Source organism: Mesocricetus auratus, unplaced genomic scaffold (assembly GCF_017639785.1).
Source record: "Mesocricetus auratus isolate SY011 unplaced genomic scaffold, BCM_Maur_2.0 Super-Scaffold_100013, whole genome shotgun sequence".
NCBI classification, from domain to species: domain Eukaryota; kingdom Metazoa; phylum Chordata; class Mammalia; order Rodentia; family Cricetidae; genus Mesocricetus; species Mesocricetus auratus.
Window position 1 is genome coordinate 21,323,707 of NW_024429196.1, and position 136,376 is coordinate 21,460,082.

At 41.9% G+C, this 136,376-nt stretch overlaps 4 protein-coding genes across 11 annotated transcripts; 2 read left to right on the forward strand and 2 right to left on the reverse strand.

The window, feature by feature from the left end:
• Positions 1 to 6,954: 6,954 nt before the first annotated feature.
• Positions 6,955 to 49,920, forward strand: Nmt2 (N-myristoyltransferase 2). 6 transcript variants are annotated; one of them, XM_040755481.1, is made up of 14 exons: positions 6,955 to 6,977; positions 25,466 to 25,601; positions 26,029 to 26,071; positions 27,596 to 27,645; positions 30,283 to 30,427; positions 34,343 to 34,461; positions 34,545 to 34,636; positions 34,740 to 34,856; positions 37,217 to 37,387; positions 38,488 to 38,596; positions 44,101 to 44,271; positions 45,985 to 46,152; positions 46,451 to 46,588; positions 47,078 to 49,920. In XM_040755481.1, the coding sequence occupies exons 3-14, from the start codon at positions 26,068 to 26,070 to the stop codon at positions 47,096 to 47,098; spliced, it is 1,305 nt and encodes a 434-aa protein (XP_040611415.1). In that variant the 5' UTR covers positions 6,955 to 6,977; positions 25,466 to 25,601; positions 26,029 to 26,067; the 3' UTR covers positions 47,099 to 49,920. The 6 variants fall into 6 exon arrangements, with proteins under 6 accessions (XP_040611415.1, XP_040611411.1, XP_040611412.1 ...); XM_040755477.1 differs by lacking the exon at positions 6,955 to 6,977 and adding an exon at positions 7,212 to 7,416; XM_040755479.1 differs by lacking the exon at positions 6,955 to 6,977 and adding an exon at positions 7,226 to 7,416 and having other exon boundaries at positions 27,596 to 27,613.
• Positions 49,921 to 50,036: 116 nt separating this feature from the next.
• On the reverse strand, positions 50,037 to 53,832 carry Rpp38 (ribonuclease P/MRP subunit p38). 2 transcript variants are annotated; one of them, XM_040755483.1, is made up of 3 exons: positions 53,654 to 53,832; positions 52,616 to 52,676; positions 50,037 to 50,966 (listed from the first exon to the last, which is right to left on the reverse strand). In XM_040755483.1, exon 3 carries the CDS (start codon positions 50,954 to 50,956, stop codon positions 50,117 to 50,119), a length of 840 nt encoding a protein of 279 aa, XP_040611417.1. In that variant the 5' UTR covers positions 50,957 to 50,966; positions 52,616 to 52,676; positions 53,654 to 53,832; the 3' UTR covers positions 50,037 to 50,116. The 2 variants fall into 2 exon arrangements, with proteins under 2 accessions (XP_040611417.1, XP_040611418.1); XM_040755484.1 differs by lacking the exon at positions 53,654 to 53,832 and adding an exon at positions 53,353 to 53,645.
• Positions 53,833 to 58,608: 4,776 nt separating this feature from the next.
• Positions 58,609 to 63,985, forward strand: Acbd7 (acyl-CoA binding domain containing 7). 2 transcript variants are annotated; one of them, XM_040755485.1, is made up of 4 exons: positions 58,609 to 58,928; positions 62,121 to 62,241; positions 62,345 to 62,407; positions 62,652 to 63,985. In XM_040755485.1, exons 1-4 carry the CDS (start codon positions 58,917 to 58,919, stop codon positions 62,723 to 62,725), a joined length of 270 nt encoding a protein of 89 aa, XP_040611419.1. In that variant the 5' UTR covers positions 58,609 to 58,916; the 3' UTR covers positions 62,726 to 63,985. The 2 variants fall into 2 exon arrangements, with proteins under 2 accessions (XP_040611419.1, XP_040611420.1); XM_040755486.1 differs by having other exon boundaries at positions 58,610 to 58,928; positions 62,121 to 62,238.
• Positions 63,986 to 64,295: 310 nt separating this feature from the next.
• Positions 64,296 to 83,172, reverse strand: Olah (oleoyl-ACP hydrolase). Its single transcript, XM_005081285.2, has 7 exons — positions 83,073 to 83,172; positions 79,477 to 79,607; positions 70,233 to 70,371; positions 68,035 to 68,134; positions 67,280 to 67,449; positions 65,116 to 65,198; positions 64,296 to 64,758 (listed from the first exon to the last, which is right to left on the reverse strand). The coding sequence occupies exons 1-7, from the start codon at positions 83,102 to 83,104 to the stop codon at positions 64,616 to 64,618; spliced, it is 798 nt and encodes a 265-aa protein (XP_005081342.1). The 5' UTR covers positions 83,105 to 83,172; the 3' UTR covers positions 64,296 to 64,615.
• Positions 83,173 to 136,376: the final 53,204 nt, after the last annotated feature.

The following is a 136,376-nucleotide window of genomic DNA, read 5'->3' on the forward strand; positions in this document are numbered from 1 at the left end:
TGGCAGGTACTGCTGTGTAATAAGATACTTGGAAATTCAGTGCCTTGATGCCATGCCTACTTACTATCCTCTACAAATCCGTGGAGATGGACCATGATGTTGATTTCTGCGTGTCTCCATCACATATCTGTGGTCAGCTGGTGTACTAATCAAGAACTGGAAGCCAGATGTGGCTAAGCCAAGCTTTTGCTCATGGTAGGGAAGTGCTTCAGGAGACAGAGGGGAAGCATGCAAGGGCTCAGACACCCCACCTCTTAATTCCCTCACAACTTTCATACTCTTGTTCCTGTCAACTGACTTCTGGACCCTTTCCTCACGTTCTAGGCTCCAGTTCCTTAAACCTCTCTTTTGGCATTTTAATAGTTCCATCTTTTGGAGAAACAAGTTAGTTTGGTAAACACGTAGGCTCAAGATGAATTTCTAATTTTACATTTAGTTTTAATCAGATATTTCCTTTGGAGTCTTATTGTCATATCTCTTAATTGATTCTCTATCATCTTAGACCTCTCCCTCAACCCATTTCTTGTTCTCATTATAGTTTCAGAGAAGAAAAAAAGGAGAAAACATTCAAATATATTTTTGAGGTCCAGTGCTAAGTAGCATTACAACTAACATGTATGTATGATTCTCCCACAGTTAGATTCACTTGTATACTTTTTCTCATTGTAATTAATGCCATTTTGTAGTTAGTTTTTTTTTTCCTCTTTGCTCTTTAGGGGCCCTCAACCCAGCTCTGAAATAAATACATAGAGACTTACTCTTACTTATGAATGCCTGGCCTTAGCTTAGCTTATTTCTAGCCAACTTTTCTTAACTTAAATTATCCTGTGTACTTTTTGCCTCTGGGCTTTTACCTTTCTCTATTAATGTACCTTTTTTTTTTACTTCTTACTCCATAGCTGGCTGTGTGTCTGTGTGACTATGTGGCTGTGTGGCTGTGTGGCTGTGTGGTTGGATGGCTGTGGGACTGTGTGACTGGATAGCTGTGTGTCTGTGTGTCTGTGTGACTGGATGGCTGTGTGACTGTGTGACTGGATGGCTATGTGGCTGTGTGGCTGTGTGGCTGTGTGACTGGATGCCTGTGTGGCTGTGTGGCTGGATGCCTGTGTGGCTGTGTGGTTGGATGCCTGTGTGGCTGTGTGGCTATGTGGTTGGATGGCTGTGTGGTTGTGTGGCTGGATGGCTGAGTGACTGGATGGCTGTGTGGCTGTGTGACTGTGTGACTGGATAGCTGTGTGTCTGTGTGACTGTGTGGCTGTGTGTCTGTGTGTCTGTGTGGTTGGATGGCTGAGTGACTGTGTGACTGTGTGACTGGATGGCTATATGGCTGTGTGGCTGTGTGGCTGTGTGGCTGGATGCCTGTGTGGCTGTGTGGCTATGTGGTTGGATGGCTGTGTGGTTGTGTGGCTGGATGGCTGTGTGACTGTGTGGCTATGTGTCTGTGTGTCTGTGTGACTGTGTGTCTGTGTGTCTGTGTGACTGTGTAGCTATGTGACTGTGTGTCTGTGTGACTGTGTGGCTGTGTGACTGTGTGACTGGATGACTGTGTGGCTGTGTGTCTGTGTGGCTGTGTGACTGTGTGGCTGTGTGACTGTGTGACTGTGTGACTGTGTGACTGTGTGACTGTGTGACTGTGTGGCTGTGTGACTGTGTGACTGTGTGACTGTGTGGCTGTGTGACTGACTGTGTGTCTGTGTGACTGTGTGACTGTGTGGCTGTGTGGCTGTGTGTCTGTGTGACTGTGTGACTGTGTGGCTGTGTGGCTGTGTGACTGTGTGACTGACTGTGTGACTGTGTGACTGTGTGGCTGTGTGACTGTGTGGCTGTGTGACTGTGTGTCTGTGTGTCTGTGTGTCTGTGTGACTGTGTGTCTGTGTGTCTGTGTGACTGTGTGTCTGTGTGTCTGTGTGACTGTGTGACTGTGTGACTGTGTGACTGTGTGACTGTGTGACTGTGTGGCTGTGTGACTGTGTGACTGTGTGACTGTGTGACTGTGTGGCTGTGTGACTGACTGTGTGGCTGTGTGACTGTGTGACTGTGTGGCTGTGTGTCTGTGTGTCTGTGTGACTGTGTGACTGTGTGGCTGTGTGGCTGTGTGACTGTGTGACTGACTGTGTGACTGTGTGACTGTGTGGCTGTGTGACTGTGTGGCTGTGTGACTGTGTGTCTGTGTGTCTGTGTGTCTGTGTGACTGTGTGTCTGTGTGTCTGTGTGACTGTGTGTCTGTGTGTCTGTGTGACTGTGTGACTGTGTGGCTGTGTGGCTGTGTGACTGTGTGGCTGTGTGGCTGTGTGACTGTGTGACTGTGTGACTGACTGTGTGTCTGTGTGGCTGTGTGACTGTGTGACTGTGTGGCTGTGTGACTGTGTGTCTGTGTGACTGTGTGTCTGTGTGACTGTGTGACTGTGTGGCTGTGTGTCTGTGTGTCTGTGTGACTGTGTGACTGGATGGCTATGTGGCTGTGTGGCTGTGTGGCTGTGTGACTGTGTGTCTGTGTGACTGTGTGACTGGATGGCTATGTGGCTGTGTGGCTGTGTGGCTATGTGACTGTGTGACTGACTGTGTGGCTGTGTGACTGTGTGACTGTGTGGCTGTGTGACTGTGTGGCTGTGTGACTGTGTGGCTGTGTGACTGTGTGACTGTGTGGCTGTGTGACTGTGTGACTGTGTGGCTGTGTGGCTATGTGGTTGGATGGCTGTGTGACTGTGTGGCTGTGTGGCTGTGTGGCTGTGTGACTGTGTGACTGGATGGCTGTGTGGCTGTGTGGCTATGTGGCTGTGTGGCTGTGTGGCTGTGTGACTGTGTGACTGGATGGCTGTGTGACTGTGTGGCTGTGTGGCTATGTGGCTGTGTGGCTGTGTTGCAGACCCCTGGCAGCTTCTTTCCTTCTTGTCTCCCTCCCCCCCCCATTCTCTTCCTGTTTATTCTCTCTGCATGCCAGTTCCACCTATTTCTCTCTCCTACCTAGCTATTGGTTGTTAAACTCCTTATTATACCAACCGGGTGTTTTAGACAGGTAAAGTAACATGCTTTTCAGAGTTAAACAAATGCAACATAAAAGATTACAACACATATTAGCATAATTACATGCATATTTCACAGCATAGAAAAGTAACACATCTTTAACTAATATTCCACAACAATTTGTACATTTCTTATTGGTAATTACCCCTACAGATAAGTAATTATCATGTTTAAGCATTATATGCGTTCTACACGGCATCAAAAACTTCACTTTTGGCAGGGGAGATACCCCAGTCAGTAAAATACCTGCCTTCCAAGCATGAGGACCTGATTATGATCCCCTAAAGCTACATAAAAAAATGTTAGTAATAGTAACACATTCTTGCAATCCCAGTGCTAGAGAAGCAGAGACCAGAGGATCCCTGGGGTTCACTGGCCAGCTAACCTCGCTTATATAGTTGAATTCCAAGCCAGTGAGAGACCTTGTCTGAAAAGAACTGGTGGATGGCATCTAAGAAATGAGACCAAAGGTTGTCCTCTGACCTCCAAATATCAAGGTATATCTCTATATGCATCTGCACAAACAAACATGGACACATATACATAATATTTATAGTTGTTTTGGCTCTTTTGGGGGGGTGGGATTCGAGACAGGGTGTCTCTGTGGCATTTGGAGCCTGTCCTGGAAGTAGCTCTTGTAGACCAGGCTTGTCTTGAACTCACAGAGATCTATCTGCCTGCCTCTGCCTCCCAAGTGCTGGGATTAAAGGCATGTGCCACTACCTTTCGACTCTGTGTTTTGGCTTTAAAATGCACTTTATATCCAAAAGTGTCATATGTCTGTGGTTACATTGAGTTATATCATCCATACCCAGCAGGACTGCTGTTGTTGGAGGAAAAAAAATGAGGGGTAGGGAAGGGACCACAAGCATTGGAGATGATACAGAGAAAACCCTTTGTATTCTTGCTAGGAATGTACATAGAGCAGCTGCTATAGACACCAATGACTGTTCCTAAAAGTTGATTCAGCAACTTTACTTCTGCCTGTATTATCCAACAGAACTGAAATCAAGGTCTTGCTTTTACAGTGGCAAAAACATGGGAGAAACCCAATGCCCACCAACAGATGAACTTATAAAACATACACACAACAGAATATTATTTAGCTTTCATAAGGAAGTAAAAGTCAATGCATGCTTTAACATACAAGATGTTGAGGCCTCTATTTTGTGTGAAATAAATCACTCTAAGAAAGGTGAAGAGTTTATGACTTTCCTACAGTAAATCAAATTTTATAAACAGAAAGTAGACTAATAGTTCTCACAGATGAAAAAAGAGAGCTGCTTAATGGTACAGAGGTGCAGTTCAGCAAGAGGAAAAGAGTTCTAGACAACAGTAATGTCAGGTGAAACCCAACTACATATTTCAAAAATGGTTGACAGCAAGTTCTATGTTGTATATTTTATGACACTTAAAAGCATACTTAAAAAACAAACAACAAGACCAACTACACAATCATTGTCTTATACTTCTAATAGAAGATGAGCCAAGCAGAAGGAGACAGTCCCAAGGGCCACTTTTAACACACTGGCAAACACTCTAAGGAAGTGTTTCCTGCTCAACTAAACCTTGGATTTCATCTTTCAGAAGCTGCCACTTGTCTGACTCCCTAGACTCCTGGATGAAGCCAGAGAGAAGTAAAGCACTTTCCAGACACTGTTTCTGTACACGACAATAGAATTTAGGACTCCTCCAGGGCTGTCCACAAACTTTTATCTCCTGCAAAAGATTAATATTCTGCCAAGAAACGTTTGAATTTTATAAGGCTTCAATCTAGTGCTGTGCAAATGTCTGGCACAGATCCTTTCCATTCTGCAGAACAGATGTTCCCTGCTTGTCATTATTTCCTGATGTTTACTGGTTTCTGATGCCCTCTTCTCCAGGACTGTTTTCTGTTTTCTTAGTCTCCCTCCCCCTAGGCAATATTTCTTGAAAGTTGAAATAAAAGTGTGCTGCATTTCCTTTGCCTTGGTGTTTGAAAAATGCTTGAGAGAGCCTGTTACAAGTGCGGATCTTAGGTCAGAGACTCTTGTGTCCCAGAATAAAAGATTGCACCAAGGACACACGGTTAGAAGTAGAGTTAGTTTATTAAGAAAGAAAAGGCACCTCCCAGAATTCAGTGGGCTAGCAGGCTGAGGGAAAAGCCCCAAAGCGCTAGGCCACGAGGTACATGACCCTTCACAGGACATTTACAGAGTGCCAGCTTCTCACAGATTTTAATGTAATGTGCTTTTCTATTCCATTCTGTGAGCTAATGGCTTTCTCTGCCTGCTGGTTTCCTTTTTATGTTAATCTTGATGCTGATTTCCCCAGTCTATTCTCCTGTCACAACCCACTCTGACAGGTTAAAATGGCTGATTTCATAGGCTACCTCCTGGTTAGAGCTCTGTTGCCAGGCTACTTACTCGGCTATTTATGTTTATAGGGTTGAGGGGCAGGAACCTCACTCATCTGTCTGCCTTTATCCAAAAGTTTGAGTCTAAAGGCCACTCAGGAATAGTTGCAATTGTTAAGGGTAAAAATGGCATTTTTCTCCATGTTTAGGTCTCATTTACACTTTTTCCAAAAACATCAAACAAATGTTGGACCTTGAAATTGCTCTGCAATTTGTGTCTAGGTCATTCTAGCTCATTGCATTTTAGCCATATTCTCCCTTGCATGTGTGTAGGGGTGGGGTGGGGGTGGGGTGGGGGTGAGGTGGGTATCCCCTCATTGCACTAAAAATTTAAGGTGTCTTTTAAGGACTTTTCCCTTTTTATAGAGTTTTGGCAATTGCCTATGTAAGACGGCCTCGCAGACTTCCGGTGGTCTGGCAGGGCCTTTGAATTCTTCCTATCTCTGGAAAGCAAAGGGCTGCAGTTGGACCATTTAACAGCAGTGTGAATTTCACCAGCTTCTTATCTGTCTCACACAAGAGAGTCTCTGTCCTGTATTCCCAGTCCTTTATTTTCCCTGAGACAAGTCTCTTGCAGCCCAAGATGTCCTTGAACTGTGTGTGTAATGGATGCTGGCCACAAGAACTCCCAATCTTGTTACCTCCCAGAGTGTTGGTATAACAGGCATGGGCCAGCAAGCTTGGCTTCCTTCCTCTCCTGTTTCCTGATAAGAGGATGATTTCAACACCATCTAAACACGTTTGCTTGGAGGTCTAGGTCATGACCTTCACTTAGGAGAAGGCAGGTGACCTGCCTGAAACCACCCAATTGCCCGATTTGGAGGGCTTTCGCATTTCTCACAAAATGTTCGTTCTGTTCTCGGCTGAACGAACCCATTTAGAGCAATTCAGAAGTTATGGTAATTTTCTGTTTAGGGCTCTGAGGTTGCTTGCAACAGGGAGGCGGGGAGATTGGAGCACTCTGACTTTGGCTTGATGAGCATTGGGTCCTGAAACATGAAATGGAAAATTTTCAAGTATATGTGGAAGAGGAGGCAGGGAGAGCTTCAGGAAATCGAAGGCCTGAGTGAAAAAAAAACCCGGCAGAAGTCCAGAGCGTTGAGGAACACACAGACGTACAGAATCGTGTAACCCGCTCTTGCAAACGCTGACGCACAGCCCTGAAACTGAACACGCGGTAACCTGGATCCCAGGTCCAGACGAGAAACTCCTAGCGCATCCTAATATAGGCCCCGCCCCGCCCCCTACAGCCTGGAGCTCCGGCTCTACAGTCGTTCCCGCCCCCCCAAACACCTCCCATCGCTAGGCTAGGGAAGAAGGGCAAGCCTCGCCCGGCCCTCCAGTCGGCTGACGTGGGCGGGGCCGTACGGGCTGAAAAGCGCCCTGGCGGCTAGCGAGTGGGCGGGACAATGCCAGCCGAAATGGGCCGAAGCGAGCAGGCGGGATGGGCGGGGCCTCGCCAGCTGAGGCGGAAGCGGGAACGCGAGATGAGCGGCGCCTCACCCGCTAAAATAGGCGGAAGTGGGAAGGCGAGATAGGCGGGGCCACGGCTGCTAAGGTAGGCGGGAGCGTACGGGAGAGGTGGGAGGGGGGCCGTGCCCGCTGAGGTGGGCGAACAGATGAAATGGGCGGGAGCGAGCGCGAAATGTGGGCGGGGCGCACGCTGGGCGAGGCGGGCGGGACGGCCGAGACAGGCGGGAGCCGCAAGCGAGTGGGCGGGGCCGCGCCGGCCGGGGTGGGCGGGGCCAGCGGGGTGGGCGGGGCCGCAGCCTCTAGACTCGGAGCCCGAGGGTGGGCGGCACTAGAGGGAGCTGCGGCCGCGCCCGTCCTGTCGCGCCTCGCTTGCTGCTCGGAGCGCCGCCTCCCCAGCCGCTCGGAGCCGCCGCGATGGCGGAGGACAGCGAGTCTGCGGCCAGTCAGCAGAGCCTAGAGCTGGACGACCAGGACACGTGCGGAATCGACGGGGACAATGAGGAGGAGACGGAACACGCCAAAGGGTAGGAGGTGGCGCGCGGGCGCGACAGGCAGGGCGGGGACCGCGCGCACCTCAGGGCTCCGGCGCCGGCTCGTGGCGTGCGGGAGCCCCTCGGCCGCTCCGCCCGGCGGTGGCCTCGTCCCGAGACCATTGTGAGGTGCGGGTCTCCCGGCTCTCGGGGAGCGCGCGGGGTGGGCGAGGCCCGAGGTGGGCGGGGAGACTGCGACTCGGGCCCGGGGACCCGCGTCTGGGCTGTCACCTGCCGCGCGCCCCCGCCGGCCGGCCTCACCCGGCCGCGGCGAGTGGCTCGGGGTGGGAACCCAGCAGGGGCGCAAGGCCCTTCTCTTTGTGGCGGCGGCGGCGGCGGCGTCTTGGGCCGCAGGGGCGAGCGGGATGCAAGTAGTGCGGCTTGCGCCTTGGCATCCTTCTAGTACTTTCTCGTCACCCTCCCCCCACTCCAGCCGCCGCTAGCCCCCCGTAGAGACGAAACCCGCAAGGCCAGTCGTGGGGTGTGGGACAGGGATGCGCCCTAGGCGGTCTCGGGACTGCTGGCGCCGAGCTGCACAAAGTTCTGCCCCCTAGGCCCGGTAAAGGGCGCCTCGGGCATCCAGGTCCCGGCCGCGACGCCTGAGGACATTCAGATTTGCGACCTCGGGTCGTGTCCGCAGAGCTTTCTGGAGCAGAGCTGACCGGTGGACTGAGTTCCGGCGGCCCCGACCTTACCCTGGCTGCAAACCTGGTGTCTGATCTCCAAAACCAGACGTACTTTTAACACTTGATCGGTTTCTCAATGCGTGCCTGCCCTCTTCTCCCCTGCAGACTGGATCTGTTCGCTGTTGGGGAAAAGACTGCTTCTGGTTAAGGCTGGTATTGAAGTTGTGTTTTAGAGGCGGGGATCGGGGGACGATTTTAAATAAAGACTCGTGTCCTTTTGTAGGTACTTTTTGCCTCAGTCTTTTGCCCTGTTGGATTCAAACTATGCGCTGGCATAGAGCCGCTACTGCTGCCCCTTAGAAGTGAGATTCTGCGAACCATGGTGACTGTGTAGAAGTGGGTCAACCCAAAAACACGATAGGGGAGCCTGAGTCACAGACGGCTTATTTATTCAGTTCATGGGGGAATCTTTCAAGAATTGGTATTTTGTTCAAGGTCTATTTTAGCCTTTATTTAAGAAAGGAGACATCATTGATCTTGAACATGGCATAAAATATTAAATGACAAATGAAGAAAAGGAAAAGCTGACTACATGTGTCTCCCCTTGGCAAGTTGCTTTTTAATTTTTTCAGCGAACAATTCAGTGGCAGCTGCAAGTACTGAATGCTATCATTCAAGTATAGTTTTTTCTTTTTTCTTAAGCCAGAAGAGGGAATTCTACAGAAATCTGAACGTGAGTTCTGTTTATGAGTAATAGAAATTTGCCTGTGATAGTCGAATAGGAATGCATTTTTGAAACACAAGCTCTTTTGCCAGAAATGGGTCCAGGTGAATGCCGATAGATACCTTAACTAACTTCAGCGCCTGTCTTGTCTTTCTGGGGAGACCCTGGACTTGTAGTTCTTCCAGTTTCTCAGTGTTCTGTGTCTCATTAAAGTTTCCTTGCCTACACAGTTGAGGATACCCTTGGTGCAAGGAATTACTCGTGTGGAAATGGGGCTATTTGATACCTTGATATAGGCTGTTTTAAGTTCCCAAAAGAGCATCCAAAGGTATTTTGGGCCCTCTTCAGAGATTTCCAGACTTCCACATCAGCACATTAATTGTATGTTACAATGCTTAATCAAAATTTAGAGCTGTCCAGTGAATTGGATTGTTTTAACCAGGAGTAGGCAATTCGATAACAACTTGTAGTTGGAAAAGATTCATATAATGTATTTATTGTTATCTATTAAAATGCAGGGAGATTAGTAAAACTCGCTTCCCTTCTCTTGTTGGAATGCTTTTTCTAAAACACACAATTTAGACAACACAATTTGAGGAAGTCATCCTGTTTTATTTGGCTCATGAATTAATAGTGCTCTGTAGAAACTCAAGTTTTCTTTTAGTAGCTCACGTTTGTCAGGGCTAAAATACGGAAAACTTTCCCGTCCCCACTTGGCCTCTTCATTCGCCACTAGTTTAAATAAACAACAAATAATGAGCCTTTGGAGAATGAACAGATAATGTTTTGCCTCTAATAGGTAAAGTACTGCTTCTGAGCCAGTAGACAATGGTCAGTGCAGGGAGCAGTAATTTGTTCAATAGCTCCCCTGTGGCCTCAAAGGATTAATATACACCCAGCATTCAGTATAATGCATTTATTTATAAGTTGTTTTAGCTTACTGTGTTGAAATTACAGGTTCAAATAAAGGAAAACTATCCAGTAAGATATTACTATGCCTTTGATTTTGTAGAAGTTTGTTTGTTGACTTGTTATTTCACTTTGTGGGTAACATTGAAATTCCATAAACAAAATGAGAGGTTTTATGTTTAAAACAATAGTATAAGTCTAAAATACTTGAATGTCACCATTTTCATGGAAAGTTAAAACTGTTTGGTCCACCCAAATACAGTAACAGCCTATCACTCTAAAAATTATATGCATTCTCAAAATATTGGCAAAGGGAGAGAGTGCCACTTTTAACTAGTGACAGAATAGCTCAAACAGTGTGGTTTTATTATTTTCAAATAATATGTGGAAAATTAGGGGTAGGGTAATTGAAGATCACCTAAAAAAGAGATCCTTAAGTAACTTGCTTTACCATGAAGTTTAAAAATGGAATAAAATAAATAGGTATCAGTAAAGAGCTTGAGGAAACTTGAAAACTTCCAGGCAAATTAAAAGTCCAGATGACTGAAGATTCCATTTCTGTCCTGGGTAGCCTTGGCAGGAAAGAGATTATCTGCAGCATGGCTAGGAACTTGCCAACCCAGGTGTGAGGCTACTGAGGCAACCCAAGATCTTTCATGCTAAATACTCCACTTGGTCTTCATTTGTTCTGCCTTCTCGGTATCTGAAGGGACTTGGCAAAACTGTTGGAAAGGGGGCCCAATGTTAAATCCACAAAACCTCATGGTCTTGCCCCACTGAGGTGTGTTTTCTCCACTTGTAAACTACATCCTAGAGGGTTCCTTCATCTTCGCTCTACACTGAGTACTGTGTTACTTAGATTTTTAGCCACGATGGTAAATACCCGAGAGAAACAGCTTAAGATTGAAAGATTGATTTTGACTCAAAATTTCAGGACCATAGTCTGTTAGTTGAGTTGTTTTAGGACAGAGGCCAGGATAGAATGATTTGAAGGAGTAAAGTTGCTCACCTTGTTGGCTATCAGGAATGGGGGTGGCAGGTGTAGGGATGTACCTACTATGCATTTTGCTCTGGGTTTGATTCCTGATACCATAAAAATTTTAGCCAAGTGTGGTGGCACATGTCTGTAATCATGACCTAAGGAAGCTGAAGAGTACCTTTAATTTGAGACTAGCCTGGATTCCATAGTCAGACACTGTTTTTGTTGTTGTTGTTGTTGTTTTTTAATAAGAAGCTTGAGACAAACTAATATGTGGTTTTATGTTGATTTACAGTTCTTTGGGCATATTCTCAGGAGTGGCATAGCTAATTCATAGAATATTTGTTTCTGTTTTAGTAGTGTTATTATTTAGGAAACTCTATACTGATTTCCATACTGGTTCGGCTAATTTACATTCCTATTCTTACCAGCAACATATACAGGTTGCCTTTCTCTCACCATCTTAATATGTGCTGGTGTTTGCTTTCTTAAATGATAGTCTCTTAGACTGGGGGGTGAAATAAAATTTCAGTATTTTAATTTCTATTTCCTGATGGCCAAGAATGCTATCTTTTTTTTTTTTTTTTACTGGCTGTTTGTGTATCATTTGACAGCTGCCTGTTCATTCTCTTAGCCCATTTATTGAATGGATTGTTTGGATTCTTGGTGGTCTTTTAAGATCTTTATGGAAAAGAGATACTTCTGTCAGCTCTGTAGCTAGCAAAGATTTTCTCTCACTACAAGTTGTCTCTTCATTTGCACAGAAGCCTTTTAATTTCATCAATCCCATTTGCCAGCTCTGCTGAGCTACTTCCAGAAAGTCCCTGTCTTTGCCAGTATCTTTAAGTACTTTCCTTACGTTTCCCTCTAGCAATTTCAAAGTTTCAATCTTACATTAAGATTTTCAATTGTTTTGTTGTTGTTTTGTTTTTTGGTACAAAGGTACAGATCTAGTACTGTTCTTTTACATGTGACTATCCAGTTTTGCCAGTATCATTTATTGAAGAGGCTGCCTTTTTTTCAGAATGGGCTTTTGGCATCTTTGTTTAAAAATCAGGTGGCTGTCATTGTGGGTTTTATTCTGTGTCCTCTATTTCCACTGATACACAAGTTTGTTTTTGTGCCAGAACCGTGCTGTTTTTGTTATGGCCTGTAGTGTATCTTGGAATGAGTAACACCGGTATTGTTCTTTTTGCTCAGTCTTGCTTTGGCTATTCAGTGTCTTTTGTGCTTCCATATGAATTTTTTGATTTTGTTGTTGTTGTTTCTATGAAAAAGTTGAACTTTTGACAGTAATTCAATTTGTAGATTGGTTTTGGTAAAGCACATTAAAAATTCTTTTCTTAGGAAAATGTAAGATCCAATATGCCACGAAGATCAGATCTTTTATTTGTTTTGTTTTTGAGACAGGGTCTCAGTGTCAATCCAGACCTGTCTTGTCTGGAATTTACTGTGTAGCCTAGACTGAACCCCCTCTCCCTCAGCCTTCCTTGTGCTAGGATTACAGGTATGGACTTTTACATACCTTGGAATTAAGAAACAAAAACAATAAAACAACCCTTCTTGTACCACCCTCCAATGGGGGTAGGGATCAAGATAACACAGTGTGTCTGGCTATCGTTGAAACTATGACCACTTCCTTTACTTAGTCAGCTTCATGGTATCAGTAAGAAAATGCAGAAACATACTGTGACTCTAAATCACTGGAAATTTAAGGGATAATTCAAAGCTGTACTTTCTTAAATGTGATCTACTGTCAGATGTATAAATCTACATGGAAAAATAGATTAACAGCTCTGGCCCAAGGGATCCTCCTTGTTCAAGAAATACTTAAAATACCTAAAACAGTGATCAGATATCAACTAAGACTTGCATCTTAGATGGTGACATCACTTTTGGCCCAGAGCAGACTTTACCCAGAAGCTGGCTGAAATATACAGTTTCTAAGGACAGAATACACACTTTGCCATCTTTGTTAATCATTATCAATGTATATCACTTTAGCAGGGTAAAGCTGTTCAAGTTTTAAGAAATCAGTTTATTTGTCATTATTCCATTTGAATATATTTGTCACTTTTACTGGTTACATGAGTAAAACATGCAGATTAAAATTAAAAAATAAACTATACAGAGAGCGAAATTCCTTGGTTAATCCTATTTGTTTGTACCCTAATTTAATTGACAATATAACTGATTCACCTTTTAATATTTGCCCAATCAACATAAATAAGATCATGGTTTATGTGGTTCATTGGCAAGCTTGTATTTTTTTTTTGAATGTTTGCTAGCATGTTCTGAGGCAGTAGAAATGCCCAGTGCAGAAGTCAGTGCTGTTAGGCACTTGAATGAAGCTAGAGTGACTGAAGAACTAAGATTTCAATTCATTTAAATTAATTTACAAAAAAAAGATAAGTGACTGTCATTATATACAACTCAAATAATGTGTACCTTTGAATTTCCTGTTTTTATATGCTTAAACATTTCCCTGTCTTTTATAGAATATAGCATTATCATTTTTTTCTTCCTTCTGGGATGGATTTATTTATTTGTTTATTTATTTATTTTGGTTTTTCAAGATATGATTTCTCTGTATTGCAGCCCTAGCTGTCCTGGAACTAGCTCTGTAGACTAGGTGGGCCTCGAACTCACAGAGATCCACCTGTCTCTGCCTCCCAAGTGCTGGGATCAAAGGCGTATGCCACCACCACCCAGCCGCAATTCTTTAAATTTTTAACAAGCATGTTTTCATGATATTTCTCTATCATTGTCACATTTTAAACTACTATAAGCTACAATCTTAGCACTTGGGAGATAGAGGCAGAAGAGTCAGGAATTAAAGGTCATCACACCATAGTAACTTGGATGTTAGCCTGAGCTCTATGAAACTTTTATCTTAGAAAAACAAAAAATTGTAACCATTATCCAAAACATTTTACCATTTTACTTTTTGGTGCTCCTTTTCTCCTTCTATTTCACATGTTTACCCTCAGCTTGCCGCTTTTCATTATAAATCTTTGTTAGAGTGACCACTAATAGCCACACAACATAGTCTATACTAGGCTATTTTGAAATTTCCTCTGCCAGTGAAATTAATCCAAAACTCTTCACTCTAGCCTCAGGTAGACTTTTCAGACAAGGGCAAAAGAGCATCCACTTTCTTTACCAAAATATCACAAGAATAATTTCTAGGCAACATACTAAAGTTCTTTTCCTCTGAAACCTCTTGACGACCCCCCCCCCCAGTTTCAAATCATTCTCAGCACCTCTGCCTTCCATGCCCACCAAAGTCAGGCCTATCAATAATAATACCCCAGTCCCCGGTGCCAACTTCTGTCTTAGGATTTCTATTGCTGTGAAGTGACACCATGGCCACAGCAACCCTTATAAAGGAAAACATTTAATTGAGGTGGCAGCTTACAGTCTCAGAGGTTCAATTCATTATCATTATGGTGGGACATGACGGCGTGCGGGCAAACATGGTGCTGAGAGGTAGCTGAGAGTTCTACATCTTGCAAGCAACAGGAAGTGGACTGTCTCACTGGGAGTAGCTTGAGCATAGGAGACCTCAAAGCCCACCACCACAGTGACACACTTCCTGCAACAAGGAAGGTTATACCTACCCCAACAAAGCCATACCTCCTAATAATGTCACTCCCTTTGGGGGCCATTTTCTTTCAAACTGCCACTCACTAGGGTTTGAATATCCTTTCACTTTCTGAATCACCATTCTTTTGTTTTTAAAGCTAAATAAAATGGCACACACTATTAATTAACAATTAATTATAATTTCTTGGGTACTTAAATTTCCATGGTTCTCAAGTCTGTCCAGGCTGCTTCCATCTTTCATTTTAATGGTATCCTAATGTTTTTGGTTCCTTATCAACATCTGACTTTATGTGAAACAGTTCTCTTGAATATTTCTATCAAGTACTCCCTAATATGTGCTACTGTGCATAGCATCTATTAAAGGTGTTGTGCATAATGGCATGGAGGACTATAGCATATGAAAGAAAAGAACTTCTAAATTCTTTGTCAGACATTGCCCAACAGAAGGAATTAGTCTGTTTCTGTGACTCCCTGTAAACCCTCATTGCTGCTTCTCCTCCATGTTCTCTCCTTTGGAGAATGAATGCCTGTGTTTTTCTACTTCTCCAGATTCAAAGTCTTGCAAATTTGTGTTATTTCATGAAGCTTTTCATGGTCATGATGACCTCAGGTGATGGTTCCTGTCAAGGCCCTGGAGCCCTTCCTTATAAAATGTGATCTTTCTGTGCAGTCTGTCCACCATTCTCTCTCTTGCTATCTTCTCCCCCATTGTCTGCTCAGGCAGGCCCTTGTTTTTACTGCAAAGGTAGCATGTTCCTAAAGATAAGTTACTTAAACAAGGTCACAAAGCTGAAAAGTGGGGGAGGGGGGAAAGCATAGTTAATGTGTGTCTAACTTGTGTAAACTGACTCAGCTAAAAAGTGATTTTATTTAAACATAGCAATATGTGACCTGAAAGTAGGGCTAGTCTTTATTAGAATTGAGGATCCAAGGTCTATTTATCTGCTTTCTCCTATTCTGCCTCCTTAGTTAAGTCCTCATTGTCCAAAGGGTATTTCTTAACTCAGATTCTCTAGAACACACCTCACTGGTTCCTAGACAATAGGAAAATTATTCAGACTCGATCAGTAAGATGTGGTGGATGAAGAACCAGCAGATAAGGGGAAGGGATTATTGTGGAACACAGCATAGCTATTCAGAAGCACCTCACGTGAGATTTGTGCTTATTATAATTGGAATCATGAACAAACCAAAGGCTCATGTGTTTAAAGGATTGGTGACATGTGGGGTGACCATCCTGGGAAGCTGTAGAAACTTAAGAAGTAGGCTTAGAGAGAGAACTTTAGGTTGTCAGGGAGTGCTCACAAGGGGTGGGGAACCAGGCTCCCCTCCTCACTCCCCTTTGCTCCTTGGCTTGTGGTCTAAACAGTCTTACACACAGGCTCAGAGAAACTGGGCTACTTGGTCATGCACTGAACTCCTAATATGATCCAGAATAATCCTTTCCTCTTTAACAGTTTTTCTTAGGTTTTGTTTATTGCAGTCATGAAAAACTAACACAGTGGTTTTTAGAGGGGATATGACAAGACTGACTTTGGACCAGTTTGTGCCTTCCAAAGTAATCTATAGAATCCCTAAATCACTAGTGCCATAGTGTTAGTAGGGAGGGTCTTTATAAGGGAATTAAATAATGAGGGGGAAGATGTGGCTTCAGTAGGATTAAATTGTGATTCAGTGAGGAAGAAACAAAGAACTCTGTCTACTGGAACTCAGTCATTCCAGCACACTGGTCCATCCTTATCATGGACTTCAATTCTGAAACTATGAGAAACAACATACTGCTTAAACAATATACTGATAAATCTTTATACTGTAATAGCAGCCAAGCTATACCTACAAAGCATGAACTTATTTATGTCTGCCTGTAGAGTTCTAGGTAGACTGTAAACATTGAGATAGAACTTTGCATCTTTGAGTCTTATACTGTCTGGTATCTCATATACATTAAAATTTTAATAGAAATTTGTTGGAGTAGTTTTTTAAACGTGTGGGGGGTATGATAGCGAAGGAGAGGAGGGTGTGTGGAGGTCAGTGAACATCTACACTTTCATTTAGATTGTGGGGACTGGAGTGAGGTTGCCAGGCTTCATTTGGAAGCATCATTACCCGCTCTCCTATCTCCATTGCCTTCTAGTATGTCTTTAAGCCCAAATGACAAATTCACTTTAGAGTTGGAAAAAGTTTGCTTAGGTGCAGATTTTAAAGTTAACTATTTCTGAGACAAAATCTTGATATTTATCTCCACTCCTTACTGGCCTTCAGGGTAGCTGTGGGCTACTAGCCTTCTGAAACGTATCAGTGGCTTGCTACTTTGACCAGAGATGGTGTGGCTTTAACAATATTCCCTATATCAGTCCCCAGAGGAGTTGAAGCTGCAGAATCCAGTGTCTGAAATCTCACTGTAGAGGAGGCCATCACCTAGCCTAGCAACAACAGCTGGGACGTTGGCTTCCTGCTGTAGATTGTCAGTTACCCAAGGAGAACAGGGTGAAGAAATTAATGCTAGAATTGCATATGTGAGCAAGCAAACCCACATTACTTCTTCAAGAAACTGAACTTCAGGTAAAATTCATTTTTTAATTTGGTGGCCGTGACATAACTTACATAAGATGTTCATGATTCAGGATGAATACATATTAGTAGCCAGGGCAGCTGATTATTTGTTTGAACCTTAGCTGACTTGACCAGCTGAGTTTCAGTTCTTTTCCATCACCGGGACAATGTGATATGGTTATGAGAACCTTGAATTCTCTGCCTTTTCTTCTAGTTAAAGGGATTTGTTCTCCTAACAAGGGCACCAGCACATATGTACACATATGAGTACTGAAGATGTATGCTAATCTACCTGATCAAAGACATAGTCACAAGAAGGTATTCAAAGGTCATGAATGAGATCCTGAAGATCCAAAAGGCATCAATAAATATCTTAAGAGATACCAATAGAAATGCAAAAATAAGGAGCAGTACAGTATAGTAATGATGTAAATTCTGACTTTAGACTGGCTAGATTTAAGTCCTGGCTTTCTAATTACTAAACATGTTACTTTCAGGGAGTTACTTAATGGCCTCATATTTCAGTTTACTTTTCTTTCAAATGGAAATAATGTGTTCTTATTTTGACAGTTTACAAGATGAGATCTAAGGCATTTTTTACAGCATCTCTCCTATGTGTTATGTTCTGTAAATTGCTAGCTGCTGTGATAGTGACAGGTGGTTGTTAATGGTGGTGGTGGTAACTGTAATAGCAGCGATAGTGGTAATGGTGATAGTGGTGATATTACAGAGATAGTGATGTGGGGTTGGTAGTGTTGGTGGTTGTGATAATGATGCTGATGATATAGGTGATGGAGGTGCTATGCTATGATGTTAATAAAGTTGATGGTGATAAAAGTTTTGGTTTTGGTAAAGCTGTGATATTGGTAATAGTGATGGTTATTATATTTAACAACTACAGTTGATGATGGTGATGGTAATGATGGTTATGACAAAGACGATGTGTGGTGTTGGTGAAAACAGTGTTGATGCTGCTGCTGGTGGTGGTGACGATGACAGTAGCCATGCCAGACTTTTCTTGTCAGTGGTTGCATCAGCTTACGTCTACCAGAGGCATCACGTACTTCTGATGTTACTGGACCAAAAAAATACTTGCCAGATTAGTGGACAAAGAAGAGCACATTTTTTTCAAGAGTATTGACTGCCTGGGTCTTTTCTTTGGTGAAGTGCTTATTCGGATCATCAGCCCATGATTCTGTCAGACTTTTGTCTTTTTCTTAATGATTTTTAAAATTGATTTCTCGTTCACCCAGAAAGTATTCATTGAGGATCTTTTGTATGCCAGATACTATTTTAGGTGCTGGAAATAAATTCAAAACCCTGTGTTTATGGGTATTGCATCAAGTTGGAGACAGTACAGTTTGAGCTAGCATTGTATTACATTAATAAAATAAAAGCAGGTGCTAGCATTGTGTTACATGAATAAAATAAAAGTTGGACCCTCATCAAGACTAGACTGGAGAAACCCACAGAAACAGCTAACCTGACCAAGGGGGAGCTCATGAAACCCAGACTGATAGCTGGGAGACCAGCACAGGTCTGTTCCAGACCCCCTGAACGTGGGTGTCAGTTTGGAGGTCTGGGGCCTCTAGTAGTGGATCAGTATTTATCCTTAGTACACGAATGGACTTTGGGAGCCCACTCCACATAGAGGGATACTCTCTCAGCCTAGACACACGAGGAATGGTCTAGGTCCTGCTCCAAATGATATGACAGCCTTTGAAGATCCCCCATGAAAGGCCTCACCCTCCTTGGGGAGCAGAAAGGGGATAGGATAGGCCATCGGTAGGCAGGGGAGGAGGGGGAGGGAGAGGGAACTGGGGTTGACATGTAAAACAAGCTTGTTTCTCATTTAAATTTTTAAAAATTAATTTAAAATAAAGTTTGCATCACTTTAAAAAAAATAAGTTGGACCCTCACAGTGATAGCTAATTAGATGCTGAGTGACTTCTGTCATGCTGCTAAGTTCTTCTATGCATTAACTCACTTGATCCTTAGGATTTTCCCAATATTGTTTATTGAAAATGTCATCCATTTGTAGATGTATAAACTGAGGCACAGAGAAGTTAAATGATACACTCAATGTAGTTGTAGTGTTAGGACTAGAATTCAGTGGTCATATCTGACTGTCAGGGGCTGGGAACTTGCTCTGGGCTCAGAAAGAAGCAGGATGGGTTTTTGTGGGTATTCTCTAGGAGCTCTAGTCTGTTGGCTCTTCTAGTAAATCCTGTCTATAGTTGTCATTTACATTTTGCTGGAGTAGCAAGTTCAGTATTTGACCTTTCCATGTGAGAGATGGAGTGAGTTGGTTCCAGTGGCAGGTTTAAACAAGGCCCAGAATCCCATCCCACCTCACATTTCCGGCTCAAGAAAACAAAATTCAGAACTTGTTTAGATCTTTGATGAGTAAATCTCGGAGAAGAGGAGCATCGAACTCTTATTAAAGCTGGAGAGATTTTCATGAAGGGGCCAACATGATTTCCACAGTTGCATTTCTGGACTTGGTGATCTACCTCAAGTGGAATCTGCATCGGACTTATTGAATTTCCATGTGGAACCTTTTTCTAAAAGGGTTTCTCTTCTACTGTCCTGGTGCCTGCTCAGTATCTTGCCTACTCAGGCTTATGGCATCTTTCTGCCATGTGTTCTTTCAGAACCTGTGGCCTTCTGTAGGAAGCAAATCTCAATTAAGCAGCTCTTATGGTTCTGGATCTGTTCAGGCCTCCTTCATCCTGCTACCCCAGCATTAGGAGTTTACTGGTTAATATTATTAAAAGATTTCATTCACACAAAATGTATATACCATGCAATTTGCCCATTGAAAGCATACAATTTAGTGGCTTCTATAATATCCACAAAGTTCTACAACCATTACCACAATCTGTTTAAGAAGTGATTTTCATCACTGCAGAATGAAAACCGCTTCCCTAAGCAGTCTATTGTAGTCAGATATTTCTTTGGACTTCCAGCTCACAATGACATGAGACTTATTAATTATGAAAGCTTGGCCTTAGGTTAGGTTTGTCCCACTAGCTCTTATAACTGAGGATATACCCCTGTCAATTCTTACTCCCTATCCTGGTTTCTTGAAGGCTTCTGAGAAATGGAAAAGTAGCTTGCCCTCATTTAAGGGTTGGGAAAGTTGGAATATGTGTGCGAATTTGAAAGAAGAGATAGCATTTGGTGCCAGCTTTTGTAGTTCCTTGCCAGTTTTTGATGTTCAGATAAGCAAGGGAAGGAAGAATTTATAAACTAGGCCTAATAAAAGTTGAGCATATTTTCTTCATTATATCAAAATTAAAAGGTACAATTTTAAGCTAGGCATGGCAGCACACTTTAAATCTCAGCACTCAAGATGAGTCTGGCCAAGGCAGATGTGTCTCTGTAAGTTTGAGGCCATTCTGGTCTATATTGTGAGTCCTAGACGAGCCAGGACTGTACAGTAGAGATGCTTTTTTTTAGTTATAGAGATTAGGGAGGGTGTTTGGGTAAGTAGTATTAATTAACTCTTCAAACTTAATACAAATTTCATCACATAATTGTCCTAGTTTATATTATAGGTGATATAAACTTGTTTAAGGAATTTTTGATGAAATAATCTGGTGTTTTTGCTTCTAATGTCTCTGTATCCTCTCCAGTGTCTTAAAATACATTTTCTAGAAAGCCACACAGGACACGTTTCTGGATTGTACACTGACAGTTTCAAGCATGCCCACCAATCATGGCTATTCATTCCCTGTTGTAAGAATGTGCTTTAGGAATGTGGGCTATTTCAGACTGGCTTTCTGATGGGTTCTGGAAAAGGGTTCTGGCAGGAGAGAGGTTCAGGAAGCAAGGGTATGTCCTCACTGACTTCAGCCTCCAGCACAGTGCTGAACACCAAGTGAAAATTTAGAGAACATTTGGTATTAGGTTCAGTAATCTCTACTACAAAGGTAGGGGAAATTGTTGCTTTTCAGAGTTGTTTTACTGTCTGGACATTCATGACTGGAGCTACCCTGAGAGCCAAAATAACACACAAGTCACTCATTCAGAAGGTATTTGTTATCACATCTTCTAGTGAGAGGCATTAGGGACCTTTGAGATGCCAGTATGAATTGATTTCTTTTATTCCATGCACACACACATGTATTCACATGTGACTCCCACATTAGCACAGTACTGTCACCACCACTTCAGAAGGTGCCAGCTTGGACACATTCAGGAGGAAAACATAAAGTATTCTTGCTCCAAATCAGAATATTGCAAACCAGGCATATCCACAGCATATTTCTAGCTCTGGCACCTGGCTCTGATAAACTCATTTCAGCCCAGGTTGCCAGTCTTATATTTATGGGCACCCTTAGTCACCAGATGATTTTAAATATAAACATGGTGACTGTATAGTTTGATTCTACCGATGAAAATAAACTACTCCTTTTTGGGGTGGGAATGCATTACTATTTTTAGACCACTGGGGTACCACTTGACAAGGTCTTAATAGACCTTCAGCAGTGAGCACTACTTTCTATTTTAGGGTTGGGAACAGGGAAACATGACTCTACAGCTGCTTATGTTTTTGTATTTTAGACTTATGAAAGAATGAATTATTCATTGAAATGTAATGTTTGTTACCTTAACATAGGAATAACTGATAAAATAAGGAATCCCTCTATAATCTTGATGTTGGGCATAAAGATTACAGTGTAGTGGGGTATGAAGTAGTAATGAACAACGTCACAGTTGTTGCTTAAGTCATAGGAGGTGCATTTCTCTCATATACTGCTCAAAGGCGGAGCCTGTCAGCCTCTGATTCACCCAGAGACCTTGGATCCAGGACACAAGACTGCTTGGCATGGAAGTCAGAATAGTCCAAAGAGAGTGGCTCTGTTTGTAAGGTAGGAGCTGGAAAGCCCACCTGGACATCTATTAAATTTGAGGTCAGCCTAACCTAAATAGTGAGATCCTATCTTTAAAACAAAAGGGAAGGAAAGAAATGGAAGTAGAAAAATAGAGCACACTTCTAGTGTGTCTGAAGGCTCAGACCTAATCAATGGTTGAACCTTTGCCTGGTTTCCTAAGATGGTTGAGAGGTATTGCTGAAAGGTAGGGCTTGGGACTTGGTTGGAACAAGTTGGTCATTTGGACTGGGGATATCCTTGTGGGTAATATCTTGTCCTGGTCCCTTCCCATATTCTTTCTGTGTATGCTGGTAGGCCATTGTAAAGTTCTGCAGACACTCCCATCACCATGGTGTTCTGCCCACCTGAATGGTTGCCAAATAGCCATGAATTAAACCATCTTAAACCATGAGCCGAACAAATCTTTTAACTCCCTTATGTTGTTGTCAGATGTTTTCCTTATAGCACCACAAAAGTCACTACTTCAAAGTCACAGAATCTGACTTTGGGGCCCCTTGAACTGGATTTATATGATTCACTTACATGACTTGTAATTATGCTGAACCTGAGCCAAGAGTTCAGTTTTGAACACAACCAGAGAGTCAAGATGGGCCTCACCATCATGGCAGATTCTTAAAGGAGCCAAACTTAAGAGAGTGTTAGAAGAGAAGAAGGGATGCATGACTTTCTGTGACCTGGAAGTCACGTAGTGCCACTTCCACTGTGGTCAGAGCAAGTCAAAGGCCATCTGGATTCAAGGGAAGAGAGAATGAGCTCCAGGTCTCCATGAAAAATGTCAAAGAATTTGTGATCTAAATCTGCTCACAGCTGTAGCATCATCTGGGGACACCATGGGGTTGTGGAAGGTGTGAATCAATGTCAGTAAGTAGAGGTGTAAGATTCTTTGTTATCACTAGTCTTTGGATACTGCAGTTTGGTTCCTGGACTAACATATTCTATTATATGAGGGCCTCTTGTATTTATAACTTTTCCCCCATTGCAGCAGTGGGTTTTAAACCCATGGCTATGTGCATGATAAACAGGTGCTATACATTGAGATACATAACCTACCCATTGTGTGACTTTTTTCTTTCTGAGATTGCCTCTTACTGACTTGCCTGTGTTGACATTGAATTTATGCTATAGCTCAGGCAGGTCTCAAATTTGCCGTCTTCTTGCTTCAGCTCCCTGTGTAGCTGAAATTACAGGTCTGTCTTTCTAATGTAGCTTTGGAATGTTAAAAACAAAATATTTCATGCATGTGCATTTGGTCCCAAATGAGTTAGAAAGCTAATATCTCAAGAGCCATAGAAAAGACAGGGGGGGTGACAACATAGAATACCTATGTAAGCAACATTTAAAAGCAAACCACAAGGAAAAAGCATTTATACCTTCAGATTATGTAATACGTTCAGAAAGATATTATAAATTCAAGTTTTAGACAATTACACCAAGTAAAGTATTAATGATGTAAACAACTAGCAGAAGCCAAATGATAACAGTGTAACTCTGGGTTTTTGTGAGGCATAAATGAGATTAAAACAGCTGGAGAGATGGCTCAGTGAATAAAACACTAGTCATATAAGTGTGAAGATCCTCCAGAATCTACATAAAAACCAGGCAGGTGTGGTCACCAGCTGTAATCCTAGCACTTAGGAGGAAAACAAGGGAAATCCCCTGAATAAGCAGACTAGCTGGACTATCTAAAATGAGTGAACTCTGGGTTCAGAGAGAAGCCCTTCTTCAATAAGCAAAGAGTAAAGCAATCAGGGAAGAAAGGCAATGTCAGCTTTGGGCTGACACATGTACATATATGTATGGTATGCATACACATGTACATAAAAAATGAGAACATGTATCCTGAGTACTGAATAAATAGATATGTGTAGATACATTCATGAAGGGTATCTGTAGATCATTTTTAGGAATGGCTGATAGAAAGGGGGCATAAAGGAACAATTCTTGAAATGACATAAATAGCCAATAGGAAAAATATCTAGCCCAATATCTAGATATGAAGGCTATGGTGAGTTTCCCCCAACCCCATCTATAAGAATATTTCAGATGAGAAAACATGATAGAAGAACAGTACTGCTGAAGGTGGAAGACATTGATATCCTTCTGCTTTCTGCTGGTGAGACTGGAAATCAGTACAGTATTTAGGAGAGACTCTTAATTACTTACCAACCCTCAAAACATGGTCTTTGACCTAGCATTTCTACCTGTGGACAAGCCAGCCTGAAAGTAGGAAGCTAGATGTGCTGAAACACTTCTGCACTAACAGCCTGTTGTATAGGGATGCTTCAACAAAATCTGACCAGTCTCAGTGCTGGGATGCTGAGCGATGAGGTAGCTTAGTGTAGAACCCCAGGAAACTCTGGAAATGGAAGGAGAGAACAAAGCAGGTTTCACGATTTTATGTTTCTGATTCTGTTGTTAGAAAATGTTATGAAAATATGATTAAAGGACATTTTTGTAAGCAAATATACCACAAAAACTTACTATGTTTGAGAGACTACTATGTTCGAGTATACATTAATGGCATTAAATCTTAGAGGATGACTGTATTATTCTAATTAGGTAGAAATCAGGAAAGAAAATAATCAGGGTTTGGAGCAAAACCAGTTGTTAACATTGCTTTCCCTACATAGGCAGTAATAGTCTCTGATGTTAAATTTTAATATACTTTCTATGAAATTCATGATAGAATAAGATAGTGAAAATTTTTAATCTGCGTCTCTCTTTTTTATTCTTTGTCTTTTTCAGAAAACAGCAGTAGAAAGGGTTCCAAACAAAAATATTTTATAAAATAATATTTTTGATGCTTAGGAATTTTTAAAATATATTTTTGTTTCTTTAATGTTGTTGGTAGTGGTGTGTGTATATGAACACATGTTATAGTGTGCCTGTGGAGGTCAGGACAACTGGAGGCCATCAGTTCTCTCTTCTACCTGTGAGTCCCAGGGATTCAACTCAGGCTGTCAGGTTTGGTAGCAGGTATCTTTACCTACTAAGTCATTTCACTGGCACAAACCTTAAAGGTTTTTATTGATTAAGGTAAAAATTTTTAATCACCTTCCTCATGTGTGGAAAAACAAGTTTCTGTTACTTCAAAGTAAGTAGTTTGATGGGCTAGGGATATAGTTCAGTAGTAGAGTGCTTGTCTAGTGTGGTCAGAGCCAAATAAACAAGAAAAAGGATGAATGTTGTCATCCCAAAGAGGTATCTGTAATGGATATTTTTATATTTGTAGGTCTTATTTTTAATGCCTGTAAGTGTTTTATATGTTTCTGTACCATGTGCATACCTGGTGCACTTACTGGCCTAAAGAAGACACCAGATCCTTTGGAACTGAGTTATAGGCAGTTGTGACTGCCATGTGGATGCTTGGAACCAAACCCAGTTTCTTTGCAAAAGCAGCCAGTGCTCTTAACCTTTGAGCCATCTCTGACCCTAGATGTATCTTTTCAGGGCTAAGCAAGAAGTGGGTTGGTGGAATAGGAGTAACTATGAATGTTCTCTGACTTTGGTTATAAATGGGGTTTGTATTACAGTTTTTATGTTTAGAAAGAATCTAAGCACCAGCCATGTGACAGAGCAAGAACCAGTGTTTGCTCATGGACATTTCAACCTCACTCTCATCCCACACATCCTAACATCTGTGCAGATCACGTATGTTTTTCTAAGTAATGGCTTTTATGCAACTCAGTTTTATATAATGATTTTCCCCCTTTGGTTTGTTTTGCCCTCTTTGAATTTCCTACAGAAGCCCTGGAGGGGATTTGGGAGCAAAAAAGAAAAAGAAGAAACAGAAGAGAAAAAAGGAGAAGCCGAATTCTGGGGGTACCAAGTCTGACTCTGCATCTGACTCCCAGGAGATTAAAATTCAGCAGTCTTCAAAAGTAAGAGCCTGTTTTCTTGCCCCAGCTGTTGTTTCCCAATGCAGAAGAGATGGGTTTGGGCAGAGTAGTGCCCTTTGGCTAGATGTGTGTAGCTAGTGATTCATTTGGCTGTGTGTTGAATGGCACTAGTAATTGGAGGGTATTAACTGCCTCCCTGAAGCTTACTTTGGCACTAACATAATCGACAAGTGCATACTGGATTCCTGGATTCCTCTGTATATGTGTAGCCACCTCATTTCTCCTCCTCTGTGTAGTAGTAAGTAGATCCATAGTCATAGAAGAATGTCTCCCTAAGAGCCTGGTGCTACCAACATTTTTGTTTTGTTTTTTGTTTTGTTTTGAAGTTACACTTAATCTGTGATTACTTTTAGTTCAGAAGATATTCACATTTTAATTTTTCTGGGTGTCTGTCTAATTACCTGCATAGCACAACGCCATCTGGCAGCAGATTTCAGCGGGAGCAGCCATGGGTAAGTCTTCTGTTGACTTTGAATCAGCCTGATCTGCAGTGGCCATCTCTCATGCCATTGCTAAGGGTGGGAAGCACCTCCTCATGTTCTTCCTTAGATACCCCTATTTTAGATCAAACTTGATGTTCATCTGGGTCACATGTTGGCAGATAGCCTGCTGAACAGGGCTAGTTGTGCTGTATATAGTTGTGGTGATGCAATTGGCAGTGACCCGTGTTTGTGGAGATCCTGCCTTCCTGTCATGCAAGAGAACACAGCTCTGGTGGTATAAGAAACCAGAGTCAAAGAAGATGAGAAAATAACAAAAAAGATGACTTTGATGGTTGTAGCTTTAAGTAAATATTTCTGGGCAAGTAGCACCAAGACCTGGCATGTGGCTTTGACCCCTTTACTCACAGTACTGTGTAACTTTGAGCTTGTTCCCTTATCCTGGAAAGCCCATTTCCTTCCTCCAGTTCTAGGACTGCCATGATGTTGAAGTGAGATCCTTCTTAGTGAAGGTTGCTTTGTTTTCTAAAGTACAGTGTACATGGCTGGAGGCAGCACCTGCAAATTTTGTGGACTTCAGTTTTTTAATATGAAGTTTATATTATAAATCAGTGTTATTGTTGGTACCTGCTTTATGTGGAAGGACCAAGAGTCTCTGCGAAGGGTAATGACTTGCCCTAGTTTTGCCCTAAGTGCCTCTGAGGGAGAGAACAAAGTTGAGTCTTTCTCTAGCTTTCCTCTTGGTCCCAGGTGATCAGTGTTCCACTAGACATAACTTTCAAGGTATATCAGGAAACCACCATCAGCTTGCAAATATTTTTCCCATTTCTTGGTGTTGCTTCAGCAGATAAACGCATCACTTACCTGCAGTTGTGGGCAGCTCTTCGCTTCTACCATGCCGTTGGCTTTACCCATCCCTTTCCCCTCAGGGACCCTAAGCACTTCACCTCCACTCTGGGCACTGATAGAAATTGCAACCAACTGAGTGGGAGGAGCTACTGCTAGTGTATATGGTAGAGAGTTTGTTTTTTAAGCATTAGAAGCTAATATTTAATAAAACGTGTTTTAATGTGTGCTTTTGTCTTGCATTTTTTTAAAGCTGGGGTTTCTCCCCCTACAATCCCCCTTTGTAATTATGGCAGCTGTAGATAATGTCATACTATTACAGTGGACTGCATTTAGAGAATTATCTGGTCTATATCAAGGATTAAAATTAAAATATTTGTCTGGATTCTCAACAGATTTCTATATGTGGTACTGGGGATTGAACCCAGGACCTTGTGCGTGCCAGGCAGGCACTTTACTGCCTGAGGCACAACTTCAGCCCTTTCTTACAGACATTCTAGTGGCAGAAGACTTGGACAGATTTTTCCTAAGGTATTCAATTTGAAAAATAATGGGCAAAGAACGTAGCTAATACTTAGTATTTTTTAGAAAGCAGATATGGAAAGAAAGAGGAATTCCTGCCTCTTAGGTAAGAACATAATAGTGGACAGTTAATTGGGGGCTAATGTACATTCTCGCCTTTCTCTCCAGGTGGTGATACTATGGAAGGTGAATGGATAGATTTAAGAATGTATCATAAGGTGAGCGTGGTGGCGCCCGCCTGTAATCCCAGCACCCAGGAGGCCTAGGCAGGAGGATTGTGAGTTCGAGGCCAGTATGAGCTACATAGGGAGCCTTTGTCTCAAAAAAAAAAATTAATCCTAAGACTGGGGGTGTGGCCCAATGGTTGAGATGGTTGAGCGTTTTCCACAATGTACAAGGCTTTGCATTTAATCCCCAGTATCTCAGAAATAATCAAAGTTAAAAAAAATTCAATGTGAATTTCCTTATTTTGACATAAGTTTGAAAATTGTACTTATTTGCACCTATTTTCAGAAATGCCCTGGTGAGCATTGAGATTTAAATATGTCACAAATGGCATTGTTTGTTGTACTTCAGTCAGCCTGGTGACACTGAGTAGGTAGCACATATCAACTACTTTAGGGTCTTGCTGGAGAATCTTTGGCTCCTTCAGAAACAAGATGCTGCTTCATGATTACTGCAAAATAATTTCCTTTTGATATGTCTTGGAAGATTTAACTCAACTATCAGAAAAGAAACTTGACTACCACAAAATCAGTACAGGTTCTGTAGACAGGTATATTTTTTAATCCTTGATTCTGTGCATTTTTAACTCAGGTTAAATGAATCTTCAAGCATTATTAGTTGAATTATGTTATGAGTTTGTTTCCTGTTGTAGATCTCTTAGTAAACTGGCTTGGAATTTCAAGTGCTTATTTTCTTACCTTAGAAATCAGTTACTTAGGGCTGGAGAGATGGTTTAGCCATTAAAGGCTAGGCTCACAACCAAAAATAAAAGAGATCAGTTACTTAAAGTATTGGAAAATAAAACTAAGGCAAGAAAAGTTTGAATTAAAACTAATTACTTCACATGAGGTTATGGAAAGGAAATCAACAGTCCAGAAGAACAACTGAAATTAAAACAAATTATATACATCAGCTAAGAATAGCTAGATTCACACTTCTTTGTTGTTATAAGAGAATTTCATCACATTTGAGTATTTGTGCTTAGTAAAGTGAACAACATGGCTGAAATGCAGGGCTACATGTTGTAGTTCATGCTTGTAACAGTTCCTATTTGAGAAGTTGATGTAAGAATATTACAGATTCAAGGTCAGTGTGGGCAACTTAGTGAAACCCTGTCTCAAATTAATTTTTTAAAAGGCTGAGACTATAGCTCAGTGGTAGGGCATTGTTTGTCTAACATGTATGTGGCTCTGGGTTCAGTTCGTAGTACCACTTCCAAAAGTGAGAGAAGGGAGGAAGAGGAGAGAGAGAAGGAATGCAATGATTAGAACAGGAAAGTAGTTTCTGTAATTTGCATGTGTCATTAAGATACGGCCCTATGTTTAAAAACAGCTACCAGACTCAGCATTAATAGAGTTGTGCTGATGGGAACTGAGTGGAGACAGTAAATTGTTGCCCTGCTCAAGTTAGACTTCATAGCTTTGTCTACTAGATAATTTCAGTATCAAAAACGTAAAGAAACCCAGTAAATAAGTCTGCCACAGGACAGCCTGTGTTTTGTACTTCAGTTAGAGAAGCTGTTCAGGTAATAAAGGGCTTGTTCAGAGCACAGATTTCAGATTCAAAATTGAGAAGTCCAAAGTTGCTGCTTCTAAATCGTGGAGAATCCATTGTCCCTTTGCATCATGTTCAGAGTACTGATACGCAGCACAACCTAATGGCTCTGGAATTTCTTCCAGCCACTTGTAAATCCTGGTAGAAAACATTTTTTGAGTCTATCAAAATCCTTAAACTCAGTTGTTTTACATATTGGGGGAAGACACTGATTTCTATGTCAAATCCCAGGTCCAGTGTCTTTTATTTTAAATGTAGTCTCAGTTTCTGTGCATTATTACATTTGAAGAATTGGATAGGACATCTGCAGAGAAAAGCAAGGGATTTGCTCTGAGAGGAGAATTTTGGAATTTAAAAATACTGCCCACTTTATAGATTAGAATATATTTTACCTAAAAATGAGGCTAGTTTTCCACACTTCTGTTGGAGAACAAGCACTGATTGCCAAGGATCATGATTTGCAGAAAAGCTTCTCTTCTGCCTTCTGTCTCAGGGTACCTCTAGTGTGAGAAGGGCTGGGTGTGGCCCAGGAGGGCACAGTAGCAGGGTTAGTGGTTTCTTCTTAACCATTTTCTTCCCAGCATAGCCCTAAGGTTCTCTTTCTTTTTCTTCCCCTTTCCCTTCTAATCATCTCTTGTCTGTCTAGATTCTGTTCTAGAAGTTGTTTCCTCTACCCCTCCATTGCTGCCGCAGAGCATTAACGCTAACAGCACAACCGAGGCTCCTGGCTGCCTGGCTGCTGTGTGACAGTAATGCATGCCCTGCATGTCACTCTTTGCCTTCTTTTCCCAAAGGAACAGTGGGACCGGCACAAATGGGTGGGATGCTGAAGCAAAGGGTGCTTCTGTATAGTGTTCCCAAACCACCAGAGTCCCATTGGAACTACAGCACAGTGGTAATCTGCAACAGTGTAGTTGTTTCATCCCCATATGTTCACAGACAGCCTGCAGCAGGCTTCCAGGAGGTGGGGCAGTGTTTAGGAGTTGCAGCCTCTGAGGCCAATACACACAGTTGCCCTGCGTTCGAAAGTGGTAGCAGCTTCCTCATATCATGTCTCTGTGTCTCTGCTCTTCTAGAATCCCACCATCCCTATTCAGAAGCTACAGGACATCCAGAGAGCAATGGAGCTACTGTCTGCATGCCAGGGTCCAGCCAGGAACATTGATGAGGCCACAAAGCGCAGATACCAGTTCTGGGACACACAGCCAGTGCCCAAATTGAGTAAGCTCATATTCATGTTTCCACAACCCAGAGTGAAGAGACCTCACTTATTCTTGTGTCATATGTTCAAAATTAACACAAAAACCAGTATTGTCTTCTTAAAGTAATTAGGTAGGGACATTTGTTTTCAGTAGCACTGATTGTAGTCCAATTGTTGTTCTGTTACATTATCCAATTTTCCCATATTAAAATATGTATTATATAATTTCCTATTAAGCTTCCCTATGTGTATGTAATATAATATATAACACATTGTATACTAAAAATATGCTATATATGATAACTGTATATATGCTATATTCTATAGTATAACTAATTATAATATATATATAATGAATAGCCTACATATATTGTACAGAAAAAAAGTGGGAATTTTTCTCTTTATTCCTGTTTTTGCTTCTGATCTTCATGAAGTTGGTTTTTTTCTATGTATTCTTGTATTTTAATATTTTTAAAATTTTTTTATTGGATGTATGTTACTGTTTTGCTTGCATGCATGTATGTGAGCCTTATGCAATTTTGGTCTCCATGGAGGCTAGAAGGCAGCAATGGATCCCCTGAAACTGTAGTTAAAGGTAGTTGTGAGGTACCATGTGGGTGCTGAGAACCAAACTTGGGTCCTCTGCAAAAGTAGCAAGTGCTCTTAACCTCTGAGCTATCACTTTAACTTTCTCCTCTGTCTCCCACTACATTATTTGTTATCATTTCTTATGCCTCAAGTATTCTAAAGAACTCAGAAAACTTCCCTAAAATAATATCACTGAATGGATAATTGTGTACTTCTTATCAGGATTCTGAACACACTCTAGTGGTGTATCAGTTGAGTATCATATTGGCGTTAGGTGCCTTGAAAGTAAAGATCATGTAGAAAATTATAACAGAATCTTGATCTTAGGACCAGACCTGCTCCATCAAATTCTACTTAAGATTTTTCCCAGTTAACTTCCTATAGATGTAATATTTCTCTTTCCCATTTTGTAAAGATAAGATTATAAATAATATTGAAGTGTTCAAATTACAGTATAAATGTCTTACTTTGATTTTGGTTCCAAACAGTATAGAAAAGGTCACTTGCCCCCCTAAAATTCTAAGCAGCCCAGTTATATACAGATCTGTTTTGTTGTTGTCACTCAAGGAGCAATGCTTTTCTGAGTATTGAAGTATCAGTCATATCGCCTGGTCCCACAGCTGTTTCACCCCAAATAAACACACAGAGGCTTGTATTAATTAGAAACTGTTTGGCCAATGGCTTAGGCTTCTTACTGTCTAGCTCACTCTTAATTGTTAACCCATTTCTATTATCTTAAGTATTTCCACGTGGTCTTGGCTAGAGAATGCCTGGACCTGTTACTCCTTCTGTGACTACATGGTGTCCCTCTGGAAGCTCACTCTCTGAGTCCTCTCCCCAGAATTCTCCTCATTTGGTAGCCCTGTCTATGCTTCCTCCTTGGCTACTGACCACCCAGTGTTTTATTCATCAACCAATAAGAAAAACATACATACAGAAGAACATCCCCCATCACATATGTTTTCCAATCTTTTCCCACACATATCCACTCAAGAGCTAGAAAAGAACAGTAAGTAAGTAGTGGAGAAAGGAGTAAGAGTGAAAGGTTGGGAGTATGCCTCACGCTAGAGTACTTGCCTCAAACATGAGGTCCTGGGTTCATCCCTTGCACTGGGGGGAAATCTGCCTTTTTTCTTTCAGATTCTAGAAATGTATCTGGTAATGGAGGAATATTCTTTAGATTGAATTTACAAAGTCTTTAATGGCACTTAATTAAATGTATATTAGCTGAAAGATCTAAATTTATTGATTTTTGGTAGATGTGGTTCACTGAGCTGCTTTCTGCCCTCCAGAGAAAACACCTAACCTCAGGGTTCCATTTGGGAAGGATTGCCTGGGACTCATCCAGCTTTCCCCCTTGCCCTAAACCTTTACAGGGTTCTCCGAATGTTAGAGCTCTTAGTGCACCTCAGTTTAGTCAGAGACTGTATCTGGTGAGGGAGCCATATTGGTGAGGAAAAGAAGCCCTGACAGAATACATAGAGATGGCCTTTCTAGTTCTGTCTGGGGTACAGGACAGTCAAGGATAAACACATCCATCTGTTACAAGTTGCCTGCATGAACTCATCTTGTAAAAGCCAAGCATTATACAGGCTTTATGGGGACACTGTATAGGAGTGACCAGGAATTGGGCCACATGGGTTCCTGAGAGAATGTCTGAGAAGCTCTGGTGAAAGTTGTTGAAGGGTTCTGTGACCAGATGTACCGGATCCTTACTCAGCAGATAGTAAATGCCAGGTACAACCTGGGGCACAGGTCAAGAAATGGTGATGGAAAGTGGTACAGAGGTAGAAAGGAGTTGTAAAGGTAGTCAAGCAGAGCTTATATATCTCTCATAGGAAAATGCTTTTTTTTTTTTTTGGTTTTTTTTCGAGACAGGGTTTCTCTGCGGCTTTGGAGGCTGTCCTGGAACTAGCTCTTATAGAGCAAGCTGGTCTCAGACTCACAGAGATCCACCTGCCTCTGCCTACCAAGTGCTGGGATTAAAGGCTTGCGCCACCACTGCCCAGCAGCAAATGCTTTAATTGCTGAAAGATGCTGTGAGAAAATGACTTGAACTGAGAAATTCCCAGGGACCATCATCTTAATGATGAGGACAAGGCCTCAGCAAAAAGGAATGCCCCGAACTAGGGCAGACTCTAAAATCAAAGGCTATAATCCTGGGAAAAAGGACTGTGGAGGGTCTGAGGAGTTGCCAGGTAGGAGAGAGCCACAGGGAAGCATCTGCATTTTATTCCAAATACAAGACATTTAATGCAGAGAAAGAATTAGAAAAGAGAAGTTAACGGCTGGGCTGGTAACAGTTGTAGACTGCCTTCCTACAACAAACAAAGCCTTGGGTTTGATTCTCAGCACCTCATCAACCAGAAGTGGTACATGCCTCTAATCTCAAGAAGTAGAAACAGGAAGATCAGAAGTTCAAGGTCATCATGGGCCACATAACAAGTTCAAGACCAACCTAGCATACACAAGACACTGTCCCCAAAAGAGTGGGAGAACTCAGAAGTTTCAGACTACATAGCTAGCAATAAAAGCAGTGTGGAAGTTTGAATGCAATTGGCCCCCATAATCTCTTAGGGAGTGGCATTATTAGGTGATGTGGGCTTGTTGGAGAAAGTGTGTCACTGCAGAGGTGGGCTTTGAGGTCTCATTTATACTCAAGATACTGCCCAGTGTCTCAGACTACTTCCTGTTGTCTATAAGATGTAGGGTTCAGGTCCTTCTCCAGCACCATGTCTGCCTGCATGCCACCATGTCCCAAACCATGATGATAATGGACTGTACCTCTGAACTGTAAGCAAGCCACCCAATTAAATGTTTCCCTTTGTAAAAGATGCCATGGTCATGTTGTCTCCTCACAGCAGTAGAAACCCTAAGCCAGGTAGGGAGAAGTAATCAGTTTAGAAATTTATGTTAGGTTTTGCTGCTGGAAGGGGTCAGAGGTCACTTCGGCCTCCATCCTCAATTTGTAGAAATGAAATAAAAAGGAGAGAGACCATTTATATCTCTTACAGTGGTGGTGATTGTGTGCTTCAACCTAGGGCTAAGGCTGAGACATCATTTTACTAGGTGATACCAGTTCCTCCTTTGCTTTAACTGGTAAAATAACAGTCCAAAGGAATCCACAATAATGTGTCTGTTATTACTACATATGATTACTAATAATGTTATATTAATAGTCTATAATAAAGCATGTACTAATATAGCTGCTACTGTTACTATTAATTGGATTATTTTGATTCCAAATGTCCTAAATCTGAAAGTATCCTTTAACTTCTGTTGTTGACTATTTGGGATTTCAGACTCCTATGAAATGTAATATCCTCTCTCTTTTATTTCTTTTCCAGATGAAGTCATAACATCTCATGGTGCAATTGAACCAGACAAGGACAATATCCGCCAGGAACCATATTCTTTGCCACAAGGTTTTATGTGGGACACTTTAGACTTGAGTAATGCAGAAGTGGTAAGACTTGAATTCAACACCTGCATTCACAAACATTGTGTCTAAGGTGCACCTTAGACAATACATTTGTTTGTGTCTTGTAGCTGAAGGAGTTGTATACATTGCTGAACGAGAATTATGTGGAAGACGATGACAATATGTTCCGCTTCGACTATTCTCCTGAGTTTCTCTTGTGGTATGCCTGGCTGGTCATGGCCATTGATGGGTTGTTAAATCAAGAAGTCTTTTGTTTCTCTGTTCTTGGATACTAACTGGTATGTTTGTTTTCTCTACCTCAGGGCTCTGCGTCCTCCAGGCTGGCTTCTGCAATGGCACTGTGGTGTCCGAGTGTCTTCAAATAAAAAGCTAGTAGGTTTTATAAGTGCCATCCCAGCAAACATCCGAATTTATGACAGGTATGTGTTAAAGCCTGAGCATGTGTGTGTGCGCCCTCCAAATAATAATTAAAACAGGCTTTTAAAAATTACACAGTACAGAGCTAGGATGACAGAGCTCAGTAAAAAGCACTTGCTATGTCAGCATGAGTGAAAATGGAGTTCTTAATTGGTCTAAACAATAAAAGCCCAAAGTCAGACATAGAGGAAAATACTGAGAGTTCAGAGAGAAGAAGGAGCAAGCCAAAGCCACCTTTATCTCATTAGCTTCCCAGCAGAAAAGAGAATGAGTTCCTGTTTCTTCCTGCTTATACTCTCTCAGCCCAGCCATCTCACTTCCTGTCTCTGCCCTATAGACCTTTATGGTTAGCTAGTGGCAAGCTCCATTCTCTGATCTTCAGACAGGCTTTATCTTGCACAAGCAAGATAATCACCACACATGAGAACCTGAGGTTGGATCCCCACCACCATATTAAAAGCCAGGTACTATGTATGAGACATGGCTGTAATCCTGGAATTGGGGTAGCAGAGACAGGAGGGAGTGGGGCGAGGGGTACCAGGAGTTTCTTGATTGACCAAGTTATTTAAATCCACAAACTGCTGGTTCAGTGCTCAGAAAACCATAGAACAAGAGATATAGCTCAATTGTAGAGTACATGTGTGTAGCTATGGGTCCTCAGTGCCAAAATAAGTCAGTGATTACTCAATGTGGCTGTTGATAGTAAGGTTGCTTAGGAGAACTGCTTAGGAGCTCTTTGTACACTAATGCTGTAAATTAAAAATTTCTAATAGGTTTATTTAGTTTTTTGTTTGTCTTGCTTTTTGTTTTTAAAGGCAAAGGGAAATTTGTACCAGAGATGAGAGGACAGTGCTGTCTTTCTATCTCTTCATCTGTCCTATACCTCACTCCACTTTCCCATCCATCTTCACTCCCTTTCTATTTTTCTTTTACTCTATCTGCCTCTTAATCTCATACATGCACATACCTGTATTTATATATATTTTATGTACATAGAATAAGGCCATCAAGTATTTCTGAAAAATTAGCAATTTAAAGGAGATTATAAACTCTCTCCAGAGGATAAGTGTGTTATATTTTTGCTCCGGATGGCCAGCCCCAAAAGTCAGATATCCAGCTATGAAAGCCAGAGGTCTAATAGCTAATGTGCTTGTTTACCATAGTGGGCTGCCTAGCTGACTGATAAAAAAGCCTGTGCTCTCAAGAACACTGATTTAAATAAAATACATGCATACCTTGAGTCAGAACTGAGCTTTGAAGCACTGGGAGGCTTATGGTAGCTTGGAGTGGTGTCAGCTCTGGTCTGATCAAGGCCCTTCCCCAGTGGTTTTGGGGAATCCATCATGTTTGGAACAATACCTTGCAGTTTTTACACTGGGCTATCCTGGGAGTGGGTAGGCTAGTTGGGGTTTTGTGGGAATTTTTTGTTACTGTTTTTGTAACATGAAAAAATAAATGACCCAGAGACTAATATTAGGGTCAAGCTGAGTATCAGAAAAGCAAAGCAGCTGGCCACTAGCTTCTTACCTCTAGTCAGGCTGAATGGGCTGATCCTGTCTCCACAAGCTTTCACCAAACCTCACACTGTAACCTGTCCTCAGCGGCTGGAGAATGAATGCCTTTCTGAGACCTTGCTTCTGTCTTACATCTTTTTTGTTTGGTTTGGTTGGGTTTTGGGTTTTGGTTTTTTGGAGACAGGGTTTCTCTGTGGCTTTGGAGGCTGTCCTGGAACTAGCTCTTATAGATCAGGCTGGTCTCAAACTCACAGAGACCCAAGTGCTGGGATTACTTCCCTAATGTTAGAATTAAAGGTGTGAGCTGTAATTCTCTTTTAGACTTACTCACTCTTGTGCATATCTGGGTGGCCTTGAACTCAACAGAGATCCATCTATCTTTTAATCCAGAGTCCTAGGATTAAAGGTGTGTGCCTGGCTCCTATAGCTTGTGACTGACTTTGCTTTTCTGAATCCTCAGGAAAGCTTTAATAAATCATAAAAAATACATCACCACAGGCTTTTTTGGGTTTTTGTTTTGTTGCCATAATTATATATGTTACAGGAAAAAACAAATATAGGAACACTTTTTGAGGTATATTTGATCCAACATCTAAAATTATAATAATAGGCCAAAGTTTTAAATTCTGATTGAAATCAAGAAGCCAAATCTCCCTGGCCTAAAGTTTAATCGTTCTGACAATGGTGTAGAAAAATGGTGTCTTGTCTGATTGTGTGAAACGCCTGCACGATATAGTATTTTTCTTGAATATTATATTTTTGGAACACTTTTCTTGGTCTTAGTTTTTGGGACTTTCTGAAAGTGTTGCCTTGCTTAGTGTGCTCTAATTGTTCCATCTGTTTGTCAGTGTGAAGAGGATGGTGGAAATCAACTTTCTTTGTGTCCATAAGAAACTGAGATCAAAACGGGTGGCCCCAGTGTTAATTCGAGAAATAACTAGAAGAGTGAACCTAGAAGGAATCTTTCAGGCTGTGTATACTGCTGGAGTGGTTCTTCCTAAACCGGTAGCCACATGCAGGTAATAACACCACACAGATATCAAAAGGTTCCCCCTTGCAGATGTGATGATCTTACTACCATCTTACTAGAATAATTGGTTTCCTCTGATATAATCCACAGGGATTGGGCTTGCTGGGGATAGTAGTTTGTTGGAGACAAAACTAGAACCATTGAGTCCAATATTCAGTATATCATGTAGCCCTCTTGGGTATTAAAAGTAAAATTTACCCACTATAATGATGCTGGATTGACATTTTTGTGTCTGCTCCACTTGATGTGTGTGCATGGGAAAACCTTTAGTGTTGCAGTTTTGACATGCCCATCCAGTGTCACATTGTTTCCTCTCAGCATCTAAACTCAGTTTTCTTGCAGCACTGCTGAATATGATGACATGGTGTATCAGTTCAGAAGTTTGGATGTTCTTGTTAGATAAGAAAGAAGGCTTAAACTGTTTTTATGACTTCATAACTAACCAGGCTCTCAGAGGTTACTCCAGAGGGAATGCCATCAGACTGTTAATTGGTCTAACCTGCTTTTAAGACATCAAAAAAATAATCTCCCACCACAATTTCTCTTGACTAAAGTAGGATGAAACAGGAAATGAATATAATATAAAACTATAAAATTATTATAACTTACTAAATTATTAGTAAATAAGCAGAAAAATGGGCATCATGGGCATATTTCAGTACAAATAATATATAACTGAAATCATAAATTCAAGGATCTTGTCAGAATTTTCTTTGATATGGGTATCTACTATATCAGATACTGTATATTTTGCAGGAATATTTTCATGCTCTTAAACTTCTTTATTTGGTTTGCTTCACACAAAATGGTGAGGCTCAGTTAAAATGTACATACTTCTTTTATTAAATAAAATGCAAAATGTTAAAAATTTAATATTCTTCCTTATGGGAAGAGATAAAAGTACACAAACTTCAAAGGAACTTAACCAGCAATGCAAGTAAATTTAATGAATCCATTTTTTTCTTTAAATCTTCAAATGAATTAATGCATAGGAGAGGGTCAACATCATCAGTGCCCCTGGTACAGCATAAGTATTAATAGATGCTTCTGGAACAGCTAAGACAAAATGAAACCTCCGTTGTCTTCCAGGTATTGGCACCGATCCCTAAATCCCAGGAAACTGGTAGAAGTGAAATTTTCTCACTTGAGTAGAAACATGACCTTACAGAGAACAATGAAGCTTTACAGACTTCCTGATGTAAGTAAGAGGCACGTGCAGCTTTCTGAGTCTGTAACCACCAATGCTTTTCATGCAGAAGAGCAGTTATTAATATCAGACTAAAGCTGCTGTGCTTTTTTTCTAGGAAAGGAGGACATAACAAGAATGGATGGTGTGGGACTCAGCTAGAAAAATGGGGAATTTACTCAGAAAAGCTTTGGTTTCCAGCCTTTTTTAACTTCATGGGTTTAGGGTTGTATATGGTTAAATACAAGTCAAGGGAGTTTGTCGGTTTTTAAGTGTTGCCCCTTAATGAGGGAGGAAAAAGTTCAAGCTCCACCCCTGACTACTTTTATATTTTAATTGTTACTGTTTTTGTTTGTTTGTTTTTCAGAGACAGGGATTCTCTGTGTCATGGTCCTCACTGTCCTGGAACACTCTATAGACCAGTAGCCTAAACAGAACTCAATAGAGATCTGCCTGCCTCTGCCTCCTTCTGGCTGATGGGTTGAGAGCCAGTTTTGCTTGTCAGCTGCCACAGCCTATTCTCAGTTCCTTGCCACAGGGTCTTCTCTACAGAGCAATCCATAGCCTGGCACCTCATTTATCTCAAAGCCAGTAAGAGCAGTTGATAGAAGGGGCGTGTGCCAGTTAGATGAAAACCAGAACTTTGTGCAGCCAAGCCCTGAAAGAGACCTCCAGTCACTACCGTTGGTTAGCAGCAAATCACAGGTCCCTCTGTGCCCTGTAGGAACAGTTCACACGGTCTCTAAGAGATGGACTGTCCAAACACTCTCAGCTACCAATAAGATCTTTGATTTGATGTTTTGTTACATGTGAACTTTTTTTTTTTCACCAAGAAGGAATCCTGCATCTCATTAGTCTCCCGGGTCTCTATTAGGCACAGCAGTCTAGCATATGTGTAAGGAAAATACCTACATGGAGGTTGCCTAAAATGGAATAAAGGAAAAGCAATTCTATTACCTATTCCAAGTTTATTTAGGCTAGTAAAAGTATAAGATGCTGAAAGTACTTTGGACTAACTTGGCCTTTATACTTTTTGTACAAGAATTAATCTCACAGGTAACAAAGTTTGGTAAATTGGTGCTGAATCACTAGCCAGACTTTTTTTCTGTTCCTTAGAGTTGACAGGGTTCCTTCTGGAGCAGCCATGTCTTCAAAGTGTTGCCTTTTTTGCCGAATAAGCTTAGGTTTACAATATGCTTTTACATATATAATTCAGTTTATTCTCACATCTTCAGAAGTTAGTACTCTTATTCTTTCATACACATGAGAAAATAAGCTTAGGAAAGTTGACATGTAGCCCAGGACATAAAACCAAACCTGTGATGTCCCATGCCAAAGATTTTTATTAACACCTCTTTGCTTACAAAGCTTTCTCTCAAACACCCATGTAGGGGTACCATGATTCAGTCCCACAGAGTGGCCTACTGTACAGTTATTGCCATACAAATGAGAACAGAAAAGAATAGTTACCTTTGACATGTTCTAAGTATCTTTCTTCTTTATCAGGTATAGGAAAGGGGGATGCAGAGTAGTCTAGTTTAATGCTGTTGCTGCGAAAAAAAGCTCTGACTAGAAATAGCTTTGAAAGGAAAGGGCTTATTTTGCTCAGACTTCTAGGTCACAGTCCATCCTTGAGGAAAATCAGGGCAGGAACTTGAAGCAGGAATGTTGAAGACAGACTTATAAAAGAATTCTGCTTACTGACTTACTCTGTATCATGCTCAATTAGCTTTCTTAGACAGCCCAGGCTAGGCTCCCCAGGGATGGTGTGACCCACAGTTTGTTGGTCCCTCCCACATCAATCATCAATCAAAGTAATCCCTCAGAGTTATAGATACAAGACAGCATGATCTGGACAACTCCTTGGTTGAGGTTCTCTTTTCCCGGGTAACTCTTGAGTTGTGTCAAGTTGACCATATAAACTAATTTGGTAGAAAAAGAGGGAAGAGAGCAAAAGAGATAAAAGTACGGATAATAGAAAATTGAAAGATACCCTGGTAGATGGTACAGCTGCTAACAGCCAAGCAGCTTATACCGATCAGCATAAGGGGGTCTTCTGGAATGAAACTTTTGCTTCGTGGCTCTGGTTGTTTGTATTGTTTTGTGTTTTTTTTTAAGCTTTTTATTTTTCACATTTTTTATTAATTTATTTTTTACATTCCAAGCCCAGTTCCCTCTCCCTCCTTATCTCCCATTCCCTCTAATCCTTCCTCCTCCCATCTGCTGCATGGAGAGGGTAAGACCTCCCCTAGGAAGTCTACTGAGTCTGTCCCATCATCTAGTTGAAGTAGGGCCAAGGCACCTCTATCCCCATACTTCTGTGTCTAGACTGAACAAGGTATCTCTCCATATAGAATGGGCTCCACTAAAGTTTGTGCATTAGTGTTAGATCTTGGACCAACTGCCAGTGGCCTCATATGTTGTCCCAGTCACACCATTGTCCCTATATTAAGGGACTCTAGTTTGGTCTTGTGCAGATTCCCCATTTGTCAGACCTGAGTCAGTGATCTCTCACTAGCTTGGGCCAACTGATTATGTGGGTTTTATGGGTTTCCCCATTATGGTCTTGACTCCTTTATTCATATTTTGCTCCTCCCTCACTATGATTGTACGCAAGGAGCTTGGGCCATTGGTTAGTTGTGGATTTCTGCATCTGCTTCCATCTGGTTCTGGAGGAGTGTTCTAGCTTGGATTGTAGGCTATCTTTTGCTGTTCTATTTTTACCATTATCATTTTTTTAAAGATTTATTTTAATGAATACAACATCCTGCCTCCATGTATGTCTGCACTCCCGAAGAGGGCACCAGATCTCATTATGGATGGTTGTGAGCCACCATGTGGTTGCTGGGAATTGAACTCAGGACCTCTGGAAGAGCAGTCGGTGCTCTTAACCTCTGAGTCATCTCTCCAGCCCACCATTATCATTTCTTACAGTTCTTTGTGTGTGTGTGTGTGTGTGTGTGTGTGTGTGTGTGTGTGTAGAGCAGTCGGTGCTCTTAACCTCTGAGTCATCTCTCCAGCCCACCATTATCATTTCTTACAGTTCTTTGTGTGTGTGTGTGTGTGTGTGTCCTAGGCATTGACTTCTGAACCTAGGTGCTAACATTTATCAGTCCAACATTGTGCTAGAGAATGAACATTTATAATCTCATGTGCTTGCCTGAGCAGTCACAGGATGGCAGTCATAGAAGTTGACATGACTACTAATCCCCAAAGGCTAGGCTTACCCAAAAAATAATCTTTTCATGTTTCCCTGCCTTTCATTGTGTTTTTTTAAAGTATTAACCAAGTTGTAGGAGGGGGCTTAAAAATAAAGGAGTTTGAAGTAGATAAAAAGAAGGATTAATCAGTCAGCATGTCTATGCTTTGTGCTGTTAAAAGGGATATGATTGCTAGGATGCATTAAAGCATGTAGCGTATTTTATGTTTAGTAGCACTAGATGATCTTAGTACTTAGAAACTCCCTTCTTAGTCATATAAGTAACCATAACCATTGTTCCCATCTCTGCTCTAAATTAGCTCATGCTGTGATGTTTGATGATAATACTTCTGTTTTACAGTGGAGCTCTCAGTTTTCCTTATACAATTTTACAAGTTCCAGATTACATGGAATTCAAAAAGTAATCGATACTAGTTGAGGCTGAGAAAGTATCTGACTCAGACACAGAATTTGCTTAGGAAATGTAACATGTTTCCATTAAGTAGGAAAGCTTCTTTCCTTTATGTTGAGCTCCCAGGAAACTTGAATGTTTTATTCACTTATACAAAAGCATCCTATTTTTACCTTAGTTTGGGTCTTCCCACTTATTCTTGAAGACAGCTATAACTGTCTCATCTGTGAAGCAGCATAGCTGAAAATAATATTTTCTTTTGTACCACTGAAGCAGGACTTGTCTGTGCTGTTCAACACTTCTACACTGAGCTATATAACCCAATCCAAGAGAAAATAATTTTAAAGTGACTTCGGTATACTGGCAAATTTTAGATGGTTTTGGTCTTCAATTTGCATTCAGAAATGTATATCTAATTTACTTATTTCCCACTTTACTTATTTCCAGGTGGGACTGGACATTTCTTTTTGCAGTACTAGGATTTAGTCTATGATCTTGTGCCTGATAGGCAAGCACTTGGATGTTTCTAATCTTCTGAGAGCCACAAAAAGATTATTAAAAATGTGAGCTGCTTATTCAGTGTTAGGGATTTAGTTCTCCAACTTCAGATAATTAAATGATATTTTAGTTGGGGTTTTGTATCTTTATAGACTACGTACCCCAACCTTAGCAGTTTGTTGTAAATGCTCAGCTGAGAGCCCTTTTCTGTCTGGGAGTGTAAAGCATGCATTACTAGCTTCTCTCACACTAACCAATAATCAGTCAAAAGTGTTGGTCACAGAGCCTTGGAAACATCCCTCCCCTGTAGTAGTTGATTGTTGCTGCCACCGAACATGAAACTGGTTTTCCTTCTTGGACATTTACATAGGGTCCTTCAGAAATTATAATGATCGAATTCCATGAGTTTTACTGTTTTCTTAATTTACTTATTTGTTCATGTGTGTACAAGTCCATGCATGTGCATGGTGTTGTGTAGAGGTTGAAGAATAACTTCTTAGAGTTGGTTACAGGTGTATGCTACTGCCTCTAGCTTTTATAAAAATGTGGGATCTGTGGATCAAATCCAGATTGTCAGGACTATATGGCAGGTGCTTTTACTTGCTGAAGGCTTCTGGGCTCTAGGAATTTTTAGTTTAGAAATATTTGCAAGTAATTGAAAGCAAAAAATTATACTAGCAGTATTTATACTACTAACTTCTTAAAATTATCCCTGGTGGTAGTGGTGTATGCCTTTAATTCCAGCACTTGGGAGGCAGAGGTAGGCAGATCTATGAGGTTGAGGCCAACCTGATCTACAGTGTGAGTTCCAGGACAATCAGGGTCACATAGAAAGACCCTGTCTTGAAAAACCAGAACAACAACAAAAAGTAAAGGGAAGAAGATAGGACACATTGCATCCTAGCCTATCAACTTCAGCTTTGTGGGAGTGGAGACTGTCACACATTTGCCAGATGAACAGGTGGAGTTCAACTTGTGAGAGTTGCTTCCCTCCTTCTACCATGTGGGTCCTGGGGACTGAACTCAGTGCTCAGGGTTGGCAGTGGGCTTCTTTACCTCCTTTAACCATCTACTAGCCCTCATCTTTTTATTTTGAAAGCCATGCTAAATAAGTTGCCCAGACTTGCTTTGAACTCACTGTATATCCCAGTCAGGCTCCAACATTGTAGTTAATTCTCATATCCTCTCAAGTAGCTGGGATTCTGTAGGCCCAGCTTTGGTTTTTAATGGAGTCATGGTACACTGCAGGTTCTGATCGACTAAAGCAGATCTGGAGCTAAGTCTTCAGTTCTAAAAAGTTCCCATAGGTACTGCAGGCATTGTGGGGCCATACCCTGAGCACAGAGTAATTTCATTTTACTCCTCTTCATTGTGCTTCTGGCTTTGCTTTGTTTTCTTTCTAACAAGGTTACAAAGACTTCAGGTTTGAGACCAATGGAACCAAAAGATATCAAAGCAGTCCGAGAACTAATCAACAGCTACTTGAAGCAGTTTCATCTAGCTCCAGTGATGGATGAAGAGGAAGTGGCCCACTGGTTCCTCCCCAGGGAGCACATCATTGACACATTTGTGGTGGAGGTAAAGATGAGCTGATGATAGTCCTAGAACAGGTTAAAGCTTCATTGAGGAGGATCGAGGTGTACCCATGTCTTTCCTCCATGACTCACTGCCTCTGCTAGCCCTGCACAGCTGCTTACAGTCCTGGACACGAGCGCTTTCTCTAGTTACTAAAGGGAAGTTTGGTGCTTTGCTTTTGTTTGCTGTGCATTGCTCTTCTTATTTTGAAAAAGCTAGTAATTAGTCTGTGCCTCATCCTAGATAGCTATGTTCCAGAGTATAATATTATTTGGATTTCTGTATAGCTCGCTGGATCTGAACTGCCATTAGTTGACACAGATTCAGCCCTTGAACTCTTGTTCAAGGGAGGGAAGGAAAAGGAGCTGTCTGGATACTTTCAGTTCATTGCGACATAGTGCCTTGATTTAATTACATGAAGATATTTCCCATGAAATACTGAAGATTAAAAACCAAAAAAAGAAAGAAAGAAAATCAGTGGCTAATTTAACCCTTTAGATAATTGTTGTTTTTTATGGGGGTCTCAGTATATAGCCAACTCAGGCCTGCTTTGTGGCTCTGGCTGATTTTTAGATTCTTTTTACTTTCATCTTATGTGTATGGGTGTTTTGCCTGTGTGTCACATCATGTCTGTGCCTTTGGAAGGGCATCAGATCCTCTGGAACTAGAGTTACAGACTGTTGTGAACTTCCATGTGCATGCTGGGAAGATAACCTGGGCCTCTGGAAGAGCAGCCAGAACCATCTCTCCAGCCTTGGCTTTAGACAGTTGACCCCTCCCCTCCACTAATGTGCACTACCACACACTTTTTTTTCTGCCAGATAATTATGAATGCTGTTAATTTTTCAGTGAATTTTCTGTTCTCTCGATCCAGTCCCCCACCTTTGTCCTCTTCCTTTTTTCTCTATGTGTCCCCTTTCCCTAGCAGTTTTATACACACTAAGTAGATTCTCTACCACTAACTTACGCCTGGTTCTTTGAATGAATCTTATTTACAAGTTTGCAACATCATGCATTGGCTACTTGGAAAATACTAATTCCATGGGTTACACAGATCTTTCAGATAATGGAATTTCATTAAATAATATTTAAACATTACATTCATGGATAAGATCTTTGTCACAGGAAAGATTATAAGGTACGATATGGTAGAGGAGATGGTGGTTTTTTCCTTCTTTAAAACTTCAACTTAGACCCTGAAAATTCACATGTTAACAAACAAGTCTTGTTAATTTTCCTAAAGTAACCAGCTCTCATTCACTTCTAAGAATAGGTGCCATATACCAAGGCTGAGTGGCCATGTGCTTTGAAGTGGTGTTCTGTTCACCACTGGGTAGCTAGCTCAGCATTCAGCTGTTTCCTCCTGGCAGCAGCCTGTATATGCTTCAGTGTGAGTAGGGAAGGCAGCCTCTGGCCCTCAGCTTGGAGGCTGCAAATCTACTTCTGTCCCTGTCCTATCAGCGTGGGCACTGATTCAGCAGTCAGCCTGGAGAAACTCCATTAGAGCCTGCTTTGGAAGCGCTTGCACATCTCCCACTGGCACTTTAGCTAAGCTTACGTCCACCTGTTGCTCTCTACCCACCATAAAGGCCTCAAACTGGGTTAGAGAGGAAAATCTCAGTTGTTGGACAGAAAGTTGGGTGTAAGTCATAGGTCAGCATCTGAATGCTTGTTCAAGGAAACACTCACTTGCTGTTGCTTACCTCTGTTCCTCAGAGCCCCAGTGGGAAGCTGACTGATTTCCTGAGCTTCTACACGCTCCCCTCCACGGTTATGCACCACCCCGCCCACAAGAGCCTCAAGGCTGCCTATTCCTTCTACAACATTCACACGGAGACACCCCTGCTGGACCTCATGAATGACGCACTCATTATAGCCAAGTTGGTGAGTGTTGTTGCTTTTTGTACTACTTGGTTCTCCTTAAACAAATCAGCTTACAGAAAGGTCCCCTGCTACAGCAGTGCGGCTCTTACCATGGAGCCACTTCTCTAGTCCCTTCCCCAGTTGTCTTTATAATACAGCCTTCTAAGATGATTCTTACTTAGTCTGTGGCTTTATAGTGTAGATACTTAGCCTTATAAGTACATATTTAAGTTACTATGAAAGAATTCTAATGTTGTAAAGGAATATATACACAAAGAGTACGTTAAGCCCTTGGTATTTTAAATTTTTATATTGGCAGAAAGGATTTGATGTATTCAATGCACTAGATTTGATGGAAAATAAGACTTTCTTGGAAAAACTCAAGTTTGGTATAGGAGACGGCAACTTACAGTATTATTTGTATAACTGGAGGTGTCCAGGGACAGACTCAGAAAAGGTGAGTGAGCTTGTTATCACTGCCCCATACCAGCTTCCTTTCTTCATGATAAAGGGGCTTTTATCTATTTCTGTTATTTTTAATCTCAATCTCTCTGTGTGTGTGTGTTAAGGGGAGAGGGGGGAGGAGAGAGAGATTGGGATTCTCCTGTACTACTATAGGATGAAAGGAACTTTTTATTTATTTGGGTTTTTGTTGTTGTTGCTGCTGCTGGTTTTCGTTTTGTTTTTTCTTTTATTGTATGGGGTACATGTGCGCTACAGCACACATGGAGATCAAAGGACAGCTTTGAGGAATCAGTCAGTACTCTACTTCTACCAGGCTTCCAGGGACTGAACTAGGGCCATCAGACTTGTGTGGCAAGTGCCTTTACCCTGTAAGCCAGCATTGCAGCCCAGGAGAACTTTTCTAAACACAGATATAGTGTGTTGTGTTATAACTCAATTTCTTCTTCCATTTGGTTTTATCTCATGTTTTTCCTTTCTTTAGGTTGGGCTTGTTCTACAGTAGATGGATATGTTACTTCTAGAAGACTTGACATTCTCATTTGTTAATATTCTATATAGTGAGTCCTGGAACTGCCATTCCAAAGAAGAATAAAAGCACAAGTTGAGTGAAATTGAAGTAGTGGATAACAATCAGAACAGATGGCCAATAGTACACATTTATAGTTAGGATGTTGAGAGCCAATCTCTGCTGTTGACTGATTTGTGGGAGGGATGAAAGTGTCCACAGAGCTCTCATGGTAAAGAGAGGATGTTGTCCTTCCACTCTAGAAGTGGAACTGTTTCTCTGTGAACCAAACAGAAGTGGTGGCATCATGTTAAGAAAATGTTTGCTGTTAGGAGAGTCACTGCTGCTTTTCTGTTTAAGTGGTGATATACTTGTATAACAGAACAAGGATCCATATGTGTATCACCTTATGTGATGCCACTGGGAGTGTTTATAGAATTGACATGTGATAATTACGTATGGAGCAATATGAAAATGTACCAGTGACTTAACACATTTATTCCATAGCATAGTAGCCAAATCAGCAAACACACAGGTCTATCACATAAGCATAGTAGCCAAATCAGTAAAAATGCAGGTTTGTCCTTTGCTCTTCAGCAGGTCAGTGGATTGTTTTGAAAGCAAAGTTTGGGGCAAATGTTGAGCATGCTCAATGGAGTACACGCCTGACTGACCAGACCTTGAGACTGCTTGCAGTCTTCATTTATCAGCAATGTTCAAGGATATGTGAGGGGAAGGAAGTAAAAGCTCTAAGGTCAGATTAAATGCCCAGAGGAGGAGTGTAGTAGTGCTGACAGCACACAGATGGTCTGAATGTTTTTATTATGCAAAATTGCACATGTTCCTTTATGCTGACTTTTAATTTATCATGAAAATTGTCATGCTAATGGAAAATGTCTTACTTGTAAATAAGTATTCATAATTTTGTTACTGATGTTGTTTTTACCTAGAATTTGAAAAACAAGTTTCACAGTGTACATATATGTGTATATGCTGCCACTAATCCAAGGGAAAACAAAATACTAAACAAGGCCATTGTATAGACTGGCCTTTGAGTCAGAGGCCACCAAGTACATATTTCTTCCTGCCTTTACTACAGTGCCTCCGCTCCAGTCCAGGACACCTTCTTCAGACAGCATGGCATTTTCTTCCCACTAGAAAGGACTCACCAGATGTTATCTTTAGGGCAAGTCTCACCTATTGACTGTTCTGGACAGCTCATGAGCTGAGAATGGCCATTATTATTTTGAATGGTTGGGGGAAATGACCCAAAGAATGGCATTTTGTAGCATGCAAATCTTATGAAATTCAAAAGTTTTATCAGAATACAGCCACATCTTCACTTATTACCTGCCTATGGCTGCATCATGCTACGAAGGGCAATCAAGTAGTTGTGACAGACTGGATTGTATTGCCTGCAGTTAAAAATATTTGCTGTCTGGCCTCTTAATGGTGTTTGTGGACTGAGGTCCTAAAGAAGTAGGCCACAAATTGTGCCATCCCGGATAGCACCACTAGAAGGGGGCACTGGGCCTCACAATGGTGCAGAAGTGGGACCAGTACTGTTCCTAAAGAGACACAGCAGATGTCTCATTTCATATGGTACATCCCCAACTGTGTCACATTTTAACAGAACACATTCAGGAAGTAAAACTACCTATTCATTGGAACACCAATTACAAAGACTGCATTAGGTAAGCAAGTTTAGTGAATCTGGACTTACAGCTCTTTGGGAATTGTCTCACTCATTTTTTATGTCTTACACAAATTCAGTTTTCAGGTCAGTCATGAATTGTTTTCATGGGCTTATTTACCTCATGAGGAAACTTAAACAATCCCTTTAGAGATTTGTTTACTGCACATTGCAATTGTTACAAAATTCATCACTTTAAATACACTAATAGTTAACATAGGTGTATTCATAATTTAAGCGCATGACCAATTGATATTTTAGAAAATCACTAACCAGTACAACTGCTCAGATACAAAATAGCTGTTAAAACCAAATATAAATGCAAGTCTCCAGAGTTTCTAAGTTACACAACCCTGTCTCTATATCCAAAATGTGCTATAAGGTTTCTTTCCTTTAAAAAATGGAAATTTGTCAGCAAATGGAACAAAGGTGGCACAGCCCATGAGTTCAAGCAGAACTTGGGGTGAAGAGGTTTTAATATCACATTTACTTCCTCCTAAATTACAGAATGATTGTCCAGACACATGGTAGATTTATATTCAAAGCACTGACTACTCCGTCTCCTAGTCTGCAAGACCCATTGGCTCTCTCCTCTTGCTACATTTCATCTAAGTTACTACTGTAGTTAAGTTTTGTTAGTTTTGTTCTGTTTGTTGTTTTGGTGCTGGGGATCAAGCCAAGTATTGTGTGTGCTCATAAGTACATGTTCTACCACAGAGCTATACCCCCAATGGACTTTTGATAGATGTTAAATATTGCAAGGAAGTTATGTGCAGGAAGGGAATTCTTAATAAAATAACCTTATTAGGCTTTTCGTTTTCTGCATTAAACAAGCCTTTTTCCAAGCCTGTGTCATTGCTTACCTACAAAGAAAGCCAAATTACCAAGTGAAAATGGTGTGCCACTTTTGAAGACAGTGTACTGCTTAGCATTTAGTGTCTGTCCCTTACAACTGAGGACCTTCTCCAGTTGTCCCACCCACCTTACTAGACATGTCTGTGGCCCATTTGGTAGAGAAATGTTAAGTGCTGTAGGAAACTGATGTTCTTGCAAGCATTGTACCAGCCTTTAAAGCAGTGAATTTATACACGCATGGACATTAGTCTCAATAAACCGGTTTTGTTAATCATTGTTTTTGAGTGTTTTCTGTACTTCATGGTTTTTAAGTTTCAGCATATGTGTCCCACCAATTAGAAAGACTTGCCATATCTGAAAGAACACCTCCATGCAGGATCCTAAGGATATATGTAAACATACTTTATTTGTTTGAAAATCAAGTATTTAGACCATATCCTTTCATGAAATGACAAGTTGATACAAAACTACTTTGAAATGGATTTTTTACTTTTGGGTGGTTTCCTTATCTTATGAGGGTTGGGAATGAGTTTCTTTATTTTAAGGGGTTGTAGTGCTGTAGCGGGAGCCTGCCCACCTTCGGCAGCCTTTCTCTTACTAGCTTTTGTAAGATCATCAAATGAAGTGTCCAAAATCTCTTTGTCCCGGCTTTCCAAAGACTCTGTCTCTAATCTGTCTTTGGGATCTTGGGTTCTGTCTTGAAGCCATGGCACATGTAGGCTGGGCACCCTGGGAATGATAGCTCTTACTTCCTCAGCAAAGTCCATGGTGTTCTTTCTAAAGCCCAAGGCTAACATACATTTTAAGCCAATGACAGGAGCAATTCTCTGGCTGAGCTGAGGAACCTGACAAGCAGGAACAGTTCTGCTTATACTCAGTTGAATCATGTGTGAGGTGATGACAGCAGGCTTGACTGACTTACACACTAGAACCAGGAGCAGTTCATTCCTCTCCAGGGCTCTGGTGACTTCATTAACGCCAATGACCAGCTGCTTTCTGACGTGTGTGGGTGTCCACCCTGAGACCTTCACATTCTCATCGTGCTCCTCTTTGAGACCCTCACTAGTCTCAACATCGGGGCTGCAACTTTGCTTTTTTCCAAAGGGTTTTTTTTTCTTTTTATCTTCAATTTTCTGAAGTCCAATTGATTTAAATTTGTCTTCCAGTGTCTGTAATATAAAGTGTACGTCCTCTCTCTCCAAGGTGCTCCAGGAAATGACATACGGGTTGTTCAGTGATGTTTTTACAACCAGAGGTCTAGTCTTCCTAACAGATCCCCTCTTTGGTGCTTGAGGGGCTGCAGCCATCTTGAAAACCCTTCAGAAAGAAGCATTATCTCATGTTAGTAATGCATGCTGAGAATATTTTGGTTATAGTCCAGTGTTTTTGTTTTTTGTTTTTTTTTTTTTACTCCAGATTGATAGGCTATAGCAAGTCTAATTGTATAGGCCCAACTTGGTAGCCATGTACATAACTTCTCTGGTAAAATGAATAGTTTTAATTTCCCCTATTTTTGCCATGATACACAGGCCATGTGAGAATGACTGGTGTTAAAGCTTAAGGGATTTATCATCTTCTAAACTCTTTAACTAGACTTCACTAGTTTATTTTTAAAAATTAAGTTACTAGGATTGGGGATCCTATCATTGGGCACCAGAGAGGTCAGAGGGGACAGACAGCTCTATCAAAGTGGGTTCTCTCCTTCCACCATGTTGAATCACAGTATAACTCAGGTCACAAGCCTAGTGGTAAATGCTTTTATTCGCTGAACAATCTCAAGGGCCCCTCATTTATTCATTTATAAGTCCATATTCACTGAGCTCCTTCAGTGGGCAGATGGTGTTCTTGTGTCTGTCCATACAGAGCTTATCTGTAGTCTCTGAAATTCATAACTAACCAGATCAGGCTTTAAGAACCAAAATAATATGTGTCCATGGCTAAAACGTCTATTCTGTACCCCTTTGTAGTCTTCTTTGGTGATCCTCAAGTTCCTTCCTAAAACATTTGAAACATACACATATTTTTCCCTTCACATGATTACAAGAGGACTGCTTTGGCAGGCAATTTCATGAAAATTTTGTGATGAAATTCAGAGGTCAATCTATTAGGGAGAAATAAAAGGGTTGGGCTCCTTCCAAAAGCATTTTAGAAGCCATTGGCCTATTCGCAATCTTCCTAGAGATTGTATGAGCACAGTATTAACCTGACAGACTCATTAGTATGTTCTTGGTTGCTCTCTAGTTGGGCATTCATTCATCTAGATCAGGCTTGTCCTTTCCAAAGTCAACTGGATGCTTCCTTCTCAGTTATTTTCTCTTTCTTAGAGTTAAACTGAGAACTATAAAGACCCAGTTAACTTGAAGCAAGTCGCCTCTGATTAAGGTTCTTCCATTTCAGGGCATTTTCTCCAAACACACACCCAATTCCCTAAGACGCCTATAGGGTTCCTCAGTGTATGGGTTAGGAAGCAGACTCATGGCTCCATCTTAGAAATAACCTGTAGCTTTTAAGAACAAACAGATGATGGTTCCCACCCTAGAGCTATTGAGCTGTGGGAATGCAGTCCAGCCATGGGGGCTGGTAAGATGTCCAGGTGAATCAGAAAAAGAACCAGCATTAGGAAGTGGTGTGGGACAGGTTCCTGATCCTTCTATCACCTTCCACATAAAGCTAGAATCCCTCCCAGTGAGAGCTGCAACCCTGGTCCTATTGATGCTGCCCACTACTACAGACAAGGACAGTTAATGCTTCCCCACACTGCACTGGACTCTCCCAATTGATCCCTTAGTTCTATGCTCCCCACAGGCTCAGATTAAAGAACAGAAGGCCATCCAAGCCTAGTGAGGTGATTGTCAGAAACTTAATCTGGCTGTATGTGGCCAGACAACAGCCGCACGACAGTTCTTGCCAAACGGCAAATCAGTTACTGTATCGGCCTAGCCCAGTGGTTTAAGAAGGACACTCACACTTAGATGCTCTGCAACCAAGGGACAGCAAGATTGGGATCACTTTTCTGATACGCAGAACCTGGAAAGGAAAGATGAAAAAAGTAAAGTCTGCATAAGGTGACCGACATGCAATATGGGGAAAAATGCTGATTAGTAAGAAAGTCTGCATAAGGTGACCGACATGCAATATGGGGGAAAAAATGCTGATTAGTAAGAACAGCTTCACAGACGGGAAACCAGGATGAATATGTACTTTGCTTTCTGTGTCTGCAAGCGGCTACTATGGGGTCAACTGAAAACTCAAAGGTTTAGCTTTTATCCTACCATTTCTCACAAGCCTTTCTCCTTTCACCCCCATGCATATTATAGACTCGGGTTATTTAATGAAGCCTCTGGTTTCTCATGTCCTTATTCGTCGTATACCTTGCCTAGCATACGACTCACACACCACATGGTCTCTTCATTAAATTCTGATGGATTATCCTTGATGCCCTAGGCCATTAGGCGTTGTGCAAAGCGAAAGCCTCTGTGGCTAATACAAACGTCTCACTTTAAAGCCAGAATAGTGAGGTATCTTAGGGAGCAGACACGAGTGGCCTTAGCCGAGAGTCGGGAACAGAAGGCTCCCTAGGGAACATGAACGCTATCTAAAGAATTCCTTGTAAACGAAGTAGAAATGGGGCAGCGGAGTAACACGGAAGAATATTAAAGCAAGTTCAATGTCGCTGGGACAGAGATGCTGGCGTTGGAGTTACCGGGTAGGGACAAGATGGTGGCTCTGGAGTCTTGCAGTGGCGTGGCGCGATTAGAAAGACCTTGATTCTGGGAAGGGACCTTGGAAAGGCTGTCAGCAGCAGAGAAGCTCCCGTGGTCTCGGGAGACGCAGAGGTACCCGCGTTTCGCCGCACGAAAGAAGCCGCCCGCCACCGGAGAACGGCTGTAGGGGCTTCCGGGAGACCTGGCGCTGGGTGACCCTAGCTGTAAGCAGCCCCTTTCCCACCACCCCGCGGTGACGCGTGCCCACGGGCTGAGACCCGACCTCAGGCGCGCGCCCACCTCTGCAGAAGCGCGCCCTGCGGAGACTACAGCACGGACGGACTCAACACCGCGACTCCGCCGTCACTGAGGGCCCGGGCGCCGGCTCCACGTGCGCCTGCGCTGCGCCTGCGCAGCCCGACCGCTTGCCTTCTGCATTACGTCACACCTGGTCAGGGACTGGAGCGGCCGCTTGTGACAGCAGGAGGTCCCTCCGTAAAATCCCTGAGCGCGGGACAGGACTCTGGAGCAGCACTGCGCAGGCGTATGAGCTGTCTCGCGAGAGTCTGTGGTTGCTGTAGTAACCAGCTGCTATCGATCCGGACTGATTGTGTTAAGATGGTGTAACAACCAGTTCCTGGCTTCGTGGAAAGCTTTGGCTCTTTCTGGTTTTACAGCACGGTGGCTTCTGCCTTGGAATTCTGGCCCGCTATCTCTTTTCATTCTAGAATCGCAAAGCTCCAGCCCCTAAAGCCATTCATTCTCTGCACATGTCTCTGCACCACGAAAATCCAATAAATAGGGGTTGTAGGATTGGATGTAATTACAATTTAGGTGGAGAATTTTGAGCCAACTCAAAGAGAAATAAGGGCGGCTTTAAATTCCACATCAGTATTCCAGAAATATCTTGTTGTGCCTGCTGCACCAATGGAGACAAAAAGTGGTTATGAAGCCGGGCGTTGGTGGCGCACACCTTTAATCCCAGCACTTGGGAGGCAGAGGCAGGAGGATCTCTGCTAGTTCTAGGCCAGTCTGGTCTGCAGAGTGAGTCCCAGAACAGCTAGGGCTACACAAAGAAACCCCTTGTCGAAAAACCAAAAGAAAAAAATTGGTTATGAACAGGATCACCGGGGAATTATGGACAACTAACGAAACAGTGGGATAGTGTGCCAAAAATTAAAACCCAAATCTGTTGGTTACATTTGACAAAATGTTTTTATCCTTTCTGTCCTTTCCTAACGAATTTGGGAGGACTCAGGTCCTTCTCTATGTCTTCCTTCTATTCTGTGTCTTCACTCCTCATTTTAGACTCTAAAACTTAAGAGTCTAGAATTTTCATTATGCACCACCTATTCACATAAATTAAAACAAAAAGTGTTGTTTTTGGTCAAAGTGAAAGACCCTGGCCCAGTCTAAACAGGCAGCTGAGGCTTATGGAAAATTCCGTTTCCCCCACAGCTGAATAGTCATTGCTATCAGAAGGGAGCTCTGCCCAAGGATACAGGCTGCTGGGTATCTGCTGCGACCAGATGGCCAGCCCAGCAAGATTGGGCAAGCACAGAGACCTATTGTTCCTCAGATAGGGCCAAGGCCGAGACTTGAGTTCCAAGCAAAACCTCAATTGCCCTCGTTCTGAGCCCCAGCCTCATTTAAATTGCCCAATCAGGGTCCTGTTACTAGGCTTCTCGCTTCTGTACTGCGCTTTTTGCTATAAAAGAACCCCTGAGTCCCCAGCTCGGGGCTCTCAGTTCCCGAGACTGAGATGCCCCGGGTACCCGTGTATTATCAATAAAGCCTCTTGCTGTTGCATCCAAGCTCGTGGTCTCGTTGTTCCTTGGGTTCGGGTCTCCCTTCCGTGAAAGTATCCCTCTTGGGGTCTTTCAAAAGAATGTTGCAGTTTTTGCAGGGAGTGTGCTGTGGGTTTTATCACAAGCAGATTAACAGGAATAAAGCCAGCACGAGTTTTGAGTGTAACAACAGACTTTTGTTTCATAAAACGTTCTTCACGATAAGTTGCAGTCGTGGCGCTGAAGACAAATTGCGACCATAGAATTGAACATTAAAGGTTCACATAAAACCCTGGCACTTAAGCCGGGCATTGGTGGCGCACGCCTTTAATCCCAGCACTCGGGAGGCAGAGGCAGGCGGATCTCTGTGAGTTCGAGGCCAGGCTTGACCGACAGCCTCCAAAACAGAGAAACCCTGTCTCGAAAAACAAACAAACAAACAACAAAAAAAAACAAACAAACAAAAAACCAAACCCTGGCACTTGGGAGACTGAGTCGGGAAGATATAGCGTTCAATGTCAGCCTGGGAAAAAACAGGAAAAATGAGAGGCAAGAGGGGAGAGAAATAGAAGTAAAAAGGTAAGCAGAAAAGGCAATGGCTGTGTGTGTTGTCCTACTAAAGTTCCAGACATAAAAGTTTACCCGTGGCCTGACCTGATCATTTTCCCCAGCTCCTGCATTACAAGTCTTTGGAACCCGGCTGCTAACTAGTGTTCCTATGCCCCAGGCAAGTCATGAAGTGATAAAAATAGCACCTATTCTGAGGATTAGAAGAGAGTTCTGTGTAAGATGCTTACCACAGTGCCTGCCATATAGTAAGTGCCAGACAAACTGAACTGTGATGGCCCAGTGACGTCTTTGGCAGAATTGGGTTGATAAACATTAATATATCCCCTACTATTTTAGTCCTTGTTTTCTGTTTGAAGGCTGGCATTATTTCCACAAGAATTTTACCAAAAGAGCATTCTATATCTGAAAGGTTATTTATTCTATTTGTGTGACACAAACTTTATAAGAAAACAAGTTATTTTTAGAGGTTTTCTTAAAAATGATAATGACTGTAATGATACAGTCATCCCACATTTTTGTTTAGAGCCATCTACTAACTTATTTCCTATAGATGTGTGCTAAAAACCAGTAGTATCAATTCCGTTTATGTTCAGATTCTTTTTCTACAAACATTTTCCAGTAAGCTTCCTGTAGTTTCCTGAATTACTATATATTTGGCATTCCATACCTAATGTTCAATTTTACTTTTCAATGATAGCTGTTACTTTAAAATAATAGTTAAGTTTATGAACATCTGTTAAAAGCTTTTAATAACTTGGAAGGCTTATAGAAGCTTTCTTTTTGTATTAATTCTTGAACTGTTAGATAAAGATTACAGCAAGATAACACTATTTTAAGATTCTAGGTAAGAAATTCTAGCATGGGCTGGAGAGATAGCTCAGTGGTTAAGAACACTTACTGCTCTTCCAGAGGACTCGGGTTCAATTCCCAGCATCCACATTGACAGCTCCTTGCTGTCTAGAACTCCAGTTCTAGGAGATTCAACAGTCTCATACAGACATGCATGCAGGTAAAACACCAATGAACATAAAATAAATTTAAAAAGAAATTGTAGCATTAGAGTTGACAAAAAGTTTGTCAATAAATATTGTGTAATAATTGAACACCAGATTTTTCTTTTCTTTCATGAAATTCTGATCTTCGTTCTGTATTTATGTGCTATTGTGGTTTTGTGAATGCTGTAAAGATACCTGTTAATAACAATTATTTATTTCTAGTTTTTTATTAGTGTGTAGTAATTGTCTAAACTACTGGTTTCAGTCAGGCAGTGGTGGCACACGCCTTTAATCCCAGCAGAGAGAGGTGGGTCTCTATGAGTTCAAGGCCAGCCTGGTCTACAGAGTGAGTTCCAGGTCAGCTAGGGCTGTTACAAAGAGAAACCCTGTCTTGAAAAACCAAAAGTAAAATAAAATACTGGATTACTTGTGACTTTTCCTGCATGTCTGCAATCAGTCCAGCATTTAAAACCCGAATGGACTTTAATGATGAGCTACCAAACCAAAGAACAGACTTCAAGTCTGTGCTATTGGAAGGTCCACTGGACACCCCAGTGAGCTCTGTGTCCATGTGTCTTGAGCATGTGGGCTATTCCCAGGCAACAGTGCCACCCTTCCATAGATAAGGCCAGTAAAGAGAAAGGCACCTGATTAGGCTCAGATCATTTGCTTTTACTCATGTAACGCCCAGAACAACATGATGTCAGTTCCCTGTACCTCAAATTCCCTGGGACAATATCCTTACGCCCTGGGGTCAGATAATGGGCATTATGTGTATTCTGTCTGTGTTTAAAGAGGCAACTTTGAACTTTTGCACAGGAACTCACTACACCTAAAGGTAGAATGGGAAGGCCAGGGAGAAGGACGGAAACAGCCACAGACTCAACTGAAATTATAGAAATGGATGGATGCCAGCCTTGGAGGTCTTGCAAGGCTCTGGCATCCGAATGCAGGACCCCAGCTCAGAAAAGGGATCTTGAACATTCTGTGGATGCCTATTATCCCAGCACTTGGGAAACTGAGGCAGGAGGATCACAAAGTGGAGGCCAGCCTGAGGTTGAGTGAATTCAAGGACAACTTGAGATAAGCGAGACTCTGTCTTAAAAACAGTAAACTTTCCAGTGTAAAAGAGAGCAATGTAGCTTCCCTTTGCTAATTTCTTGGAATGCAGATGGGCACTTTCAGCAGCCACTACTACTATCAGAAAACCTCACTGTTGGGAAACTAACCTTTGCCCTGGTAACCCACCATGCCCTTCCCATGTCCAAGACCACACGCCGCCCTGATGCTGCTCCAAAATTGCCTTTTGTCCTGTAGTTAGGAATTGATTAATCTCACCACAAAAAAAAAAGATCAAAAAGGGAGAAAAAGCAGGATTCACATAAAACAAATGTTTTCTAACATACATTTTACACAAAACCAAGTTAGAAAGTTTGGGGGGCTCTTTTTTTCTTCATCGCAGGTTACATTGCTCTAGTTCCAAACTCAGTCTCTCTAAATACAGGGTTTCTTTTCTTCTGTCCCAATCTGCACAACTCTGTTTTAATCAGTTAGAAACAAATTCTTCTCCGGAACTGGCATCTTTGTCCAGTTCTCCGGAAGTGTAGCAAAGTGCGGTTATTTTGAGACCCTGCAGGCCGCAGGTGATGGTGAATTTGCAGCCGGAGAGTTCTGGGTCCCACTAAACAGACCGTAAGTAAATGCCGGCGGGGATGAGGGCAGCTCGAGCTTAGAATTTATGCCTTTGTTTTCTTAAGACAAGGTTCACAAGCTCCTGGTCCGTTTTCACTCCTGATGAGTTCGCGTGGAGGCAGTTGAGAGGTCCCAGGAATCGCCACTCAACACCCAGATTTCTAGAATCACAGAGAAAGGACTCACAGGTGAGGTCCAAGTCCCGGGGATACCTCTCTTAGGTTCCTGGAAACAACCTCTTGAGACAAAAATAAATAAATAAAAATGTAAAAAATTGAAGTTTGATTCAGGAGCAGAGAGCAAACCTCTCCAGGGAAAGGCAGACCAGACAGGGTCTCTGAGAGACTGGGAGGGTACAGCCCTCTCCCGGCTCCGCCCTCCAGCTCCCGTGACCAATTAGAGTCGACATAGCCAGAGAACGACCTATAGGAGAGTCCGGAGGAGGAGCGCTTCTCTTTAAGAAAGTGGCCAAGCCCTAGGGACTGGGACCGGAGTCACAGGATACCTTACTGTATCACTATGTCCCTGCAGGTAAGCCGGATCTGGGGAGGCTTTGCAGGAGCGATGCTCCGAGAAGGAAGCGCTCGGAAAGGGCTAGAGGAGGCCTGATAGCTCCAGGACAGGGCAGAGGCAGGTGGAGCGCTCAGGAGCGTCTGGCTGCGACCCTGCAGTCACTCCCTACACCTGCCTAAACGCCTTGCTATTGCGTCCTTGTAGACAAGGACCAAGGATCCCCATAGCAACCCTTCTAGGCCCTAGGGATGTGAAAAATTGACAAGCTCCCTGGGGGGCCCTCCTTCATTTCTCCTAACTCAGGGAGGCTGGTGACATCCTCTGGGGTCTCCATTTCCCCTTACTCTTGGGGCCTCGGGAGGTTTTCATAACCAAGTGTTTTGTTGAATAGCAATGCTAGTTACTCTATGGAGCTCTGGCCTTACCATTTTATTGATTGAAGTGGAAAGAGAATTCATATGAATAAATTAAAGGCCAGGAGAACCTTTTCCTGGTAGATAACCACATGGTGGGTTGCTTCCTTATGTCTTTTTCCCCCCATATGTGTATGGTCGATAATACATCCGTGATTTGTTTCTGTATGTAAGTTAATATTAGGAGCATTTTCTCATTAAAGTACCTTCGACGACACACATCTCTAACGCTTAACATTTTATCTTATGAGTATATCTAACATTTTTAACTATTTCTTCAGTCAAGATGTTATTATGGGTGGATGACATACCCCAGAAACACGGAGGCTTGCATCTCCCTCATAGTCTACGACACGTTAATCTGTGTGTGTGTGTGTGCGCGCGCGCGCGTGCGCGAGTGCGTGTGTGCCTGCCAGGCTGCCTGCCTGTCTACCTCATCATCTTATCTCATGGTAGAGGAGAGGGGTATAGTGCCTGCTGGCAAGCCTGGTGATCTGAGTTTAACCCTCGCAACCCATGAGGTAGAGCGAAAGAACTAACTCTTGTAATTGTTCCCTGGCCTCTGCATGCATGCCACGTTACCTGTGCACCCATACACGCGCGCAATGGCAAATGTTGAGTAAATAAAAGTGGAGGAGAGAGGCCGTTAGATGAGCCACGTGGGCAGTGTTTAAAGCAGCAGTGGGTAAGGGTACCTTTAGTTACCTTTAAAATATTTCCATTGAAGATCTAAAGGCTAAAGAACATCACGAGGGGGCAATAAGCAGAGGCGTGAATAACAACCACGCCAATAGGGCAACATTGAAAAAGTAATTAAAACTGACACAGGGCGTGGGTTTCTATTGCTATGAATGTTAAAATGCATTAAGTCTATTTTTTGCTGTAACAAAACTGTCTTTCACTTTGCTAAGATTCTAGTTTTAGCAGGTGGCAGTGGCCCATACCTTTAATCCAAGCACTTGTGAGTCAGAGGTAGGTGGGTCTCTGTGAATTTGAGGCCAGCCTGGTCTACAGATCTAGTTTCAGGACAGCCGGTACTGTTACACAGAGAAACCCTGTCTCGAAAAACAAAACCAAAAAAGAAAGAAAGAAAAAGGATTCTAGTTTTAAAACTAGATATCAGCATTACTATGATCAAAGAATGCTTCAATTATAGTCAATGCAATGATTACACTTAAAGGATAAAGTATTACAGATGAGATTTTGGTGCATTTGATTAGAGTTAAAGAATAAAGTGTTACAGATAAGATTTTGTTAAAACATATGCTTATTATTTCAATTTGAAATCATTACTAATGTAATAATATAAGAAAAATACAATATATTCTAGAGGGGGATAGTCTAAGCCAGGTGTGGCAGTACACACCTGTGATCCCAGCACTCTGGACTTGGAGCAGGACCAGGAGTGCACAACCATCCTTAGCTACATAGAAGATTCAAGGCAGCACTGGGCTACATGAGACCCTGTCTCAGAAAAACAAAAACAACAACAACCCACAACAGAACAAAAAGTAGTTCAAGCAGAAAAGGCAGGTTGGAAGTCTATTTGAGAAATGAAGGGGATTGCTCATGTGTGGGTCAGCTGGTAGGTCACTTCTTAGTGTGCAGGAGTCCCTGGATTCACTTGCCGCCACCATTAGAAAAACTGAAGCAGGGAATCATTTAAGCATGAATGTTCTGGGGTCACCTAGACAACATAGCTAAACCTTAACACACACACACACACACACACACACACACACACACAACACACACACACACACACACACTTACTTGTGTGATTCAGACAACTCCAGTACCTTGACTGAAGGATTTACTTTCCCCATTCAACAAGGAAGAATTGCTCCCAGGACTTTATCAAGCTCACACGAAAGCTGACTTGTTTCTGCAGAAAGTGAACTGAGCTAAATTGTGAGTCACCTTCAGAGGCTGTCTTCAGAGTATCCAGAGAAACAAGTGCTTCTCTGAGATGATGCTCTGTGTTCTCTGTGACTGTGTTCGCTGCCACAGGACAGGTGGGAGCAGGAGGGCCTTGGAGCACACTCATGGACAGGGGAGGGCATTGTTCACAAGGGAGAGGAATATCACAAGGATGAACATCCAGCAAGGATGCTGAAAACTCACCTCGCTGAAGCAGAAACGTCTGCCACAGGAGCCCAGCAACCTGGGAACAGGAACATAGGAAAGGTGGCCTTCCTTTTGCCCAGAATGCTTTGAAATTAAATACACCTGTAAAGTTGTGTCAGCTCTGATAGCATTCTGATCCACCCACCAAGGACAGACCTAATGGTCTTTGATCAGGCTCTTGCCATGGGCCAGCAGACAAGGGTGAATAGTTCCTGCCTTTTTTTTTTGGTGGATGTATGGGGGGAACAAACAACTCTAGTGAATTCTGTCTGGATTGTAGAAGAAGCTTTTCCAGCTCGTGTCTTCATACCTGTACACCCTTCCCCAGGATTCAGCTTCTTGAGGCAGGCTCCTTCTGATGCGTTTCCCTCTAGCTACCACTCCTTTGTGTTAGGCCATTGGCTGCTCACCAACTTTCCTCTTTGTAAAATGATCTCTCTTCAGCGTTATAGAGGGAGGGAGGGAGGAGAGGAGAGGAGATTATAAATGTTTTTCCTTTAGGATAAGACACATTTGCTATTCAACCCGAAGTAAGCCAGACAACTCTCTTTACTGGAAATCAGTTGACATGAGACTTACAATGAAAAATTTAGACTCTGTGTGTGTGTGTGTGTGTGTTGTATACATACCACATATGTGCCTTTTGTGTGTCCTTGCTGTCTTGACCTAGGCTGATTTTGACCAGGCCACACAAGACGTGAGGAAGCTGAAAAGCAGACCCCAAGATGAAGAACTCAAAGAACTCTATGGGCTCTACAAACAGTCCATCATCGGAGACATCAACATTGGTGGTACCCAATCATGGTTTCAGACAAATAGATGTACTTGTTTGCACAGTGTCTGTAGATGTGCACAGTGAAAAGTCAAGTTGTAACTCTCTCCTTCTTTTGGCAGCATGTCCAGCAATGTTAGATTTGAAGGGCAAGGCCAAGTGGGAAGCATGGAGCCTCCAAAAAGGTCTTTAACTCTTTTTTACTTTTATTTTGGTTTTTTGAGACAGGTTTTCTCCCATGTAGCTTTGTAGACCAGGATGGCCTCAGACTCACAGAGATCCGCCTGCCTCTGCCTCCCAAATGCTGGGACTAACTAAAGGCGTGTGCCACCACCTCCTAGATGGTTATTAACTCTTGAATAAGGTTAAAACAAACCTTCTTCACTTCCCACCAAACCAGTCAGTGAGTTTGTGTTTGTATCTTTCTAGGATTGTCGAAGGAAGATGCCATGAGTGCCTATATTTCTAAAGCAAGAGAGCTGATTGAGAAATATGGAATCTAGATTTGACAGAGGAGACAGATCTCCTGTGGAAGCCTTCATAACAGCATCATAATGTTTAGGGGGAAATGCATTGGTAGCTCTATAAATCATGTATATTTTTCCTATGAGTTATAATACTTAGGACTATGTTAACATAGTTACCTAATTTTACTTGCTTGTGCAAGGTGGCTATTAAAGGTTCCTTCTCAAAAAATAACTTTGTAGTATGCATATAAACTTTAACACGTTTCTTTTTGCATTTATGTGTGTGCATGAGTGTTTATACATGTGTGTTACACATGTGTATCATGCATGTAGAAGCTAGAGGTTAACTTTGGGTGTTTTTCTAAGGTATGCTATTTACTTCCTGTGAGGCGGGTATCTCCTTGGCTTGGAGCTCAACAAGTACGATAAACTGACTAGCCTCAGATATCCTCTTATCTCTGCCTCCCCAGCACTGGGATTACAGATGTATCCCACCATGCTTGGCAGTCTGGGGCTTGAACTCAGGTGTTATGCTTATGAGGCAAGCTCTTTCCTGACTGAGTCATCTCCCCAGCCCCAGTATTGGTTTGCTTGACTTAATCTGTTCTTCTGTAATGAGTTAGTGCTACCGGGCAATAAGAAAAGTTTGTTCAGAATTAATAGCAGCCAGACTATTCCCACTGCTTCAAGAAGTGGAGCCAGGAGGGTCATGAGTTCAAGGGCAGCCTGGGCTACCTAGTGAGACCCTGTCTCAAAAAAAGAAAAGCCTAAAACTGAAAGAAAGTGTGAGAAGGTGGCGCAAACAGAACAGTTCCTTTACTGTACCATGTAGCTTTGGGCCCCTAAGAATGTGGGCACTGTGGAGGGATGGGTAGATTTGCCTCCTGACTTCCTATGCCACACGAACAAGTTACCTAACCAGGCTGTGGTTTGACCACCCATGGAAGGGCTCCAAGTTCCAACCAGTCACTGTCAGGGTAACAGGACTCCAAGATATCTGGGGTTGTAGGCACCCTGAGGTCTTCCTATCACAATGGACCGTCATTGTTTAGTGTTGTATTTTTTATAAAACTGCAATTACTCTTTCTTATGAAATAGGTCTAATGTGTATTTTGGATTAAACTTTGAGCCACGGTGTGGTGTTGGAGAAACGATGGTTTCCCTCTGTCAGTCACTCTTGGCCATTAAAATAGTGTAAGAGGCTGCAGGCATAACCTCACCTGGAGGCACATTGCTAATGAAACTTTGTATGAATGTCAATCAAATTGGAGTCTAATAAAAAGATAGAGGACTTTAGCAGTTTTCTTCCTTTAACAATATTTTTATTTATCCATTGAACTTTTCCTAAATGTATACAGCATGTTTTGATCATATTCATATCCACCCCCTCTTGCCTTTCCAACCACCCCCGACAGATGTCCTCCAGCATGTACCCCTCCCAACTTCATACCCCCTTCTCATCTTCTTTCCAACCACCCCCGACGGATGTCCTCCAGCATGTACCCCTCCCAACTTCATACCCCCTCTTGCCTTTCCAACCACCCCCGACGGATGTCCTCCAGCATGTACCCCTCCCAACTTCATACCCCCTTCTCATCTTCTTTTTTAAGTCGCCCACTGGGTCCGACTAGCCCTGCCTGCACGTGCCACAAGGGTGTCCGGCATTCACTGGAGCGTGAGTAAACCGCTAGTTGTGAAATCCCCCCAAGAAAAGCAGCCTCTTGCAGCTGCAGCTATCAACTACAATAGACCCTTTGCCCCCCTGACCTTCAGGGTTTGTCTCTTCCCCAGACAGAAGAATGTTCCATGAAGAAATTCATTAATACGCATCTTTCTAATCTCCGAAAACTAAAGAGCTACATTTCCGTGACTTAGAGGGACAGCTTGTGATCTGTTTGCATATTTGAAAGCCCCAAGAAAGCCCATTTAATAGCAATCAAGTGATGACAGTTCCAAACACTTAGTTATATAGTTCTTGATGAAGTTCTCGTTGTCAGGATTCAACAGATAAAAGTGATCGCCTGGCAGCATGTGGATGTCAAGCTTCCCACTGGTTACGTCTTTCCATCCTAAGAAACATAACACTTTTATTTACTAGTAAATGGCATCAGCCAATGACAACAGAAGACTTACTTCCAGGTACGATTTCACTAAAAGCTGACACTCAATGATAGAGTTACATCCAAGGTCTCAGGTTTCTGGGTATCCTGTGATGTGACCTATATTTTAAATTTTACAAGAGACCAAATCTCTTTGTTTACATGATGTGACCTGTATTTTAAATTTTACAAGAGACCAAATCTCTTTGTTTACACCCAATAAAACTTGGGCTGATTTTTTGTTTCAGTGACTACTAGTTGACATTTGCTGAGAACCATCCCACACATTTCAACAAAATACCCCAAATTATAAAAAGCAAACTTCACCTTCTGTGTCCTTTATTATGTCGTCAGATCCAATAAAGCATGTTATGTCCTGGGAAAGGGGCGCTTCTGAGGGTGGGTCAAAGCTGTAACATCAAAGAGTTCGTTTGTAATTTTCATCCTTAACACCCCAGAGTCTTTTCCTCTTCCCGATCTCCCTGAAATGAAACGGGATTCCCTGCTTCTCACCCTTCTCCCACTAGTCCCAACAAGGAAGATGTTCACAGGGATCACCTCTCTCCATCGGAACTGAGGTCCATGTGGCCAGGACTATTTTTCAATCATGAACCAAGTGCTAGAGTTGAATGTAATTTTTAGAAATAGATAGAGAAAAGGATAATTCATTTGGCAGCCTTGTCAGTAGTAGACTTGACACAGCAGGAGAAAGAATTGGTGAACTTGAAAATGGTCATTAGACGTGATCCAAGGTGGGAGATCTTACAAAGAGAAGACAGGATGCCTAAGAGATGTGGGACACATCTAGAAGCAATCAAATAGCAAACAGGTTGATATGTGTGGGATCAGGCGGTAGAAGGGGAGCTAAAACAACCCCGGGGTCCAGGAAGGAGACTGAGAGTTGGGAGGGGTCATAGGTTTTGGTCTCTGTTTGGGTTAATGGTCTGAACCTTGGTGATAGGTAATGGGAGAGGTCTGAGAGATGCTCTGTGAGCCTAGTTTTATAAATTTTAAGAAACTGAGAGTTTAGGAGTGTTAAGGGCAGGGCATATTTGGGAAGAGGAAAGAAGGGAGTAGGTTAGAGCTAGCCTTTCCAATCTGGAGGAAGCTAACTGTGGTGAGTAGCCCACAGTTTGATTCGCTGAGGAAGAGCTGTGAATGTCAAGGGGGCGTCGGTATTTCACGCTGAGTGGAACGTTCCTGTGTGACTTTATGTTTGTGATACTGCGGCTACGGGGAGTGAAGAAATCCATGTGGGCGAGGTTTGTTATGTTCTCCTTCTCAAAGTGGCTTGTGTGGCTGTGGAGATAGCTCAGCAGTTAAGAGCATTCTCGGGGAGGACCCAGGGTTTGCTTCGAGCACCGCATGGTATCTGGGAACTTGTCTGTAAATTCACTTTCAGTGCATCCAATGCCTTCTTCTGGTTTCCTTGGGCACTACATGCCACATACATGCACACAGGCAAAACACTCGTACACATAGATCTTCAAAGTGGCTTTGGCTAAGAACTGAGCTACACCTAAGCATGATTTAATTTCACCCTCACAACCCCATGAATTAGAGACTGTCCTAGATTAAAGATGGGTCAGTGGCCAGAGACGCTTACACCAAGCTTTGTTACCAGAGTTCAATTTCTGGGACCCACATAGTGGAAGGAAGAACCAGTTTCCAAAAGTTGTCACCCGAGCTCCACATGTAAACTTTAGCAAGCACATACACTCACCTCCTACACCCTAAATAAATTAATAAAATGTCCTTTTCCCCTTAGTATATCCTTGCCATTTTGCTATTTAGCATAAATATGTGAATTTATTTGTGAGCTCTCTAATTCTATACACTCATTGGTATGTCTCTTATTATGCCAACACTATGCTGTTTCAATTCTCAAAGCTTAGTTTTTAATTAACAAATTTTTAAAAGAATTCTCAGATTATAAGGAAAAGTGGATGCTACAGAGTTGTCTCACATGTCCCTGCTCCTGGCAGCCCCTTGTCATCCCAATGAATTCATTATTGCTTGAACTGACAAAAATTGCTAAATAAAGACAGCTGTACACAAACTGATCTTTTTGTGACAAGAACACTTTAAAATACTGCCTCTTAGTGACCCTTATTACCAACTGTAGCCACCATATCCGAGCTTGTCTGTCTTGCTTCCTGCATAGTTCCAGTGTTTTGGGCCTCAGAGGAAACAAATACATTATAACCTTTAGAATATTGGATTCTCATATACACAGCCTCTGTGACTGCCCGCCCATCTTTAGTTTTCTTTTTCCTTTTCTTTTGGTATGGGGTTTCAAGACAGGGCTTTACTGTGTAGCCCTGTTGGTCCTGGAACTCACTATGTAGGCCAGGCTGGCCTCAAACTCACAGAGATCACCTGTCCCCAAATGCTGAGTACTGGCATCAAAGATGTGCAACATCACCACCTGGCTTATGTGTTTCTATAAATATCAACACACACACACACACACACACACACAGTTACTTACACAAAGCTCTTCACAATGCCAACATCTGCCTTCAGAATGGGAGTGCAATGATTCAGAAATTCCTGGTCATCAATGAGATGCTTGGGGGTGCCTCCAAAATGCAGAAGGTAGTGTCTGATTTGGTCTTCTGACAATTTGTTAAGTTCAGGGATTTGAAGCTGGAATTTTGACTTAAAACATGAACAACATAAGGCTGATCATTCATGAAACACACTAGCCCCAGACTCAAGCCCATCTGCTTAAATCAAGGGGGAGAAGAAAGTGCCATAGGAACATCATCATCAGAGTGCCACCAAAATGGCCGTCCCAATTTAGAATGCTAGGCCAGCCCCAGTCTGTACAGAGAAAGCAAAGACGGTCAAACTGGCAAGAAGCCAAGAGTCACCAGACTAGCTGAAAAAGCCATAGCTGGTCCAAAAGTTTGGCATCATTTTAAGATTCTTTCCCAGCACTGATCGGTTCCTCTCCTGAATGTTGGTAAGTTCCGAAGTGAGGTAGCATGCCGAGGGCAGAAAGCGTGGAGGGACAGCAGTAGCTCAGAGGGGCAGAAACAATGAGACTTTATTCAGGAAGAAGCTGAAGTTCGTTTTGTAGGGTTGGAGAGAAATACGTTGAAAGATCACAGGGGTGTTCAATAGTTCCCACACGGTATCCCTGCTAGCCCAGGTTGGACCAAAGGAGAACTACGACCCGATCGTTAGCACACCATTTCCCTCATCTTCATTCTCCCATCCAAAGAAAACCAGAACACTTACATGCGGGGCGCTTGCACTAGACACAAAGAAATGCAGTGGCTCCATTTTGTGTTTCTCCTTTAGGCTCAGTGCAGTCAGAAAAGCAATGTAGGATCCTAAACTAAACCAGGGAAGAGACAAACATGGCAGACAGTGCTGGGCGAAACATATGTTAACCAGGTGACATGAACAAGCAGTGACTGAGGGATGGGCAAAAGCTAAGTGGCTGATGACTGGTGTGTAAAAAGTGTATTACTGCTGATGAATGGCAGCATAAGGGTGTCAGGACTGAGGCATGGCTCTGTCAGTAAAGCACTGGCCTCGCATATGTGACGGCCCAAGTTCTGATCCCCAGAACCAACGGAAAAAGCTCAGTTCAGCTGCTCAGCCTGAAATCTCAGGCCACTGAGAGACCCTATCTCAAACAAAAGATAGACAATAGACAGTAAGGACCAACACTCGAGGTCATCCCCCTACTTCCAACACTTGAGGTCACCCCCCGACTTTCCCATGTAGTCCAGGCACATACACCCATACACTCGCACACATGAATGTACGCACACAGGGAGGTGGGAAGCCTGTCCTCTCTAAGCTGATTGTCAGGTATTTGGTACACAGTGGACAGCTGAGTAACACAAGGAACACTGAAAATTCATTTCTTTTTCTCCACTAAAGCTGCATGTTACTTTGTTCTTCGTAAGTATCAACAGTTCTCAAAGTATGCTCCGGGTGCAACTAGGGATTTCCAAGACCCCATGTGTGCTGGCTAGTTTTATGCCAACCTGATACAAGCTGATGTCATCTGAGAGGAGGGGCCCTCAATTGAGAACAGACCTTATGAAGACATGTTCTTAATTAGTGGTGAATAGGGGAGGGCCTAGCTCACTGTGGGCGGTGCCTTCTCTGGACTGGTGGTCCTGGGTTCTGTAAGAAATCAGGCTGAGCAAGCCCTGGGATGAATCCAGTAAGCAGCATCCTCCATGGCTTCTGCATCAGCTCCAGTCTCCAGGTTCCTGCCCTGTTTGAGTTCCTGTCCTGGCTTCCTTCAGTGATGGACTACAGTGTGGAAGTGTAAACCCAATAAGCCCTCTCCTCTCCAAGTTGCTTTGGTTATGGTGTTTCACCACAGCAATAGCAACCTGCAGACACTGTTCAATGCCCTACGATGTCATAACTATTTTTAGGAATAATGTTAACATGTTCTCTGTGGGGCCAGTGAGATGGCTCAGCAGATAGCGGCACTTGTGTGGCCGAGTTTGACCTCTGGATCCCATAGTGGAAGGAAAGAAATGACGTCTGAAGGCTGGCCCCTGACCTCCACAGCCACACCACGGCACAGGCGCCTCGCTTGCACGTCCACACACCCAGTTCTTTTTGTTGTTGTTGTTTGACTTTTCGAGACAGGGTTTCTCTGTGGCTTTGGAGACTGTCCTGGAACTCTCTCTGTAGACCAGGCTGGTCTCGAACTCACAGAGATCCACCTGCCTCTGCCTCCCGAGTGCTGGGACTAAAGGCATGCGCCACCACAGCCCAGCTCACATCCAGTTCTCTATGATCGCTATTCATTTACAAATGTTTTTCAGTGTGTGTGTGTGTGTGTGTGTGTGTGTGTGTACGCGCGCGCGTGCGTTCATCTGTGTGGGGGTATGCTCACATAAGTGCAGGCGCCTATGGAGACCAGAGGCATCTGATCCCTAGGAGCAGGAGTTACAGGCAGTTGTGAGTTGCCATATGGGAGTGGTGGGGACCAAACTCAGGTCCCAAAAGCAGTATGCACTGTTAACCACTGAGCCATCTCTCCAGCCTCGTGATCTCGAGTCATTGAATCCCCATAGATAGGAACTACTTCCAGCTTCACGGAAACTAATTTAGAAGCTAAGAAATTTGCCCAAGATCATGGACACATAACTTCGAAGAGGTCTATGCCCTTGGGAAATAAATACAATTTCTGTATTTTTTAATTTGAAAAATAGAAGTTTATGATAGTCTTCATTTTGGGTATAATTCCTACACAAACTAGAGAACTGCAAAAGTTGTGATTGGAGATAATTACCCAACATTCTGTTGAACCAGGAGAGGAATTTGCATCTCGAAAAACACAAAGCACACACATACACTTGTGGTTGAAGGACCTCTCTAGGGCCGTGAGTAGGTGAGTGCTCTATTGGGAACACCCATCCCAAGTCCCACATGTGCTGAGTATATCAAAGTTTAAATACCTGTGGCCAAAAAATGCAAACTGTTTGTCTTGGATAATGGGAAGCAGAGCAGTTACAATTTCATCAACTATTTCATAGATGTCGGTTGCAAACTGTTCTTGAAGTCGAGTTTCCCTGCCAGCCAGCCTTACAGCATGCACTGGAAGTTAAGAGGCAAGTCACTTAGACACACAGACAAAGAAGATCCTGCAATGCTGTGAACAAGTTAACACAGATGAGCTAGACACTGCAGCATTGTAAAAGGCCTTATATCTACATGATACAGCCAATTTCAAAGAAGCAAATAATAAAAGTCAAAATAATGGTAAACTGGGTATGGTGGCTGTGAGGTCAACTTGATTGTCACTTGATTGGATCTGGGGTCCACTAAGAGACACTTCTGATGGACTTATTCCTGGTTGAGTTCCTGCCCTGATTTTGCTCAACAATGGACTGTGACTGGGGAATACAAACCGTTTCTGATCCAAGTCATGGTCTATATCACAGAAACAGAAAGCAAACCAAACAGGCTCCATATCAGATAGACAAGAGTATTTACAATGATGTCATTAAAAATCCATTCCTGCATGAATCATGGAGCTTTCATCTTTCAGTGAAGGAACAGTTTGAGAGCTGAGGTAAGTACGGATGTAGTCAGAAGAAAAGGATTCAGAGGTGTGTGTGTGTGTGTGTGTGTGTGTGTGTGTGTGTGTGTGTGTGTTTTGGAGACAGGGTTTCTCTGTGTAGTCCTGGCTATCCAGGAACTCACTCTGTAGACCAGGCTGACCTCGAACTTACAGAGATCCACCTGCCTCTGCCTCCCGAGTTCTGGGATCAAAGGTGTGTGTGCCACCACTGCTCAGAAGGATTTGAAATTCTTGAGGGAACAGAGGAAAGTTGGGAAGACAGTTCTAAGAAGACACCTTATAAAGGGAAAATGTTTGAAGAAAGGAGGAGATGGAACTAAAATTCTACAGAAACATGAAAATATCAAATTACAGAACCAGACAAACAGGGTGTCAATGTTTCCTATGAGCTGCACTTCACAGTATCAACACAAGAGAGCACTAGTGGACTAAAAAACGGAGCTGGCAACGAACCGCCCCATCCCCACCGCTGTTGCTTAGGAGGAAAAACCTAACACAGTATACAGAAAGGGTAAATCAGACCAGTAAAAATATTTGTTAAGGAACTCATGGAGGAGAAAAAAACCATGTCCCAAAGTGAATTAATGCCAACAAGTAATGGGAAAATAATTACTGTAATTTGGAAATTTAAAATTCTGACTAGAAACAAATAATTGTCCAAAGAAAGAAATTGAATAAAAAGACAAAAGTTATTTCAAAACTGAAAAAAATATTTTCCTTGTGATAAGACAGGGCAACGCATTTGTGGATATAGAGAACAAGAATTAAAGAAGAGAAAAGAAGAAGCCCGTTGCAAAGGGGCTGGAGAGACAGCTCCGCGGTTAAGAGCATTGCTGCTCTTCCAGAGGAGTCTAGCACCCACACAGTGACTCATAACGGTTTGTAACTCCAGCCCTAGGGGACCCAACAGCCTCTTCAGGTCTCCATGGGTACCTCACATACATGACACACAGACACCCACAAATAAAAAGAAATCTTAAAGAAGATTGAAAAAAAAAGCAATCGTGAAAGTCAGAAAAATTCATATCATAAGAAACCATGTGAAACGTCCCTGAAATAAGATGGGGAACTTCAGAGTGAAAGAACACTGGGATCCTCCAGATGGCTCAGAGTGTAAAGGCAACTCCTGCCTAATGCTTGAGCTGGACCCCAGGACCCATATGACAGGAGAGAACGGAGTCTTGAGAGTTGTCCTCTGACCTCCACACTAGCTCTGCAGCGGGTGCACTCCCCCCCCAAGAAAATATTAAAATTCTGAAAACAAAAGAGTCTTAGTCACTGATTGCCTCTCATCTAAAATTCATGTTTCTAGTGATGGAGAAAGCTGACTCATGACAGATAAGTTAAAATGTTAGCTCTAAGGGTTAGGAATATAGCTCAGTTAGTAAACTGCTTGATGTGCTGTGCCAGGGAGGCAGGAAGTGAGGATCCATGGGACTTGCTGTCTACTTGTCCAGCATAATCTGTGAGCCCCGGGTCCCAGAGAGACGCTCTCAAAAACATGGGGACAGCTTCTAAAGAATAACCCAAAGGTGGACTTCTGGCCTCCATACACACACACACACACACACACACACACACACACACACACACACACACACACACACACAGCACCTGTTAGCATTTAAAGACAGAAACCTTTAAAGCCTCACACAAATTAGTACATCGTTTATAAGAGACAGCCAATCAGGGCAGGGTTTGACTTTTACTGACAAATTTGGAGCTGGAGAAGGGTTAAAGCAAGCCTTTCAAGGATCTCAAGGAATGTACAGACAGCAGTAACCTATGCCCAGTGTGAGAACGGTTCTACAGGCACAGGGACTTGACTGGTCTAAGCAGCATATGCAACAGGGGATCCTGCTCTGTTCTCAGTTTTCATTTGTTTGCAGGGTTATAGTTTTGAGAAAAGACTTTTAGATGGTGGCACACGACAAAACCAAGTTCTGTGTTGTAACAGAAGAGTCTCACTTGACACAAAGTGATTCAGAAAGGGCTGAGAAAGATCAACCAAAACATAAATGGAGGTGTAGTAGCTAATTTAGGTCCTCAACTTTACCCATTTGGAAAGAGGGATCCTTAACTGAGGAATTGCTTTCCTCCTACTGGCTCATAGGTGTGCGTGGGGGGCATTTTCTTGATTGCTAGTTAATGTAGAATGGCCCAGCCCGATCTGGACAGTACCATTTCTAGGCAGGAGAACCTAGGCCGTATAGGAAAGGTGGCTAAATTGTCCTGGGAACAGCCAGTGAGCAGCTTTGCTCCCTAGGTCTCAGCCTCAAGCGCCTGCCTTGGCTTCTCTTGGTGACAGACTATACAGTCCTGTGAGCTAAAACAAACCCTTTGCTCCCCATGTTGTTTTTGGTTATTGTGTTTATCACCACAACAGGAAGCAAAATAGAACACAAAGTTTATATAAAGATACAGATGGAAACAAGAAAAAATCCTGGGTTGCATTGTAATATATGACAAGGTACCACTTGGAAACAGACACATCAAACAATACTGAAATGGACTCTTAGCGGTTCTAAATGATACTTGTTATATAGAAATTGCCTCTAAATTGAAATGTTCATCCTGGAGAGGGTATCCTTAAGTCTAAGGATATCAATAGGACTTTCGTGGTTAAAGAGGTCAGCAATTCACAAGTCTCAAAAGACTCGAAAGACTCAGAAGGCCCTTCACAGAGCTTATGTGAACAGTCACTATTGTTGGAGAGAAGAGATTTTTAAACCAACAGAGTTACCTGGGAGCCACACACAGAGCTTCAGAGTAGCAGCTTTCATCATTCATGCTGGGATAAATGTTTTGGTAACGTGTTAGGTATGTTCTGGAAAGTAACCTCTCACTCCCTCCTGTAAGTAACCCTCCCAAAACTCATTAGCTCATTAAGTTATGCTTGGGTGGAATTTGTTATTTAGTCTGACATTAGTGCCCTATCTGGAACAAACAGACATTTGTTTACATCTCTCCAGGAAAAGTCACAAGCCACTAAGATTTTTTTGTTTGTTTGTTTGGTTTTGGTTTTGGTTTTGGTTTTTGACACAGGGTTTCTCTGTGTAACAGTCCTGACTATTCTGGAACTCCCACTGTAGACCAGGTTGGCCTCAGCTTCTTTATTAATCATAAAACATATTTACAGCATACAGAGAGAAATCCCACATCATGCATCTATTTTCCCACAAACAATATGACTTCATGCTTTATGGAAAATGTTCCTACTGTACGTATAGACCACATTTCATTATTCATTCCTCTGCTGGTGAACACCTAGGATGGTTCTACAATTTTTCTGTTGCAAATGGTGTTGATTTGGCCAATAGCCAGGCAGAATAGAGCCAGGTGGGAAACCCAAGGAGAGATACAGGGAGAAAAAGAGTGGAGTTAGAGAGATGCCAGCAGCATTGGGGAAGCCTCGTGGTAAAATATAGAATAATAGAAATGGGTTAATTTACGTTGTAAGAGCTAGTTAATAACAAGCCTGAGCTAATAGGTCAAACACTTTGTAGTTGATATTAAGCACCAGAGAGGTTATTTGGGAACTGGCAGGCAGGAGAGAAATACCAGTTACAGATACAACTGGGAATAATCGTGTTAAGTGAATTTAGCTGGTCTCAGAAAGACAAATATTGTATGTTTTCTCCCATTTGTGCTTCTTTGGTTTATGTAGCTATAAAAATAATACATGTATCTAGATCATACATATATCTACGGCATGGAAACAGCAGTAAAATTAACTACTGGGACAAAGGTGTTAACAGGGGAGAAAAACAAGGGTAGAGGATATGAAGGGGATATGCATGACATACAAAATAGACTTGCATGAAAACTTAAAATATAAATCACTTGAAAAGAAGTACTTTGTAGTATATCAACACTTATTTAAAGAACAGAAGCAAAGGTATGAATTGTGAAGCCGTTTGCAGGCATCAGACAACTGATGAAGAAACAAGGGCTTTCCCACAAAGGAGAGAATTCTGTAATGAAGGAGCTGAGTTTTTCCAGTTCCCTCCTGTATTAGCACTGTGTCAGTGATTGTATGGTGAAGAATTCTGAGTCTTGGCTGAAGTCTATGTTTTAAACGTGTGTGTGTGCGTGTGTGTGTGCGTGTGTGCGTGCGTGCGTGTGCGCGCGCGTGTGTGTGCGTGTGTGCGTGTGTGTGTGCGTGCGTGCATGCGTGCGTGTGTGTGTGTGTGTGTGTGTGTGTGTGTGCTATATTCTGGGAGTAAAACTCAGATCCTTGTGCTTGCAAGGCAAGCACTCTAACTCAGCAATTTGTCCAGTTCCTGACACCTACGTTTAAGAAACCAAAAAGCCAGAAGTATTGGCGCTCTTACAGAGTACAAAATTGCAACACAGCATCATAAACGGTGTAAATTAAAACGTCAAGATTGCAACAAGAGCATACAACCCACTTGCCTTCCTTTTAAATCATTGACTACACTAAATATGTCAAAATATTGAGATGATAGCGATAACAACCAGGTTTGGTGAATTCAGATGAATTCCAGTAAGTTTGAAGCCAACCTGGTCTACATAGGCCAGCCAAGGCTACATAGTGAGACAGCAACAAAAGATAAAGGAATTTACAAAGAGGGAAGATGGCAGATTCTCAGAAAACACCCAAATCTCTGCAAGTCTGAAAGAAAACAGAAAGTGCATAGCTATAGGGAGGGATGGGTCTCATGGAACCACAGAGGAGTACAATAGTCAACAATACAGACAGACTAGGTGAGCCCTAGAAACTTTAGAGCTGTGCAATCAACAGAGGACTCTAACCTCACACAGTATGGTAGGGAAGGAGAGACACCTCCCCAGTTGGGTACTAACAAATAAGAAGAGGAATGCTGCATGGGTCCACAGTCTGGACCTCCGTAAACCTGCTGCCTGTGCAACAGGAGCTGCGAAGGTTCCCTGTGCCTCCAGCATGCTCATTGACCCAACCAACAATGAAGAACATCATAGAAGTCTACCCAGCAAATACTTCAGCAGGAGGCCTGGGGTATTTATACCTCCCCAGTTCCAAAAGCCACACTTCTCCACTAGCTAAGTGGGTGACCACCCCACAATCGGGAGACCGGTTGTGGCTTACACGCTGACTTGTAGACACTGTCTACTTTGGGAAGTGTGGGTCCAGCAAAGAGGAGAGTGGAAGGTGCTTAGAGGTGGGAAGAGGGACAAGTCTAATTGTGCATACATGCGTGGATCAAGGGTTGGAACTGAGAATAGCATGGCCACGATGTAAATGCCTAGACACTGATTCAGCTTGATGGCTTCCAATCTTCAGAGCCCCAGAGGCTACTGGTAGAAACACCCTGCTTGAGCATTTTCCATTCCCACGCCCATAAAAAAGGCCGAGTGCTGATGTTGTCAGGCAAAACTCCAATAATTGGTCCTCCATGTTGGCAAGTGATACTCCCCTGGGAGCTCTGTTGGACTAAACATGGAGAACTCAGACAGTAGGGTGGAGTACAACCTGCGACAGTCCTTTGGGTCTAACGTATGTGTCTCCTATATCAACTTAACTTCAAAGAAATGTTGGTGGGGGAGAGCATATAGCATCCACACTCTTTTCAGCAAAAGAGTACTATTGTTTTTTCTTGCTCTGCATTGGTTTTCTTCTGTTTTCCCTTCACTGCTATTTCTTCAAATTCAGAAATGTCTTTTTTTACTTTTAAAAATTTTTATTTATTTATATTTTATGTATAAGCACTCTGAAGGTATACTTGCATGCCAGAAGAGGGCATCAGATCCTGTTTAAATGGTTGTAAGGCACCATGTGGCTGCTGGGAAATGAACTCAGGATCTCTCCAGAACCCTCATTGTTATTTCTTTTTTTTTTTTTTTTTTTTGGTTTTTATGAGACAGGGTTTCTCTGTATTGTTTTGGAGGCTATCGGTCCAGCCCAGCCTCGAACTCACAGAGATCCGCCTGCCTCTGCCTCCCGAGTGCTGGGATTAAAGGCGTGCGCCACCACCGCCCGGCTTCACTGTTATTTCTTATACCTTCAATTTATAATCTTTCCTGTCTTGATTCTTTTTGTTTCTTTTCCCTATCTCCATTTCTCTTTTAATTTAATTATTAATGCTTACCTTTACTAATTCTAAACTTCCAGTTCATCTGAAAATCATTCTTACTCCATTTCCCTAGTTGCTTATTGAGCATGTAGTTGATGTCTTCAGTTTTTTCCTACACATTTAGATATGTAGTTTGCTTCTCAATTGGCGTTATTAAGATCTGCATCTTTCCCTATGAATGGCAGTGAGAACCGAGACCTAACATTGAAAGTAATACACATACCAAAAGATGCCCAGTTGCAATGTAGAAATGGAATAACTATGAAAGGCAAGGCAATCCGAGTCTTTAAAGAGCTCATAACCCATCTGTAATTAAATCAAAATATATTAAATAGTTGGAATGTGTGGTAGCTTGAATAGGAATGACCCCCATAGACCCGTGTGTTTGAATGCTTGACCCATAAGAAGTGGCACTATTAGGCAGTGTGACCTTGTTGGAGGAGGTGTGTCATGTGGAAACAGGCTTTGAGGTCTTCTATATGCTCAAGCAAGCCTTTTAACATCTGTACTGGCCCGTCCTTGGGGTTCTGACAGGATAAGTCCTCAGCTGTAGCCACTAAGAGCACCACCTGTGCATATTCACTGTGTTCCCTTTTAAAAGGGTCCTGCCCATCTCCCATCCTTCCCTCTTTCTCTCCCTCTCTGTCTGTTCCCCCTACCCCTCTTTCCTCTCTCTCCCCTTCTTTTCTTTCTCCTCTCTCCTGCTGCTCCTGTCTCAGGAGCCTGGTCTCCCTCCTTCCCTTTCCCCATTTTAAAATCCTTTTCAATAATAATAATAATAATAGTAATAATAGTAATAATAATAAAACCTGTGCTTGAACCCTGCCATGTGACGTCTTTCTCTGGAGTACAACTTTTTTAAGTTACAACGATGCCCAGTACACAGTCCACTTCCTGTGCCTGCAGGTTAAGATGTAGAACTCTCAGCTCCTTCTCTAGCACCATGTCTGTCTGGGTGACACCATGTTCCACGCCATGATGATAGCAGACTAAACCTCTGAACGGTAAGCCAGCCCCAATTAAATGTTTGCCTTTATAAGAGTTGCTGTGGTCATGGTGTCTCTTCACAGCCATAGAAACCCTGACTAAGACAGCATGATAGACAGATACTTCAAAGTCTACTGCAGAAAAATGATCTCAAAGATGTCCATAAACAGATGAATGGCGCAAGGAAGACAGTTCAAAGGAACACTGACCCGGAAGAGAAAGTCAGGAACTTGTACAGACAATTTGGCAACAATGTTGGAACTCTATGTATGTGGAGTTTTGGAACTGAAAAGAAAAAACAAATAAATAAATAAAACAAATAAACAAAAAACCCTCATTAGAAAGCGTCATCGATGAACAAAATCAAGTAGCGAAGGAATATTGGTGACTGGAGAGTGGGGGGTTATCTCATTCAGAAAATTCAAAAAGTAAACAGCCATGATCAGAACTTCTAAGAACTTCAGCACACAAACAGACCTCTCCTGAGAAACTATAGAGACATTTCAAGACGTAGGCTCAGGCAGTGCAACTTTGCTTTTTTAAAATATACCTTTTTTTCTTTCTTTCTCTCTTTCCTTCTTTCTTCCTTCCTTCCTTCCTTCCTTTCTTTCTTTCTTTCTTTCTTTCCCTTTTATATATTTTTTTAATTGTAGCCTCTCTATTATGTAGCTCTGACTGTCCTGGAACTCACAGAGGTTTGACTCTGCCTCCCAAGTTCTGGGATTAAAGGTGTGCACCACCACACACAGCTTCTAAACATAATGTTCTTGATGCAACTCTAAAACCTCAGTGAATAACAGGGAATGTGACGAATGGAATTACATTAAAATGAATTGCTTCTGCACTTCAAAGAAAGTAAGTCTCTCCAGCTCCGTCTATTCTATAAATGACAAACCTGGGCTGAGATGAAGCTCTGATGTGCAGAAGCGCTTCATTTTAACGTGTTAAGCAAAAACCATATCCTAAGCTTCTTCTGCTAACTGGGATGTAAGAGGGAAACCACCCACAAGAGCAAATGGGAGCTATAAGGGATGTGGAAGGGAAAAGGGAGAGGAGGACGGAGAACGAGAAGGGGTGGGAAATGATCTAAGAGCATCGTCCCATGAAGGAAACACTGCAGTGGAGCCCCTTTGTGTGATTCAATATAGACTAATTTTAAAGAAGCAAAGTGACATTAGCGTTTTAGAGAGAAATCACGGGAGGAAAAATATAACTGGAAGTCACTGAGATGTGTTTCACGATGCTGCAAGATAAAGTCCACCGACAAGAACCCTAAGCAGTTGGATCAACGATGTCGACGAAAGCACATGGAGAGGTAGCCGAAGACACTGACGAGCATTAGTGACCTGTGGCGCAATATTCCATAATATAAACAAAGAAAAAATGGGAAGAAGACAGGCAAAAACTCTATTTTAAAGAAATAATGATTGAAAAAATTTTCCAGTTTAATAAAGGTTAGAAATCCACAAATCCAGGAAGCTTAATGAACTCAAGTTTCTTTACCTGGCTGTTTCTGGGCTTCTTAAATTACTTAGGTTAGGATGAAAGTCAACGTACCTTCCAGTAAGTCATTAACTGTTTCACCCCACTTGGCAAAATAAATGGAGCCGCCTCCTGCCCAGGGAAAGCAAATCAGCTTAAAAACTGCATTGGGCTTTTGAAACAAGCAGTTCAGAATCTTTTCATTCCTAGAAAGAAAATTCAAATATATTTAGCATTACAGAATGATATCGGATGAGAGTTCAAAATTGAATTAGGTGTGTTTTAACGATGATTCTCATTTACCTACACAGTGTATGTGTTCAAATATGAAACAATTGCCTTTCTTTTTCCATGAAGCAAGGACCCAAAAGTTTAAATGGTCTATGGTTTATGATTTTAATTCATAGGGACATAGATGGAATGATAAGTGTCTATGTGTTTTGTATGTCCAATTAAAGTGCTGTAACAATTCAGACATGCCCTTCTTTCACAGTTGAGGAGGAAGTTTTATTAAAACAGTTCACAGGTTTCTCTGTGTCTCCATTACCACCAAGACACACTTCTTAAATCATCTACAAATTTTCCACAACACAAAATTTTACTCTTTATTTAAGTGCTTGATAAACAATACTTTTGAATCTGTGCATAATGTCACTAGAAATTGTATATCAAGATGCAGCATTAAAGCGACTAATCTTGGAGAAAGTTCTATTTTAAAAAGCCATTCTGTGTGGATATATTAGTACTTTCCACAATTTAAACCTCTCTTGAAAAGATTCCAAATTGATCCTTAAATTTCTTACAAAGATACGTAAGCTTCCCAAATGAGAAAAAACAAGCCACGTGATACTGATTTTTATGTCTGTTTTGTCTTTCTAAAAAGTATCAATACTACAGTTTGGACTGTGAGTGTCCCCCAAAAGTCATGTATTTAAGGACCAATCCCTAACTGATGGTGTTGTTGGGAGGTGGAGGAGCCCTGGAGAAGTGGGGTCTGGTGGAAGGAAGTGAGGTGACTAGGGGTGCTTCACTGGAGATCTTGGAGTTTTGGCTTGCCCTCATTCTCAGCGGTTTACCTCTCCCCTTCCTCCCTCCTGAGGGTCTTTAGCTAAGCACCTTCGCTCTGCTGCATTCCCTGGTGTGTCCACTTTTCTACAGGACCAACACAGCAGGGCTCAAGGGCCATGGATTGAAAAGAATCGAGATTTTGATATAAATGAGTGTTTTTCCTACATGTATGTGTGCCACATGCATGCTGTCCCTACAGCAGCCAGAAGAGGGCATCAGAACTACTGGAACTGGAGTTAAAGGCTCTGGGCATCATCTGGGTCCTGACAGCTACACTGGCTTCCAGAAGAGAGTAATAAGTGCCCTTAGCTGCTGAGCCGTCTCTTCAGGCCCCCAGTCAAACATTTTCTCTTCTAAGTTTATGTTTTGACATTTAATCTTAATAAAAAGTAAAAAATGAACACAAACAAAAAACAGATTGAGATATTTTTGGATACTCTGTTCTCATAGGAGACTTTTTACTTTATAATAAAATAACTGAGAACATGCATAAAGTGAGACATTTAATATATGGTCATGGGTGAAAAGATACTTTGGGATAAAGATACTTTTTAAAGAAAAAAATTATATTGGGAATTGTCAGATATTGAACCTAGGACCTTAAATATGTGGGACAAATTCTCTACTACTGAGCTACATTCCCATACAGGAAACACTTCTTAACTTGTATATGAGCATTTAAATCATTGTTAGATCAAGGTTTTTCCCTTTGAGAAAGGACATTTGTTCTCGAAGCTGTATTCACACTCACCAACCCTATCTACACCAAGCTCACAGAGACTAGATGGGCCCTGAGCAGAAGAACTTTCATGGGCACACAGCACCCTGAAAAGTCCTAAAGCTCTTTCATCCAGCAATGAGAACCCTCTTTGGGTCCTTCTATGGGTTAAAGAGCTAGAGAACAAAGGGATAAGTTTTTATGCTAATTTTGGGGGGCTGTAGAAAATTCTAAAAGAATTAACTGGGTCTAGCATATCTTTAAATTTTATTTATTTATTTGGCTTTTTGAGACAGGGTCTATGTAGCCCTGGCTGTCCTAGAACTCTCTATGTAGTCCAGGCTAGTGCTGGGATTAAAGATGTACACCACCGTGACCAGCATATATATATATATATTCTAAAAGACAAAAGAAAATGTGTTAGGACAAGATGAGCTTTGAGGTTGGAGTGCCTAAAGCTTGAGAGCATTAGCAGGTCTTTGAAAAAGAGTACAATTTTACTAACAAAATTAAAACCCAAACTTTCTTTTTGTTTTTGTTTTCATTTTTTGTGAAACACGGTTTCTCTGTGTAACAGTTCTTGCTGTCTTGATACTTGCTTTGTAGACCAGGCTGGCCTCGAACTCACTGAGATCTGCCTGCCTCTGTCTCCCAAGTGGTGGAACTATAGGTGTGTGTCACCATAGCCTGACAAGAACCAAACTTTTGATTACCCAGTTTTTCAAACAAAAGCCGTGATTTCTGGGTCAGCAGTGAGGGCAGGACCTGCCATTAATTGGTTTAAATCAGTGTCAGTCTCCAGAGTCCACTATGATGAGGCACTAATACCAATAGTGAACCTGTGGCCAAGCTCTCATGAGAAGGTAGAACCCACTGATGCTGGTCTCCAGGTGGCTGTGGCCAGACTGGGGAAGCACTCCCACCCTAGGTTCTGCCTGTGACCCTCACATCCAGCCTTGTCTTTCCACTTCAAAGACAGAACTACAGACCACCAAGAGCTTAATATATTTTCTATGTTTTATTTAAATCATATACAACTTTAGAGTTGAGAGTGACCAGAGAAAGTATTTAATCCATTTTTACAGTGTAGTGATCAAGGTTGCAGAGAAAAATGACTCATATTTAAATCCTAGCTACACCTCTTGCCATGGGACACGAGGCAAACTGCTCAAGTGCTTTGTATTCTCAATGGCCTTGATGTAAACAGAGGACAACATCTGCGTCTTCCTTCCTAGTTAACTGTGCAAGCAAAAGTACTAAAAGTCCGACTCACAGTTTTGGAGACCCGTTATCTGTTATTTCTTTAACAGCTGATAAAAATGAGACTCAAAGGCATTAAGTCGCCAAACAAGTTAGCGATAAGATCCTGCTCTTTCTCTTTGTCTATTAACAGTTTTCCATAATCACAGCATCAATGTCACTGAGTAACAGGAAGTAGCAGATGTGAAGCTTTGGGTCAGAGTTGGGGCAAGAATGGATTTTCTAGGTTAGTGTGTTCTTCCAAACTCTGCAAGTATTGCAGACAAGCCAAAGATACAGTTTAACCTTAAAAACGCCAAGGGACCAGCAAGATGTTCTAGTGAGTAAAGGCCCCGATGCATCAAGTTTCCTCCTCAGGACTCACATGATAGAAGGAGAAAAGCAACTCTTGCAGGGTGTCCTCTGACTTCCACCACATTCATTGTGGCACACACAATAACCAGCCAAGTAAATGTAATTTTATAAAAACCCCAAATTAGAAGCATTATAGACAAGAAATTGGTACTGTCTTGCCCCAAAGACATTGGGCATCAAACTGAATTTCAGTGATGAGCCTCTCTAAATCCAACAAGGCAATCTGACAAAGTCGGGGTGCTGAAGCACTAAAAATGAGGTTCAAACCTACCTGGTTCTCTTGGCATGATCTGTCTTCTCCATGCTGTGACTTGATTAGGATTTGCTGCTCTCAGCAATCTGCTTTGTTCTTGTTGAATTCCACTTGCCCCTGGGCATACAGATCTCAATAAGCTTTATATGCATAGAGTCATAGAGTAATCAGATCTCTTTTAAACCTTTCGACTATGGTTGTCATCCCAAAACCTGCTTTTCGAAGGCAATGAAGATGAGAAGGACAGCAGGAAGAAGAGGAGAAAAAAAGAAGTAGAGGAAGAAACGTATGAAGAGGTAGAGGAAGGAAGAGAAAAAGAAAGTGTTAGAGGCAACACAGCATATGGCAGCCTGGCATTGGAGGTCTCTGTTTATAGACAGCCATCAGTGTGCTCATTAACAGACTTTCAGCTAATGTCCATGAAGGCATAAGCATTTAACTGTATTAATCATCCAGAGCATCCATTTACAATCTGCAGCTAACAAAGCCACTTTATTTCCCTTCAAGACTGAAGGCAGCAAGAGTCATTGTTTGAAAGCAGCAGTCACTGTGGGTCTCAAAACCAGCAAAGGCTCACAGGACAGAATGCCAGCCGAGCGAGGACTAAATGCCAGTGAGTGCTACTGTGAAGCAGATGGGACCGTCTCAAGGGAGGCAGCTTGCGCTGCTCAGCCGATTGCAGTGATTGCAACTGCGTGGAGCTGTCTGGAAGAACCAGAATGGAGACAATGATCAAGTGGACCACTCAGAACAGAGCTCCTCATTAGCACATCTCTCCCTGGCCCGGATCTTTCTTTGCTTAAACACCTCACTCCATCTGCACCCTGAAGGTGGGCATGGGGTCACAGGACCCCTTTAGTGCACATGAGTGGAATCTCCTTCCTCTGCCTTTCACTGTCTCTGAGTTTTCACTGTGTCACTTTAGTTGGCACAGTGGGATCGATAATCAGTCTAACCTATCTGGGCTGCTGACACACCGGGTTTTACCCTTAAGATTCAAGTAATGCTAGCATTAGACTCCAGTGATGCCTTCGTATCAAACTTCTAATCTTAGAAGCTTCCTACAGTCACTAAAGAAAATAAAAATTAGTATAGTTTATAAATGTATACATGACATATACTTTATAAGGATTTTTAATCAACTTACCACCTAGAAGTCCTCTGAAGCCGTGGCAGACATGGTAAGACGACAGCTTAATTCACAGCTTCAGTGGTGAGTCTCAGGAGTGTTGCAAGAGCTGAGGCTTAGCCTTAGGAGAGAAGACTGCCCTGAGAGAGTCTGCTCACAGAGGGCGGAGAGCTAGCCTTTTATCTGTAAGAACTCAGAGGTGAACTGAACATTCGGGTGACTTACCCTGATAATTTGCTGGCTGTTCCTGACTCTGTGAGGAGGTTTTGCTTCTTAGATAACAATACAACATGCAACTTGGCATGGTGGTGCCTGCTTTCAATCCCAGGACACAGTAGACTGGAAACACAGAGATTGGGGGTTTGGGGTCAGCCAGAGATAGGGAGAAAGACTATCTCAAAATAAAAGCAAAAAACCAAACAAAGGAGCCCATAATCGATTATATTTGAGGAGATCAAGTATCACTCTGGGTTCAAATTTATTATTCAACAAATATCTTCTTAAAGTGAAGATCATCTGCATCATTTCTCAACAGTGCCAGGATCCAAAGGTAAAGCAATAAGGGTTCTCTTTAAGGAAAACCACAGGAAACATTGGTTTGCTGCTACAGCAGACAAACGAAGGCAAGCTGATTATATTCAAAAAGCAGGGGCTCAGATTTTACCAGGACTAATACATGACACCAGGCTAAAAGAGAAGCATGCCCAACAGATTCTAAGAAAGATAGACAATAAGGAAATCTGCTTCTATCTGTGCCGCAGGGAAACAGAATACAAGACATTAAAAAATAGCCCACAGATAATGACCAAGGTAAAGTGAACAGAGCAGGTGAGGATGTGGGAGACAGATGTTGTTATTGAGAAGCAGAATGTATGTAGAAAAGCCTCATAAATGAAAAATAGCAGAATTTCTCTTCAAGCAAAAGAAAGAGGTGTGTGTGTGTGTGTTGTGTTTGTGTGTGTGTGTGTTAAACCCAGGGCCTTGTAAAAATTAAGTAAGTGTTTTAACGCTCAGCTACAAAAGCATCTTGGACAGCTTGGAATTCTCAGACCCAGCAAAAATGCCTTTTAAAATGCTGAGCAACTGCGAGGATTCCCTTGCTCCTATGCCTGGCCCCACAGCCATGCACACATGGGAACACTAACAGGACTTAGTGAGTTACAATAAAAAGACATGCAGTTAGGAGAAGGGCATGTTGGGATATGAGAACTGGAGAAGACAAATAAATGGTGAGGGCAGTTGTGGTCATATTTCATTGTGTATCTATATGAAATTTTCAGTAATAAAGAAGCAAAAGAAGCTAATATCAGAATGAGGCACTTCTCCGGGTCATTTAAATTGTTTGTGGTTACATTTATTTCTTTGAGTGTGGGTGTTTGGGACAGGGGGAGTGTATGTTCAAGTGCCACAGCATTTTTGGGTCTCACCTTGTCTTGCTCTCCACCTTTAATATGGCCTACTCCAACTGCCACCTGTTTGTCGGTCAGGATATGGTCCTGCACATCACCTTTGCATCTGTGGACCCCAAAGTTCTACACCTTGCCTTTCCAAGTCAACTCAACCTTGACACTCAGTTCAAACTTGCAGCCTGCAGGCTTGGCTCTCTAACAGTGTCCCAGAAACTTTCCAGCTGGGTTTGTCAACAGCTTATCTAGTCCCTGTATCTGTTTTCAGCTCTATCCACCTATACATTGTGGATTGCATTGTCGAAGAGTTAGATTTTTTACTTATGATGAAAATATAACTCTCTCTCCCTCCTCCCAGAAGCTATCAACTATCCAAAGTGCCTCAGTTAGGACTGGAGGCTGTTGAGCAACTTCCTATTCCATGAGCCAGGGTTGGTGGGTTTAATATTGTTCAGGGTCTTATGTAGGCAACCACAGCTGCTGTGAACTCATGAATGAAACAGCCTTGTCTTGTCCAGAAGAGCCAAGACATCAGCCTGTACCCTTTTGAGGTTCTCTGGGATACTTCACCAGCTTGAGGGAAGTACCCCATACCTGGCACTGACCTTTTATTTGACTTCTGGAATGAGCATAATCACTTCCTTGTGTAGGGTAGCCTAAGAGTTAATGTTAGCCATTAAGATGGTGACAAATTGTGACTACCTACAGCCATTTAGCAGAGAAATGCAGGGGAAAACAACCTGTTACTTCAAGTAATCATGTTGATAACTCAAGGTGCTATGGATATGTCAAGCTGGATCCTTGTAATAACTTGGTAGGCACATAGTGTTAATATTGACTGAGATGCTGGTATGGTGTGAGCTTCTGGAAAGCTTTCAAGTTCTTGAATTCTAGAATTGAGAAATAGTTTGTTAGGAAAAATTGTTCCTACCAGTGTAGATATAAGTTTCTGCCCCACCTGGTTCTGCAGTCATTTAGTCCCAAATAAAGACATAGAGGCTTATATTATAAATGGTTTGGCCCGTACCTCAGGCTTCTTATTGGCTAGTTGTCTCTTAATCATGAACCCATTTCTATTAATATTTGTATCTCCACATGATCTCGGCTTACTGGTGGTGCCTGGGTCTCTTGCTTCCTTGACAGCTACATGGTGTCTCCCTGACCCTGCCTACTTCCTTTCTCTATTCCTGTTTGGATTTCCTGCCTGGCTAAATCCTGCCTGTCCATTGGCTGAAACATTCATCAACCAATAAGAGAAGCATATATTCATAGCATACAGACATCCCCCATCATCCACATTGGGTGCCAAAATGCAAAAAGGAGTTTTTTTTTTTTTTTTGGTTTTACGAGACAGGGTTTCTCTGTTTTGGAGTCTGTCAGTCCAGCCTGGCCTCGAACTCACAGAGATCCGCCTGCCTCTGCCTCCCGAGTGCTGGGATTAAAGGCATGAGCCACCAACGCCCGGCTCAAAAAGGAGTTCTTAATCGGTCTAAATGATAAAACCCCAGAGTCAGATATAGAGGAAAATGCTGACAGATCAGAGAGGAGAAGGAGCAAGCCAAAGCCACCTCCACCTCCTTAGCAGACAGGAAGTAAGTTCCTGTTTCTTCCTGCTTATATCCTCTTTCTGCCCAGCCATCTCACTTCCTGTTTCTGCCCAGGCATCTTACTTTCTGTCTGTCTGTACAGAACTCCAGCCCTCTATGATTAGCTAGTGGCAAGCTCCATCCTCTGATCTTCAAACAGGCTTTATTTGTATAAGCAAGATATCACGACACCAGTATTTGAAACAAGTCCTGAACTTGCCCGTTACACACAGATTAGACAACAAATGATGTAGCTTTACAATTAACCCAAATTTTGTTTTGTTTCCTCCTTTGACAGAAGGAAGTAACCTTAGGAGGGCAATGTCCACATTCCCAAGAGGTAGGGGTAGGTGGTTTTTGGTCACTCATTGGGTTATGAATATTTGTCATTATTTAGGGGGATTGATTACAAGATGTTGTTGCTTTGAGTCAGGAAGAAAATTGAACAAAGGGAATTAGACTCAAGATTTTTGTTTTGGGAAAAAAAGAGGAATACAGATATTATAGGATAAAAAGGTAGATTACTGAATCTACTCTGATAATAAAAAAGAGAGAATAAAGATATGGTAAGATAAAAGGCAGATTATTGAATCCTCTCTTAAAAAGAAACTAACAGTTTTAAATATTTTACATTGGACTGGATTTTTATATATTGTATATAAATGTTGTATATTGATACAAATTTGAGATTAATTTTGCTAAAACATACTGTACATATGTTTCTAATATTGTTCAAGGTATTGTCCATTTACAGTTCATTTTACAATGTAATGCAAATTTCTGGTCCTTGAAAGTTATTATTATCAACTATTTAGGATAATAAGGAAATGTAGTTTAGTAATTAGTCAACTATTACAATTGAGCTTGTAGTCACATTAGGTATGTTTACAAGGTCAAACATATTTTAGAAAGACATGCCATCTTCAGACACTTCAGAGATCTACAGAATATGGCACTCAACATGTTTAATAACATAGGGTTTTTTTTTATGACAAAGAGACATGTCTTCTCCTGGCAGTACCAACCTATGTCAGAGAAGAAACTGGGTATTGAAGAAACTCCACATGGAGTTTACTTTCTTTGTGGAAAAGGTAAGCCACTGGGCAAGAAAGTGCCCTTGCCTCAACTGCTGATAGTATGCTGTCCAATTTAGACAACCAGGACACCAAAAAGAGTGACTGCAAACCTTGCCAAGACAAGGAGGTCCAGTCCTTGAGAATATCCTGCTTTACAGAAATGTCTGTCAGATGTGCTAGGCCTATAGGTCAAAGATGAACGGCCCAAAGTTGAAGAACAAACTTAGGTGACTGTCCAGGCAGCCAGCTGTTTCTGTGAGTTTTCAAATTTGTTTTTGAAGTCGCTTGCTTGCACTTCCTGCTTACTCAGTTAATATTATTTCCTTCACGGGTCTCTGAGGGAGCTGAAGACTAGATAATATAGTTATAGTTATAGCTCTCCTTGTTTACCAGACTCAGTAAAGAGACCCACTAAAGATGTGTTAAGTGTAATAGGTTTGAAAGACATTAAAAGATAATTTGATAATGCAAATTAGAATAGAAAGTAAATCAGTTACAAGACTTTGAACTCATCCAGAAAGAATAGATAAAGGAGTATTTTCTTTGAATTTGTCAAACGCAAATGGACTAGACATTGTTGATGTACTTATTGCTACTATATGTACTGGATATAGTTTTTCTTATATTAGTTATAACCTTTTTTATTTTAGACAAAAAAGGGAGATATGTGGTGCTATCTTGCTTGTACAAATAAAGCCTGTCTGAAGATCAGAGGATGGAGCTTGCCACTAGATAACCATAGAGAGCTGGAGGCCTGTACAGACAAACAGGGAGTGAGATAACTGGGCAGAGAGAGGATGTAAGCAGGAAGAAAACTGGAACTCGCTCTCTGGTTTGCTGAAGAGCTAAGGAGGTGAAGGTGGCTGTGGCTTGCTCCTTCTCTCTGATCTCTCATCATTTTCTTCGATATCTGACACTGGGTTTTTATTATTTAGACCAATTAAGAACTCTGTTTTATACCCCAGTGAGGAAATAGGCCATAGCAAAGAGGGTAGGGTTAGTAGCTCAAGATGTCCCTTGTATTCAAAGAATTAGTGCTAACACCTACCTCAGTATAAGCTTTTGGCTCATTTGTACAGCATGCAGTTTTTGCTTCCTTTGCATAATGTGTTTTTTTTCCTGTGCAAGCTCTGATACAAGTAGGACCTCTACATACAGTTTAATGCATCATATGGCCCGTTAGCATCTTAAATCTACATCATGGTTTGCACAGTTGACCTTGGGTGGGTAGGTGACCATATTTCCTCTTCTTCTTCTTTGATAATTTGATTTTTTTCATACAGTAGCTCTGTACATCTTTACATAAAGCTGTCTGGACCTTACTCTTTGTCCCATTCTGCTCCCTTGACATTAAGGGGCTTATACTTGATCTTAAGAATGAGAATTCAAGATGGTTTGGCTAGTATCACAGCAACTGCTGCTCTCCTGTAAGATGGGTGAGTGTGGGCAGGCACTGAGGTTTTGATAAGCAGAAGATGAACATGAGTTTACCACGAGGTCAGTCACATGACCATGACCAGCATCCAAAAGGAACAAACAATTTCCAGTTCAAATTTATTCTAAGTGAACATGGGGAGAGGGAAATATATTTCAAGCCCAGCCATCTGGAGGCAGAAAGAGAAGGATGTAAACAAGAGCAGGCATAACAGATAAAAGAACTGAACCCAGGACCCTGGGGGTCCGTCCATCCTGCCTTGGACAGACAGCCTGTGTCTAGGTGAATGTATCTATCTACCCAGAGTCTAATATATTTTATTTACTCCTTCTTTTTTCTATTTCCTTACCTTCTTTGTTTTGCATCCTGTTGAATTCATCTCGCTGAATATGCAGGCATCAAGGTGTCCCATGGCACTCTGGTGCCATGACTCCAATCACTTTTAAGCAATTCTGTCTTTCATGAGTAGAGGCATGTCTACATATCTGCTTGAAGCAAGGCTTGCTTTCTCTTTTCTCTCCTCCCCTCTTTCTTTTTTTAGTTCAGGAATCTTTTTTGTAACCTCTTCACTCTTTTTGCCTCCCCTAATTGAAACCTCTTTAGTGTCTAGTGAGGGCCACAGGGGAGACATCTTTGGATACAAAGCTCAGTAGGGATGATTTTTCTGCCCCTTCTGTTCCTTCATCATTGGGTGATGTTTTCTGCCTTTTCTCTCCCTGTTATGGATGAGAATGGCAGCCCCAGACTGCTTCTTACAACCGTTCTCCCGCTATTTTCTCCTCCATCCTCCACCTTGCCTACATTCCTCCAGCCTTGGGCTCTTTTTGTTCACTCAATACCCACCAAGGCCACCTCTTGCTTTGTGGGTGCTTCCTCTTCTTCTAAAAGCTACCTCTACGACAAGCATGTGAGAGAAAAATTTTGAAGTCAAGATGGAACTGTTTTGCTTTCTGAAACATTTTTGGGAGCCATACATTACTCACAGGAACAGGCCTTCCTCTGCTTGTCCTGTTGGTATGGGGTGTCTCACGACCCTGTAAGATTTGGTCATATCAATTTTAGAAACCTTAGGGACATCTGCTTTTACTTTGTTTCAATCTCTTGAATGGGACCAAAATACCAACCAAGTTAATACTAAATTAAGGGGAACGACACCATTTGTCTATATTAGCAGAAAGAGTGAGAAAGTGCTTACCATGGAAGATTAATCTTAGGTTCACCTATCCTTCCCTCTCTGTGATTTTACTTATTACTCTCTTTGATCAGCTTATTTATTCATTTGTTTATCAGCGTGAATGTAGATTTATTAAGGAAAAGTAAGAAAAAACTCCTGATAGTGGTAGGGGACCCAAGAGGGGAACCCTGGCAGCTCATTTTAAACCCGCAGATCTGAATTTCATTTCTTAGTCAGTCACCTCTCTTGGTCTGAATATATGATTAACAGAATTTAATTGAGGATGGACATCATGAAAACTGTTTTTTTGAACTGCCCAATCTCTGATGCTGAATTACAGAACATAAAGTGTATTCTATGCCACACAAACCTTCTAAAGGCCACTAAGGAGGTACAGGAAGGAATTAAGGACCAATCAGGCTGATTGCTCCTGATCTTTGGGGTCCCACAGGCATCTCAGTTATCACAATTTGTTCTGGAGAAGCCCAAACCACAGTAGGAACTGTAGGCGACCTGAAGGGCAGGTATGACACTCAACAGGTGACTGTGATCTTTATCCCCTATGCTCTTCCAGATGGGAAATCAGCTTTCTGTACCAGTAGACACCTCTTTAGGAAGAACCCCAAGAAATTGAGACCTATTTGATCCTCAACCCTTGTACCCCAAAACATTTGCCTTTTCTGTTGTAACATCTGAGTCTCTATACCCTCTAGATTACAGTGAAGAATGTCCCCCTAAAGGCAGCCTGAACTGTTCTCCAATGAGATCTTTTCTATAGCTGAGAGGGAAAATGATCTGAAGTCACACACATGCGTGCCTGCACACACACACACACACACACACACACACACACACACACACACACACACGGAATAATTCTTTTTTTTTAAGGGCAACAAGGATGGCTGTGGGAAACACATTCAATTTTAGCTTTGCTGGGGACTCTCCCAGGGACTCCCCTTAAAGCTTGGGAGAGGCTTACTTCTCTTAAGATATCCCAAGGGGGGTAAATAAAGTGCCTGCTCCAGCTAGATCCATAGTCACCTGCCCAAGCTACCACCTTATCCTGAGTCCTGTTAGATCCAGGAAGTGGAAGTCACTTGTAGGGATGCTTCCTCACAGAGTTACCCAAGGAGATGAACACTGACAGAGAAAATTTTCCTTGTAAGATGTAAAGGAAATAAGAAAAGACTAGGAGAAGTTGTTCTGATCACTAATAGGTTCTTACCCTTGATGGTTTCTTGAAACCTGTCTCAGGGATTGGCAGAAGGCCTAGACATCATGGTGAAGGCCCCCACTGACATACAAGGACAAAGGAACTCATAAACAGCTGCTGTCTTTCAAAACAGACTCACTTAGACATGTTAAATGCTGTCGAGGAAGAACTTGCTTGAAACTCCGACAGGAATTTTGCTTCTGAGCTAATAGACCAGGGCAAGTCCCCTCCCCCCTCTCTCCTCCTCCTCCTCTCACCCCTCCCGTGTGTGTGTGTGTGTGTGTGTGTGTGTATGTGTGTGTGTGTGTGTGTGTGTGTGTAAAATAGAATAGGCTTCTTATCACATTTAAAACAAGCAACTCAAGCTTCCTTGGGATGAGAGTTTTGGTTGCCATAGTTATTCCCATTTCAAGAGATTCCATTCTTGATCCTCTTACTATTCATAGGATCCACACACTCCAACTCTTTTGTCAAATGATGTCTTTTAGCCTCTAGGCTACAAAATTGCAGATGATGATGACTTTGGGGTATCAGTCACTGTCTGCTGCTACCAGCCTTCTTTTAAAAACAGGACCCATGGATCATCTAGACTCCACTGACAATCGACAAGAGCTAGAAACCTCACACCCCAGGCTATTTACTCAGGTGCTCTGGTACCTTTCCCCTTCTCTGAGGGATCATGTATGTCTCTCTTAGGGTCGTCCTTGTTTCCTAACTTCTCTAGAGGTGTGAATTGTAGGCTGGTAGTCCTTTGTTATATGTCTAATATCCTTATATGAGTGAGTATATACCATGCTTGTCTTTCTGTGACTGGGTTACCTCACTCAGGATGGTTTCTTCCAGTTCCACCCATTTGCCTTCGAATTTCAAGATTTTGTTGCTTTTGTTTTCCCTACTGAGTGATATTCCATTGTGTAAATATACCACATTTTCTCCATCCATTCTTTGGTTGAGTGGCATCTAGGTTGCTTCCAGGGTCTGACTATTACAAACAACACTGCTATGAACATGCTTGAACAGATGTCCTTGTTGTATGAATGTGCATCTTTTGGATACTTGCCCAAGAGTGGAATTGCTGTATCTTGAGGTAGACTGATTCCCATTTTCCTGAGAAACCACCATACTGATTTCCAAAGTGGCCACACAAGTTTGCACTCTCACCATCAATGGAGGAGTGTTCCTCTTTCTCCACATCCTCTCCAGCATAAACTGTCATTAGAGGGAGGTAAGAAAAAGAGAAGGGGAGAAGAGGAGGGGGATGGAGAACATGAGGGATCAGGAAGATTGAGTCAGGGGAAGAGGAGAGGAGAGCAAGAAAAAGAGATAACTCAATCAAGGGAGCCATTATAGGTTTAAAGAGAAATCTGGCACAAGGGAAATGACCAAAGATCCACAAGGATGACCCCCAACTGAGAATCTAAGCAATAGTGGAGAGGCTACCTTAAATTCCATTTCCTATAATGAGATTGATACTACCTTAAATGCCATCCTAGAGTCTTCATTCAGTAGCTGATGGAAGCAGAAGCAGACACCCACTGCTAAGCACTGAGCCATACTCCTGGAATCCAGTTGTAGAGAGGGAGGAGTGATGAGCAAAGGAGTCAAGACTGAGCTGGAGAAACCTACAGAAACAGCTGACCTGAGCAAGTGAGAGCACACGGACCCCAGTAGTAAAGCTGGGGAACCAACATTGGACCGAACCAAGCCCTCTGAATGTGGGTGCCAGCTAGGAGGCCAGGGCAGTCTTTGGGACCTCTAACAGTGGAGCCAGTGTTTATCCCTAAAGCACAAATGAACTTTGGGAGGCCATTCCTCAAAGAGGGATACTCTCTCAGCCCAGATACATGGAGGAGGAGAGCTTAGGCTCTCCCCAAAATGATGTGACAGACTTTGATGATCCTCCATGGAAGGCCTCACCCTCCCAGGGGAGTGGATGGGGGGTGAGATGGGAGGGTCAGTGGGGGGCATGGGAGGATGGGAGGGAAAGGGAACTGGGATTGATTTGTGAAATAGGATTGTTTCTAAATTAAATGAATGAATGAATGAATGAAAATGGCTATTTAAAGAAGTGTTTCCCAGGGTAAATCTCAAAAGCACATAGAATCCTGCAGCTGTGGTGCAGGGGACCAGGATATATACATACTGGTTTTTCAGGAATAGGAACAGGAAAATGAAAGAGTGAGTGAGTATTAGAGGTATGCATGAAGATTCCAGAATGCAGTTGAGGCTAGTCAATGTGTCAGAGTTGAATCCCGTTTAAGGAGGTCCAGAGGGGTCACTGAATGAAGCAGTGAAGGTGGAAATACGCTACAATGGAGGCTTCACAATTTTGGAGATGCTGGGACTATACGCTGTCCACCCATGACAGCTGCAGGTATGAAGTGAACAACAGAGAGTCAAATGTCATATAGCTGAGAAAGCCCAGATGACCCCAACACAAGTCCTTAATGCCAGATATAGAGCTTCATGGATTCTTGTTTGCCCTGCTGGGTTTCTGTATTTCCTTTTTTTTTTGAAAACTCAATACAAAAGTAAAGGCAGTTGTTTTTCTTTTTTTATTAATTTTTTTAAGTTTAAATTTAGATTAGAAAGATGGTTGATTCGCAAGTCAGTTCCAGGTCCCTCTCCCTTTCCCTTCCCTCCTCCCGTGCCCTCCCCCCAACTCCTCCATTATCCCCTCATTTCCCCAGGGAGGGTGAGGCCCTCCATGGGGGTGTCCATAGTCTATCATTTCATCCAGGGCAGGGCCTAGACCCTCCCTACAAGAGTTCAGGGTGAGAGTGTACCTCACATTGTTGGATGGGAGTCCAAAGTCCGTGTGCATACTCGGGATGGGTACTGATCTGCTGCCCAAGGCTCAATAGATTACCTAGGCCTCCTCACTGACACCCCCATTCAGGGGGTCTTGATCAGTCCCATGCTGGATTCCCAGGCATCAGCCTGGGATTCAAGAGTTAACCCTTGTCAGGTCAGCTGTTTCTGGGGTTAAACCAGCCCAGTCTTAATTCCTTTGGTCATCAGTCCTCCCTCTCTGTTACTGGCTTTCTTGAGTTCAGCTCAGTACTTAACCAAGGGAGTCTGCCTCTTCTTCGATCAGCCACTAAATGAATTTTCTGTTTCCCAGACTCTCTGGCCATGGGAAGGTAGGCTGGCACTACCCAGATCTATGTCTAAAATCCATATATGAGAGAGTACATGCCATGTTTCTCTTTTTGTGACTGTGTTACCTAACTCAGGATGGTTTCTTCTAGGATCTCTAGCAAATCTCAGGATTCCATTGTTTTTTTTTTTCTGCTGAATAGTACTCCATTGTGTAAATGTACCACATTTTCTCTATCCACTCTTCGGTTGAGGGACATCTAGGTTGTTTCCAAGTTCTGGCTATTACAAATAATGCTGCTATGAACATAGTGGAACAGACATCCTTGTTGTATGAATGTGCATCTTTTGGGTATATGCCTAAGAGTGGAGTTGCTGGGTCTTGTGGTAGGTTTATTCCCATCTTTCTGAGGAATCTCCATACTGATTTTCAGTATTTCTTTGGTTTGATCTTTCTGTAATATTTTCTATTCCTTCCTTTTGGAATAGAAACACTTATTCTGTGCTCTTGCAGAGTGGAAGCAAATCACGGTTAGACGTTTGCTGCAACTCTCAGAAGAGAATTTTGGGGACTTTTGAACAGTTTGGGTACTATTGAAAGACTAGGGGGACTTTTGAAGTTGGGCTGAGTATTTCCTTTGCATTAGGAAATGACTGTGAACCTATGGACATCAAGTTGGCAGGGGGTGGATTTGTGATGGTTAATCTTGATTGTCAGTTTGATGGGATTTAGAACTACCTAAGAGATACAATTCTGGAAATGTCTGTAAGGGCATTTCCAGGAAGGTTTAACTGAAGTAGTAAGATAAACTCTAAATATAGGGGGTGCTATTCCATGAGGTGGGGTACTAGACTGGACAAAAAGGAGAAATCACACTCAATACTAGAGTTCACCTCTCTCTATTTCCTGACTCAGACACAATGTATCAGTCACCTCACACCCCTGCTGTCATGCCTTTTCTGCCACGATAGATAGACTATATACCCTCAAACTGTGAGCCAGAACAAACCTTTCCTTCTTTACTTCAGTTGGTTTTTCCTTGTACTTTGTCATGGACATGATAAAGTAACTAATATGAGCTCCAAATCATGAAGAAAAGTTTAATATCTTCGGCCAGTATGGAAATGTAAATCAAAGTTATGCTTACTTAGGTTCATGCCATCCCACTCAGAACGGTTGTCATCAAGAAATAAAAATCAAAAGACAATAACAAATGCTGTCGAGGATAGTGAGGAAAAGGAACTGTAGAAGGGAGACTTTTCTCCATCTAGTCTGGATTCTACTGAACTGGTTTCTATCCACTTGCCGTGTTGTCTATCTTGGTCCCGCTGGACCAGTTTTGCTCCGCTTACCCGGTTCCCACAGCTGCTATGAAACAATCACTCTGAGGCTTAATATCTATTTATAATAGCCTGGCCAATGGCTAGCTATATCTTAATTATAGCCAATTTCTATTAATCTGTGTATCACCATGTGACCTTGACTTACCAGTGATGTCCCAGTTTCTTGACTCATGTTGAGTCTCTCTGACTCTGCCTATTACCTCTTTCTATCCCAGTTTGGATTTCCCACCTGTCTTTACTCTTTTAAGCCATTGGTGGAAACAGCTTTATTTATCAACCAATAAAAGAGTACAGACACTATGGAGGTTCCTAAGAAAATTAAAAATGAAATTTTTTTAGTTTTTTTTTAAGACAGGGTTTCTCTGTAGCTTTGGAGCCTGTTCTAGAACTAACGCTTGTAGACCAGGCTGGTCTTGAACTGACAGAGATCTTCTTGCCTCTGCCTCCTGGGTGTTGGGATTAAAGGCATGCAGCACTATTGCTCAGCTTTTAAAATGGAATCTATGTATGTTCGTCCATATCACTTTTGGGTACACAACCAGAATAAAAAAAGTCAGAGATACCTACATATCCATGTTTATCATGATAGTCAAATTATAGAATTATCCTAGATGTTCATTAATGAAAAGTGGTACTTGTGCATGTGTACACACACACACACACACACACACACATGCACACACACACACATGCACACACACACACACACAATGGGGCTTTACTCCACCATAAAGAAAAAATAAATCAAGTTAGTTATAGGAACAATGATTGGAACTGGAGTTCACCATGCGTAGTGAAATAACCAGGAACAAAAGACCTATATCGCCTGTCTTTTCTTCTCTGTAGGATCTAGAGAATGCAGCACATGACAGAAAAGGTAGTTATACTAAGGGTATGGAAGGGAAAGAGGTGAAGGTGTGAGGAAGGAAGACAAGAAAGGGCAGTTGAGGGGCTCGAGATTGAACACATATGTCATGTGTGTGTGGAACTATCACAAAGAAGCACCTTAGTTTGTAAAAATTAATAGGCACTTAAAAATAAACTATATACACACCCAAAAAAGGAGTGAGGAGAATCCAGGACATGGGGTAGAATTTTCACCAAAATACAAGCAGCAGTACAAGTCCCTGGATTGCATCCCAGCAGTCGAGTGGGAGAATGAGAAACCATTGAGAAGTCAGTAGTAAATAGCTACAAGGTGGAAACAGGTCGGATTTTGTGAGCTTTCTTTGTAAAACTGGGACAGGAAAATGGAAAAGCATAAAAATAATGGACTAACCGGTATCACCATTTATGGTGATTTCTTTCAAAAACATTAAAGCAAAGGAACTTCATGATTGCCTATTTGAAGTTGATTTGTGAGGCCATCCAGGTGTATACCTGTAATCTAAACACTAAAGAGAGTCTCAGCTTCAAGGCCAGCCTGCGCTACAAAAAGACCCTGATTGGGGGGTGGGGGGAGTCAGAGTGAGACAGAGAGAGAGAGAGACAGAGAGAGAGAGAGAGAGAGAGAGAGAGAGAGAGAGAGAGAGAGAGAGAGAGAGAGAGAGAGCAGAAGGAAGCGAAGGTGGAAGGAGTTGAGGGGGAAAAAGAAGGGAGAAGTCAGGCTATTGACTCGGTCTTCTGATATCATGGAAGCTCAAATAACAAATTGATTTTCATTTGATAATGTGGAGCCTTTGCACAAATCATTCTAACTTTATCTTTAACTCAAACAGTTGGGGATCAGCATGGGAGCCTAATTTAAAACAATGGCCTCCTGTAATGTTCATTTAACAAGTCTAAGAAATCAAATACAGCGTGAGGCGTGCATCGAAAGTGTTCCATTGTGATGGAAGGAAGTGGGTTTTCTGTCTTTTGCTTAGGGGCAAAGCTCCAGTAACCTGAAGGTCTGACTTCAGAACACATCCTCATTTCACATACACACATGGAAAGGGAGGAGTTTGGGTAGAGCACTAATACTGCTTACTATGTCTAAAAGGAAGAATTTGGGAGGCTAAAAAGAAAAGGCCAGCCACTAGGTGATCAAGTGAAAAAAGCCTACAGTAAGAAGAAGGTACTTAAGAAGGAGGCCAGATTAAAGAAAATCATGGTTTGAGACTAAGAGGAATTAATCCATGAATGAAAGTCCCTGAGTAAAGGGAAGATTTTGCAGTCTATTACTATTCTCCCCTGGCAGATGGTACACTTAGACAGTAGAGGCCTGTGTGAACGTCACTGTGGTATTCTTCACTGCATTCTACCATGAAGATGTGCTGTCAATTGAATGAACAACGAAAGATAGGTTAGGAATAGTCTTCTGGTCACCGTGAGAAAAGCACACAGAAGTCTACTTCTCTAAGACAAGAAAGAAGGGAAAATGGAAAGCATGAAATGTGGACACATTTTGAGGTTGGAGAAAAGAAAGGTAGGGATTAGATTTGTGGTCCTAAGTGAAGATGAAGAAAGAACAGTAGAGAGGCTGACCATTAGGATGAGTTACGGATGCTAATAACAGCTTCAATGGCAGGGTATTGCTGCCTGTACCAGGAGAATTCCCACCTTAGAGACTGATCAGATAAAGGCAGGCCCTGGACTACAACACAGAAAAGAACTCCAGGTTGTATTCGACTAAAGCAAAGTTAGTGAGTTTATAGCAAAGAGTTAGAAGGTAGAATGCACTTAAAGTGTGTGTGTGTGTGTGTGTGTGTGTGTGTGTGATGTCATTTATATGCTGTGAATATATGTTTCTCTTATTGGTTGACTAATAAAGTTGTTTCAGCCAATGGATAGGCAGGATGTAGCCAGACTGGAAGTATAGGCAGAGTTACCACACTAGGAGGATTCTGGGAAGAGGAACACGGGGAGTGAGTTGTGAGGGAGATGCCATGTAGATGTTAAGGAAGCAAGAGACCTGGGCATCACCTTACTGGAAAGGAAAAACTATTAATTTCCTTGTTTTAAACATGGAGAACCCAGCCTGGTGTCTCATGCCTGGAATCCTAGCACTTGGCAGGAACAAGCGGTGTTAAGACAGGTTTATGAGATCAAGGCCTGCCTGGGCTTTATTGTGAGACCCTGTTAAGACTGGAATGGGAAGGTTGGAAGAAACACGACAGTCAGACAGTAACTGAGATGAAAACAACAGAGACAAATAGAGGGAGAAAAGGAAAGGAGGACTAACTGATAATGTGCAGTTTTATATGAATTCCCAGATCCAGAAAGCAACAGACTGGGTTCAAATTCTTGCAACTTGGTATTAAGGGCCAAATTTTTTATGGAGGTGGCTTTTAACTGTTCAAAAAAACACCCACACAACAAATGGAACGAATAAGGAAACATTAATTAAAAGATATTCTTCGAACTGGAAATAAAGGCCAGAGTTGATGGGGGATGTCCTTCTGTATGCTGTGAATATATGTTCCTCTTATTGGTTGATGAATAAAACTGTTTCGATCAATGGACAGGTAGGATGTAGCCAGGCAGGAAGTATAGGCAGGGCTACCAGACTAGGAGAAGGTGGGAAGAGGAATTCAGACTGTGAGTCACCAGAGAGATGCCATGTAGGTCCTGGGAAGATAGGATGCCAGGGCATTCTCTGGTAAGCCAAGACCATGTGGAGATGCATAGATTAATAGAACTGTGTTAATAATAAGAGAGAGCTAGCCAATAAAAAGCCTGAGCCATCAGCCAAACAGTTTCTAATTCATATAAGCCTCTGTGTGTTTATTCAGGACTGAACGACTGCAGGACAGGGAGAGACAGAAATGTCCATCTACATGTGTGTCTCTGAGTGTGTGTCTGTGTGAGGCGAGAGAGAGAACACATTAAGAAAAGGAACACAGTATATACCCACAGCATGGGTATGGGCTCACCAAGAAAAAAAGGGTCACATCTTAAATGACTTTGCAAGAGCTTTATACACAACTCTGTGGCTTTGAAGTTATGTTACTTAAAGGATATAATTTGCAGTCAGGTACAAAAGATTAAGAAAAAATAAAGGTCCAAGAATAACTTAAAAAATAAGTGTAGAATATATAATTTACTTACCTCTCTCTTTGGTTTTTCAAGACAGTTTCTCAGTGTAGCCCTGGCTGTCCTGAAGCTCACGTTATAGATGAGGCTGGCCTTGAACTCAGAGACTCGCCTGCCTGTGCCTCCCGAGTGCTGGGATTAAAGGTGTGTGCCACCTCTACCCGGCTTACTTATTTCTCTTATCCTAAATAATTTCCTTTTCTAAATGAAACTGTCAGGTAGTTTTAGGAGGTACACTGTTCAGGTTTAGGGATGTGAGAGGAATCGAGGTAAAGTTAAGATCAAAGGTCATACATATTCTGTCCCTAAGTAAGCATGATTTACATGATTTATTTGTTTCTAGTTTAATTTCGTTTTTTAAGTCATTGACACTCTCATACATGTGTACAGTATGTTTTTCTCATTTTATGCCCCCAGTACTTCTCACCCCCACTGAACCCCTCCTCAACAAGCCCCTCCCTGCTTTCATGTCCTTAGTTTGTTTTGATTGTGTGTGTGTGTGTGTGTGTGTGTGTGTGTGTACATAACATGGGGAGGCACTGAAGAATACCTCTGTGAAATCGGTCCTCTCATCTTTACATGGGTCCCAGGGGTGAAACTCATATCATCAGGCTTGCACAACAAGCACATTTACCAACTGAACTATCTTGCCAGCCCCATTTACCATCTTTGTCATCCTTAATCATCTTTAGAAAAATGAGCATTGTCCTAGGTAGGTGATATTTAATGATCTTATCAGTTGTGTTGAAATTTTTTAAACGGTACTGCACATTGATCTAAGGCCTTGTGCACACTGAGCCACACTCATAACAGGGGTTGAACTCCTTGGTGCTCAGTTGGCTTGGGATGTGGCCAGATTCTAGAGTAAGGGTCTTCATTTCCTTTTCATGTACCCTTATTTTTTTCCCTTTTTCATAACATTCTTCCTTGAGGAGGGCTAAAAGGGCTGAGTTTAGAGTTGCCAATATCGTGCATCTACAAGGCTGCATCTTTTACCACTGGCAAGGGTTCTAGAGCTTCTGGAGTAAGAAACAGAACATATATGTAGGTCTGGACCTGAAAACAGACAAGTTGGAAGGTAAGGGAACCAAAGAAGAGCACAAACTAAGGATGCCCTGTGAGGACAGAAGCTAACATGGAGAACACAACCACAGAACACAAAATGGCAAGTGGGATATGACCTCTAGGCAACGTCTCAGGGCTGGAACTAGAAAATAAACAGCAAGTTTCGGTGGGAAGGAAAGAAGGAAGGGGAAGAAATTGTCATGAGTCACCTGTAATAAAAAGAGAAAATCTCAGGTTTTGAGACTTGGAGGTGAGGTTCCTCTAAATATTGACCAAAGCAAGGCACCTTATGAAGCTTAGCAGATTAAGGGTTGGTCAAAGTGAGTTGAGATAACAGACAATAGTTCCTCAAGAGCTAAGGAGTAATTCTGCTAGACATATCATACTACATTTTTGCAACTCAAAGCAAACTGAGCTAAGGCCACGTTTGCTCACCACTGCAGAGACTTGGGGCCTCTCACTTTAGGCATTGTCTCCCACAACAACTTACTATCTAACATTGCTCTTAGCCAGCTCTGGAATAAGTCCCCTTATTCCTAGACAAAGCCCATGCAGTCCCTGTTTCAATCCGGTTTTCTGTTTGCTAAAGCAAAATATCTTGGGCTGAGTAGTTCATAAAGAAGAGAGGCTTATTTAGTTCATAAGTCTGGAACAAGTACTCTCTCACCATCATAACATGGCAGAATGTAGCAGGATAGAACAGCCGTAGGTCACCCCAGGGTTCTCCTGGAGACTTCAACCTGAACAATCTACTAATGCCAGTGATGTCACTGAGTCCTTACCTTGAAAGTGATTGATTTGTTAGTTTAGAGATTGAATTTTGTTCACACCAGCGATAAGGTTCTTGGCTTTGTGCTCTGCAACAAAAGACAATGGTAGGAGAGCTGTTTCATTGTTTCAAAAATGACCTACAAAATCATTCCCATTAATCAAGATGCTGAAGCTAATCCCATGCATTTAGGGCAATTGTTTTTTCACTCCCTGAATTACTAATGGTCATAGACCCTCCCTTCATTCACTTTCCCACATAACTCCCCAGTGAGTTTTACACGCCCCAACTTTTCTCCTGATATCTCCTACATCTCTCCAGTTGCCCAAGACATTGACAAGCTTTTCCTGATCCATCTCACGTAGTTCCTAGCCTTTGACTTTCTGTCTTGCCAACACAGAGGACATAATCTGCTATGTTTGTTTCTAGGTCAAAGCTCTTCCCAAAGATATAAAGAGCAATATGTCCAGTGATGAGAGCACCTGGTGTGCTCTCTGTGTACCAAAGTAGAGGATTTGGGTCAAGGTGCTACTGTCAGTACAGTATTTCTCATATCTCCCCCTGTCTTTCTCAGACACTGTCACCTGTAGGGAGCATATCAGCTCAGCCCATTTATGGGCCTAGTAGTTGCATTTTCAATGAGTAACTAATGCTACTTACTACCAAAGAGTCATTGAGAGGGCTAGAGAGATGAATCACTGGTTAAGAGCACATACTGTTTTTGAAGGGGACCCAAGTTTGGATCCAAGCACTAATGCTGAGCAGCTCACAACCACTTGTAATTCTAATTCTGGCTGGATTCAACTTTCTCTCCTGAACTCTGAAGATGCCTGAACACATATGTACAACTCCGCCCAGTAGAATAAACATAATTAAAAATAAAAACAAATCTTTTAAAAAGTCACAGAGGACTCAACTTTTCAGGAAACAGTTGTGATCATAATGTAATGTAAAGGCAATGACATGACTTCCATGTGCACTTGGACTTTGGGCTAAGGCCTCCCTAGGGCTCATGTGTAGTTTTTTTCTTAGATGATTTCTCACTGCACACAGACAGCACTGTGCAGGACAGAAGGAGGCTGGGTTGGTTTCTAATATCACCCCATCATTTAAAAGGCCAAATCAAACAACCCTTAGAGCTTGGATTCCCACCACTTCCTTCCAGGATTGGTGTGAGCCCAGAGGGTGTCAGGTTACAAGAAGCCTGAGATTTACCCTGTGGTCTAGTGAGCTTCTAAGTTGGAAAATGGCATGTTACCCACCCTCTTCTATGCCTTTGTTAGATTTTTTTGTTGCTGTGAAGAGGCAACTTTTATAAAGGACAGTATTCCATTGGGGCTGGCTTACAGTTCAGAGATTTAGTCCATTATTATCATGGTGGGGAGCATGGTGGCATGCAGGCAGACATGGTGCTGGAGAAGGAGCTGAGAGCTCTACATTTGGATTGGCAGGCAACAGGAAAAGAGAGACACTGGACCTGCCTTCAGCTTCTGAAACATCAAAGCCCAGTGACATGCTTCCTCCAACAAGACCACACCCACTCCAACAAGACCACACCCACTCCAACAAAGCCACACCTCCCAGTAGTGCCACTCACTGAGTCTATGGGAGCCATTTTCATTCAAACCCCCACATTCCACTCCCTGGCCCTCATAGGCTTGTAGCCAAATAATAATGCAAAAAGCATTCAGTCCAAATCCAAAAGTCCCCATAGTCTATTAGTTTCAACCCTGTTTAAAAGTCCAAAATTCAAAATCTCTTTTAAGACTCATGTCAGTCTCTTAACTGTCATCCAAAAAGCTGCAAGGCTAGGGGTTTTCCAAGGGTCTTTGGTCATATATGAACTTGACAGGACATTTAAAAATTATTTGGCAGAACAGGGTATAGGCCCTATATCTATACTATAGGGCATGGAATATGTCAAATTTAGAAATCAGGTAACCAAGAAAGACTTCAAGTGGAGAGGGTGGGAAACCAAAGGATAGACCTTTCACCTACAGTCTATCCTGCCTATGGGATGTGCTGGGATTGGTGCCCGGTCCAACTGTCATCAGAGAGGCTTCATCCAACAATGGATGGAAACAGATGCAGACCCACAAGCAAACATTAGGTGGAGCTTAGGGAATCCTAAGTAGGGGGAAAGATTGTAAGAGCCAGTGGAGTCAAGGACACCACAGGAAAACTCACAGAATCAATTAAACTGGGCTCATGGGGCTCACAGAGACTGAACAGACAACCAGGGAGCCTGCATGGGACTGACCTAGGCCCTCTGCACATATATTACAGATGTGCAGCTTGATCTTCTTGTGGGATTCCTAACAGAGGCAACAGGGGCTGTCTCTGACTCTTACTGGCTTTTGGGACCCTATTTCTCATACTGGACTACCTTGCCCAGACTTATTACACATGGAGTTGCTTTATCTTCCTGCAACTTGATATGCCATATTTCGTTGATACTCATGGGAGACCTGCCCTTTCCTAAACAGAAACTGGGGAGAAATGGATTGGGGGTATAGGACAGAGGGGGAGTTTGGAAGAGGGACTGGGAGGAGAGGAGAGGAGAGGACAGGAGAGGAGAGGACAGGAGAGGAGGGGGAAATTGACTAGGATGTGAAAAAAAAGACATGGTCAAACCCAAGTTTTACATAAAACAGGAATGGACATACTCTTACCTTGTAACAAGATGGCTTTTAATCATAAGATGGAGTCAGGTTGATCCATTAGTCTCCCCTTGTCTTGTGTGTCTTTAAAATCCTTAATAAAGAACAGTTATTTTTACCTGTTTTATGACCTGATAATTCAGGCAGGAGACAAGTATTTTTAGCACTTTTTATTTGGTGAGGGACAAAATTTGTATAATGGTACCAACTTCTGTCTTAGTTAGGATTTCTATTGCTGTGAAGAGACACCATGACCACGGCAACTCTAATAAAGGCAAGCATTTCATTGGGAGTGGCTTACAGTTCAGACCTTTTGTTCACTATCAACATGGCAGGACGTGGCAGCACACAGAAAGACATGTGCTGGAGAGGTAGCTGAGAGTTCTACATTTGAACACTGGCAGGCAGTGGAAAGAGAGCGATACTGGGCTTGGCTCACACTTCCTTCAACAAGGTCACACCTCCCAATAGAGCCACTCCCTATGGGTTTATGGTGACATTTTCACTCATGCCACCACATTCCTTAAAGGAGAAATCCTTTCTCTTCATGGCATCCCAGCGCAGCAAAACTGAGAAGATGGAAATCTCTCAGTCATAAATTATAGCTAAAGCAAAGGGTGTGATGCTCTTTGTAGCATTCCAAGGATTGTGAACGCCACAGCTCAGTCTGTCCACTTTCTCTGTCTAATGCTTTCCTTTTCTCTGGCTTTATTTTCCCATGTTCCTATGGTACACCTGTCCCACCTCCACGGCTTTCTCTCTTAGGAGGCACAACTAACAACTCTTGGCCCCACCATCTTTAAGGATATTGTATTACATTTTAATTTGGGGGCTTGTCAGAAGAAAGCTTGCAAGAGTTGGTTCTCCCATCATCTAGGAATCCTGGACATCAAACTAAGGGTGTCAGGCTCAGCTGCGGGGACCTTTACCCACTAGGCAGTCCCACCATCCTTCACTCTCGTCATCTTTTGAACTCTCAGTGGCTCTTACTGGAAGACCAATTCTACACTTTGGTGCTTCTTTACAGGCTATTCGGGATATGCTCTGATTTTGGCGAAAGTCATAGTGGTACTTAGTTTGGGTTCCCAAGGTTGTTATTCTTTAGTTTATTCTGGGATATACATTCACCTTCATCATAACCCGCGTATGGCTAGGCTTCTCTCACCATCAGGAGTATCCTACTATTAAAACGAAGACTAGCAGGGACTTGGTCTTTTTTCTCTCTTACTGCTTTTTCTTTTGGAGTTCCTTGGTTCCTTTACTTGCCCATCAGAAAAACTCCAAAGATGGTAAACTTCGTAAACAACAGAGTCCTCTCCTAGGACGTTATTTTGCTTCTATAAAAATGTCCTTGTTGTGTGGCGTACAAATAGACTCTGAGTGCCCATGCCACAATATGGAAGGCTCTCTCAGCAGGGACTCTTGGGGGAGGGCCTAGACTGTGCCCTGGATGAAATGACAGTCACTGGAGATCCTGGTGGGGAGGGAGGGGGAGGAGAGGAGGGAGGGAAAGAGGGAAATGGAGCTGGGATTGACATGTGAAACAAGCTTCTTTCTAACTTAAATAAATTTTTTTAGATGTCCTTGTTGATGAGTAACTGTGAAGTACCTACATGAGCCATTATTCCCCTTTCTCACGTGGCTCAGAGAAAATTGAGGAAGAGGAGGCAAAAAGATTGTAAGAGCCAGAAGTTAAGGAAGATTGACAAAAACACTGTCCAGGCCATTGTGCTAGTGAAATCACAGTGGTCGTGGTTGCCTGTACAAGACCTACACAATATCAAGTCAGTCAGCACGCCAGCACAGACAGGAGAGGGAACCATAGAGTTAGTTCCATACCTTGCTGAGTTCTGCAAACTGAGGACTTCTGGGAAAGGAGAGTCTGCTTTCTTAAAGGAACTGGCTCCTGTTTGGATGTCCAAACAGTATGAATTTTTAAAAATTTTGAAAGTCCTTCACCATGGGAGGACAGAGCTCCCCTCCCTATGTAGTAGCTCTATGAAAGTCACATGTTTCCCGCTAGCCCCTCTCTTGCAACACACACACACACACACACACACACACACACACACACACACACACACACACACAAACATTTATTTAAAAGTTTCCAGCAGCAATTGTGTCTGTTTTCCTCTCGGAGCAAGGAGCATTGCTATGGTGATTTAAGCGCAATTTCTGAATTCTAGAATAAGAATTCAGGATTCAGATGTTGATCTTGCAGGTTAGAAGCTGACTCTGCGTACCATCATGAATGAGAAGCACCAAGATAACGAATGGATATATTTCTAAAGATAGAAAAATTACAAGAATACCAGAAATCTCAGCAGAAGTTATGGACAGCTGAAGCATGAGGAAAAGCAGAGTCACATTGGAGAGAAGTAAGTTACCAAGGCCTGACAGCACTGGCCTGTGATTCCTGCTTCATAGAAGGCTGAAGCAGGAGAATTTTGAGTTCAAGGCCTGCCTGGGCTACTGAATGAGTTCAAGGCCAGCCTAGGTAACTTTTGGAGCTTTAACTCAGTTGTAGAGCTATTGTCTTGCATGTGTGAGGCCCTACACGTACAAACACACACACACACACACACACACACACACACACAGCTGCAGCAGTGACTCCCTAGTTTGAGGCAGGAGAGAAATAGAAGCCCCATGCAGAAGTGGTTTGTCCACTCCTGGGTAATACTGGGCACTGAGTCCTAAAAGACCTAACTGTTTAGGAAGAAGATTCCTGAAGAGAATCACCAGAGCTGTCTAACTGAAAGAGTCACAAAGCACCACACAGGAACACATGAAATATGAAAAATAGGGTAATATTAAGGTAGAGGAATAGATTGATGATCAAAATTCCAGAGGCATCATAATTAACATCTGAAAGAAACTGATGACAGAGAAACATGGTCCTCAACCAATCCACCCCTAAACACTACTAATACTACTATTAAGTATATTCTATTATTTTGATTTTATTGTTATTTATTTTCTAATATTTATTTATTATTAATATTATTATTATATTTACACATTTATTATTATTGATGATTATTATATAATAAGTATATGACATTAATATAATTATTATTTTTGTTAATATTGTTATTTAATATTAATAATGATTATTTATTATATTACTTTTATTAATATATTATTGCTTATTTATTGTTTATTTTTTTTATTGTTTATTACTTCATTTATTATTACATTATTATACTTCCATTATGATTTTACTGACATGATTATTACTTATTTATAATGACATTACGCATTTATTTACGATGTTAAAGATTACATTATTATTTATTATTACATTTATTGATGACGCTGTCGATTATTACGTATTGCACATTATTACATTGATAATGCATTTATTACTATCATTTAATGATTATCGCATTATTATTATTATTATTATTGTATTAATATTTATTACTACTTTTAATATTGTTTATTAAATATTGTATTGCATTATCATTATTATTTTACGACATTAATGATCATCACCATCACCACCACCATCATCATCATCATCATCACCACCATCACCATCATCATCACCACCATCACTATCTTCATCACCATCACCACCTTCACCATCATCACCACCACCACCATCACCACCATCACCACCACCACCTTCACCATCATCACCACCAACACATCGCCATCATCATCACCACCATCACCACCTTCATCACCATCACCACCTTCACCATCATCACCATCATCATCACCACCATCACACCACCATCACCACAACCTCCACCACCACCATCACCTCCACCATTATCACCATCATCATCACCACCATCACCACCACCCCTGCAGCATTCTCTCATTTACTCAGCAGAGAAGAGTCTCCAGCATGGTCTTACATGCAGGCCAGCAACTTGAGGAACGACGCTTGCTGGCTCACTTTCTGGCTTTCTTTGACACACTAGAAATTATATGTAGGACCACTTGCCTCAGGGAAGGGTGCCAACCACAGTGGGATGGGGCCTCCTGTATCAATCAACAGCCCTATACACACACACACACACACACACACACACACACACACACTCACACACACACTCACACACACACACACACCCTCCCTCCCTCTGTGGCGCTCCACAGGGTAGGAAAGGATATTTTATGAGTCCTGTTGCTTGTTTTTGCTGTTGTTCATAAGTCAGGACTACACACAGGTCATCCAGTACATCAGAGCTGTTCCCTTTCATATTTCCTTTGCACTGTATCCTAACCTCGTAGACAGCCATGAAGGCCTCAGCACAAAGCACTTCAGACCATCTCCTTTGACTCTTACAATGTAAGTCCAGCTGCATAATGTACCTTCCAGCTTTTGACCAATCGTCACCATCCAGACTGTGTTATAGCAGAACATTAGCATCTTTCTTTAGGTTCCTGGATTGAACTTGTTCCAACTCTTGAGGGTACACCATAGTAATCTCCAAGGGAAGTGAAGGTCAGTTTTCCAGCTGGAATTGCTACTCTCCCAGAACTAGGTCCCACAATATTGGGATGCAGGTCTCCACTCTGAGCATCTCTGAGGTTATTTCTTCTATTTCTGTAAACTACGAATTCTTAAAAGAAAAAAATGTTCAAAATTTCAGGTGGTAAGTTCAGAGATGAAGTCTGCTTGTATGAATTGTTCTAGCTTTTGTTTAGATTGTCATTCAGATTAAAGTGTATGTATATGGGTGAATGGTTTTGTAATTTGTGTGTTTGCTTGTTTTCTGGAACTCATGCTCAAGAGAATGTCTCGTTACCTAGGGAACTAAATCCATACTCTAAGGAATGGGACTGAGTACAATAAACAAATAGGAAGAATTTGCAAAAATTTGAATACGATGGTCTAAGTAAACAGAACAGCAGTAGAGCAAAGTTAACTAGACCAGATGAGAGACGCTGTTGTTACAGCCTGCTTATATCTTGTTTCTCATCTGGGAGTTTAAGCTGTGGGCGGTGTTCTGTTTGGTTTTGGATTCTCATCCTGCCAGGTTGAATTGCAACTGGCAACTTCACTCTTGAACTTCTGGGCCCAGTGATACAGGGCCCCAGGTTTAAACACCGGTCTCTCCAGTTGTTAGTCCTGTATGACAGATGGGAGGCTCGAGGTAACTGGTGGAATCAGTATGTGAAACTGCTGGGTGTTGGGACGCTGAAGGTTGCAGTGGAGTATCCTTTGATCCTACTCATCTCTCACCTTGAACTTCAGGGCAGGCAAGGGTGGTTCCCCTGATATTTATTTCTGGTTTGAGGAGGGAGAGCTGCATCACCACCACTGAAGTCCTCCTACGTAAGTCCTGAGCTCAGGATGGTGGCAGGTCTCCAGGCAGGTGAAAAGAAGGAAGAAAAGACGTGGGAGACTGGTGGTGGGCAAGCAGATGTTTTCTGCTGTGTAGGAAAGTGCAAGGTTGCAGTGGCGCTTGGGGGAACTTTCCAGGTGGGTGCACTGTGGACAAGAGCACCAATATGGGCATCCATTTTTTTTTTTACCATCATCGTGGTCAGCCCCATATAGACATGGTCATCTTGGTTATCCCCATAACTACAAGTTTTGTTGCTCTTACAGTTACTGCCATATTTGGTTACTATCTTTCACTCTCTGTGTAGCTGCCACCATCTTTGGAGGTCTATCTTGTCGGTAGGCAGCTACACACTGGCGTGTTAGTGTTTGTCAACTTAATGGACACTAGAGGAAACCTCAGTTGGGAAGTTGCTACTGTCAGATTGGCCCATGGGCATATATGTGGTGTACTTTTCTTGATTCATGACTGATGTAGGAGGGCTCAGCCTAACATAGGTAGGGTAGTGCCATTCCTGAGCAGGTGGTCCTGGGTTGTATAAGAAAGCAATTTGAGCAGTGCGGTGTACGGTGGTGGTGCACGCCTTTAATCCCAGCACTCACTGGGGAGGCAGAGGCAGGCAGATCTCTGAGTTCGAGGCCAGCCTGATCTACAGAGGTAGTTCCAAGACAGCCAGGGCTACACAGAAAAACCCTTTCTTGAAAAAACAAAAAGAAAAACAAACAAACAAAAAACAGAAAGAAAGAAACAACAATAGCAAAAATAAAACTCTGAAAAACAAAAATAAATCAATAAATAAAGCAATTAGTGCAAGCCCTGGGGAGCAGGACAGTAAGTGGTACCCCTCCATGGTCTGTTTTCAGTTCCTACCTTGACTTTCCTCTGTGATGGACTGTGATATAGAAAGGTAAATGAAAAGCCCCTTTCTCCCCAAGTTGGTTTTGGTCAGTGATTTATCACAGAGACTAAAAGTGAAAAGTAAGTAATACAGAAATTGGTGCTAGATGGGATGTTGCTATGAAGGATCTGACCATGTTGCTTTTTGCAGGGTTCTGTGCGTGGATTTTGGAACTTTGAACTGGAAAACGTTCGAGCGTTCAGGAGCTTTCTGACTATTATGGAATCTTGGAAGACAGGAATGCTGAGGGAGAGATGCAGACTTTGGAGGTCTGGCTTGTAAAGTTTCGGAAGGAAACAAAAACTCTACTAGGGTCATTTGTGTGGTATGATTTGAATTAGGAATCCATGGGAGTTAAGTCTCTTCTTCTCTGGGACAATTGATGTGCCTTAGCTGGGGGGTTGAAGAATCACCTGTGATTGTGAACAGACCAGAATCTTTGAGGTGATTTGGGTGTTTTTTTTTTTTTTTTTTTTTTTGCGTCAGACTTTCTCTGTAGCCTTAGTTATCCTGGAACTCACTGTGTAGACCAGGCTGGCCTTGAACTCAGAGAGATCTGTCTGCCTCTGCCTCCTGAGTACTGGGATTAAAGGTGTGCACCAACACCACCTGGCAAAACATTGGATTTTTAAAAAGAGGACTTGTTTTTTTTTTTGTTAGTTTGTTTTTTTTGTTTTTGTTTTTTGAGACAGGGTTTCTCTGTGGCTTTGGAGGCTGTCCAGGAACTAGCTCTTGTAGACCAGGCTGGTCTCAAACTCACAGACATCTGTCTGCCTCTGTCTCAAGTGCTGGGGTTAAAGGCACCTGTTGCAGCTGCAGACACCACCCCCACCCCCTAACTCACCCCCACCCCCACAGAAAATGTTGAAATTCTTAAAACTGTGGACTTTTTAAAGTTTTACTATGTTGTATATTGTGATATTAATATAAAATCTTGGAGTTAATAAATAAGAAAGGAAGGGTTACAGTTTAGTAGTGATGTGTCTGTACGCCAAATTGTCAAGGGGTTAATGGTATTTATTGGTGTTTCCTAATGTAACACAATCTAGAGTCACCTCAGTAGATGGAACCTAAATGGAGAAACTGCTGTGATTGTTGTGGAAGGGTCCAGCTCACTGTCAGTGGTGCCATCCATGCCTGGGCAGGTATTCTTTGTTTTTTTTTTTTAAAGATTTATTTATTTATTTATTGCATATACAGTGTTCTGCCTACACGCCAGAAGAGGGCACCAGATTGAATTGTAGATGGTTGTGAGCCACCATGTGGTTGCTGGGAATTGAACTCAGGACCCCTGGAAGAACAGTCAGTGCTCTTAACCTCTGAGCCATCTCTCCAGCCCCCCTGGGCAGGTATTCTGGGTTGTATAACAAAGCAAGTTAAAAATGTCATGGAAAGCAAGCCAGCAAGCTCTTCTATAGTCTATTAGTCAGCTCCTTCCTCAAGTGCCTGCTTGGGTTTCTATTCTGACTTGTCTCAATGATTGACTTTGTTGTGGAAATCAAACAAACTCTTCTTTCCCTGAGTTGTTTTTTTGCTGGTGTCTTATCACAGCAACAAAAAGTAACTAATACACAGTCCTACAGGGTATACTAGGAGTGGAGTCCCCTATCAACCACCCACTCCGGTACATAGGCATTCTGTATTAGGGAAGTGCATGAACACTTAGGGTCCATTTCTCACAGACCTTCAACAATACAAGGCAAAGACAAGAAGCTTCTCTGATTTACACTATCAGTAAATCACCCCAATTTAGTAGTAACTTACAAACATAACTTTGCCTTATGAACTTATATAGAAAGGCATGTTTAGTCATGACTATCTGCTGTACCTCTGAGGAAAAACAGGATCTGAAAGTGTAATGAGCATTCTTACTGCCAGCCTGGTCCCAGAGCCACGTCAATCCCAAATGAACACACAGGACACTGTATTAATTATGAAGCTGGTGGCTGTTTGCTATGGTTTCTTATCGACTAGCTCTGACTTAATTATTAACCCATAACTGCTAATCTGAGTATTTCCATGTAGTCTTCTCTTGTGGGAGAAAGGGTCCAGACCTCTCACTCCTCTGGCATCCTACATCGTGACTGACTGTGCCTCTGTTTTCCAGAATCCTCCTTGACTCCTAGTTCCACCAATCTTGTTTCCCTATGGCCAACAGTGCTTTATTCAACAACCAATAAGATAAACATATACACAGAAGGACTTCCACCATTACGGAAGGAAGCTAAAAAAGATACAGAAGATTTATTTGATCAAAGTCCTAATGATCTTTTGCCTATTGCATGAGTATTCCACTGATTGGGATTATAGCCACCTACCAAGAACCCATCTATATAGGACACTGATTAAAAAATAATCACTGCAGGAATGAAAAACTGCAACAAGAAACTTGACTTCCCCTTGGTGGTGGTCCACACCTTTAATTCCCACACTTGGGAAGCCGAGGCAAGAGGATCTCTGTGAGTTTGAGGCCAGCCTAGTCTACTGAGTGAATTCCAGGACAGGCTACAAAGCTACACAGAGAAACCCTGTCTCGAAAAATAAAACAAAAGAAAAATACTTGGACCAAGGAAAGAAGATATTCTTACCTATTTATGAATAAGGTAATGGAGCCTGAGCTCCCTTTCAACACTAGCCATGGAATGGTGCCATCCACAGGTGTGGTGAATCTTCCCACCTTAATTTATCTAATCTAGATAACCCCTCACAGGCATCCTAGAAGACAACCTAATCTAGATGACCCCTCACAGGCATACCTAGAGGATAACCTAATCTAGATGATCCCTCACAGGCAAGTCATACAGCTTGTTCCCCTAGGTGATTCTAGATTCTGTCAAGTTGACAATGACTATTAAATAATAACTAGCTGGGTAGTGGTGGCATACTCCTTTAATCCCAGCACTGGGGAGGCAGAGGCAGGTAGATCTCTGTGAATTTGAGGTCAGCATGGTCTACAGAAAGAGTTCCAGGACAGCCAGGCTATACAGAGAAACCCTGTCACCCTGTCTCAAAAAAAAACAATGAGAGAGATAAAGATAGAGATAGAGAGAGGGAGAGAGGGAGAGAGGGAGAGAGAGAGAGAGAGACAGAGAGAGGGGAGAGAGAGACAGAGAGACAGAGAAAGAGAGAGGGGGGGAGAGATAGATAGATAGATAGATAGAGAGAGAGAGAGAGAGAGAGAGAGAGAGAGAGAAATCATCAAGAATTTTCTAAAACATAGCCTGATGTTTTCTTACCATCCCAAACCTATGGCACGCCAATTATTCCAACAGTCAAGCCAATTAGAAGGTTATGTAACCCATTAACTAGATTTCTTCACTCCAGACCAAGCACAATGAATCCTATTAACAAGGTTCTTCTATGTGTGTCCTTGATAGTGTTAGACCTGAAAATATGCATCACTGTTTTTTTATTTTTTAATTTAAATTAGAAACATGCATGCTTCAAATGTCAAGCCCAGCTACCCCCCTTCTCCCTCCACTAGCCCCACCCCCAACCCCCACCCCCAGAACAATCCCCACATCATTCCCCAGGGCCCTCCTTGGGGGGATCTCCAGAGTCTGTCATTTCATCCAGGGCAGTACCTAGGCTCTTCCCCATGTGTCCAGGCTGAGAGAGCATCCCTCCATGTGGAGTGGGCTCCCAAAGTTCATTCATAAACCATGGTGAACACTAATCTACTACCCAAGGCCCCAGAGATTTCTGAGGCCTCCTCACTTACACTATATTCATAGAGTCTGGATCAGTCAAGAGCTCCCCCTTGTCTGGTCAGCTGTCTTTGTGGGTTTCACCAGCACGGTCTTGACCCCTTTGCTCATCATTCCTCCATCTCTGTCACTGGGTTCCAGGGGGTCAGTTCAGTGTTTAGCTGTGAGTATCTGTCTCTGCTTCCATCAGTCACTGTAGGATGTCATATAAGGTAGTCATCAACCTTATCATCAGGTAGTGGCTATTAATGTAGTCTCTCGCTACTACTTAGTTTTCCAGTTGGTGTTATTCTTGTAGATCTCTGGAAATCTCACTAGTGTCAGTTCTCTCCTCAAAGCTATAATGACTCCTACTATTACGGTATCTCTCATCCTGGTCTCCTCTATTCTTACCCCGATTCAACCTTCCTGTTCCCCCATGTCATCTTCTACTCTCCTCTCATCCCCCTCGCTTTTTCCCTCTCTTCTCCCCCCATGTTCCCAATCTGTTCAAGAGATCTTGCCCCTTTCCTCTTCTCTGGGGTATAATGCAAATCTCATGGGAACCTCCCTGTTCCCAGACTCACTGGCCCTGGGATTGTAGGCTAACACTCCCCTGATCCATGTCTAAAATCCACATATGAGTAAGTACATACCATGCTTGTCTTTTTGTGACTGGGTTACCTCACTCAGGATGGTTTTGTCTAGTGTCATCCATTTGCCAGCAAATTTCAAGATTCCATTGGGTTTTTTTTTCCGCTGAGTAGTACTCCATAGTGTAAATGTACCACATTTTCTCTATCCACTCTTCAGTTGAGGGGCATCTAGGTTGCTTCCAGGATCTAGCTATTACAAATAATGCTGCTATGAACATAGTGGAACAGACATCCTTGTTGTATGAATGGGCATCTTTTGGGTATATGCCTAAGAGTGGAATTGCTGGGTCGTGTGGCAGACTGATTCCCATTTTCCTGAGGAATCTCCATACTGATTTCCAAAGTGGATGTACAAGTTTGCACTCCCAACAGCAATGGACGAGTGTTGCCCTCTCTCCACATCCTCTCCAGCATAAGCTGTCATTGGTGTTTTTGATTTTAGCCATTCTGACAGGAGTAAGAGGATATCTCAGGGTTGTTTTGATTTACATTTCCCTAATGGCTAAGGATGTTGAGCACTTTCTTAAGTGTCTCTCAGCCATTTTAGACTCCTCTACTGAGAATTCTCTATTTAGTTCTGTACCCCATTTTTTGATTGGATCCTTTGGTGTTTTGGAGAATAGCTTCTAGAGTTCTTTGTAAATTTTGGAGATCAGCCCTCTGTCAGATGTGGGGTTAGTGAATATCTTTTCCCAATGTGGGTTGCCTTTTTGTCTTGCTGACTATGTCCTTTGCCTTACAGAAGCTACTCAGTTTCAGGAGGTCCCATTTATTAACTGTCGATCTCAGTGTTTGTGCTACTGGCGTTATGTTCAGGAAGCAGTCTCCTGTACTAATTCATTCAAGGGTACCTCCCACTTTCTCTTTTAACAGGTTCAGTGTGGCTGGATTTATGTTGAGGTCTTTGATCCATTTGGACTTAAGTTTTGTGCATGGCAATAGACATGGATCTATCTGCAGTCTTCTATATGCCAATAACCAGTTATGCCAATACCATTTGTTGAAGATGCTATCTTTTTTCCATTGTATAATTTTAGCTTCTTTGTTGAAAATCAGCTTTTCATAGATTTGGGGATTAATCTGAGTGTTCAATTTGATTCCATTGGTCTACCTGTCTATTTTTGTGCCAATTCCAAGCTGTTTTCAGGACTACAGCTCTATAATAGAGCTTGAAATCAGGAATGGTGATGTCTCCAGATGTTGCTTTGTTGAACAGGGTTGTCTTAGCTATCTTGGGTCTTTTGTTTTGCCATATAAAGTTGAGAATTGTTCTTTCAAGGTCTGTGAAGAATTGTGCTTGAATTTTGATGGGGATTGCATTGAGTCTGTAGATTACTTTTGGCAAGATTGCCATTTTTACTACATTGATCCTACCTATCCAAGAGCATGGGAGATCTTTCCATTTTCTGGTGTCTTCTTTAATTTCTTTCTGTAAAGACTCAAAGTTCTTGTGATACAGGTCTTTCACTTGTTTGGTTAGTGTTACCCCAATGTATTTTATGTTGTGTGTGGCAATTGTAAAGGGTGATGTTTCTCTGCTTTCTTTCTCAGCCTTCTTATATAGTAGGGCTACAGATTTTCTTGAGTTGATCTTGTATCCTGCCACTTTGCTGAAGGTGTTAATCAGCTGTAAGAGTTCCCTGGTAGAGTTCTTTGGGTCACTTATGTAAACTATCATATCATCTGCAAATAGTGAAAGTTTTACCTCTTCCTTTCCAATTTGTATCCCCTTGATCTTTTTTTGTTGTCTTATTTCTCTAGCTAGAACTTCGAGTACAATATTGAAGAGGTATGGAGAGAGGGGACAGCTTTGTCTTGTTCCTGATTTTAGTGGAATCGCCTTGAGTTTTTGTCCATTTTGTTTGATGTTGGCTGTTGGTTTGCTGTATATAGCTTTTATTATGTATAGGTATGTTCCTGTTATCCCAGATCTCTCCAAGACCTTTACCATGAAGGGGTGTTGGATTTTGTCAAAGGCTTTTTCAGCATCTAGTGAGATAATCGTGTGATTTTTGTTTCTCAGCTTGTTTATATGGTGAATTACATTGATAGATTTTCGTATGTTGAACCATCTCTGCATCCCTGGAATGAAGCCTTCTGATGTGTTCTTGGCTTTGATTTGCCAGCATTTTATTGAGTATTTTTGCATCAATGTTCATGAGGGAAATTGGTCTGAAGTTCTCTTTCTTAGTTGTGTCTTTGTGTGGCTTGGGTATCGATGTTATTGAAGCCTCGTAAAAAGAGTTTGGTAAAGAGCCTTCTGCTTCTATTGCATGCAATACTTTGAGGAGAATTGGTATAAGCTGTTCTTTGAATTTCTGGTAAAATTCTGCACTGAATCCATCTGGCCATGGGTTTTTTTTTTTTTTGGTTGGGAGACTTTTGATGACTGCTTCTATTTCCTTAGGTGTTATAGGTCTATTTAATTTGCTTATCTGTTCTTAATTTAACTTTGGCAGGTGATATCTATCCAGAAAGTCATCCATTTCCTTTAAATTTTTGAATTTTGTATAGTACTGATTTTCAAAGTATGACCTGATGATTCTCTGGATTTCCTTAGTGTCCGTTGTTATGTCCTCCTTTTCATTTCTGATTTTGTTAATCTGCATGTTCACATTCTATCTTGTTGATTTTCTCAAAGAATCAACTCTGTTACATTGATTCTTTGTATTGTTTTCCTAGTTTCTGCTTTATTGATTTCAGCCTTCAATTTGATTATTTCCTGGCCTCTACTCCTCCTGGGTGAGTTTGCTTCTTTGTGTTCTAGAGCTTTCAGCTGTGCTGTTAGTTCTCTAATGTAACTATTCTCCAGTTTCTTCATGTGGACACTTAATGCTTTGAACTTTCCTCTTAGCACTGTTTCAAAGTGTCACATAAGTTTCGATATGTTGTGTCTTCATTCTCATTGAATTCTAGGAAGTCTTTAATTTATATTTTATTTCTTCTTTGACCCAGGAGTGGTGCAATAGCACATTATTCAATTTCCATGAGTTTGTAGGGTTCCTGCAGTTTGTGTTGTTGTTGAACTCTAACTTTAAATCATTGAGGTCTGATAAAATACATGGAGTTATTCCAATTTTTTTGTACCTGTTGAGGTTTGGCATGTTGCCAAGTATGTGGTCAATTTTTGAGAAGCTTCCATGTGGTGCTGAGAAGAAGGTATATTTTTTTGTGTTTGGATGGAATGTTCTATAGATGTCTGTCAAACCCAATTGAGTCATAACCTCTATTAGTTCCTTTGTTTCTTTGTTAAGTTTCTGTCTTGTAGTCCTGTCTAGTGGTGACAGTGGGATGTTGAAGTCTCCCACTATAAGTGTGTGAGGTTTTATGTGTGGTTTGAGTTTTAGTAATGTGTCTTTTGTGAATGTGGATGCTTTTGTATTGGGGGCATAGATGTTCAGAATCGAGACTTCATCTTGGTGGATTTTTCCTGTGATGAATATGAAATGACCTCCTTCATCTCTTTTGATTGATTTCTGTTTAAAGTCTAGTTTGTTAGATATTAGGATTGCTACCCCAGATTATTTCTTGGGTCCATTTGATTGGAAAATCTTTTCCCAACCCTTAACTCTGAAGTAATGTCTGTCTTTGAGGCAGAGGTGTTTCTTGTATGCAGCAGAAGGATGGGTTTTGTCTTCGAATCCATTCTGCCAGCCTGTGCCTTTTTATGGGCGAGTTAAGACCATTAATATTGAGGGATATTAATGACCTTTGATTGCTCGTTCTCATTTGTTTTGGAATGGTTGTTCTTGGTGGAATTGTATGTGGATTTCCACCCCTTTTCTCTTTTGGGTGTTGTAAAGTGGGATTATCTATTTCCTATGTTTTTCTGGTTGTAATTAACTTCCTTGGACTGGAGTTTTCCTTCCAGAACTTTCTGTAGGGATAGGTTAGTGGATATGTATTGTTTAAATCTGGTTTTGTCATGGAATATCTTTTTTTCTCCATCTATAGTGATTGAAAGCTTTGCTGGGTATAGTAGTCTGGGCTGGCATCCGTGGTCTCTTAGTGTTGATAGACTATCTATCTATCCAGGACCTTCTGACTTTCAGAGTTTCCATGGAGAAGTCAGATATAATTATTATAGGTTTGTCTTTATGTGCTATTTGATCTTTTTCCTTAGCTGCTCTAAGTATTCTTTCTTTATTCTGTACGCTTTGGGTTTTGATTATTATGTGGCAAGGGGACTTTTTATTGTGATCCACCATATTTGGTGTTCTGTAAGCTTCTTGTACCTTCATTGGCATGTCTTTCTTTAGGTTGGGAAAGTTTTCTTTTATGATTTTGTTGAATATGTTTTCTGTCCCTTTGAGTTGGGTTTCTTCACCTTCTTCTATACCTATTATTCTTAGGTTTGGTCTTTTCACGGTGTCCCATATTTCCTGTATATTTTGTGTTGGGATTTGTTGGACTTCAGATTTTCTTTGATTGATGAATCTATTTCTCCTAGTGTGCCTTCAACACCTGAGATTCTCTCTTCCATCTCTTGTATTCTGTTGATCATGCTTGCATCTGTAGTACCTGACCATTTCCCCAGTTTTTCTATTTCCAGCATTCCTTCAGACTGTGTTCTTTTATTATCTCCATGTCAGCTTTCAACCCTTGCACTGTTTGAATTATTCCTTGTAATTTTTGCTTAGTGTTTTCTTCCCTTTCTTGCATTTGTTGGATTTTTTGGTTTGTTTTTTCTTCTATTTCTTGTATTTTATGGTTAGTTTTTTCTTCCATTTCTTTAAGGGATTTTCTCACATCCTCTTTGAGGGCCTCTATCATTTTCAGGAAAGTGTTTTTTTTGTAATATTTTATTTTAATTTTAAATAGCTTGTTTTACATGTCAATCCCAGTTCCCTCTCCCTCCCCTCCTCCCTCACCCTCCCATCATCCCCCCAACCTCCCACCCTATTGCCAATTCCTTTCACATAGGGGATATCTAGAGTCTGTCATTTCACTCAGGATAGGGTCCAGGCACTCCCCTAAGAGTCCAGGCAGAGAGAGCATCCCTCTTTGTGCTTTGGACACACGATGTCTGTTTGTATTCCAGGGATAAACACTGATCCACTGCTCAGGGTCCCATAGGTTGCCCAGGCCTCCTCACTGACACTCACATGCTGGCCTCCCCTCTGTCGGTCTGGGGTCCAAGAGCTCTCCCCTGTTCAGATCAGCTGTCTCTGCTGGTTTTGCCAGCCCATTCTTTGCCACTTTGCTCATCGCTCCTCTCTCTCTGTCACTGGGTTCCTTGGGTTCAGTTCAGTGTTTAACTGTGGGTGTTTGCCTCTGCTTCCATCAGTCACTGGATGAAGGCTCCCAGATGGTTATAGACATCAAGTTCATTATCAGGAATGGGCATTCGAGGTGGTCTCTCCACTATTGCTTAGCTTGACAATTGGTGTCATCCCTTTAGATGACTAGAGGTCACACTGGTGCCTGATCTGTCTTCTAACCTATGACTCGCTCTTCTCCCTATTCTACCCCCCCACTCAACCTTCCTGTTCCCCCATGACCTACTCTCTTCCTCTTCTCCCCCTCTCTTCTTCCCAGCTCCCACTCCCCCCCCCACCCCTCATTGTGTTCCCCATCTGTTCAGAGGATCTTGCCTCATTCCTCTTCTCTTGGGTACTATGCATATCTTTTAGGTTCTTTCCTGTTTCCCGGACTCTCTATCAGTGGAAGTGCAGACTGGCACTATCCTGATCCATGTCTAAAATCCATATATGAGTGAGTACATACCATGTTTGTCTTTTTGCGACTGGGTTACCTCACTCAGGATGGTTTCTTCCAGTGCTATCCATTTCCCTGCGAATTTCAAGATTCCATTGTTTTTTTCTGCTGAGTAATACTCCATTGTGTAAATGTACCACATTTTCTTTATCCACTTTTCAGTTGAGGGGCATATAGGTTGCTTCCAGGTTCTGGCTATTACAAATAATGCTGCTATGAACATAGTGGAGCAGATGCCCTAGTTGTATGAATTTGCCTCATTTGTATATATGCCTAAGAGTGGAATTGCTGGGTCTTGTGGTAGATTGATTCCCATTTTCCTGAGGAATCTCCATACTGCTTTCCAAAGTGGCTGTACAAGTTGGCACTCCCACCAGCAGTAGACGAGTGTTCCCCTCTCTCCACATCCTCTCCAGCATAAACTGTCTTTGGTGTTTTTGATTTTAGCCATTCTGACATGAGTAAGATGGTATCTCAGAGTTGTTTTGATATGCATTTCCCTGATGGATAAGGATTTTGAGCACTTTCTTAAGTGTCTCTTGTCCATTTTAGCCTCCTTTATTGAGAATTCTCTATTTAGTTCTGTACCCCACCTTTTAATTGGATCCTTTGGTGTTTTGGAGACTTGCTTCTTGAGTTCTTTGTGAATTTTGGAGATTAGCCCTCTGTTAGATGTGGGGTTAGTAAATATCTTTTCCCATTCTGTGGACTGCCTTTTTGTCTTGTTGACTGTGTCCTTTGCCTTACAGAAGCTTTTTAGTTTCAGGAGGTCCCATTTGTTAATTGTCGATCTCAGTGTTTGTGCCACTGGTGTTTTGTTCAGGAAGTGGTCTCCTGTACCAACTTGTTGAAGAGTATCTCCCACTTTTCTCTTCTAAAAGTTTCAGTGTGGCTGGATCATGAAGGTGTTTTTAAGGTCATTCTCTTCTACTTCATCTGCATTGAGGTGTTCAGGTGTTACTGGTATAGAATCTCTTGACTCTGGTGGTGTCATATTGGTTTTTCTGTTGCTGAGTGTGTTCTTATATTGCCTCTTTCCCATCACTTCTTCCAGTGGGTGTAGAAAGAGTCTATTCCTCACCTGGTGTGTAGACGACCAGGGTTCCCTTTTGGTGGGTGTAAGCAAATCCAATATTCTCTGGCCTCTGCTCTCTGTCCTCTGCCTTCTGACCAGCTCTCTCTCTCAGGCTCCTGGCCGCTTGGTCGTCCATGGCGGGGGTGGGAGGGAGTCAACCTGGCTGCAGTCCCCAAGCCAGGGGATCCAAGAGAGGGCGAGCAGGATGCTTCACTCTTTTATACCCTACTCTTGGTACTCATTTGCTTTTGAATAGGAGGACCCAACTACTAGAGTTAGTCAACAATGTACTTGGCCAGTCCTCCAGGGTTCAGAGGCATGTCCCCCCCTTTTTCTTGAGCTTTAGAAAAGGATCTTAGGTACTTGTTTTCCCACAAGGAATCATTCTGTGATGATGATATAATAATATATATTCCTACTACAGAAATCTCAGACCAAAATACCATCAAAGCCTTAAACTTCCTAGCCTCCTGAGGCTACCAGATTTCTCCCAAAAAAAGGGACCAAATAACTTAAAAAGAAATACAATACTTAGGACTTGTCTTGAATCCTGAGCCATGATTGCTGTTATTTTGCTTAAGATTAGAAACTAGAAATTAGAAATTAGAAGGGGTGAAAGGCGAAACACAAGCTTGAGCATGGAACCGGGACAGATGAGATACAGCACAAGCAATGGAGAGCACGTTAATTGTAGTTTATTTCAGCGGCGGGAGAGGGAGAGGGAGAGAAAGAGACACGAGAGACATGAAGGGGGTAAGAGCAGAGCAGGAGGAGAGAGAGAGGAGAGATAAGAGGTAAGAGAGGAGTGTGTGGAGAGAGGTAAGAGTGTAAAGAGATGTAAGAGAAGAGTTAAGAGAGAGGAGAGCATGTAGAATGAGAACGTTAAGTGGGCGGGGTCTGTCCTTTAAGGGCTTCTTCGCAGGCTGTACTCACGGCACCCTGGACTGACCAGAGTGCTGCCTGAGTGCATTCTGCCAGGTAACAGGGGCAGGCCAGTACGATGCCTGAACCTTTCAATGATGACTATCTCCACCTTGAGTCAGGGGCATAACTGAATTATTTCTACCAAGAATGAAGAGACAGCTTCAGTCCTTTCCAGGGATGGCTGACTTTTGTTGAATTTGTATTTCTAATTTTGGGTTAAAGGCAAAACGTCTCTATGGGGTCACCAAGGGCAGAGATTCTGAGAGTGCTCAATTGGAAAAAAAACTTTTAATCAAATAAAGTAGTTTTCCACAGAAGCGCCAGCACTGGGCATGCTCGATATTTAAAGTCCTATGTTTTTTGTTTTTTGTTTTTTATTTGTGGCATAAAAGCAAGTTCAAGAATTGTTGACTTGGTGTTCAGGTTGGTTTATTTCTGAGAGAAACTGAGCACTGTAACAAAAGAGTGGTTTTCCTGTCTAAGAACACTGGCTGTTAATGCACTGATCATTGAGGAAGCTTCTAAATTGTATTTGGGTCAACCATCAGAACCTTAGGTCCCACCAGACAAAGGCTATACTAGAATTGAGGGAGCACCTGTGATTGACAGAAGTACAGGATAAAAAATGAAGCAATCCTCCCAGACAACCCAGAGGTGACTATTAAAACTTGAGACATGCTAATGTCTCCCTACTTTGTTTCCCATGGAAACTTCTTTCAGTTTGGCATACTAGTGTGGTGAGATCATTTCTTCCATAGGTTTAACCTAAACAACCAGACCCTGGGCGGTATAGAGAAGACATAGTTTGTTGATGGAAGTGGTTTTGTTCCAAGTGCCGAGCATGAGGCTCTTCCAGAAGAGAGTGGTTAGCCAAAGGAAGTAATTGAGAGCTGGGTGGTGGTGCATGCCTTTAATCCTAGCACTTGGGATGTAGAGACAAGCTGGTCTCTGTGAATTCAAGGCCAGTGTGGTCTATAGAGCGAGTTCTGGGACAGCTAAAGCTGTTACACAGTAGAACCTTATCTCAAAAATCCAAACCAGAAAAAAAAGTAATTGAGATCTACCCAACACCTCATTACATCTCTATCTAAAAGGCTGACTTAGCAATAGTCCTGAGGGAAGGGCAAAATGATTAACATCACATGGATTCAAAATGTGCATTTATGACCTGGCAAAACTGTTCAATGAGTAAAGGTGCCTGACGACAAGCCTGTTGACCTGAGTTCAATCCCCAAGACCCAGGCAATGGAAAGAGGCAACTGACTTTTACAAATTATCCTCTGACCACTCTGGCACATGTGTAAACACACACACACACACAAACACACTAATGTTTTTTTGCTAAGTATGGGCCATGATGCCATCTGGAAGAATCCACCCATAAGACATAAGCAAGATATTGTGAGTAAGCCGGGCATTGGTGACACATGCCTTTAATCCCAGCACTAAGGAGGTAGAGACAGGTGAGTTCGAGACCAGCATGGTCTACAAGTGAATTCCAGGACAGGCTCTAAAGCTATACAGAGAAACCCTGTCTCGAATAAAACCAAAAGGAAAAAAAGAAAAGAAAAGATATTGTAAGTATATGGGCAGCATCCAAATCCCTAGTTAAGTGACAATACTGCAAGGACCATCAGAATGATCTGCCTGATGTTGCCCAAGAAAATAGACTGGAAGACAGAGAATCAGAAAAAAGCAGCCTTAGCTGGACTAAGCACTTGGGAACAGAAGGTTGACAGATCTGTGAGTTCAACTTAGAGAACTACATGGAGAGTTCCAGTCTACACAGAGTTACAGAACAGCCAGAACTACCTAGTGAGACCCTGTCTCGAAAATAAAATGAAGCCTCACAAATCTTTTGACTTTTTACTCCTGGAGGAGGAACGGGTTCAAGATCAAGGAAGCACCAACCAAAGATGATCATGAATCTATATTGAGAATAAAGTACTGTTACCCCTGTCGGGTAAAAGAGCCAGCCAAAGAAACACACCCTAACCCTGAAACCAGAGCCAGTAAAAGAAACATATCATGACTTAAACTAGAGTCAAAAAGTTAAAAAGGGCCAGTAGAAGAAACACACTCTGGCCCTGAAACCAGAGTCAAAGAAACACACTCTGCCACTAACCACCTGAGCATGAAACAAAGCAATCCTTGAGCAATAAAATCTAGCTGCTATCTGAGCCTGGCCAAGCTCAGGGACTGACCAAACCATTAAACATATTCTAGGAAAGCTTTGCCAGGAATCCTCTGAGAAGTAGCTAATGCTGTTACCCATCAACCTCATGAGGCCAGACCCTAGAATTAATGTACAGTAGGCCCTTTCTCACATGACCAGGTACAGAATAAACCTAAGGCAAATCCAACAAGTCCTATACAAAAAAAAAATGGAAACAAGGTTATACTCATACAAAGGGGTAGAACCTGAAAGACTGTGGACCCTGGAGATGGGGTCCTTCATAAAACCTAGAAAGACAGGCCCATAGAACAATTGATTTGCAATGGAATTGACCTTTCCAAGTGGTCCTAAGTGCCCTCCATAGTTACCAAACTTCTGGCAGTTGACAGCTGTTTATAACCCCCTCCAGAATAAAACAAAGAATGCCCTGCCCCCGAACACTCAGAAGAGAACAACTACACCTGTGCACCCATAAAATACTTTGAACTTCTCTTGACAAAAATATAGCATCCTAAAGACTGTTGGCTGGGGCTGTTCTGAAACATGCCCTACTCTGCCTCTTCATGTTTCTCTCTACTGGAACCAGAGTCCTGAACTTAAGCATGGAGAGCCCTGTGCTCACTGCAAAATGGAATCATTTCTTCTTCCCAAAGCAAACAAAAATCAAACCAAAAACAACAAACAAAAACACTCATAACCATGTTTCTCCTGCTTTTGTTTTCATCTTCATTTTTCAAGGAATAAGAATTCCTGGTTCCCATTTTAAACAAGGGACTTGACCTACCAAATCCTGTTACCTTTTTCTTAAATCACATCAACTGCATAAGGAATAACTATCCTTAAAACTATCTCAATGATATGAGGGAAATGATCCACACTAAGGCCTCTTATGGAGGTCTTAAATATACCCCATATAATGAATACTATGAATGTGACGAGAGGTGGACCCAGATCTAAATATCCAAGTTGGAAGGCTGCTCTCTTGGGACATGTATTCAAGTCAGAAGGCCATATAAAGTTTTTTTTAAGTTGTTTCTGTTTTTCTAATTTTGATGAAACTGGCCCATTCATCGATATTTGAAAGTTTCCCTGCTCAGTTCCAGTGTGCAATTTGTATGGGAAGCAGAAGGACCTGACTCTCTTGAAGGATAGCTACACCAAATACAAACTCATTCATGGATAGGCACTACACAAATGAGTACCTCAGTCAAATGGAGAACATTATCTTTGACAATGATGGGTGGATAAAAGCTCCTCTTAGTAGATAGCTGTATCACTTTTGGTTCCATTAAATATGAAGCAGAAGATGGGGTAGTTTTTTTTTCCCATGAGCTGCCAGACTGTACACACCAGTGAAGGGAAGGGAGCCACTGATCTCCAAAGAAGCATTGTATATTGATGGGTAGGTAAAGGAAATCCCATGCAGTGTAGGGTGGTAATTTATCTTTCAAAACAGAAACTGTCTGCAATGATAAAAGTTAAGATACCAGCAGTCAGTGGACCAAATTCCAATTAGTATGAATCCTGATAACAATGGAAAAAGACTAATTCAATGTATTGACAGATGGGTCATTTTCAAGAACCCTATACTGTAACTTCCTTGGTGGCAGACTCAACAGTGGGTCCCTGAATAGGTACAGCCTGTGAGGGAAAGATTTGTGGAAATATGAGACAATACAAACACTTGGTGTTAGATTATGTGGTTTACCAATCCTTAGCCACCTAAAAGTGACAAAGCTGATCAAATTACCAAGATAAAATGACTTGAAGAAGCCCTGCTGAAGATGTCACCTCCTGGTGGCAAAGCTGAATATATCACAGAAGCTAGAAAGTCAAGTGGCTATTGCTCTGAAACAGGGGTTCATGGTCAATGTGACAGACACCAAGCCCTCCTGCCAGCAATGTATGCTCAGTGGTGCCCAAAGTGCCTGGGGGTTGCAGAGAGTGACATTAAGAGAGGAAATATACCCTTTCAGTGGTGGCAAAGAGAACACACCAATCCTCTACCAAGCCCAGGGAAAACCTGGCAAGCTTTGGCAGATGTTGACACTGTTACCAGATGCCAGATGTTTTCCATGATTTTCCCAGTAAAAGAGCCACCTAAAAGATGACAAAACCAGAACTTACTAGGGTGCGCTTGAGGTATAAAACCCTCCAAATAATAGAAAGTGACCAAAGTACCTACTTCACAAGTCATGAAGGATAACAATGAGCTAATGGCTAAAGCATACTAGGGATCATCTACCGGCTGTATAATCCACAGGAACAGGGCTCATCTGGTGGAGAACTACTGAGGCAGGCTTTACAGACTGATTCCCACTTTCTGTAAGGTGGACTAAGCCTTGAGTAGACTCAACTGAAGGCTTCTAGTAGCAACACCACAACCACCAACTAGAGCTCCCAGCACTAAAACTACAAATTTAAATAGACAGATCCTTCAAGCTGGAGCAGGGACATGACAGCAATTCATCATGTATAGATACAATCAGTAGAATAATAGACACAGAATGCCTGATGTGGGCCCTGGGAAGTCTGAACCAGCCCTGGATATTTCACAATATCAATTCCCTTGAAGGGAGGATGAGGTCAGAAGTCGAATTTAACTATTCCCTACTATGTTATGAAAATGGTCCATCAAGATTTAGGCATTTTGGAGGGAATTATTCCTAAAGAGACATTTATAATAACTTGACAGCCACACCTCCCTATGGTTTCCTTTCCCTTTCTGTCCCCCGATAGATTTAACCCTGCTGTTCTTGTGTGATGAATTATACTGTTGTTGTAGCAACCAGATACAGTGGCTGGTACTTTGTCTCAGAGACACATGGAAGATCTATAGAAGAATAAGAAGAGAAGACAAAAAAGACATCAGACTTTGGAGGAGAACATGGGAAACATGCCAGTGTCTGCCGTCATGGGGACTGAAAGAATAGATGCTAATGTGGGAAGTACATGCCCGGTCATTTCCTTTCTTTGAAGTGGAACATAGAAGGGGGACAATGTCTAACAGACAAGCAGGAGGATGCCATTTGTGCCATTTGAAGCTAGTTAATACAGACTTACTTGTAGTGATATACTTTATGATTTATTAAAGCTTGCCTGAGCCTCTGCCCTCTGATTGAGGTGGGTGTGGGCTCTGCTCGGGCCCCAACTCCCACCATCACTCTCTCCTTGGATTTTCCTGGTCCTGCTCCTCAAATAGAGTGGACCTGCCTGGGCAGGCAGGACCACCCTGAGCCTGGCCACACCTCACCCTTGGTGCCCCCTCTGCCCTCTGCCCTCTGTCCTATGCCCTCTGTCCTCCTCTTGAGTTTTGCCCCCCTATGCCCTCCACTTAAGTGAGGGGGACACTAGGAGAGGCCAGACCATCCAGAGTTGCAGACACTGAAGTCTTGGCCCACGTACACCACTGGGAGACCAGAGGAGAGGGACAGCCCCCCACCTGCACCCACTGAAAGAAGGGATGGGAAGACAACAGTATAAGAACACACTCAACAACAGAAAGATCAATATGACACCACCAGAATCTAGGGACTCCACACCAGCAAGACCTGAAAAGCCCAACACAGAAGCAGAAGAGAAGGACCTTAAAACCTATTTTATGAAGATGATAGAGACCCTTAAAGAGGAAACTGAGAAAAGTCCTTAAATAAATAGAAGAAAAAACAAACAAAAAATACATGAAGTGGGGGAAAAACAAACCAAAAAATTTCAAGAAATAAAGAAATCTCTTAAAGAATCTAAAGCCAAGAAAAAAAAAACAAGTGAAGTAAACAATTCAAACAGTTCAAGACTTGAAAGTTGAAATAGAAACAATAAAGAAAATACAAAATGAAGAAATGCTGGAAATAGAAAAGCTAAGTAAATGATGAGGAACTACAGATATAAGTATAACCAATAGAATACAAGAGATGGAAGACAGAATCTCAGGTGTTGAAGACTCATTAGAGGATATACAGTCATCAACCAAAGAAAATCTCAAGTCCAACAAATCCCTAACACAAAATATCCAGGAAATATGGGACACCCTGAAGAGGCCAAACCTAAGAATAATAGGTGTCGAAGGTAAAGAAATACAGCTCAAAGGTACAGAAAACATACTCAACAAAATCATAGAAGAAAACTTCCCTAACCTAAAGAAGGATATGCCTATGAAAATACAAGAATCCTAAAGAACACCAAATAAACTGGACCAGAAAAAGAAGTTCCCTTGCCACATAATAATCAAAACATCAAACCTACAGAATAAACAGAAAATAGTAAGAGCAGCTAAAGATAAAGGCCAAGCAACATATAAAGGAAGACCTATCAGAACTTCTCACCCAACTTCTCAATGGAAACTATGAAAGCCAGAAGGTCCTGGATAGAAGTCCTACTAAGGTTAAGAGAACACGGATGCCAGCCCAGACTACTATACCCAGCAAAGCTTTCAATTACCATAGATGGAGAAAACAAGATACTCCATGTCAAAACCAGATTTAAACAGTACATATTCATAAATCTAGTCCTACAGAAAATACTGGAAGGAAAACTAAAACCCAACAAAGATAGCTACACTCACAAAAACATATGCAATAGATAATCCCATTTTACTAAACACCAAAAGAAAAAAAGGGGAGTGGGAATCCACACACAATAACACCACCACCAATTAATCCAAAACAAAAAAGAATCAATAATCAATGGTCATTAATATCCTTCAATGTCAACAGACTCAACTTACCTATAAAAAGACACAGCTAACAGAATGGATACAAAGACAGAATCCATCCTTCTGCTGCATACAAGAAACACATCTCAATGTCAAATGCAGACATTATCTCAGAATAAAGGGTTGGGAAAAGATTTTCCAATCAAATGGACCCAAGGAACAAGCTGGTGTAGCAATCCTAATATCTAACAAATTAGACTTCAAACTAAAATCAATAAAAAGAGCTGGAGAAGGTCATTTCATATTCATCACAGGAAAAGTCCATCAAGATGAAGTCTCAGTTCTGAACATCTATGCCCCAAATACAAAGGCACCCGCACCCATAAAAGAAACATTACTAAAGCCCAAATCACACAAAATCCCCACATACTTATATTGGAAGACTTCAACACCCCACTTTCACTACTAGACAGGAACACCAGACAGAAACTTAACAAGGACACAAAGGAACTAACAGAAGTTATGACCCAATGGGATTAATAGACGTCTATAAAACATCCCATCCAAACACAAAAGAATACACCTTCTTCTCAGCTCCACATGGAACCTTCTAAAAAATCGACCATATAAATGGCAACATAGCAAGCCTCAACAGATACAAAAAATGGAATAACCCTGTGTATCTATCTGATAACCATAGTTCAAAGTTAGAATTCATCAACAACACAAAATGCAGAAAACCTACAAACTCATGGAAATTGAACAATTTGCAATTGCACCATTCCTGGGTCAAGGAATAAATAAAAAATGAAATTAAATACTTCCTAAAATTCAACGAGAATGTGGACACAACATACTTAAACTTATGGGACACTTTAAAAGCAGTGCTAAGAGGAAAGTTCATAGCACTAAGTGCCTACATGAAGAAACTGGAGAATTGCCACACTAGAGAATTAACAGCACAACCGAAAGCTCCAGAACAAAAAGAAGCAAACTCACTCTGGAGGAGTAGATGCCAGGAAATAATCAAATTGAAGACTGAAATCAATAAAGTAGAAACTAGGAAAACAATACAAAGAATCAATGAAACAAAGAATTGGTTGTTCGATAAAATCAACAAGATAGACAAGCCTTTATCCAAACTAACCAAAAGGCAGAGAGATCATGCTAATTAATAAAATCAGAAATGAAAAGGTGGATATAACAACAGACACTGAGGAAATCCAGAGAATCATCAGGCCATACTTTGAAAACCTGTACTCCACAAAATTCAAAAATGTAAAGGAAATGGACAATTTTCTGGATAGATATCACTTACCAAAATTAAGTAAAAAACAGATAAGCGGCCGGGCAGTGGTGGTGCATGCCTTTAATCCCAGCACTCAGGAGGCAGAGGCAGGCGGATCTCTGTGAGTTAGAGGCCGGGCTGGACCGACAGCCTCTAAAACAATACAGAGAAACCCTGTCTCATAAAACCAAAAAACAACAACAATAACAACAAAAGATAAGCAATTTAAACAGACCTATAACCCTATATGAAATAGAAGCAGTTATCAAAAGTCCCCCAACCAATAAAAGCCCAGGGCCAGATGGCTTCAGTGCAGATTTCTACCAGAAATTCAAAGAAGAGCTAATTCCAGTACTCCTCAAACTATTCCACACAATAGTAGCAGAAGGGACACTGCCAAATTCTTTTTACGAGCCTATAATTATCTTGGTACCCAAGCCACAAAAAGACACAACTAAGAAAGAGAACTACAGACCAGTATCACTCATGAACATTGATCCAAAAATATTCAGAAAAATACTGGCAAATCGAATCCTAGAACTCATCAGAAAAATCATCTACCATGATCAAGTAGGCCTCATCCCAGGGATGCAGGGATGGTTCAACATACAAAAATCCATCAATGTAATCCCCCATATAAACAAACTGAAAAAGGAAAACAACATGATCATCTCACTAGATGCTGAAAAAGTCTTTTACAAAATTCAACACCCCTTCATGATAAATGTATTGGAGAGATCAGGTATAACAAGAACATACTTAAACATAATAAAAACAATATACAGCAAACTAACAGTCTATATCAAACTAAATGGAGAGAAACTCAATGCAATTCCTCTAAAATCAGGAACAAGACAAGGATTCCACTCTCTCCATATCTCTTCAAAATTGTACTCAAAGTTCTTGCTATAGCAATAAGACAACAAAAGGAGATCAAGGGGAAAAAAATTGGAAAGGAAGAAGTCAAACTTTCACTATTTACAGATGATATGATAGTTTACATAAGTGATCTGAAAAACTCTACCAGGGAACTCCTACAGCTTCAGCAAAGTGGCAGGATACAAAATTAACTAAAAAAAATTGGTAGCCCTATTATATACAGACAAAAAACTGGCTAAGAAATAAATCAGAGAAACATCACCCTTTGCAATAGTCACAAACAACATAAAATATCTCAGGGTAACACTAACCAAACAAGTGAAAGACCTGTATCGCAAAAACTTTGAGTCTTTATGTTAAGAGAAGCTTTTTCTTTGAGAGGAGCCTTCCCACCAGCCTGGTTCCAGAGCTGCTTCAATCCCAAATAAACACACAAGAGGCTGTATTCATTATGAAGCTGTTGGCCTTGCTTGTCTCTTACTGGCTAGCTCTGCTTTAAGTAATTACCCCATAATTGTTAATCTAAGTATGTCTCTTACCGGAGAAGTTTCCGGGCTCCTACCCGGCGTTACATGTTGACTCTCCTGTGTTTCTCCTACCCAGAATCCTCCTGGATTCCTAGCCCCACCTATCTAGATTCCTATTGGCCAGACAGTGCTTTATTAGCATAAGACTTCCCCAACATCTCCTCTTTTCTGTTTAAACAAAAAGAAAGGTCTTAACTTTAACACAGTCAAATTGTATATAACAGAACAGTTATCAAATAAGAACATAGTTACAATATTTTAGCAAGATTTAAAGAAAATATCATCCATGCCATCCTTGTGAGTTCAAAGTTCTATATGTAACTTATCTTTTATCATAACTAAGGAAAACTATAATTATAACTATCTGTCTTCAACTCCATCAAAGACCACAGAAGGATAATATATAAACACTAGGATTGATAGAGACATCTTACTGCCTGGACAGTCACCCGAAGTTCCACTGTAACGTTGGGGCATCCATCTTCAGCCCATAGGCCACAATGTGTCCAGAAGATTTCTCAGCCAAGCAGGAAATTTCAAAACTGTCCATCTGCATCAGCAGTCTGTCAGCCATTTTTCTGTGTCCTGCAGAAAGTCCCGTAGACTCTTCCATGAAGCAGGAACCCTGTAAGACTGAGTTCAACAGTCACTTTCCTGTGGGTCCTGCATGTCCAGATTATACAACAACAGTCAAGCAGTACAGGCAAGAGCAGTTTCTTGCCCAAATGGCTAATCTTGCCATGTTGAAAGTAAACTCCATAACAAGTTTCTTCGATGCCCATCTTCCTCTCAGACATAATTGGTGCTGCCAGGAGCAGACATTTCTCATTGTCAAGAAAAACCCTAAACCATTTTTAAATGTCATTTTTCTGAAGGTCTTTGAGAGGTTTGAAGACTATCTATCTGTCTCAAATACATTTCTATATATCTAGAAAACCTAACTTACCTAACTATAAATTCTGACTATTATAAGTAACTATCTATTGTCTGTATTTAATTATGCATTACATTTTAAAAGAACAGTATAAGTACAATACTTAGTCAAGAGGAGAAATATACTTATCACAAAATTGACTTTGAATTTGTATCAATAAATGAAAAACAATACCCATACCATAATTCCCTTTTTTACCATTAAAAAGATTGGCTGTGATCATTAGCCAATTATAAACAACCCATTTAAATGAAAACAAAGATTTATAAACAAGATGGGAATTAGGACGTCGCTCATTCCAAACTGCTTCATGCTGGAGGGGGGCGCTGTTCATACCATGGGGATCATGACAAAACTCAGAAACTTGTATCAGTCCGTATTTTTGGGGTCTGTAAAGCTGCATCATCTTAGCTGTCTCAGTCGTTGGAATACCTGGTCCACTGCTTCCGGGGGTCTTGGTTCGTGAAACCACAGAAGCCTGGAAGGAATTCTCAGCTTTTCATTTTCTGTAGAAACATAAGCAAATTCTCCTTTTCCAAGTAACATATCCTTATACTTAAATTTTGAAGTCAAGGCATTTTTAAAAGATAGAAGTTGGATTAATTCAGCAGCATTTATAATCAAGTGTACTTTAGCAGCTGTTCCTTCCTGAGCAATCAAAACACTGAAAAACGCAATAGCATACAGTATCCAGACTCTCTGTGTATTTTCCATCTTTGCGTGGCTTATTTATTTATTATTACTTTATTTCTTTCACTTTTATTTCTTTTTCTCTGAAACACGGTTTCTCTTTGGAAATCCGCCTGCCTCTGCCTCTGGAGCAATTCCTACCGGCGTGCACCATCACAACGCCAGCTTTTGTATTTATTTACCACTTTGTCGTTTCAGTTTCTCTCTCAATCTCACATATATTTTTAAACACACTGTAAACCTCTAGAAGTTTTTCTTTATCCAAGTCTGACTTTACTGTAAATCTTTATGTTTTTCTGACCACGTGTCTTATCTGTAAAACCGCGGCTGTTTTAAACTGTGGTTTCAAGATGGCGGGCGTAAGCGTGACTTCAGCTTACCGCCTCAGTCCATGCTGACCTCCAGCAAAAGCTGCCACTTCCAGCTGTACGTACACACCTTTCAATCGTTAGTAGAGTCTCTTAAAACAACCTTGCTGGCTGTTTTTTGGGGTTTTTTTGTTTGTTTGTTTGTTTATGCCGAGTCAGGAAGACTCTGGTAAGCGAGCGGCGTGAATCTCGGCTTGTCGCTAGCAAAACAGAGCACACCTGAGAAAAATGCTGCTACCAAAATCTGTGCTTCTCTCCGTTCTTCTGTTTCTAAAATTCCTTTAAAGCTTTTGTCATTCTGCGTGGAAATTCATGATCCCACTCCTGATCACCATTATGTTAAGAGAAGCTTTTTCTTTTGCTAGCCGCTTTGGTTTATCCCCTGCCAGTCGCCTGGCCTCTACCGCGCCAGCCTGGTTCTAGATCCACATGAGTCCCAAATAAACACACAAGAGGCTATATTCATTATGAAGCTGTTGGCCTTGCTTGTCTCTTACTGGCTAGCTCTGCTTTAAGTAATTACCCCATAATTGTTAATCTAAGTATGTCTCTTACCGGAGAAGTTTCCGGGCTCCTACCCGGCGTTACATGTTGACTCTCCTGTGTTTCTCCTACCCAGAATCCTCCTGGATTCCTAGCCCCACCTATCTAGATTCCTATTGGCCAGACAGTGCTTTATTAGCATAAGACTTCCCCAACATCTTTAAAGAAAGAAATTAAAGAATATTCCAGAAAATGGAAAGATCTCCCAATCTCTTGGATAGGTAGGATCAACATAGTAAAAATGGCAGTCTTTCCAAAAGCAATCTACAGATTTGATGTAATTCTCATCAAAATCCCAATACAATTCTTCACAGGCCTTGAAAGAACAATACTCAACTTTACATGGAAAAATTAAAAAACCCAGAATAGCCAAAAAGAAAACCCTGTACAATAAAGTGACTTCTGGAGGCATCACAATCCCTGACTTCAAGCTCTATTATCGAACCATAGTTCTGAAAACAGCTTGGTATTGGCATAAAAGCAGAACATAGACCAATGGAATCAAATTGAAAACCCTGATATCGACCCACACACACCTACCAACACCTGATTTTTGACAAAGAAGCTAAAGTTACACAATGGAAAAAAAAGAACGCATTTTCAACAATGGTGCTGGTATAACTGGATGCTGACATGTAGAAGACTGCAGATAGATCCATATCTATCGCCATGCACAAAACTTAAGTTCAACGTAAATCCAACCACACTGGTCCTCTTAGAAGAAAAAGTGACAGGTACCCTTGAACGAATTGGTACAGGAGACCGCTTCCTGAACATAACACCAGTAGCACAGACACTGAGATAGAGAATTAATAAATTGGACCTCCTGAAACTGAGAAGCCTTTGTAAGGCAAAGGACACAGTCAGCAAGACAAAACGGTAGCCCAAGAATGAGAAAAGATCTTCACCAACTCCACATCTGACAGAGGGTTGATTTCCAACATACACAATAAACTTAAGAAGCTAGCCACAAAAACACCAAAAAGTAGGGTGCAGAAATAGAGAATTCTCAAGAGAGGAATCTAAA

Excerpts from the sequence above, each read along its gene's own strand:
- Acbd7 (XM_040755485.1), top strand. Across the intron at positions 62,242-62,344 it reads CGGAGACATCAACATTGGTG|CATGTCCAGCAATGTTAGAT; the intron begins GTACCCAATCAT and ends TTCTTTTGGCAG. Across the intron at positions 62,408-62,651 it reads AGCATGGAGCCTCCAAAAAG|GATTGTCGAAGGAAGATGCC; the intron begins GTCTTTAACTCT and ends GTATCTTTCTAG.
- Olah (XM_005081285.2), bottom strand. The coding sequence starts at position 83,104 with ATGGAGAAGACAGATCATGCCAAGAGAACCAG. Across the intron at positions 79,608-83,072 it reads GATCATGCCAAGAGAACCAG|GAATGAAAAGATTCTGAACT; the intron begins GTAGGTTTGAAC and ends TTTTCTTTCTAG. Across the intron at positions 64,759-65,115 it reads CATAATAAAGGACACAGAAG|GATGGAAAGACGTAACCAGT; the intron begins GTGAAGTTTGCT and ends TATGTTTCTTAG.
- Nmt2 (XM_040755477.1), top strand. The coding sequence starts at position 7,307 with ATGGCGGAGGACAGCGAGTCTGCGGCCAGTCAGCAGAGCCTAGAGCTG. Across the intron at positions 26,072-27,595 it reads TTCAGCGGGAGCAGCCATGG|GTGGTGATACTATGGAAGGT; the intron begins GTAAGTCTTCTG and ends CTTTCTCTCCAG. Across the intron at positions 27,646-30,282 it reads ATTTAAGAATGTATCATAAG|AATCCCACCATCCCTATTCA; the intron begins GTGAGCGTGGTG and ends CTGCTCTTCTAG.
- Rpp38 (XM_040755483.1), bottom strand. The coding sequence starts at position 50,956 with ATGGCTGCAGCCCCTCAAGCACCAAAGAGGGGATCTGTTAGGAAGACT.